Source organism: Mastacembelus armatus, chromosome 3 (genome assembly GCF_900324485.2).
Source record: "Mastacembelus armatus chromosome 3, fMasArm1.2, whole genome shotgun sequence".
In the NCBI taxonomy this organism is placed as follows: domain Eukaryota; kingdom Metazoa; phylum Chordata; class Actinopteri; order Synbranchiformes; family Mastacembelidae; genus Mastacembelus; species Mastacembelus armatus.
Window position 1 is genome coordinate 835,806 of NC_046635.1, and position 123,530 is coordinate 959,335.

General features: G+C 43.1%; 3 protein-coding genes across 6 annotated transcripts; 2 read left to right on the forward strand and 1 right to left on the reverse strand.

Moving 5' to 3' along the window:
• The first annotated feature begins 170 nt into the window (after positions 1-170).
• On the forward strand, positions 171-7,640 carry LOC113138296 (receptor for retinol uptake stra6-like). Its single transcript, XM_026320614.1, has 17 exons — positions 171-280; positions 605-671; positions 823-908; positions 1,006-1,145; positions 1,353-1,519; positions 1,769-1,876; positions 2,404-2,471; positions 3,061-3,140; positions 3,230-3,291; positions 3,377-3,539; positions 3,638-3,713; positions 5,267-5,397; positions 5,640-5,757; positions 5,860-5,961; positions 6,443-6,606; positions 6,753-6,890; positions 7,402-7,640. Exons 1-17 carry the CDS (start codon positions 171-173, stop codon positions 7,638-7,640), a joined length of 2,019 nt encoding a protein of 672 aa, XP_026176399.1.
• A 2,272-nt stretch (positions 7,641-9,912) lies between these two features.
• Positions 9,913-13,506, reverse strand: LOC113138102 (immunoglobulin superfamily containing leucine-rich repeat protein 2-like). Its single transcript, XM_026320250.2, has 2 exons — positions 13,370-13,506; positions 9,913-12,302 (listed from the first exon to the last, which is right to left on the reverse strand). Exon 2 carries the CDS (start codon positions 12,291-12,293, stop codon positions 10,143-10,145), a length of 2,151 nt encoding a protein of 716 aa, XP_026176035.1. The 5' UTR covers positions 12,294-12,302; positions 13,370-13,506; the 3' UTR covers positions 9,913-10,142.
• A 46,325-nt stretch (positions 13,507-59,831) lies between these two features.
• mpped2a (metallophosphoesterase domain containing 2a) lies at positions 59,832-112,507 on the forward strand. 4 transcript variants are annotated; one of them, XM_026320399.1, is made up of 8 exons: positions 59,832-60,245; positions 61,238-61,287; positions 62,345-62,676; positions 78,204-78,385; positions 84,200-84,425; positions 109,124-109,239; positions 110,059-110,172; positions 110,620-112,507. In XM_026320399.1, exons 3-8 carry the CDS (start codon positions 62,564-62,566, stop codon positions 110,736-110,738), a joined length of 870 nt encoding a protein of 289 aa, XP_026176184.1. In that variant the 5' UTR covers positions 59,832-60,245; positions 61,238-61,287; positions 62,345-62,563; the 3' UTR covers positions 110,739-112,507. The 4 variants fall into 4 exon arrangements, with proteins under 4 accessions (XP_026176184.1, XP_026176183.1, XP_026176186.1 ...); XM_026320398.1 differs by lacking the exon at positions 61,238-61,287; XM_026320401.2 differs by lacking the exons at positions 59,832-60,245; positions 61,238-61,287 and adding an exon at positions 60,503-60,523.
• Positions 112,508-123,530: the final 11,023 nt, after the last annotated feature.

Below are 123,530 nucleotides of genomic sequence, written 5' to 3' on the forward strand. Positions count from 1 at the left end.
TCCTCTGTGCGCTCGTTAATCTGCTGTGTTTGGTTCTTAGCTGGACTGGAACGTGTTGGGGTGTTTGACCACCGTGAGGTTACCTGACCGCACAAACCGGACCACCTGTGTGGGTCAGAACTGAGCATCTGTGACTAGGAAGAGGATTCAGAGTCCACTAACTTTCCAAAATGACTCAGACGAATCAGAGCAAGGGCCAGTTTGAGCCTTTTGAATATTCCTACTATGACTATTCAGACTGGTACTCAAACAACGCAGAGCCAACCAAACCACCCAAAGAGTGAGTATGAAATAATCCCTGTACCGATAATTAAGTTAGAACTGAAGGGGCTATGTGTAAAAACAAATAAGAAAAGATCTGACATTTTATTGTCTTAAATAATACTGTTAATGCTAATTCTATGAGTTGACCACTCTCCTTAAAGGTCAGGTGGTTTAAGCTGTTTAAGCTGTGCACAATTTCAGAGATGAAATCCGGTCTTGGACTGTGTCTCTGTACATTTTTACAATCGTACTTATGTGTTAGTGCAGAGGGTATTTCTGGATTAGGACATTTCTACACATTTGTCACAGGTTTGATTGTGTAATTTTCTTCCTGTCACAGAGTTATTTTACCATGTGACCCAACAGCAGATGACAGACTCTTCCACATATGTGTACTCTCAATATCTGTGAGTATGCTCAAGTTAAAAAAACAAAAGACCATATCCACTTTATTTCACTGCTGTTTGCATTGTGCAGCAATATGCTGTTATAATGTACTGTGGGAGTGCTGCACTGTGAGACCTGAGACGCCCTGATGGATTTCTTCTGTCCCTGCAGCTGGGGGTCTTGTTAATCCTGGCAGTTCTCACCAGGAAAAACAAACTATGCCAAGGATTTACAAGAGGATCCTCCAGTGTCTTCAGGTAAATCTGGGAAGCATAAAGTTAAATAGGACTTCAGATTGCAGCTTTGTCCTATTCTCTAAATTTTATTAACTAGTTTTCCTGCATCATCTCACAGTCCAACCAACTTCCTGGACCAGACCCAGCAAAAAGGGCTGGTCATGGCTGTGTTTGGACTGATGTTCAGCAAGCTGTCAGTGCTGGTGATCGCCCCGGACCCACTGCCTTTCTCCAGAGATACTTCAGTGGAAATGAAAGGTAGTTTGGTTGAGCCTCTGCTCATAAGCTCAACCATGAAGTGCTGATTGTACCAACCTCCCACCCAGTAATATCAAAAGACTCTGGTGCAGACACTGCTATAATCACCAATACTTCCTGTTTGCATAGGGACTTTGATTTACATTACAGTATATTCAGGAGCAACAGCAGTGTCTAACAGAATCACACCTTTCTTTGTTTTGTCAGAGTACATGAAGATAATAGCCATCTTCTACTACCCAGTCCTGTATTACCCCCTGTTGGTGTGTGGCACCCTGCAGCACAAAGCAGGTTATGTGTTCGGGACCCTCCTCTCCTTCAGTCACGCTGGAGTCCTGGTGTGGCAGAGGTTCGACTGTCCAAAGACTCCAGAGGTGAGACACCAACAACATGTTGTTTGGTCCATATTAAATATGGGCAAGGTAAAAAACAAATCTTTTGTCATACTATGTGTAATTTTATATCCTATTCTCAAATTATATCAGGATTTATAGTCCAGGAATATTTCAGCAAATCTATCCTTCTATCACATGAATGCAAACCTTTAATAAAAATCATTGCCACTGCCATTAAAACTGTGGGTGAACAATCCTTTAAAAGACCTTCAATCTTCTTCTTCACAGATCTATAAGCACTACGCTCTGCTCGCAAGTCTTCCCCAGCTGGCCTGCCTTGTGTATCTCTGTGTGCAGTTTCCTTTGCTGTTTGTCAAAGGCCCAAAGACTGACGAGGTGGGAAAAGTCCGAATGCACACGTCGACATTCAGCCAACACAAAAGTACAGCTTGTCTTGTCATGAAGCAGGCAGCAGGTCAAAGCCAACATGTAAACTGGCTCTGGTACAAATGATGATAAAAATGTAAAATGTGACATTGATTTGAACAGAGTGGGTTTAACTCTCTCTGAGCTTATTATGACCAGAGAGCTGATCCTTCATCCTTCCAAACATCTTAATGCAGCAGGCCATTTGTTTCAGTGTCATCTCTCTCTACTGTGGGGAGACTAAACAAATTCTCAGTCAGTAATCATGTGATTTTTATATCACCTTTAGCTTTTTCTGGTATTTCTACTTGTTTATTATTTGTTAAAACTGGTTTATGTTTAATCCCCAGCTCCGCTAAATAATATTCATCCTGTCACAATCAGGCCTAAGATTCACTGTGACAGAGGTCCTGACCTTACAGGGCTAACATCCTTTACCCACTCTCACATATAATCACCACGATTAAGTCTATTAAGTCTATATTTCTCGCTCACAGGACATTGACAGCAGCTACTACAGCGACTATGTGAAGCTACTTCTCAAGAAAAAGTCCTCAGCTGTCAGGTGAATGGAGAAAAGGGATTTTATGTGACAGTGACGTTATTGTTGGTTTGAATAGACTCAGCAGACATTGTGGTGAAACAGGGTGAAGGTTTTAATTATTCATGATAATTAGAGTTTGATAACAAAATAATTGGGACCACTCCCAATGATGAATAAGTTTAATGAGAACAAGAACATATTTAACAATGAAATCCATAATGTGAAAGACCTATCAGCATCTAGTGGTGAGATTGCAGAATGCAAACACCCCTCACAGCTCAGGTGTGTTTCCAGGTGTGAGGGAGGGTCATGTTTGGTTTGTCCATTCTGGGCTACTGTAGAAACATGCAGCATGGCTGCCACTGTTAAGTTTAATAAATACAAGCATGTATTGATGTTAAGAATGAATGAAAATGAATGAATGAACTAAATAACTACTAAATGAAAACATTTTACTGGACTAACTGGTTTTACTGGGATGTTTAATATATTCTCTGTATGAGAGTATTGCTCAGTCTACCTGCCTTAAAATGTGCTTCACTGTCATCAAATTTAAGCTCGAAGGAAAAGGATTGATACTGCGTGTGAATAACAGGATGATTTTCTGTAGCTCTTCAACAACAGACCAACCAGCGTGGGCAGAGAGATTACTACAGGTGCCTAAAAGTTATATTTACATACCTGAAAAAGGTGAGTGCCCTCATACATATTGATATTAGTTTAAAATCATGGTCCATCCCAAGTGACAGTGATAAATCATGACTGACTTTGCCTTCCAGTGTTTTGTTTTCCACTAAAGCTGGCAGTATCAGGATTTGTTTCCTTTGTGGCCATCTATCATGTAAGTCAAACACTGGTTTACTGCTGGGTGTCTCTGCAGCATAAATGCATCATGCTGTCTCCAGAACTTTGTTTGACCCCCCCAGACTGTGTTGCTGTTAGTCGTCCTGGTGGTCCCCACTCTCCATATTGTTCGCGCTGGCATCGATGAGAACATCGCTTTCCTGCTGCTCGGGTTTGGGATCGTCCTGTCAGACGACAGAATGGAGGTCGTCAGAATTGTGACTTTCTATACTTGGTTGCTGGAAGGTAAGTTCTGGGTCTGTTTTGGCTGTTTTAACAAAATCTGAGTGTGAAAAAATAAAACACTATTTTTGTTTTGATTTTCTCACCATTTTGCTTGTTAGTGTGCTACGTTTGTGCCGTGACCCTGTCTTGTTTGGTCAGTCTCATCATGCTCATGAGGTCCATGGTACTTCACAGGTGAGTGCAGTAAAACCCCAAAGTGCCAGGGTCCTGTTTCCTGTCTGGGACTCTTATTTTATATTATTTCCTGTGTCTAGTCCCTGGTTGCTTTATGTTCTCATTATCCTTGATTTCTTTCTCCTGTGTTCCCTGGTTTCTCCTGCCTGTCTGTGTGTGTGTGTGTGTGTGTGTGTGTGCGTGTGTGTGTGTGTGTGTGTGTGAGGGTGTGCGTGTGTGTGTGTGTGTGTGTGTCTTCTCCTGGGCAAGTAGCTGATGAGCCACACCTGACGCTCATTAGGCATCAGGTGGATCAGGTATTTAAGCCAGGCCTCCACTTCACCTACTAGTCAGATTGCACTGTAACCTTTGTTGACCTTGGTGGTCTTGTTGTCCTCAGTATCTAGAGGTTGAGTTATGGCAACTGGACTTTCCGTTTTAAGGCTGAAATGTTTCATAACCCATCCAGGTGGCTTCATCGGTCAATCCTCAGTATGTTCCCATCAGAGTCCTAGTTCCTGTTATTTCCTTGGACTTTTGTCTGTTTCCTGTTCGCCATGTCCTCATCCTGGTTCCTTCCTGTGTTCCCTGGATCCCTGTTCCTGGCTTAACACTCACCTGTTTCCCTGTGTGTCCTGTAAGTTAAGTTCTCCAGCATCTGCTACTCACCTGTCTCTCCATGTGTACTAGTTCCAGTGTTCCACTCACTGGTCTCTGTGTTTCCTGGTTCCCTGTCTCCCTGACCATACTACTTTTTCCCATGTGTCTACTCACCTGCTCCCTGGTTGTTCCTGAATCCTCGTTCCATGTAAATACTTTAGTTTGAGTTTCTCTCCTTTGTGCTGTGTAAATAAAGTTCTTTGTCTGAGTTCGGGTCCAGATCTTTGACACAAAGAGACGTCGCTTATTGTTTGGCCACTTGTCAGGGGAAGTTTAACGAGCTGGAAACAGACTGTTGTCATATTATCTCTTTATAAAAGCTGATGTGGGAACCAGTGGGCAAACAGTTGCCTGTTGACAGTGGAAGAATTATTCAGATGTTTTGCCTAAAGTGGCCACACAAATAGTGATAAATGTAAAAGGTGTTAATGGCTGAGATTGTCCAACTGAAACAAATCCCCTCTTGGTGTCATGACATTATCACTTTATTCTGACCCCATCATTTAAAACTGTTATAGTTTTAACTGATTTATATTCGATGAAGCAGCTCAGTTATTTTCTTATGTTGTTCTATAATCTTTGCTTTTTGTCAAATCATGGATCATTTACTCAATTACGGTTAAACTGTTTAATGAGACCCTCTAAAAATAGTCTCTGGAATAACAAACATGACAATAGGTCACAGGGCTCAGTTTGGGTTAGGGTCTGTTTGGACCCACTGGTCACCTTTAACAGTATAATGGATTTTCACTGTTTGGTTGAATTTACAATATTTTCCTCTGAGAACAGTATAAAGTGTGTGAATCCATCTTCATCAGCAAAGTGTGTGTGTCTGTCTGCTGCTCTGTTACACGGTGAGATTAGATTCCTGGTCCTTTCTATCTGAAGACGACGTGTCACTGGTTTTGTTTCAGGTCAAACCTGAAAGGACTATACAAGGGAGACATCTACTTTTCTAACAGCCAGAAGACCATCAGCCCGTCCAAGCCTGGTATCGTCTGTTGGATGGGCCTGACAGGATACCAGGCTGCCATCGTCTGCCTTGGTAAAGCTCAAGTAAAATGAGAGAATGTTCATTTTAACTTGTAGAATAATGCGTGTAATATTTTACCTCCTTTGAAAAGAACAAAACACTGAATTGATCTAACATGTGCCCTAAAGACACATCAGTGGCCCACACTGCTAAACTGAGCGACATGTTTGTAATTTATTGTTCACCGAACAAATTCCTTTGTGGAAATGTGAGTTTGAGGTTCTAACTGCTCTGTGTCTGTGCTGCGTTGGCAGGAATAGTTATCCAGACTGTTGTCTTTTTCATCTGCTTCTTGTTCCTGGTGTTTTTGATCATTATCCCCGTTTTCTACGGTCGTAACGTCATTGTCTTTGAAATCGCAGGAAAGGCATGGTGAGCTGACAACTTTGCGTATCGTTGTTTTCATGTCCTTATTGCTGATCAAAACAGATGTAATGTTTATGTTTTTCATATTTTCCATCCGTCCTGCATCAGGCCAGCCTGGGTCACACTGGTGCTGGTTACGCTGCTTCAACATGTGGCTGCCAAGTTTGCTTTCATCAGAAAGGAAGCTGGACAAAGAGACTTGAAAAACAGGCACGTGAAGCCTTTTTCAGCTCATTTACTGGAATCTAGTTCAGGCTTTTCAGCTAAATCTGTTAATTTCATTTGTGATAGGCATTTAATTCTATTCTACAGGGCATGTCAGAATTGATCTAAGAATAAAATATAGACAGAATATCTTTGGATCATTTAAAAACTAGAAAGCAGCTTGAACCTGAGAGCATTACGGGAGAAATAATTGTCTTGATACAATACAATAAAATGATCTGATATACAGTATGTATTGTTCCAACACAACTTTTAACCTCTAGAAGGGGTCAAGGTCCAAACTCCCTTCACAAATTTTTCTTAAAGCTAATGACATTTAATGAGAGTTCATATTAATGCGCAGTAAATTGTCTTGTGTAAAATCTGCGTCATGCCCCTTTACCCAATTAAAGACCATGGGTGTTGCCCTGTTGGGGTCAGAGCACCTCTCTGCCCAGGTAACATCTTATTTTACTGTCACTTCCAGAGAGAGTCTCTTCCTCCTGACGTACCTGCTGTTCCTGGCCAACACCGTGTTGGGCCAGATCGTCGCGATATGGAGAATGGTGATAACAGCTTTGTACAACATCGTCCATCTCGGTCGTGTTGACATCAGTCTGTTGCATCGCACCACAGAGTCCTGTGACCCAGGTACAGACGTCTGTTATCAGGCTGTGGCAAACACACGAGTTTAAGTTGTGTGGTTGGAGTTGATGAGTAGGCACAGACTTGATATTTCTTTGGACATGGCCTCAGTTTGACTTCAGTGCTGCTTTGTGACCTTTGACCCCATCCAGCCTACCAGTACTACACCAGCTTCCTGAAGGTGGAGGTCAGCCAGTCGCACCCAGTGATGAAGGCTTTCTGTGGGCTGCTGCTGGACATGATGGTTGGTAGTGGCAGAGCTGCACAGAAAATAAGAGATGCAGAGAAAGGTAGAGACCCTGAACCACACACAGACACACAAAATACAAAAACCTTTTTCTGATGTTTGAAGTGGGCTGAGCGTTGCTGTAATATGGGGATGGCAGAGACCACGTGAGTTTATCTGTAGTGTAACGTGTTGATGTTAGCACTAACCCTACAGGATGCAGTCAGGAGCTATGCTGACTATTAATTCTCACCTATATAGATTAAAAATCAAGGGATCACAAAATTCTGATGAATGCTATTGGGATGATAAACACACAGACTCATGTTACAGTGAAAACCAGTGGAAATGTTCAACACGTGTGTAACAATGAAAAGTGTTTTTAATTAGTGTTTACCCAAAATATCTTCACATCAGTTTCCCAAATGAGACTGAGGAGGTTTGATTGTATTTTTGTCTAAGAAACCCTAGACTCTCCCAAACTGTCCAACTGTACATGCACATAGAAAGTGACATGCAGGACATTCATGGACCGGTGTCTTGGTCTGCCCTGACAGCCTGCTCCGTGGTTTCAGGGATTCAGGAGAATAGGCTGAGCGATGCAAACGGCGCTCAGAGGATTCGCTCTCGTTGGCAGCTGCTTTATACGTTGGTGAACAACCCATCACTCTTGGGCTCCAGGAAGCACTTCCAGACACGGCAAAGTTCAGATAGCGTGCTGAACGGCACCCCCAACCACAGCTCCAAGAAGGAAGCCGACAGGCCAGCAGCTCAGCCGGTCGCATCCGCTGAGAACCCAACAAACCAAGAATAAAACGGACTGAGGTCCCTGATCTAAACAGAGTGGTTGGCAGTATATTCCAAACATAATCAGATTTGAATGTGCAGCACTGTGAGAAGGTCTGGCTCATACTGTCAGCCTCACTGACATGGTTTAGATGATCCACCCTTAGAATAAACTAAAATACTAGTCAGGGTTTACCCAGACAGCTTTTAATGTGGGTCAGTTCAGATATGAGGTTTAAAGTTTCACTTCATCTGACCCATATCTGCTGCTGATGTGTGTGTCCTCCATGACAGACTGCTTAAGGAGCATGATACCCTAAAATTCACATGTGAATAAAAGCTAAAGATTTCTAAATGATCTCTAACCCAGAAGACAACGGGGGCATCAATCATGGTCCCAGCTACTGATCACATTCATCTTCAATCGTGTCATGAATGTGCGGTGGCCTAGAGCCCTCTTAGGAATTTCATACTAACATGCACCGTGTACAGACTGACAGTGCTGATCAATACCAGCATCAGGACTGGAATGGGGTATCAATGAGAGGTCAAAGGCCATTTTTGCCCCAGGGCTAATCCAGCCATGTCAGCTGGTTATATGCTGTGTCTGAGCTGTGGTGGAATTTCATCAAAAATCATAAGAACTTCATGTTTTCTGCAGTTTGGACTTTAGTTCCTGTGCTATAATTTACTACAGTATCTTAAAATCTGTACATGGATCAGTTTCTACTTGCATTTAACCTTTAATAACTGATGAGTCATAGGATGAAATATTAATGTCACTGCATCTTAAAACAGGTTTTCTGTTACGTGATGCCTTTTATTTCCTGTGTGCTGTTTTAATTGATATTCAAATCCTGGATGTATTGATTCAGTCATATTCCTCACATTGACAATATTTATCTGTAGATATATTTTTGCTTCACTGTGCTTTATTTGATGTTTCAAATTCTAAACTTAATAAACACTATTGATTTTATAGTTTGTGTTACAGTCACGTGACTATTTAGATTATTTTGAATGCTGGTCCTTAAACTGTGGAGACAGAAAATCCAACCAATCAGAACAGTTTTGTCAGCACTTTATTGAGGCACGTAGGATAAGAAGGTGAGTTAGTGAGGACATTTCAACACTTTAGTAAAAACATATTATTCCCTTTTTTATTTGAGTTCATAACAGAAAACACACAGCAGCAAACACAGACCAAGAGTTATTACGGCACTTGACTCAAGAACATGTACACGAGACATAGGCTACGTACTGCAGCTCACGAGAACACCCAGCATGCATTTCTTCTTACACAGGACTCTGGGAAACTAAACAGGGTTGGGCACAGGGCTTCACATACACACTCAGAGGTGCTTGTACACTGCAAGAGGCCTGCTGTATAATACTGAACTAACTGTTGACGTTTTAGCAGCAGCACAGAGAGTCATTCAGTTTGATTCAACATGAACACGGCTGTCTGGACAGGATTTCACAGTATAACAGGACACAAAGCTCATACCTGTGTTGGTTTCTCTTTAAAACAACAGTTTTTCTAAACATTTAAACTCTTTAATAGGAGGATAGAGTTTCTGTATCTACTGTGCTCCTAATACAACAGCACAAATTTACTCGGACTAGTTTAAAGCGGAGTATAGGTGTGTTAGTTAGCCCCCGTGCTAGTTCCTACATATGGCTGCAAAGCTTTGTCATCACATTCCCATGTACTTAAACTTTGACCCAAGCTGTGTTTTACCAGTGATCTGCTGTCAGCCGTCTTTTTCCTGACTCCACAGGGCAGGTCAGTTTGCAGCACAGCTGTTTTCACTCATCAGCTGTTGAAGATGCTCTGAGCAAACGATAATAAAGTTTACACCCATAAACTTAGTAAAATGATCAGTTTATGGATATTTGTGTTGATGAGGACAGTTAACTTAGATTTAAACCCTAAAAATTAAAAAATCCCTCCCACTTAGCTCAGACATTATTCACTTTCGTTGCCTGAAGCTTTGCTGCCCTTGTTAGTGCGGGACAGTTTGTAATATTATCACTTTTATCAATTCATTCAATTCATTTATCAATGGTATTTGTATGAATCATATTATTTCTAATAAGGTTAATTTTACTGAATTTGTGTGGCCTTGACTTAAGGTAGGCTGGTTATACCTTGTGATTGTCTGTCACCATGTGTGTTTTGATGCATATCTGGATCCAGATGCACATTTAAAACCCCTGTTGTGTCTGTGCCTCACAGGAATTCAAAGCTGAAGCTGTTAGGAAGCTTGTCTTTCCCCCTGTTTCAGTCTCTGGGCCAAGCTAAGTGAGCTGGGTAATGCCTTTAGCTTCCTGTCTGTCAGACAAACATAAAGTGGTATCGATGTTTAGATCTTACATTGTCTAAAGCAAGAAAATGTGTGTGTTTCCCAAAAATGTTAAACTATTTCTGTAGACTCTACTATGAGGAAGGCTTCCTGCAGCAAAGCTTCCTGGAGCCTGGAGCAAAGTAGCCTGCCCGACTGCAAATGATTTAAGAAGCAGTCAACATTTACTGGTTTGGGTATTTGTAATTGTTGGTAATATTCCCTGCTTCAGCGCCCAAAGGCAACCTGTCACTATACTCGGACCTTACCTCACAGTCGTCTAACGTCCCCCTGCACTGAGACAAAGTAAATGACTCGGTCACCAAACTCTCTTCTGTATCTGCCTCTTTTTCTCCGTCGCCACTCTCGGTGTCCTCCCCCTCCTCGTCCATCTCGCTGCCGTTGATCCTCCTTTGAGACTCGGTGTGAGGTGCGTGGATGTTAAAGTTCACGGTGAGGTTCCTCTCCATGTGGTACTGGTCTTTGGCCTTCAGGATCAGCTTGTACGTCTTGCTGCGGTATTTGTACACGAGATGGAAGCAGGTCGCGCCGAGCAGAGGCACGGTGGACACGGTCAGGAGGCAGATGCTGACTGAGATGATGATCAGCAGATTAGACACCCTCCTCCTGGTGGTGAACAGCACCTGGACCTCACAGTCCTCCTCTCTGTATGTCAGGCACAGGGAGTAGTTGGTGCCGGGACGTAAGCCACTGAACTGATACGTGTAGACCCCTTCCTTGATCCTGGACCACTGCACGGCTGAGTTTTTGCGGTCAGCAGTGACGCACAGATACAACCCATTGGAATGGACCTTTTCAGAGACGTCTGAAAGGTCGCGATGCTCTTCGCTGTCTGCGTCGAAGCTCCCAGATGTGGCGCCGGCGTCGGCTCGATTGGCGCTCTTATCTCTGGGTATGAGGAGAGGGTTTAGTCGCACCGTTGCCTCAGTTTCGGACACCCCTAATGCAATGACACCAAAATCAAATGTGTAGGGCTTGATATCATCCAGGCTCCCGTTTAATACGTGGCTAGAAATGTATCTTGTATTAGCTGTCAAGCCACATTTACTGGCGTGTGCTGGGCGACTTGTTGGCTCCTCATAAGACTTAGAATGAATCTCTAGAGCGGGAGGGAAAGTCGGTGCGATATTCGTGGGGTCTTGTCTCTTTTCATCTGACAGAGGCCCTGACTCAAAGGCAGATACTCCGTTTGCTGTGTGGTGCGTTGATGGGTGTGTGTTAGTGTAAGTGGATGTGGTCACTGGTTTTATAGATGTTGGTTTTGGTGAAGCCAAAACCTCCACTGACACAGATTCCTCAGCTCTGCCAATCTCATTTGTGGCCGAGCAGCTGTAGTTGCCGGCGTCATCTTTCCTCAGATTTAAAATGATCAGGGTCCCGTTATTAAAAACTTTGACAGGACCATGGGGCAGTAAGGAGTCCTCGTTTGACTCTGCCGAATCTTCCTCAGTGAAAGACAAAGCCGCCTCTTTCTTCTGGCTTTGGCTGTGAATATTCCACATGACAAGTGGCTGTGGGTCTCCTTTGAATTCACAGGTCAGGATCAGTGTAATGCCCTCATAGAAAGTTGTGTTATGGGTGTTTGGCTCGACTCGGATCGTGACATTTGGTCTTGTGCACTTTAAATCAGGCAATTTCACAATCACTTCCCCTTTAAGTTCCTCTGGCGTCTCACAAATGATCAAACTCTGTTCTGGGACTGACGTGACGGTGGTTGAAATCCAGTCTCTGAGCCAGCTGAGGGAGCAGGTACACGCATAGTTATTGTTATGAATCTGCAGATATGACAAGGACTCCAAACCGTCGAACGTTCCTTCTGTGATGCTCGTGAGTTCGTTGTTATTGAGTTGGAGGGACCTCAGGTCTTTGAGGTTGGAGAAGGCATCCCGTGGCAGATAGACCATCTGATTGTGGTTCATCTTCAGCAGCTGCAAAGCTCTGAGGTTTTGCAAATCCTCCCAAGGAAAGTTGACAATTTTATTGTGGCTGATGTCCAAGTTACGCAGATGAACCAGGGGTGCGAGGGTCCCCTGTTCGATGGAGATGATCTCATTGTGGGACATCCAAAGTGAGGCCACCTGGGTGATATTGTCAAAAGTTCCTAATGCTATTGAACGTATCTTGTTAGCAGAGAGACTCACAGACTGAACATTAGGAGGCAGACCGTCTGGGATTTGAGTAAAGTTTTTATAGGAGCATTCAGCAAAGTGACGACCATATTGATGAGAGCATGTACAGAGCTCAGGGCAGCCAAGTCCTGCGGTGAAGACGGTGACGAACCACAAGGTGAAGCAGAGGAAGTCTGCAGCTGCCATGTTCTGCCCCTGCAAAACAATATGAAGATCCATCTCAGTCAGTAGGTTAAAGCTGATTTAGCACATTAACACAAACTGATGATAGTGGAAGAAAAACAGAGCTGTCCATGGAAAGTAATGAAGCAGTAGAGCAGAAGAGAGAGAGGTCATTTTAGCAGGAGATGGAGCCTGTTTCCAGCCTGTTTCCAGCCTGTTTCCAGCCTGTTTCCAGCCTGTTTCCAGCCTGTTTCCAGCCTGTTTCCAGCCTGTTTCCAGCCTGTTTCCAGCCTGTTTCCAGCCTGTTTCCAGCCTGTTTCCAGCCTGTTTCCAGCCTGTTTCCAGCCTGACTGGGTGGAGCTTGTGTCTGTGTTATAAATAAAAAAGGAGCCCAGACAATATTTTTTTTAGAGTTTGGATTCTAAAACTTTAAACACTAGTTTTCAAATAGATAAAAAAACGAACATATTTCTTCAGTCCTCTGATATAGATTTAGTTTGCATGCTGTCACATTTTTAAGTGTCGTTTGTTTCATTTTATTACCTTATTTAAAGGGACATATTCCCATATTAGTATTTATGCATCTACCTCATTTTGTCATTAAGGGTTTTCTGATTTGACTATTTCTGTCTCCTACATGTCTGTCCATCCTCGTCTTGAGAGTTTTTAGTGACAATCCTCTAAAATGCCTCAGTGATGGTACATGGGGCCCTGTGGTGTCTGGGAAAACGGGGAAAAGTGCACAATCACTCGGTTCGGTCCGGCTCGATTTGGGCTCTGCAGCTCTGAAGATACAGCCCGATGAGAAACTGACATGTATGGCTGTTTATTTAACATGAGCCGGTGAGGCTCAGGGCTGTGACGCCCCTGGTTTCAAACTGCGCAGCACCCTCCGGTGCTCTGTCCTTGGTGCTGAAAGGCTCCGTTTGTTTACATCGGTCTGACCTGCAAACCGCTGGGAATCACTTCAAGCTGCAGGATCAGCATCATAACCGTCAACGCGACTTCACACAGGAAGATCAAAGTTGGACATTGGTGCCAGGAGGAGACAAGACCCCTCAGCTCTGCGTTAACGGCCATAAGTTGTGCGCCAAGCTTACCTGCGGTTGTGTTTTATTTCTGGAGAGAAACCCAAATACGTCAGTCGGTGTTTCCAGACGGAGCAGCCCAGACTACATGTTGTCCTGAAGTTTGACAGGGAGGCCGTGTGTCTGTCTCCACATGACGCAAACACGCGTGTCCTCTCCGGGGTTTCTCCTGTGAATATGTGTCATTCTGAGTTATCGGCCCCTCCTGTCCTCATCCTCTCCTCCCCTCAGCTCCGAACAGAACAGCATCGACGTTTCCAAAAAATTTAAAGGGGAAAGGACCAACAAGCAGTTCAGCAGAGATGCCTACTGATGTGAGGGCTGTTTATGAGATACTAACATCACTCTGACGAATCGTAGGGCTCATACTGACATTATTATTTATAATAGTAGGTTCATGACTAATCTTACTATTGTTATTGGGCTATGGGGCCTATGAATCTGTTTTGAATCTGTCACTTCTAAAATCAAGTCCTTAACAAATGTGAAAGTTACATAACAAAAAACTGCAAAGTTACTTATGGTAGTAAAGTAATAGTGAAAAAGTAAAAGTAATGTTCATATTAAAAAGAAATAAAAACACTAATACAAATAACTCTCAACCAAACCTCAGCCAAGTGTTGTAGTGGTGTTGTGATTCTTTACAGTCTGTCAAGACACAGGTTTACAAAGCAGGTGTCTGAGATATCACGGCTTCTGGTCTCTAGTCCAAAAATGCTGCATCCAACACGTCCCACAAAGCAACTAATGGCTCCTTTCTGTCACATTCACACTCCAAGTATTTCAGAGGGTCAAAGTTCAAGCTCAGGCAACCTCACCTGCTGACAGTCAGACAGTTTTGATTGTTAAGTGAATGTGAGATGTTTGGCCCCTAAGTTCTGACCTGTCACATCCCATAAGGAAACGTGGTCAACACAGCACAGACTGGGGAGTAGTCAGGTCATTTTGGGAAAAGTAGCCTCAGCACCTAAAGGTGCATCTAATAATATGAGACAGAGATTCACAAATTATTAAGTAACAGATATATAGGTATATATGTAGGTAACGGGTACGTCATATCTTCTGTGTTCGCTAGGTGGCAGCAAATGACCAGTGAAATCTGTAGAAATCAGTGTCTCAGTATCAACATGTCACAACAGTGAAACAAAAACAGTGTTTCAGTTAGAAACGGACACTATCCAAAGTCCTGAAGTGAGTCCAAGTCTGCACCTCTTGGCGAATGTTGACAGAAACAGTTTGATCCACGGTGCAAGATGAGGCAGGATGTTTCCTAATGTGGAGGAGCAAACTAACGTGGACGTGGGATCTTCTCATTTCCTGGTGGACAATTAAATTAATTCCTCGTTCCTCGCCTGAAGCTAAAGTGATCAATCATCACAGACTCATATCAGATCAAACCAGTTGTCACATGTATAAATATGTGTTGCTGCTGTCGAAGCTCCTGTTCACTCACCTTTGGTCTATAGCCACATTGACCCACCAGGGGTCAGTCTATACTGTGCAGACTCAAACCTTCTTCCAAACCACAGAACTTCATTTCACATACTAGCTCCAACTGCAAAAGCTTCTAAAACCAAAAATGAATATTTCTGTTTGTGTGGCGATGAAACATGGTTAAAGCTGATTGACACATATTTAACTAAAGTCTTTTATATGTCACTGTGATTTGAGGACGGTCCAACCCTCTAAGGCTGATATGATGAACTTGTTGCTCCATATATCCAGCAGATATGGAGCAACATAAGCATTTATGTAACACTGTGTTTGTGTTTACCTGATGAATGTAAGTTCAATATTGACTCCCCTTTCTCCGTGAACGTCTGAGGATTGTCTCTCTTTAGCCACTAAAGGCTCCAGTGTGTTATTAGCTGCATGGTCCTGGTCCTGGTCCTGGTCCTGGCCAGCTTGTCTGCTGTGGGTTTATCAGTCTTGTCACTGAAAACAGCTGCATGCTGTTCCTCTCAATGAGGTTGATACGGGTATTGAGAGGGAACTGGAGAGTGAATATGTGGGCCATTAAACTAAAACAATGGCCTTAAAGACTAGAATCTAAGTTGAGATAAAGTGGTAATTGATGATTTTGTGTGGGTTTTGTCACTACATGCAACACATTTCAGATTAAACAAAGTCTATTCATTTTTCTCAACCTCCACACCCTCATGTTTCGCATTTCTGCCTCCTGTAAATGGCACTGAACGTTGGCATTGGCTGTAAATCGTGGGCTGTGGAATTGTCCTATATGAACATAATTCTCCGAGGGACTAGACTGCAGCTTAATATACCATGTACACTGATTTACATCACTGGGTATTTGTTTTAGGCGTCCTGCTACTGAATTAATTATATGCACATCACGTACAGGTCCAAGGCATCAATAAAATGACTTTATTGGGCTTTATATCCATTTTAAGATGCTTTTGTGCAACTTTTTAAGGCTCCCCTTTTTCTACCGTCCTACTGTTTTTGATGTATTGTTAGTATTTGTATGTATTGCCCTTATGTGGGTGAATTGTTTATTTCTGAGAGGTGTTTATCACCCTGGACAGATTGAACTCACCACATCTGTCATCATAGTACCTGTTACCCCATGACTCGTAGTCGGCGTTTGCTTATTAGCAGCTGGGAAATGCAGGCGTTTGCTATAAACGACACATTGGACCAACTCCGAACATGACCCGATGACTGCACAGAAGAAAACTCGGTGGATCTATGAAAGTTCTTATATTCTAAACCCCAGGGAGCAAGAACATCAGTGGGAGCTTGTGTTTGTATTCCTATTGAATTTCATGGCAATCCATCGAATAGTTGTTGAGACATTTCACTCAAAACCACAAATGTCAGAGGAAAAGTCAGAGGATAAAAATCAGTAGGATATATCCTCTGGGGACATGGCTGTCTGTGCAGCTTTTCCTGTTAATCCATCACAGCAGTTGAGGCATTTCTGTGGAGGACTAATAGCCCAACACAGCTACAGTAGCGTGGCTAAAATCACACTCACTACGCAGCAGCTCCTTCAGTACATGGGTTTGATGATATAAAAGTAGTCTGAGAGGGTCTGAAGGAGCATTTCTCAGTTTATGACACTTGAACTTACAAAGGCAGAGGAGGTGGGTGTGCAGTCAGTCCGTGCACGCCGCTTTGCATCAGAATCCAGCCGAGGCAGAATTTAATCAAGTCATCTTCCATATTTCACACAGGCAGAAAATTAAAACAGGATCAGATGTGTCAATGCAAATTGTGGAGAGGCTGAACCTCACCTCCACCCTCCCCGCTCCCATCCCCAGCACCCCCTCTCCTGTGTGCTCCATCCATTTCCCCCGTAACTTACACCCCTCAGTGGAGGAGAGCAATGTGATTTTGGCATTAATGTGTTTCTATTGCTCCTCCTGTGATGCTCTGCAGTATCATTGACTGTCACACAGCTGTATGGAGAGCTTGGAGGGCTTTAGAGAGGCTCATTTACCTCCATAATCTTCCTCGGTCATCCACATGCTACCATGGTGCAGTGCACTCATGCACACACCATATAGTGAGAGAGAGCTGGGATAAGTCAAAACACGGAAGAGGGTCCATGAGGGAGAATTAACATAGTGAAGACACTGCATTATGCAAATGTGTTATGGTTCCTCTTAGACAGTGCTGGTAAATTGGATGATGTTTTATGATGATGTAATAGTGAGTTAAGGCACGGTGGATCAGTGCATTTAATACCTTTTTGATTTGTGTCTTCCTCCCCGAGCGAGCCCCTCCTCGACTCATCCCGCTTCCAGACGCCAAAGTCGTCAGCTTGCCTTCGCAACGCTTCCCACAAGCCATTGCGATCCTTGGAGTTTAGGCTCGGAGAGTCAGTAAGACAATAAAACGGTGCAGGATTAGCCTGTGCGTGAACGGGCGACGAGGCTGAGTGTAGGAGCCGGGAGTGTTAAACCTCGCTAAAGGGATAAAAGGCTTGGAAATGCGTTTTGGCTACTGAGAGGTTCTTTCAGCAATCATATTATTTAGTTCACAATAAAAACAAACGTGACTTGTTCGGTGAGGTTTGCAGTCGTCGGAAGAAGTGAGGCTACTGGGATCATCAGCAAGGTCAGACACCTCGAAATAAACGAGAATTAATCTGTTACAGTGGATGAGGTTGAGTGAAATAAGGGAGTCGGAGTGTTGCGGTAATACACACAAATGCACGCACAGAAACAGCAACACACACAGCATGGCGGCCTTGGCTTTGTTCTAAAGCTCTTAGCCGTTTGTCTGGTGTTACACAGGCTCCATTTACTCCTGATTGCCTGTGACTGGTGACCTCTGAACCCAATCCACACAGGTACTACAGGAGGAACCATCAATACTGGCAGCAGGTTGTTTTTGCCTCTGGGCTGGTGGATAAATGATGCCCTTGGTGGACACACACACAAACCCAAAGAGAACCGCAAACACACACATCTGAGGTGTAGTGAAAGAACGTTTTAGCACATTTACTGCAAATTCATTATACTTTATATCACAATTAACATTTTCCTGCTGCGTTGGAGAAATTTGGATGTACTGCATCTACTGTTAGAAGCAGCTATTCATTCTCATTCTACTCTATAACTAGCTACTAAAATCATAAGAAAATTAAAAAGGAAAGAAAGAATTAAAGTAATTGCTTAGCTTGTTTTTAGAGCTATGAAGATGAAAAGCCAAACGCAGAAATCAGCATTTTATCATCTCAGGCAAATAGCAGGAGTTAGACATCGTGTGTCCTAATAAGACTTAGAGAAACCCATTAATCTCCGACAGGGTGGACTACTTTTACAGCCTTTGTTCTGTCTTGCTGCTAAAACTGAGCACATTGCTCATGTTCTTACATCTTTACACTGGACAGACAGTAATGTGGAGTTTTTAATCTGTTGAAGCACCAGAGCCGGACACTCATACTGGGGCACACTGGTGACCCACATAAATACACTTCCAATGTAACTCCCTAATTGACTGCAGACTTGATTCTGGTGCAGCACAAAGATTGGAAATAGGACATTTGGGAAACTTATCACGTGTTTGATGAATAATTATCATGTTTAACTGCCGCAGGAGATAACAGGGACTTAAATTCATGTCGTAAAAGTGACAAAGTTACTGATAAAAACATATGTATGACTTCAAAATAGAGACATGGAGGGTCACACACACACACACACACACACACACACACACACACACACACACACACACACATCTGTTCAGAGTGATGAATTGTGGACTCATGGCAGGAGGCCTTGATTTTGGGACCTCACCTCATATCAGACCTTGGGGACAACGAAGGGATGATATGGACAAATATATATGTATAGTTTATATACACATTTATTTATTTTGGCTGTCAAAGCTAATGCTCTAATAACACGCTAACACAAAATCATTTTAACAACACTAATTTTAATAGCGCTGAATTAACCCAACACGCATTTCCTGTTTGACCCGTGGCCCAGTCCGTAGTAGGAGAACTAGAAAATGCAGCCATAGACAGTAAAGAGCAGCAGCAAACAGAAACGGAGAAAGAAAAAGGTCTTGTCTTTTGTCGACAAGACAAGACGGAAGTTGTCTGCGTTTACTGTCGATGTGAATTAAGTTGCCTTGTCTGTTTGAGCAGCTGGCTCAGTGCAGAGAAAGAGGAATAATGGGAACTTGTTCTTTTTTTCCATGTGTTTAATAGACATGAACAAGTTCTTTGAAAAACACATCTACCGTCTTTGAAACATGTCTGTGTTCTTTATGCTGTAGTGTTTAGGATAGTTTCACTAATAATAAACACACATTTATATATACACATACATATGTGTGTACATACCCACCCCCTTCTTTCCTACTTCTCTCCTTCCACTCCTATCCCCCTTTGTCTGGCCCCTAACCCATCTCTGCTGTCTGAACTCCTTGTTACAGATAGAGCAGATTTGGTTGGGACAGCACACACCGGCCTCCCCTTCCTCCTCTCTCCCATCACAGAGTAAATGTATTCATCTCATCCTCTCTGGCCAGAGAGGTCACAGCCTTATCTCGCCCTCTCCTGTACCACTGTCAGCTCGCCAACCACAAACCATAACTTCTAACTGCTAGGGAGAGGGCCGTGTGGTCAGAAGGGAGGCGGTGATGGGGGGGTGGGGAGAAGAAAGGAGGAGGAGAAGGCCTGAGAGGAAAAAAAAGAGGTGCCAAGAAAGAAAAGACTGAAAAAAGCGTCAAGATGGAGAAGGAGAGAGACTTGTTGGAGGTGAATAGGATGCAGCATGAATGCTCAAAAACAGCATCATCAAGAGATGAAGAAGTGGCAGCAGCAAAGTGTTAGATTGAAAACTGAAAAGAAGCAGGGAGAATTTTACATTTCCAGGTGACATAAAGCACCTTAGTCTCTGTGAAGACCCCAGACGTCATTCACTGTGTTTTCTCACTTGTTTTACTTTTCCTAAAACCCAAACACGCGTCAACACTGGTGCACTAATAACGTTGTATTTGTACATGGGTGGATTTGTAAGTCAATAGATGGTAGAATGCTTTTGAAGAATAGTCGCTTTAATCCAGAACAAACACAAAATTTAACAAAAAAACAGGATTCGTGCAGAAGCATTTTTCCAGTTGTAGGTTCCTGTAGCTGCCACTAGATGATACTAAAGAGCCACCTTCTCTTGATCAAACCTAAAGATACAGACATTTTTAGGAAACTGCAGAAAGAGAAACTGCAGCACATGGGGTCACTTTTTTGTTAGATTTGTATTTGGACTAAGAAAACGCATCTAAATGACCTGCTAAGGCAGACGAGCTGTGTGAAGAGGAGGAGGCGATGGAGGGTGGAGGACATTGGGGGTGCCGTGATGTGGGTATTACATGCATGCCCCTCCCCTCAATGGGAAGTGTTTTACAATGCAGTCGTCAGATGTAGAGGAAGGCACTTCCACCAGAGTCCAGTTAATTAACCACATCAGCTTCTTAATGTGATCAGTTTTAATTAAAACGGAATTTAATCGGGAGTAGTAACAGGAGGGTAGCGGTGGTGACAGTCGGGGAAGGGGAGGGTGAGGGGTGTGAGGAGGTTACGCCACAGTAGGCAGGTTGCTTCAATGTGTGTGTGTGTTTGAGCCAGGAGCTGCAGCAGCCCCAGTTTCCCTCACTTCAGATTTGTGGGCGTCTAATTAATATGGATGGAGCATTAAGCCTTTTGGACTCTAGTGCCTCTCATTTCATGACTATTAATGATTTTAATGAACTGGGCTAATAAGGCCGTTTTTCTCCACTGAGCTCTAGAAGGGCTGTCCGACACACGCCAGGGTCAGGAGGACGGGCTCCCCCGGCCTCCACATGGGAAATTAAAACAGCACTCACAAACCCATTAATGCTACGCTGTCTGTGCGCTCATCAGACGCTCAAACACCGAGAGCGCCTTGTGTAAGTCTGTTTATCATGGAGGAAGACAGGGCAGGTCACCTGGTGCTGCAAATGCACAATCGGAGAAACCACAGACCTTTTGACGTACATTTCATTGTTAGCTTCATATGTTAAACTCATACCTTGTTCTCTATCTAACATCAGTGTCTGTTGCATGAATGTTCTGTAACATGACAGAACAGTTGTGTAGAGAACCACAATCCTTGTGTGTCACATTGGGAAGATGTGAAAAGTAAAGATATCAACAAAGCGATAACAGGATGATATGTTGTATGCAAATCTTTCAGAAGGCTATATCTTCATCTGGCATCTAGATAGATTATCATGGATGTTTGTCCATCCATCCATTCTCTGCTGGGCATCGCCTGGGCATCCTGCGAAGGAAGCTCATTTCAGCCGCTTGTTTCCGAAATCTTGTCCTTCCGGTCCTGACCCAGAGCTCATGACCACAGGTGAGAGTAGGAACGTAGATTGACCGGTAAATCGAGAGCTTCGCCTTTCGACTCAGCTCCTTCTTCACCACAAAAGACCAGTACATCGTCCGTATTGCTGCTGCCGCTGCACCGATCCATCTGTCAATCTCCCGTTCCATTCTTCCCTCACTCGTGAACAAGACGCTGAGATACTTAAACTCCTCCACCTGAAGTAGGATCTGTCCTCTGACCTGGAGATGGCAGGCCACCGTTTTCTGGTTGAGAACTGTGGCCTCGGACTTGGACGTGCTGATTCTCATCCCAGCTGCTTCCCCAGTGCACGCTGAAGGTCCTGGCTTGATGGAGCGAACAGGACAACATCATCTGCAAAAGGCAGAGATGGAATCCTGTGGTCCCCGAACTGGACTCCCTCCAGCTCCTGGCTGTGCCTAGAAATTCTGGTCATTAAAATAATGAACAGAACCAGTGACAAAGGGCAGCCCTGAGTCTGGCATGCATTGGGCACAGGTCTGACTTACTGCGGCAAAGCGAACCAAGTCCTGCTTTGTTAGTACAGAGACCGGACAGCCCTTAGCAAAGGGCCCTGGACCCCATACTCCCAGAGCACCTCCCACAGGATGTCACGAGGGACATGGATGGATGTTTGTACAGATATTTATTACCAGACAATGAACCACAGTGACTTTGGTTATTCCCTGACTCATGGTAACATTTCTGGATTAGTAAAGTGGTTGGGTCAATTTTGGTGCAGAGTAAATGCAATAGACTTAGTTACCCCCCTGACTTTTCATCTAACCAACATCAAGTGAACTGAGCTAGTGAAATTTTCTAATACTTTATAGCCAAATATCTGCAAAACTAATTTGTAACCAACATTCACAATAGCTGTAACTGTAGTTTATACATTTTATCTTCTAAACCGTCGGATGTTGACACATAACTTTACCGTTTAGTTCAAACCTGACAATCACTGGAACGACTGCACAGTTTTTTTTCTAGTATCTATTGTGCGTTCGAGGAGGGAACAATAATAAACAATCTGAGGGCTGGTTTGACAGATAAATAAGAATTGGTTCATTTTTCAGTGTGTTGTGTTTTGGACAATTGTTTTTAACATTTAATCTTTTTCTGCATATTTAATGTTTTCCACTTTTTGCTTTGATCTGAGGACACTGAGTTCACTGAGTCTGACCCAGCAAGGCTTTTTTTTTTCCTTTGGTCAAACTTTTACATGCCTGGTTTACTTTAACTATAAGACCAACAAGTAATAAATTGTCAGTATGTCTTTAATTAAGTTGTATGGCTGGATAGGCTTCAAGTCAAACTGTGCTTCATATTGTAAACAAAATCTGATGTTTGAGCTATTTTACGTGAGAAGGAAAAGCAACCTTGAGTCATGAGCATTTTCTTTTTTTCTATTCAAGCTTCAGTCAGTGAATTGACTCCAGAGAGCCTTTGTCCTGTCCTGCAGGAATGAGTGTGTCTCATCTCATTTTAGTTCATTGAATCAAATCGGAAACAGCGAAACACAATAAAGTAGCTCTGCTGCAGAGGCAGGTCCGGATAAAAAAAACGAAGCAGTGTGTTGTGAGTTTCAGAGCAAAAAAAAAAAAAAAAACACGTGGATTCTTTTGGTCGTCCTTTCATGTCTGTAATCTTCAAGTGAGACGCTGTGCTTAGTTTTGTCACTAACTTCAAGGTCTGGGTTAAAATGGAACTGATTGTGGGCCGTTTCTCATGCATGAAAGCTTGTGACCTTTACTGCCATTTCACACTCAACACTCTCCCTGACCGATGTTTTTTACACCCCCACCCCCCTCTGGGCCTCAGAAATACTCTGCCTCACGCTGATAGACAGGCATTGATTATTGCTTCACTGCAGCAACAAACTAAGCTGTTGGACTCCAGCCCACCAATCACTTCCTCAGCCTAAACTGAGCGAGAAGCACACTCATCCTTGACTTCATCCTCCTCTATCTTCCCTCTCCCCATTCTCTCCACTGGCTGGGCCACATCATGGCAGAGTTGCCGGCCTTGTGTGGGGAAATTTACAGCTCGATGTAACCATCTGTTATGTAGCAAACGCACGACGCTCGAGCTCCTTCACCTTCTTGAGCGGGCTGCTTTGTATTGTAAATGTGCTATTAACATTCATGAAGGTATTTACATGCATTCACAAGTCATGCTGCTGGTATTTATATCACACGCTGCACACAGCAGAAGTTATGGCATTCAAGTTATAATGGCTCTCCTTAAAGGGACAACTCAGCCAAAAAACTCTCACACAATGGGGAGAAGATGAGCTGTCGCTGATGAATTTTACATTTGTGCATTGCTTTCTGTAAATGAAGGCAATCTCACATCGGGTTCATAAATCCTTTCCTTAAAGTGGTTGTGTTTGCTGAACTATAAGCTTTTGCAGACAAACCACTGATGGAACTGCCTGAGGGTATGTTTTACTTTTCATGCATTTGATTTGTAAGAAGATGTAATGTGTTTTTTTATTTGTCAGAAGTTACGTAGCGTCATGCATTCACATGAAAATACACCAAAACAGAAATTTCCACCTGTCTTATCCAGACGAGTAACTGTGCCCCAGCTAGAGACTTCGTGCCACCTACTGTTTATCTTGACAAACCAAACCCTGATACTGTGGAAGTGTATGGAGAAGGACATTATGGTGAGTCATGCATAAGAAAACCATATGCTGTTTTACTGACCCACCAACGACCAACACTGAGAAACATTTGGTATTTGATCCCTCAGCCCATCACCATAGCCGCCATCCAAATATTAACAGCCTCATCCCAGCAATACGTTCCAGTCAATCAGACGATCATCCTAATTAAACAGGCTGGAAAAGGAACATGGTTGTCAAAGCCACACGTTCACAGTGTTCTCCTTGTCCGTTCTGACTAGTGCCACCTTTTTGGTGTCCGATGGAGAGGGGTACTTTTCTCCAAGCTATTTGACATCCTGCCCAGAGCCCAAGGTCTGAGCCTAAAACAAAATAACTGCACAATTCCACACCTGACAACTTCCTCACTCTTTCTACACCATCAGACCCCCATGCTCGAGGCCACACTCTCACCCACTGTCCAAGACCTCAGCAGTCCTCTGTTGGAGACCCCCTCGAAAGCCCCTCAACTTCGCTAGAATCCCTAAGAATCAAACTCAGTACCATATAGTTTTTATTACCCATGGCCAGAAACAACTATATGAATCTTCTAATGTCTAACTTTCTCCCAGCCCCCAGCTGCACACAACACAGCTGTCCCTCCTGGGCCACCTAAACCTTGCTTTGCAGATTATCCCACAAGGTCAATGCTTCATCTCTGCACCATCCATTCCATCACTCCAACTCACCATCCAAATCCAAACTGTGATTTTGGAAACATCTCCACCTCTAACTTTTTACTGTTGCCACCCCATCTGCCATTTTTGGGGGTATATATAAGGTTTGCAGCTTCCTCGCCATCCAAATTCCTATATAAAGTCTTCAACCCCATTTGTGTCCCCCCTCTTGTCCATAAAAACGCTATTATGGGTCAGCTAAACCTTAGATACCATAAGTCAAAATAAAAAATACAGTCTTCATTCTAAAATGGAGAAAACTGAACTTGTTTTTATAGTTCTTAACTCTGTGTATTTGTGTAATATCATTTATTGATATTTTATTGAAGTATACATTAACGGTGTAATATAACTTGTGACTCTATGAAACATTAGACTATAAATGTGTGTGTGAAAATGAACACCTCTCATTTTCACTGGATTTTAAACGCCTTCCAGTTTGTTTCATGTTTTAGGGGCTCGGGGTCAAATGTTTGACAATTAGCATCAAAGAGCCAACACTTTTCACAATGTTAGGATGATCTGACCCACATCGCTGTCGGTGAATGAGCATAATAATAGCCATGAAACGTTATGGAGAGATAAATGACTGCAGCCTGCTGGCATTTAAGGGGAAGTTCTTCTGTATTCTGGAGACGTGCCTCCTCTCCTCAAGGCCTTTAGTGCCTCGGCTCTTGATGGGTGCTGGACTAGTGCTAATATGGCCATGGTAGCTTTTACAGTCACATCTATTACACCCACTAACTATGTCATTTGTCCTCCTGACCAAACAACAGTGGTGGCTGGCTAAAGTTTTTGCGGGTCTGACTGTGGTCAAAGCAGACAGCAGTGGAATATGTGGTGGACCGGCCATGTTTACACTGATCCATTCACTGAGAAAGTGTTTAATTTGGTCATTATTGGGTCCCTAACTGACATAGTCATTATTTTTTGTCACCATTAAAGGCTTATTGCCTCTTTTTTAATTAAGTAAGTTTCTTAATTAGATGTGCAGCATTCATGCCTACAAACGGCCTGTCGAGGTAATGAAGTAAAGGACCAGGTTTATGGAGGGAGAGTGGATAAAGAGAGACAGCGTGTGTGTGTGTGTGTGTGTGTGTAGGGAGATGGCAGGTTTCTGCTGTAGAGTGATGGTGTTTGTTCGCTTATTGTGTCGCTCAGTGATGAATGCATTTGCACGCTGAAAAGAAATGGAAAAAAACCTTCGCCAGAAGGCAAATACTTTCTTCATATTAGTCACCACTGACATCCCATTTTAGTGCAGCTTGATCTAGTTAGTGCTGCTGCAGTCAGACGTTTGGCTGCCAAACATTAGCCTCATCTCTGCGAGACATCACACGCCACCTCACAATGAGGACGTGCCCTGAACAGCAACAACCCTGTGTCACAAATGGTAGGACAGAGCCTATCTGTTTCCACGAGATGTTTTGCGTGCTTGCATCTTTTAGCAGGGTAACACACACTGTGTGTGTCAATACATCATAGGCCCCTCTAAATTGGGCTTTGAAACACAAAGGGAAGGGCAAACAAGATGGACACAGAAATCAATCTCCCGGCTGATAACGGAGTGGACACACATACTGCCGCTCTGAGAATTGACAAGAAGTCAGCATATCTGTCTATCTGCCTGGGATGTTCTCTGAAAACAATCGTCTCTGACACGCCGTACGCGAGGAATGAGGCAGATTCAGATAAGGTTATTTAGTCCTGACCAAGCTTGAATAGTACCATACAAGAATTGCCTCACAGAAATTGAAAGAAAAAAAAGACAATGAGAAGTGGACCTTTGAGAGAAAATGTCTTAACGCTGAAAACCATCGGAGCAAAGAAAAAGTTCACTCAGTCCCACAAAAATAAACATTTCTAATACAAAAAAATTAACTTTTGAAAATCGGATGAAACGGGGGAAGTCTGGAGGTAAGACCCCTGCATTTATTTCTGCTGCTGAGAGAGAAGGGATGGCATGGTGAGAGCACAGTGGCTATGTTTCTGTTGAGCATCTCAGCCCTGCCTCTGAGCTACTATTGATCTGAAGCATATTAGTTCTGCACTAGGGGACTAAAGAAGGCCTACAGAGCTCTGCCACAATCACGCAGCAGGCTAAAGATAGGCTTTTGACCGGGGCCCTATGTAGAAAAGACTAACACTCTGGAACAAAAACATGAAGGTCTGCTCAGAGGAACTTTGGTTTTTGTCATATACTTTTGGCCAACATTCATGTTGATGTGAGGACTCTGCTTCCTCACTGTGTGGAGGATCAAACCAGAGGATCTTTGACATTTTCCCTTAATGAACACCTTCATTTCTGATTGTTTTTCTGCTGTTTTTATTCAACAAACCATTTGAGCTCTGAAGTAAACATAAAAAAAATCCTTTGCCTGTCTTCTTCTGGATGAATCGACCTGCATCAGGTAAAGTGAGACTTTCATTGGCACGTGAAGCCTTTGCAGGTCAAACTGTTGGATACATATATTTTTTAGGAGCGTGCATGTTTAAGTATGTGGGCAGCTCCTCTTTTTCCCTGCAATATTTAGCTGTTTTTTTTACTGCGTACTGTATATTCATGCTGCTGTGCCTTGTTCACGTCATTGCCTCTGTACTAACAGAGGTCTGAATGTCACAGGTTATGTTGTGAGCTTTTTACTATATGCAGAGACTTTCCAGGGAGGATGCTTGAAGTCAGTCACAGGTTTTGTGAATACAGATGCCTTCCAGAGCCAGATTCCTTCATGAGTGTCCCTGGAGAGAGACCTGACAGAGAAAAGCCATAAGACAAGCTTCAAAGGACACACAGAGATTGCCTGGCTCTCCCCCACCACATCATCCACCCTCCTCCCTCATTCCTCATCTCTATACCCTCTCCTGGCTTCATTCATACATCAGATGGAGGAGATGGAGGCACACTGGAAGGAAGGAGAGAATGAGTACATTTGCAAGTCATTCCCTTGAGGGGCTGCAAGATTGCCTCCATTTGGATGGACTGTCAGTGGCCAGGGGGGTTCTTCTCCCAAGACGGTCTCAGCACTGTGGACGCATCCCTCTGATTTTTCCCACCAGCTCCTGCTATGGGCCTCCAGCCTCCTTGTGTGCCATCTTGTGCCTGGTGGAATCCTAAGCTGGAGCTCTCCCACTCTGGGTAATCTCCTCTCCGGAGCTCCTTTGATCAGAGTCAACACAGCAGGCGAGGCCACGGGGAGGCCTGCTGCAGCACGCAGCACCCTAGAGAACCAGAGTGGGCTAGAGGTGGCAGAGAGTAAACACAAGATGAGTTTGCCTGGATTTATTGTTAAACTTAGAATCACAATAAAAGCCCAGTTGACTGCATTCAGCTGCACTTTATGAAACAAAGACATTTTATATGCAACGCACTGCATAAAGTGTGTGTTGTGTAAATGCTACTTCCAGTTATGGTAGTAAATCTTTTAGTCTCTAACTTAACACATATTTTCCAGCTACAACACTGAAAATGGTCACCTTAGCACATGGGCTTTCCTTTATTGCACTGCCCATATCATTCTAAAAAATGGCTTTAAGATTAGATTCATTGTCAAATGCTTTAAAGCTAAAGCTAAAGCTGCATAGCCAACTGATGGTCTGTTTAGAAGATGTGGAGAATAAAGGAGCAGCATTATTCAAGTGGTGTCTCCTCCATATTCTTATTCTGTGACATGGTAATATTTGCACCTGTTTATATTATTTCTTCCGTTAGTTCAGAGAAGCCGTGACTCTGTGTCTCTGTCCTCAGCCTCACCTCTGCTCTCGGACATCAGCGTTTGCCATGTTGTTGGTCGACGATCACACGACTGGAGAGGATTTAGTGAGAGGAGAGAAGGCGGTGTAGATGCCAGAACACTCTATGCTCTTCTGTATCATAGCCTTTTCATGCATTTCACATTTTCCCTCCAAGGAACCATGCAGAAGGGAAAGGAGATCCAGGCTTGTGTTTGTTTTACACTCTCCCACTCAAAGGGAAATATTCATTAGGCCTTGCTCGGAAACAGAGAAGAGGGATGGGGAGAGAAATGGGTAGTCAGAGAGACAGGCAGAGTGAGAAGTAATAAGAGTTTGTGTGTCACATGTGAGTGTTTATTTGCCTTCGCATTCCTCAGTTACCAAACTTGATGAGAAAACATCAATACACTGGCAAATAATTGCCATATTACGGAGCAGCAGGCAACATTAGGCCATGGTGATGGTGTGTCTGGGCCGGGTGAGTACATTAGTTTGTAAGTAATGCACGCCCTGAGCACTGGCAAGCTTTTCAGTGATGTAATATGAGAACCAAATGAGAGTTATAATCATTGTGCCGGCCGAGGGAGGGGAAATGCATCACCATCGCAGATGGATGCCTCCGATTTACGATCTCTCATTCTGACAAATGGAGAATAATTTATAAGTCGGCCCGCTGTTCTTTATCCAAAGGGGTCCATGTGACTTAGTTTTCGCTGGTGGACTGGAAGTGGATTTTTTGCCATTAAAATCTCACCATTGCAGCTTTTTAGGCACTGGCTTAATGGTTCAGTGGATAAAATGGTTCAGGTTTGGTTCCTGCCTCAACATCCTCTGTGGAGGAAGTCGGTTGTTTCCAGTGTTGACGTGTCTTTGGGTAAGAATGAACAACAGATTGATCCCAATTGTCAGATCAACCCTTTGTGTGCGTGTAGGTTTGAGTAACTGTGATTTATAAACACAGTCCATTTACTGTCTCGTTTAAAATCACAGTCTTCAAATTCTTAATCGTCAGCACTTCTTCTGTTACTGCCACACATCACGCACAGGATCTGCTTCTCACAGGGCAAGAACTGATCAGAACATATCAAACGTCTGTGGGTAAGGTTGTGAAGCAGCAGGCACACTGACTGTCCCTTGTTTACCCAAACAAGAGATTCTGGGCTGACACACAGTATCTGAAAACCTTTCTTCAGATTTTCCAAAAGAATCGATCACAGAGTACGACTCATGTGCACTGGGACTCAGTGACAGCCAGCGACAACAGTAGTTGTGTGAAGAATGAGAGAAATGAGCTTGAGATAGGAGATCAAGTCCCGTGTTCATTCTCACGTCCCCACATCTGCGTGAAGTCGATCTGAATGTTGGATGGATGGTTTTGGATAATTACAGAAACTGTGGGAGGCAGGTTTCCCCCAATTTGAACCCTGGAAAATGCGAAAGGAAGAAGGTCGAGATGATGCTCAAACATCTCAGAAGCATCGTCACTGATAGTAGAAAAAAAACATGAAATCTTCCCCATCAGCTGCTTTCAGGTGCCTTTTTCTTGTACAATCACAGAAGCTGGAGCTTTGACATCTGAAGAGGTGCAGCATTGGTTAAAGATTGTGCTGAACAGATGGTCATGAATGTTTGACTGCATTTTGTCCTGAAACCTTCTGACCTGCAGGAAAACAAGGACTGTTTTTCAGTGTTCTGTTGGATGATGGGATTTCTTCAGTATCCTTGTAACCCTGAATAGGGTAAATAAAAAGAATCGGTCATAGTTTTTTCCCCCCCAGTGGACAAATGGCTTTTGTTTGGGTCTGTTATGGAAGTGACTTCACCACATTAGCCAAGGACACTGGACCCTGAGTGAGAATTGACGGATTCGCTTGTTTTCTTTGCAGCAGACTATCACCTTGAAAAGATAAATAATTGACAAAACTGTACTTCTCTTTCTTGTGAACAATGAGGCAGCTGAAATGTCACAATGGCGAGTTCCTGAGACATGTTTTCAGATTGAAGGAGACAGAAAATACACAGGGCCCCAAACAGGAGATATGGTTTAGTGTGCGTCTCAAGTAAACGTGGAAGACTGTGACACCTAAAACGTCTCAGAAGACAAGCAGGTCACCTCTGGGAGCTGTCTCACCATCCTGCATTGCCTCCCATCAATATGTTTTCAGTGATGGTCATCACCGTCAGCGCCTTAAGCTACTTCACAATCTCTCTCAAATGCCACCTCCTCCCCAGCCCCCAAATCCCATACACATCATCCTTCAATCCTCCTGCTCCGTTGGCGTATTGATTTTCTATTTTGCGTCCCCCCCCCCCATCCCCCCTGTCCTCCATCTCTCTCCATCTTCTCAAACACGCATCCTGCAGTTCAGCCTGTCTCTCTGAGGTTGTTTTTATTCTGTCATCCTTCTCTTCTTCCTCTTTCACTCTCTTACTTGATCTGGTCAGAGTTTCTCCTCTTTGACAAGGTCGGAGCCCTAGCCGTGCTCCGAGCTGCTTAAGGTTCGTAAATGGAGATGTAATGTAATAGAGTGGTGGGGTAATAGAATTTATGAGGGCTGGGTCTGATCTTGTTAGGGAGGGCCAGGCTGGAAAGGCTGCTGCATCGCAGCTTTGTCCATGACTTTCACTCTGAGATGCAGGAAGAAACAATTTTAGTATCAAATATTTCAGTTAATCATTTATGTACTGTAAAAACACACCTGTCGAATGCAGACAGTGTCACGTTGATTATTTCAGGTAGATTCAAACTGGTTGCTCCTCCCAAAGCTCCTCAGTCACCTGATCAGTAGCTGCTGCACACCTGTCCCTCATTCCCTCTAAGGAGCCACTCCCGACCTCTAGCCGTCTCATGTGGCAGATCATCTGTTGTAACCCAAACTCTTGGCAGTTGGCTGTTGCCAACATTGTCTCTAGACAAAAAACATTTTTAACTTATGTACTCTGCCTCGGGGTAGGAATTACAGGGGACTTGACTTCCCCCCGTTAGGGCTGTGACCCTCCCAAAGGCATTTTGTGGGGTTTATTTACACATTCATCAAAACTTCAGTCAGTAATGTTCAACTATATTTTCCCACAGACACATCTAACCCAATATCAGAGCCTCTTAAAGTGGATCATACCATTTCTACTGTGGGATATTAGCTGTCTAAGCATTGCAACTTGTACTGAATACCACCTTCAATGGAGAGACTGTGTCCATAGTTAGCTGTCCATCTATTACTGCGCCAAATATATTAATGTTTTCAAATCACTCGCTGTAACTTTTTTAAACTTAGTGCCTTTGGTGATCAGGCTAAATGTCTCATTGTAGGTTCAGGCTCAACGTGAGGCAGGAGAAACCCCTGACTGATGCATGTGTGCTCTAAACTTGTGAACTGTGATAATAACATTTGATTAAAAGTCTTCAGTCTTCACCCTGAAGAATAATTCACACTCTGCTCTTTCAGCAGATTTGACTGTTGTCTTACTATTGAATAGGCGTTATCAGTGTACGTTAGTCCTATTTATATAGGTCAGTAGGTCCCTACTCACCTACTGGAGACAACGCGAGTCAGTGGCGATTAGCATTAGCATTAGCAACATCAGGTGTAGTTGTCGTGCTTAAACTTAAGGATGTAACTTACATAATGTGTGTAATGACAACAATGAAGATCTATGGGGTAAAAACAATCTACTGACCCTACCAGTAGGTTCAGTAGGTGAGTAGGGACCTACTGGCCTATATAAATAGGACTGACGTGCGCTGAAAATGCCTATTCAATAGTAAGACCACAGTTAAACTAATTTAAAACTAAATTGATCCACACTAAAACTACTTAGACCCAAATATGCTATATCAGTTTAATCAATTATTTCTCCTGAATATCCAATATGGTGCATCTATTTCCAACCTATCTTATAGAATATTATTTTTGAGACGTTAAACAGAAAAATAACTGAACTACTAGTAACTAAAATGTGGTTGTTTTGAATGTTGCTAGTTTAGAGCACAGTCTATACACCTTATTCCAGTTTGTTATTTTCTACAGTACATTCCTCTGTGCAATTAAGGTCAAACAAACAGAAATTCAATACAGTTAGTTACTAATAAGAAAGTCACTAAGGAATGTCTATTTTTAAGGTATATTTCATCAAAATGAAATCTTCTGTCTGAAAATAATTCCTGGCATGTTGGAAACAAGTTCTCAAGGATGTTTTTGATTAAACCAACTTGTTGAGATGGAAAAGATGCCAGCTGAGGTTTAGATAGACAGACAGACACACACACGCACACACACACACACACACACACACACACACACACACACACACACACACACACACACACACACACACACACACACACACACACACACACACACACACACACAGACAGACACAGAGTCATGTCTCACTGTAGTTGTGAGGACACTCATAGACATAATGCAGACCCTAACCTCAACCATCACAACTAAGTGCCTAACCCTGAACCTAATTCTTTTAAGTCTTAACCCTCAAACCCCCCCCCCATTAACCACACACACACACACACACACACACACACACACACTCCTGTAGCCTTGTTAGGGCTCATGTCCTGTCCCAGGATGGATCACTGCTAGTTCCTCTGTCCCATCAGTGGTGACCTTCAGCGGGACTCTGATGCAGTGGGGTATCACCCAGCTTGGCAGCACCAGACGGGCCACCGCTAAGGCAAGGACGCAACCATTGTGTATCTATCACCCAAACAAACGGCCACTTCCTCGTGAGGCAACGCAGGAATACATCAAACTCCAACACAACAGCAGGTCACTGCCGCAGGTGCTCTGCCTCTTGTCTCATACAGGAACCGAAGCTTGCCGATCGAAAACTGCGTGAAATTTGTGAAAAATGTCACGTCTCATATGTTTCATCACTCAGAGCAGATTAGGCAGATGAGACATGACGACAATAAGTAAAGGAACATGAAGGGGTGGTGGACAGAGACGTAAACTTTAGACTCTGACAAAGAAGGTTCAGTCACCAACCTGCTGTTTGACAAATGTTTGCAGCCGAGAGACCAAACCTAAAACTCTGAAGACCAAAGACCAAAATATAAACAAGAATGTTTTAAAACTTTAAAATGAAGTAGAACAGGAGCTCAAAGAGGCGACGCTAGTCGACACCTGCAGGCGGCAGATGAACATCAGATGAACATATATCGTTAGATTTAAAGCTGCATGAAACGGGACATTATATCAGCATCATATCAAGTATAAAGTTGCTGTTTATCACCTTTTACACATAAGAATTTGCTTTTTCACGTTTCTGTCACTCAAAGGATTTAAAGTTTGATGCTGCGCTGGTACTGTACAGTGAGTTTTTACAATATTTTGCTCCAGTTTTTGTCCTTGTGGGGACTTAAACCAAACTAAACTAAACCAAACTATCTAGAATGTAATGATACAGTGCAAGAAACGTATGTAAACCCCTTGGAATGAACTGATTTTCTGCATTAAGTTGCGATAAAATGTGATCTGACCTTTAATCAAGTCACAACAATACACAAACACAATGTCCGTAAAACCCAAACAAGTCTGATTTGAGGCATTTTAATTGCACACAACCATGAAACACTCACCAACCTGACACTGTCCTGTAGGATATTTTGGTAAATATGGGAATTCATTGTCATGGTGGGCATCAGCATCTGGCCCCGGCAAGGTAGGCAGAGTCTTTAAACAGGTTTCTGTCCCCGCAATGTGAATAGCACCCGGCACACACACAAACATTGAGTCGCAAACAGGCCAAGATCACTGACATTTCTGCAAATACAGTCCTTGTGCTCGCTGAGTTAGCCTCCTAGCCTTTTAGTTCAACCGCTGTTTGATAAACCTCCCTTGACGCCTCATATGACTAAAGATGGTGAGCAGAATTGAATTAAGGTTAAGACAGATGGGCTGGTCAGAGGGGAGGTAGAGGGCAGTACTGGGTCGAAGGTAGCAAGTGAGGTAAATAACTTCCTTAGAGGAAATATACGGTGGCCCCTCCTCTGCACCCTCTCTGCCATGCCAAGTAATTACTCGCCCCGGCCTCCTGTAATAATTCCTATTACAAGCAGAACGGAAGAGTCGGTAACTCAGCACGCAGGACAAGGTGAAGGCAAGGCCACAGAGCAGCGGATCAATATTTCATTTACTCACCCTGCTTCGCCATCCCGGGCCTAGATCAAATCCACCAACAGAGGCAGACGCAGTGAGAGAGAGGGAATGGGAGAAAAGGGGAAAAGAGAAAGAAAAGGAAAAGAAACAAGGTCCATTGGAAACAGCGACACAAGGCCTCTAATTTCCTCTGGGCTTTGGGGGGCGGGGAGGGAAGCACTTGCTCTGGAGGTGGAGGACAGGTGTGTGTGTAAATGTATAGAGATGCTCCCACAAGGTCGTCAATCACACACAATCATCGGAGAAGAGAAAATAAAGACTCAGTGTCGCTCAGTGAAAAAACACACCACTTTTGTCCTTGTGCTTGAATCTCGGAGGCAGTTCCCTTTTCTAATATAACTAAACCTTAAAATCAAAAAGGTAAGAAGACGCTCTTCGATTTAAAAGTTTGAATAAGTTGCATTAAAATATAATTTTGTGTTAAAAAATAGATGTGATATTCTTTCAGTCGAGCAGAACAGATGTAGCTGTTGATTTCCTCTTCACTATTTAGTTTTTTTTACGTGATGTTTATCGAGAAGCAGAGACGAGTCAAGCATCATTCAAAGAGCTCTCTCCACTAAACGGCAACGGAGGTGGTGAGGCGAGCTCTGGCTCAGCTTGGCAGACTGTTTTCTGCAGAATTCACGCTTCGATTTCAACCCACTGAGCAACAGCAGTTTGATTGTCATTCTGTGAGGAGTCCGTCTGAGAGTTTGGTAAAGATTAAACTGTTTTATTTTTTTGTAACTTAACCCCCTGAACCGTTTCCTTTTGCTTTAAATTTCTCCGTATGTAGTTTTAAAGCTGCACTGATCGATATTGTTATATTGACAATATGTCAAAAGTGACAGGTGTTACTCATAGTGATGTTTTTCAGGTTATTGTTTTTGTTTTTCAGCCTTGCAGGCTGCAGACTTTATTGTCTTGCTTCAGTCTCAGAGCTCTCATCAACCTTGATTACACCAGCAGCCTCTGTTTTAAGTGAAAAAGCTCTGATAGACCTGCTGTCCACCATCTTCAGCCTGTGCTCAGGAGCTGGTGGACAAAAATGGCTGAAATGAGATTGAATACTCGTTTAATTTCATCAGGTGGACAGAAATATGACTCAAAGCCTACGCATGTGTTTGTGTTTGTTTTCCAAGAGGCAGCCCCAGTGTAGGTTTTGTTATATTTCTAACTCGATGGCATTTACACAAACTGCATTTATAGTTTGGCATGCTAACCTCAAGTAGCACAGAAAATCTCCATGTCAATACAATGATTAGCGTTTCCCATAGTCATATCTGGAACCAAAAGGCAAAGATGGACCATAAAAGAACTTGGATTACTTATTAGGTCCTGTTTTGCTTTGATTGGCTTTGATTGGGTGAACATGAGTCATCACCTTTAGCCAATCAGAGTAGGTGCTCATGAATAATGTATAACGTCTAAGACAACAGCTAGAGGACCCAGAGGAGTCTGGTCTGTTTGTACAGATGGGTTTAGAGAAATAGAAACAACAAAATGCCACAGGTATGTTTAAAATTCACTCACTATTTCTACATAAAAAAGAGTAAAGACAGGGCTCTAATGCCAGCTCTTCCAATGCACATCTGGACTTTATGCCAGACCGGTGTAACCACAGCGATGTAAAAATCTTCCAGCCCGACTCTCCAAAACCAAAGCAACTTCTCTTCTACTGCAAAGCCGACGGTGGTTTGGATCAATAAGCGAGAACCCTCCTGACTTCCCTGATCTTCCCTCACAATCGTTTCTGTCCCGTCCAAACCACAAAGGTCAGATTACCTGAAGGGAGGACAGGAGAGAGGGGCTCATGCATTAAAGACTGAGGCCAGTTATGGGGTTTGGGGCTGAAGGAGGTGGAGGAGTGAATTTAATAAATAACAAATTCCCCACAGCTCCACAAAGCCTTGCTTTGTGTTTAATTGCACTGTATTGATTTTTCTCTCTCTTTTTCTTTTCGTTCTTGGGTCGGGCTTTGCTCTCATTTTGGAACAATCAGGTGGCCAAGGTGGACCTCAGAGTCGAATGTCATTTATTCTCTGTCCTCCTCCTCCTCCTCTTCCTTCACCCTCTCACTCTGCCGTTCCTCCTCTTCTCCCCCTTTCTCCTCTCAGCCTCCTTATGGTGCCTTTTGTGTCTTTCTGTCAAGGTTATCTTAAAAGCTTCGAACACTTTCTGGCTGTTTGTGGAGCACTTTGATAAATGCCAGAGATTGGATCCACAGGCATAAAAGGTTTTATTGTCGCAGGCGTATTGTATTCATATTTGTGATGGAAAATGGAGCGAAGAAATAAAGCTACAGAAACTTTTACACTGAGGCTGTATAGTACGGACACTGAATGGCCTGCCGTTCCTTCCAAACGACAAAAAGCCGCATTAAACTAGCAACTTGAACCTTTGTCGCAGTCGTGAGTCGCTCAAAATACAGGCACAAAGGGACACACTTTAATTATATCTCACAGAGTACTTGAGCTCGAGTTCTTTAAGTGTTTATTATCATAATTCCTTTGTAATTTCCCGTCTTCAGCATCATCTCTCATGTTAATCAAAGTGTCAGAAAGTTTGAAAAATACTTCAGAGGTGACACAGAGCTCAGTGGGAGCAGGAAACACGAAATAACAACAAAAAAATCCAGCGTGAAAAATAATAAAACTCTAGTTGATCTAACTCGCTGTGTCGGTACCTCTCACCTTTAAATAAGAGCATTTGGTAAATTATGTGTTTTGAGCCGGTGGGGGTTCAAGTTAAATGCCATGAATAAAGCTACAGTTCAACCTCTGGTCTGATGAATCAGGGAGAAAATCACACGTCAACAGGGCCACCACGCTGCGAACAGAGGTGTGTATTTTCATCTAAAAGGAAAGCAATTTGCAGGGATCCTCCCCTTTAAAAGCTGATTTGACATTTCTTGCCATTATGAGCACAATGTGCTCTATTATAGAATGAATGGCAATTAAGCACATGGGAAAATGTCAGGTGAATTACAGCTCACCGAGGTGAACCTGGTGACATGTCGCCGCCATCGCCCACTTCAATCCTCCCTTACCCAAAGGCATCACCCACTCATCTGTATCCTGTCAAAGTGTTTGATGAGGAGAAGTTTTTGGGTCCAGAATAAACTTTCTGGACTCACTCGAAGAAGAAAAACTAACAGGACAAAGGCCATTTTCAGACAATAAGCCAAAACTGCAGTATTTCCAAAACCCTCCAGCATTTAAACGTCTCAGCACTGATTTCAGTTCACTTGAGTTAAGCAGAGGGAGATGGAAGTCAAACTAAGATACATCAGCAATGAGGATCGTCATTTATTGTCATATGCAGCTCTCCTCTGGAAGGGCTGGGTCCACAGAAGACACAGTCAGCAGTTTTTGGAAAGGGTCTTATTTTATTCAGTTTTGTTTGAATTAAATAAATCTCTGAGACAGACAGATCAAAACCATAGATAGAAACCAGTAGAAACCACTGGCATTAGTGCTCCCCAGTGGCACAGGGACTCTGGCTTATGCTGGAGGCTTTGAGATGTTGTCCTGAGCGATAGGGCTGAATGACAGGTGTCATCTTCACACTCCATGTCTACTGGAGCTGTGAGGGACAGAAATCACATGGACACGGTCGGCCCTCTGCCTCTGCCGTGCTGGATAAAGTTTTCCAGCCTTAGCAACAGTAACCAAGTGGAAAACCGTGGAATGGCGATTCATTTTGCTGAAGACTCGCCCCTGTTCGGATCAACCCTCCGCTCGCTCGTTGCTGCAGCCTCCTTTGTTCAGCAGCTCTCGTTGCACTACATTCACGTGCGTCTGACAGTCTGACTTCAAGGTAAAAGTATGATTGATGTTTGTTTACACGACTGTCTCTCCATGACTCCAATAAGGAGCACAAAGAACTCGATGAGCACGAGCCTTTTTAGAAAAGAAAAGAAAACTTGTCATGTGTGAAATTGGTGCAGGTTGAATCACGTCGGAGTAAAACAGTGAAACCTCTTAAAGCTTTGGGGCATTCTGCGAAACTGTTAGAAAATCAATTTTTATTACTTATTTAAATCTGCTTGTGAATCAAAATATACTTAGTATTAGACGAATGTAGTATTCATGAGGCAGTGAGGAAAAATGACAACACTGAAAGACTAATAGACCAAAGCCATGCTACCAGCTAATGTTTGGCAGCTATAACACTTCTATATTAACCTTTTCAATCAAAGTGGAAGTGTCGGCATACTAACATCTGTCTTTTGGCCCTGTGCACAATGCAGAGCTGCAGCTGATGAGTAGTCCATCAGGGCATTTAATCAGAAATGTGATCACAGGACACTATATGAAATAGATCAACACAATTATTAGCCCTCAGGGGTGTGTAAAAAACAAACAAAGAACTTCAGGATATCCTCATAGTTAATCTCAGAGATATTTCAGTCTGGGTCAAAGTTACGGACCAACGCTGCCCTTGGATGGAGCATGGATGAAATTTCAATCCAAATATTGGTCTCCACCAAAAACAGATGAGTTGCTTCTTAACAAAGTGTGATTAAAATCTTATGACACATCTTTACTGACATATTTTTATCATCTATGACTTTATATATATATATATATATTTGACAAAAACGTTAGTAGTCATGTTTTACTCATTAGGTTTTTGTTAGCTTTAGGGAGCGAACCTGAATATATTTTAGTCTAGTTTTTGAGGATACAGCTGTTTTCATCTTTGTTGTGTGCAATTACCATGATTACAGATGTTATCTCAGCTGTCAGCTTGTGTTCTTATCAGATTTTCAGTGGATTTAGTTCATAAACCCGTTTTCTTCCAAGAACCTGTAATGAGATCAGATAACGCAGACAGATCATCTCACTGAATGCAGGATACTTCTTGTTACCAACAGGGAACCTGAATCTGACTCATATATCAACGTTCCGAAAAATAACTGCCCCCTTACCTCATACTGTACTAACTCACTAATAATCAATGACAGATTTCCAATGCAATCACCCTGAGGTCTGCCTCTTTAATTATCCAAACGGGTCAGAGGTCACAGACACTTACCATGTGCCAAAAGGTCAAAGGGCAGCTAACAGTGTCACAGAGGTCAAGGCAGTAGCGGGGCAAAGGGAGAATTTTGCTGCTTGCTAACCAGACGTGATTATTGTCTGCCGTCAGGGACTTGATCAGTGGCTGTGGGCGACCGTCCCAGGGCTGATGGGTAATTTGAAGCAGCTGCTGGCTGTTGAGAAAATGAAACCCCGGTGGATGGAAGGAGTCAGGAGTCAGTTTGAGCCTGCTGTCAGGGGTGAATGTGGTTTTACTCACACTTCTGTTTAGTATTTGTGGTACTTGTACTTTACACTTGGCTAGTGATTTTTTTTATTTGTTGGTTATTTTCCTTAAATTCCCAACTGTGATGTCAGAACATCCTGTACCTGCATCTCTTATCCTTCACATGGTTGCAGAGGGATGGAGCTGACACTTGGCGAGAGGCAGGTACAAGCTGCACAGGTAAAATCCAGAACCTGGTTTAGTCCATTCATCTCTGTCACAGACCTCACGTATGCACCCACACAAACATACACGCACACCGACGTGCACGCTAACGTGCAGTTATCAAAGCAGACAGGTGGGAGCACAGCAGCCAATCAGGGCCGAGAAACAGTGGCTGACTTTCCTGAGACACAGCTGATTGGTTGTGTCAGAACTGTCAGTCATGTCACGAACCCACTGACAGGAAACAGGTGAAGGAATCTGTGTGTGTGTGTGTGTGTGTGTGTGTGTGTGTGTGTGTGTGAGTGAGTGACAGAGAGAAATAGAAATAGAGTGAATTTTTGGAAAAAAATCAAACAAAAGAAATAAAGGTGCAGAAAATGAAAAAGGTGAAACTACTACTATGTAAAAAGCCAACATAATGAATATTATTATATTATTTCTAACATTAATATTCATGTTATCTGTTTTGGTTTCAATGTCAGACAAATTTGTGTTAATCGCCATCCATACACCATATTTATCTGTTCAAGGTGAAGAGATGATAGTTATTCACACAAGCACTTACACACACACACACACACACACACACACGCACACAGACACACACCAGAGCACACTCTGTCTTTCAGTTTCCCATCTAAGTCATCAACAAGGCCACAGAAAATGTAAGCAGGCAATTATTAGTGTGCGTTTCTTTATTCTGCCTGCCATCAGAGAGATTATGAGAATAATCAGCTTAATGAGCTCTGAACTAAAGATGAGATCCAGATTCCCCAAGGGGCCAAGGCTATTGTATGAAGGCCATAGCCTACACATAGCTGCTGTGTCAAACAATCCCGCTGCTGCAGTAGCGATCACCACTGTTCTCTTTGTTGTGTGTGCACGTGTGCGACTGTGTGTGTGATGGGGAGAGAGATGTCGATGTGATCGCTGGAGATAAAATCTCCTGTTAACGCAGGATTACTGTGGTTTCTACTATCAAAAAAATAAAGTACATGTTTGTGAACGTGACTAATTGGCACACGGGATGTACGTGTTTAGCTCCCACTAATTTGAACTGTTAAAGTTATAATCCTTAAAAGGTTCATTGCATTTCCACAACAAAGACGAGTTGATCCATGTAGTTGACATGACGACAAAAGGTGGCGTCACGTGGCACAATTAAACCTTTCCATCTGTATTGGACAACATCACATTATTGCCGTTACCCCCAGCACCCACAGGTGCCACACAATTAACCAGGACTGAAACCTCAAGGACTGTCAGTAGAAAAAGAAGCTTGCGATCCTCTTGTGTTTCCATGTACCTGCTGTATCTTTATTTATTCATTTACCAGCAGCTCCAGACAGATGGAGCAGGGGAAGCCTGCATGTTTTCAAACCAGTCTGAGCCGATGACCGTTGCGTAACTCCACTGGAAAAGACTGATGGTCTTGCTCAAAGGCACCTCAGTATTGGTAATGAGAATGGAGAAAATAATGGTCTTTCTTCTTTGCCCCAGGTGCAGGAATTTAGGCCAACACCGACCCATTACTGGGGGTTAAAGCAAGTGTGTCATAATATTAGTTAATAGTAAAGCTGCAGTAGGAATTAATTAATTAATTAATTAATAATAAATAATTAAATGCATATCACTACAGCAGCAATGACACACTCCTTTGATGAGCGCACTGTAATAAATGCAATAGAAGAAGAGTCACTTATCACACAGAATAATAAACTACGGTTTGTGACAGGCAGCTGTGTCACAGTCGACGGTGCCGTCCCAAACTTTAACACCTGAACCCATGATTGAATGTTATATTGTGCATTATATGAGACGTGCACATGCACTAATTTCTTCTTTCACATCAGGCGCAGTACATAATAATGAAGACTATAGAGAAGTAATTACAGAATGTTGGAACAACATGCAGGACATAAATATTTTAAAAATGGGTTAAAGTCCAGGCACTCAGTCACATGATGCCTTCTTCTCTAAAGAGTCATGTAAATAAATTAAAACTGATAAATAATCAGAAATAATGCCTGTTGGGTCAATGCGGGGGTCTAATTGAAATGCTGTTTTTTATTGACACAGTAATACTAGAGACCTTTTTTCATGGAAAGCATTTTGACATGCCTCAGTAGGAAAGGTGTGCATGTAAATAATAAAATCAACGGTGGGTTGCAAGTTCAGCTGCTCATATCCCAAAGCACCGATGGAAATAATGAAACTGACTGGTGCTTCCTCTGCTGCTGGGTAACATCTCCACCTCTGCTGACAGAGCTGTCAGGAGCTCAGCAGCTGCAGGCACAGCGCTCCGCAGTACATTGACATTTTATCGCTGCAACAAGGATTACAGTGGGCCTTTTATTTTCTTTGATAGCGTGACAGTCCTGTGACATTTTCAATGCCACCACAAGACAGGTGTGTTTGCAGTCAGGTGAATCTTGCACAGTTTTTACCTGAAAGGAATTCTGCTTTTTTGAGGTGTGGTTTTCTACAAAGTTGTGGAAAAAACACTCCAGAACTTTTAATGTAAAATATTCTGCATCAGACTAAACACCATAGATCTGTAGCTCATATATAATAATGGATTATTGGACCTGAGTAAGACACCTGTTTTTTCTTTCATATGGAAACAGTTTTAAGCTAAAGTCGGTTCTCTTCACTCATCCCCATAAGGTCGGACTGGAACTACCCATGAAGTGTGGCCTCATCATGCTGATAAGCCTGAGTGTGAGCATATGAAGCCCAGCTGAGGGGTGGCTGATCCTGCAACAAAGGTAAGAGACTGAGAGGAGGTCCATAGGGTCATTAGGGTCATTATGACCCAGGATATTAATATTAAGAATACTTTTGAAGGAAAACACTGGAATTAGAAGTACAAATAGAGAAACATGATGGAACCAGCAACCCGTCACACTTCACAACTCTGCTGTATAACATCAGGAAACACAGCCACAGATGGGTAAGACAAGCCAGCCACGGCTTATCTCACGGGAGGCGTTCCAGGTGCCTTTTTTCACGTTGTCCATTTCATGCCTATCTGACAGACAGATGTGCTTCTTTTTTCATTAACACAGCTGTCTCAAGGCTGACACATAATGTCTAGCTATGCAACCCAAATGTGTTGTTATATATTGTGTGTAGACACATAAGCAGTGGTGGAAACCACAAATAACTTTTCTGTCGTCCGAGCTGTCCCATTCATTTCAGTATAAAACTCATATGTGCTGTATGAGCACGGTACATGAGGTTAATAGCTTAGCAGCCTATTATTAATGACAATGATTGTTTTTTATGACTGCTGTGGTCTTTTAATATGCTGTTAACCAGGCAGCAATGTATTATGAATCATAGCTGAGCTGCAAATTGTACCAGGATGTGGAGTGAAAATGACCCTTCAGCACAGTCAGTTCACTTTTTGATGATAAACATTTATTCAGACATGTAGTAAACACAACAAGAGGACTGGGCAGCGTGTCGACGGCAATATTACTTCTGCTTGACGATGTGTTACCTGAGAATAAACATCACTGAGGTGGTCACCACAGATTATACTGAACTAACGTCAGTTAACCTGTTCCTGAGCACAGCTCTCGGTTGAGTGTCAGGTTGTTGGGGCAATATCCGGGTTTCACGTTCAGTTTAACACAAAAGAAAACAAAAGACTAGAGTCTTAGTCAGTAAATAGAGAGAAGAGAGAAATACATGAAAAATACAAACATACAATCTATAACAGTAAAAGCAGTGAGCGTTCAGCAGCAACAACAGCGTTATATAATTAGACCTTTACGAACTACACTAACTAATCACTTGTTTCGCTGCAGGTCAAAGGTCAGTGAGTGATTGTAGTGGAGCCTGCTTTGGTAGTTGGCACTTCACGATACACTGATGTGCCCGGGTGATGTCATCTGACCCTCTGACCTGCCCAGCGTTCAGAGCCGTAATTAGCAATTGACCTAGTCCCCCCCCCCACGTCACCCTTTACACCCAGCATGGCCTCACTGAGCCCAGCGGTGAGGTCACCTCCCTGCTGACATCAGCTATCATCACTCTCCTCTTCCGCTTCTATGACACTTTTGGTTAAGTAAACAAATGTCATAGAACATTTCTAGAACATATTAGTGCATATGAGACCAGTCATCAGAGGATGCTCCTTCTGTTGCACTTCAAAACTATAGCTGCAGCCTCCAAACTGAGACCTGGCTTATATCACTACGTGTCTGTCTCGGTCGCTCACAGGATTTCTGGGATATTGTATCTCATTTGCAGGCCTCAGGGAGCCACTATGAACTTTTGGGAGAGGTGGGATGTCTGACTACTAAAAGAAACTAGGCTAAACCCTCCCTGATCAATGTAATCCTTAAGATTTCAGTGCTCCTTCATTTGGCGACAACTGTGGTTATTGTGGTAACACACACTGAGCAGACATATAACTGAATAGATGGACTCCAGTCGGCACATATATTTCAAAAGAAGATCCTCTGTCCCAAATCCTAACTCAGTTTGATTAACCAGCAAAGCCACTGGTTTTACTGTTTTTATTCAGTTTTAATAGTGTATTTGTGTGTGTGTGTGTGTGTGTGTGTGTGTGTGTGTGTGTGTGTGTGTTTGTTTTCTCAGAATCTGGGCACAGGCAGTAAGTTTAAGCCAGTGAGCTATAACTTGACAAAAGCAAGTCTGTTTCCCCTTTGTCCTCTGTCAGACAGAAAGATGGCGGCAGGTTGACAGCGAGCTATGTGCGCATGTAAGATGATCACCTGGTTTTCAGTGAGAGGAGATGGGAGGATAAGCCATCCATTTACACCCTGACATTACAGACCACCCTACCAGCAGACGGGAACCACTGGAATAGACTGACTGACTCTGTTCCATGACATAAAAGTTCTCTGTCTTCTTCTCAAGAGCTTTTACTCACAGGGGGGCAGTGGGAGGTTATGATGTTCACCTGAAAAGGTGGAGAAATTCAAAGTGAAACCCACAGTGACAATATGTCATATATCAAAATGTTGAAGTGTGTGAGAGTGAGCACTACCTGAAATGTCCTGACAAACTCAACTATGAGCGACGGGAACAATAAATGACCCAGTTTGAAACCCAGTTTTTATAGGCTTTAATATTAACTGATCTTATTTGCCTCAGTGCCTAAAACCATTAGTCCTTTCGTTAGGCGGAGCCTGAGTAGGTCCAATTCCTTACCTCCAAAGTTCCCTCCCAAATCTGGTGACAGGCCAAAGGGAACATCAGGAGAAATTCCTGTTGGCCTTGTAGTTTCATGTTGAACATGCAGAATGAAATAGGCAAGTGCAGTGATTCAGTATGTTAACAGGACAGTTACCGTACATGTCTGCTGTGGGTACGTGGAGACGGGTCTGTCTTGGTGCTAGATCCTCCTCCTGCATGAGGATGCAAAGGTTTCTCTAATATGGAAAAGGTCCTTCTTACCAATTCAAACCAAATGACAGGGGCCCTTAACAGGCATGTGAAACATTTTTGTGCGTCTGATCAGGAGGATTTACCGAGGCTTTCTGCATGTGTACGACTGAGAGAACGGCCCACGACAGACAAGCACTTGAACATCTGAAGATCCCTCAGGAGAAGCAGGACAAAGAGATGAGAAAGATGACAGTGATCACTAAACGTATAACTAACTAAAGGCTGTGTGTGTTTGGGAGAGGATATTTTGAAAAGGCTCATTTTAGTTAAGTTACACAAGGAGAGCGGGTCAGAACGTGCAGTGAAAATGGTTAAATGTTTCTGCATAAGTGCAGATAGTTTGCAGATTGTTGCTGTTTGCAAAAGGCACATGCATGCTGGGCCCCACCTTGGGTGTCCCCTGTGACCTGAAGCCCAAATAAAGCAGCAAAGTTTGGGAGCCAGCCACAATGAATGTGTGTGGTGGGGTGGGGGTAAGGGTGGTGGTGGGGGTGCGTCACAGTGTTACACGGAGTTACACTGTCAGGGTCACCTCTGTAGTCCCTTGTGAACACCCTTCACAATACGCCACCTGGAGGTAACAATGACTCCATTGTTCACCTAGACAATGCTGTCTGAAGGCCAGGGTTAAAGGGGTGGGGGCTCAGCACCTGGTAACAGTGTATGGATGGGAGGTGGAAGTATGGGGAGTGGTAGGGTGGTCACAGTCCATCAGTCAGCAATGCTGGTGTTCAGGACTAGAGGCAAACATGCAGGACCAGCGACCTGAGGCAGGATTTCCTAAGCTGTGGTTTGGGAGCCAGCAGGGGTCCTCTGCAGGGTATGGTCAGGACCACAGTAGGCAGGTTTAAAGGAAATCAGGAGGACAAACACACTCAGAGACTCTACATGCTCTCTCCAGTTCTCAGTATAGTTCATATTTAGGAATCACCGCTTTGTCAACAGACCAGACCAGGACTGAGAGAAGACATGGAGAGATGAGGGACATCAGGGCAGCAAACCAAATCCCAAAGGCTCAACTTTTTGTTGCTTTTCCAACTCTGTTTTCAGGTGCAGCCAGAACAAAACATCCACTGCAACTTAGCCTGGCAAACCTGTGCAACAGTTGCTGCTGCTCTGGGACTATTTCCTTCGCAGTGGGTCAGGCAATAACAGACAGGGTTAGGGTTAGAAGTTACCTGCTTAGGTACGTCAAAGGAAGTTTCCTACAACCTTAAAACTGCTGCTGAACACAGATAACGCTTGTGTACCCGACTGCTAACACCTGCCCAAAGTTACCTTCTTAGATTAGATTAGAGAAACTTTATTGGTCACAGTAGCTCAGTTACATACAGACACTCTTGAAAACTATTATATAATAAAAAATAATAATAATAATAAAATAAAAATTTGATATTCTTATATCAGACCAAAACACATTTTAACATTTGGCCACTAGAATAGTAACGTTACACAATCTAACACATGGGTATTTAAGTCTGGAACCACTGTTTGTAGTTTGCATTTCTGATGCTTGTGCATTGATTCATGCAGTAATCAGGTATGTTTTAATTAGTTATGAGCTATTTTTTATGCACATCATGAAAATTTGTTATTTAACAGACTAATAAAAAATTAATTTAAATTTAAAAATACAGAAAAAAGGGCATGTAGTAGTTGTGTCTGGTTTGAGAATACTCTGAGCCATAGCCAACAGTCTGATCCAGTTCTGTGTCAAAGTTGTTTATAATGGCACTAACATGAGCTTTCTGCCCAGAAGAATAAATAGAATGACGAGGTCAGTACAGACTAAAACACACATGTAGCACCACCACCAAGGCCAAAGTGATATGATGTGCTCGTCTAACTCATGACACTAAATATGCACATTTAGCAAAAATAAAAACACACACAGCCTGTTCATGAACAGATTTCTGTATTCACACAACACATGCATGTGGTTTGCTGTAATAATTCCTCCTGTCCATACAGACACATTTACATTTTACAATTAATCTTCTATGAGCAGTTATGTAAACACTCCATGTGTGTGAGTCACACAGACACACACATATACGCATATATCCATATAACCCCACTTCCACTACACTACACTTAGGGTGCCAAAACAAACAGAGCCCATTATTGCTTGGAAATAATGGGCTTATTTTTCTCCCACACAGTGGTCTTTATAAATAGTGTATAAACCCGGACACACATTAGATCCTTGGGTGGGTGGGAGTGTGGAGGGGTGCTGCCTAAGGAGGTGGGAACACAGCTATGCCTTTTATCCCTGCTGATAAAGAACTCCCACTTCAAATACAGTGAACATACACAACAAACACACACACATACGCTGTTTGATTTTTTTTTTGCTGTGAGTACAATGCAAGACAGAGTGCTTAAAAGCTCTGACTAAACATAGACCCAAGGCCAAAAGTGAGTGGCGTGATCCTGAATGGAGCGCTGCCTTCCATCGCGGCACTCTGCCGCCTGTATCGCGGTGGAATTAGCCACAATAGCTGCTGTGTGTGCAGGGAAAGAAGGGCATTGTACGTTTCCTTGCCTTTCCTTTGAATTACAGCTACTAGTTGAATATGCATTAAATGCAACCTAGTTTTATTTAAAAACGGATGAGTTCCATCATGTTTTACTGTGCCTTTTCTGCAGGCAGTGAGGCAGTAAGATGTATGTGGTGGCGAATGCCAGGATTACTGCAGGTCTCAGTGTCTCTCGCCCTCTCTCTCTTCGTCTTGTCCACGGCCTTGTTAAAAAGGCTTTTGTTGTGCTCTGCAGTATAAATCATTTACGGGCTTTGCATAAATTTCTGTAATCTCCTCCTTGGGGGCTGGGCAGCCCGTCTGAGTCACTGGAAGGCAGGGAGGAAGAGCTCGTGTTGACCGGTGACATGCATGTTGAGTGAAGACAGTTACAGTGTCAAACGCTTTACACTGCACTGCATGAAACACACTTTGTCTTAAGGTTAATTCATGATGACAGACTGTCAAGAGTTTTCCTGCAGTTGCTTTAAACATTGCAGCTCCTGTCAGAGTCGAGCTTGACCACAGTGTCTGTAGTGGTGATTTGCTGAGATCTGTAGCATTGCTGGTGTTTCTCCACCTGTGGTTTGTTTCAAATCTGCCTGAGAAACAAAAACAAAAGTGAATAATAAAATTATTACCAACATTTTCTGTTTTAAATGTTCATCATAGTTCACAGTCTTCCCTTTTATCCATCCATCCATCCATCCATCCATCCATCATCTAGACCTCCTTAGTCCTAACCAGGGTCCCAGGGATCTGCTGGAGCCTATCCCAGCTCTCTTTGGGTGAAAGGCAGGGGTCCACCCTGGACAGGTCCCCAGTCCATCACAGTCTTCCCTTTTATTGCTGTCGATATTCAAACAGTCAGCATTTCACGTGTGCTTACATTCAGCTTTACCTCTGTTAAAAAGTCACTCTGGCTTTGTTTGATTGTCTGAATGCTTGTGTTTCTTGGCCTGTCACAGCTCACTGAGGTGACTGAGGTGACATCATTTCAGGAAGTACAATGTCGTCCTAATTGACACCAATTAACTACAAGCAGAAGACTCAACTTACATCACCACATTTTCTGGGGAATTGGTGAAGAAATTAAGAAAATGTACTCAGAGATCTCACTGTCTAGATTAGCACCTCAGGGGTAATAAATAGACCTTGATATTTCTTTTCAAACGCTCATTGAAACATATTTTTCAAAATGCTGAGTTTTCCATAAAATTTCTTGCTGTCCTCTGGACCTAATTTATTTACACCAGGTGCCGTTTATATTATTGTTCTAATGAACCCGTTTTTTGTGCAGCTACTAATAGTTTGTTCTGTCGATTTAGGCTCATGTTAGGATTTTGAAAAACTAACATTGTGAGTGCAAAAATGAAAATCGACTGTTACTTCCGAGACCAAGGCTGAGCGATATGACCCTGCCCACACGCGTCTCCTCTCTATTATATCCAGATGAGCTTTATTTAAATGGAGAGTGTAATTGGTGCCGTGATAAATCCAGTCATACACACATTTTCACACACTCCCTCGGTGCGACTCTAAGGCTTCTGACAGTAAATCATTGGGAGGTGGAGCACAGCGCTGAAAGCTCGGTAACAGAAGATAAAATGCAGTACGAGCCCTCAATGAAAACACGATCCACTCTAGTAAGAGACTCACATAGAGCAGACACTTTCATTTCCACATTAATCAACTCAAACATAGATCTTAGAACAAAATATATGGGCAGAAGAACACGAACTTATGTGCAGCGTCCAAAGGTTCACAGCTTACACTTTGACTTTGACAGAAACAGGCGTTAGCTGCCAAAGGTTTTGTTCTGTGTAAGTGTCCCAGTAAGACAAAGAGAGTTACAGTAAGTCAGCATGAACAGGACCAAGGCCCTGCAGCTGGAGCAGCTAATTGGAGCCATCATTCATCTTATTATGCATTTCCTACTGTGACGTGTCAAAATGCTTAGTGGTGGATCATCATGCTGTTTGTCTCTTTTGTTTTTGTTCTTTTGCATCAGTTTGGCTTCACTACAATCAGGACCACATAGGACCAGTGTTTTACATTTCGTGTGATTCAGTAGCATCTCTGTGCTCACAAAATATGGCCCCATGAAAATATCTTGTCCAGGACATTTGTAATAAGAGAAAAAGGAAATTCTTTCTGCTGGATAAAATATGTATTGATTATGTCTAAGGCATTTTTATACTGCAAACCTCTTTTTATCATGTGCTGTATATCATTACTGATATAACAATAATTAATTCATATCAGCTGATAATACGGCTAAACATACTGGGATCATGTGATTTGATTAAAATAATTATTGTTCGGTCTGTTTATCCATTAAACCTTTAAAATTTTAAAACCCTGGCCTCTGTCCACACCTGAACAACATGAACAACCTAAATCTTCTTTATCCTTCCACAAACTATAAAGCAGCACTTTGCCTTAAAGACTCCAGAAAGTTTCTTCTTTGCTCCCATTGTGACCAGGAAACACCCTGAGTGGTTGTGCAGTTACTCTGCTGAGGGTGGACCAGCTAAACCTCCGTTCAGTCCTCCTGCTTTTGGGATCACCTGTACTGTGACCATTATTTTATAACTGCAGCAAAATAAACATAAATCCAAGTTAATGGTAGGTCACTGTGGGTATTCAGCCATATTTGCATTAAGAATGAATGTTTACAGAGAACGTTAGGGGTAACTAAAGGTTGTCTTCCTAACTTTATTGTCACACAGCCCTTGACTTTCATCGGTCTGTTTACCCTGTACACACTGAAAAACCAAGCCAGCGCTTTAAGCTTTGCACACTCTCAGTTATAGGGGGAAGGAAAAAAACATTGTTTTAGTTTGGATGCAAAGCTGAAAATTGAACCAAAGGCTTTAAATGTGATGGAGAAGCTGTTTGTTCATTTGCATACTGCATGTTTACATATGTTGCTATGGTTTGAGGGCTCATAGGCCACCTTACACTGTGATGAAGGATGTTTGACCAGAGGAAGTAGAGCTTAGAAAATTGGCAGACATTGAAATGAGTCACACAGCAATGATCAAATGGGTTCGGAGGCAGTTGTGAGGTAAAATGAAAGCCGCGCTGTGAGACCACATCACTTTCTATCTCACCTGTTGAAGTGTAGTTGTTGTAACACCCACACAACACACACAGAATATCAGGGTGCACAGCAAAGTCTATCGTTCTTTCTCACACACACACACACACACACACACACACACACACACACAAATCACTTGCCAGGATCGTTTTGCACGTCCTCAGTGGGAAACCCCATCAACTTTCTCAGCAGGGAACAGAACAATGAAACACATCCCAGTCTGTCGTACCTGACACACACACACACACACACACACACACACACACACACACATGCCTGCAGATACATTTACTGAGAGAGGAAGTGGGTTATCAGAGTCCAACATGGTGGCTACATTCACACACACTAAACAGAGGTGCAGCATGCTGCAGGAGGCTAAGTACTGTGCTCTTATGAGGCTGAAACAAGGAATGCCAAATGGCTCCCTCAGGAAATATGAGGACACTTGGCTTCAATGTACCGTAAAATAAATATCAGTGCTCACAACATACTTACACAGATGAAACTCTTTGTCGTAGTCTGTTCCCCAGAATGCCATGGAGGTATCCTGCAGAAGCCACAAATGGATGTGTGGTGTTAATTTAAACTATGTTTCTGAGCAAACGCTTCCAACCACAGTTTTTCTAGTGAGAGCTACAGTGTCAGACTTTGGAAGCGGTGCACAGTGGTAGTTCGTATTCCATAAAATGTGTGAAGTCTGATTTTTTTTTTTTTTTTTTTTGCACGTCACTATGCAGTTTAAGAGCTGGATACATCATGATGAATCAGTCTTGCCACCAGTTTGTTCCAGTGGCCAACCACTTTTGGATTTTGCAGCTACAGTGAATCACGTATTTTGGTAATTAGAGCTATATATATTTATGATTAGCAACTATCGTGTATCACTCATTTATGTCTAAGTGCATGTTTGTAGACACGTTTTGCATGTGGAGCTCACTCATAAATACAAAAGTGCAGCCAAAATATCACCAACGTGTGGGCTTGTGCTTTAAGTTGCATAAACATACAAATATAGTACAGAGAGGCTTCATGTTAACTCCCTGAGTAAATAATTGAGCTCCTACTTGTGTGTGGCTACAGCCATAGAAAATATTACAGTCACCACAGAAGAGTCCTCATTAAACACCAAGAGGAATCACCACAATACTAACAAACATATTAAATAATTTAAAATAATCTGCATAATCTACAGGCTCACAAATCTTTGCTAAGAAAATAAAGTCATGCTTTTGTTGCCATGAGCTGATACTGTAGAGAAAACTAATGAAATATGTTTTAAATACAACAAAGTCAGAATTGCATTACACATTTGCTGTTTTTACCGATTTTCCGTTAAACTGTGAATTGTTCTCCCAGTTACATTGCACCGAGAGACTTTAGCGCTGCCTCGATTATGTTCAGAGACAACTTTTTTAATTAAAGCTCTACATTTATCTGGAATTGCAAGGAGGTGGTGAATAGCAAGTGCACAGAGTGAAGGACTGTGGCTGCAGTGAGTAGGTCACAGGTTTAGGCAATAAAAGGACTTAAGATCATGGTTTCTATTCAGTGCTCTAAGTCATATTTTGTGAATCAAATAACTCTTTCTGTATTTGCTCCCTAGTACGCTGACCTCAAACAGGTGCTGAGTGCTCAAACATAACCGTTAAATCATTCAAGCACGCTGTCGTCACCATCAGCAGGTATTGTACCGCAAAGACGGCAACAAATGGTACATGCTGTCCGCGAATGTCGCGCTGATGTTTTGCAACATGCTTGATGTGTTAACCTGTTAACATTTTATTAGTGGGTTTTATAATCAGGGCGACATCATAGTTCCCTCAAAACGTATTTGCTGTTTAGTTTCATATAAACTGTGTGGTAATGAGCCACAAACAGGATGCTCCTGCAAAAACACCACATTACTCTGAAACTCAGCCCAGTACAGCAAAGTTTATGGTGTCGTTGATGAAAGCACTCCTCATTTGTGAGTGCACTAAACTTCCTTTCTTCTGTTTTAATTAACTGTTTAAAAGTTCTCTCATTAAAATCCAACCAGCAGTGACTGTGCCATACGTATCACTTTTGCCTTCCCATCATGCAATGCTTTGCCATTGTTTGTTTCATGTGCAAATTACACGTATGTTGTGCTACAGCAGATCAGCTGTGGTCAAATCTCAATTCATTACTCATATAGAAGAACAAACAACTGAGTGTTTAATATGTAGGCAATAGCGAATAACAGGGTGATTTCAGAAACAGCAGCGTTATTGTAATAAACCCTCTCAACAGGCTTCAAGGCTGCATTGCATCATGGTCTATTGAGATCACTATCTGTCAAAAAAACAAAACAAAACAAACAAAAAAACAAAAACAGCAAATTGGAGTGTCTAGAAAAAAGACTGTCTTTGTTAGAATTACTGTTTTCACTTTTTCTGCTGTCAAATTTAAAAGTGATGGAGGTAAAACAATATCAGCATAATATCAGACTGTTTATATTTCACTTATCTCCAAGACAAACAATAACAGACTCAAAGCCAAGATGGACATACATTCCTGCCATGTGATTTAACACTGTGCAGGGTGGGTTTTCTTTTAATCTTCTCTATCCGGTCTGTTACTCACGTCCTTTAGCCTCTTCTCGTCTGCGCTGAGTGTGAGTTGTCTCGTTGTTTTTAATCCGATGCCTCTGTCCTCGTTCTGTCGCTCTGTTTTCTGGCTGAGTCTCATGGTTGGTAAGTTCACCCCTCACTCTCTGACCAGCTGACCTGCTGACATGCTTTTATCCCATCAGTGTTCGCTCTTTTGCTCCCGCTACCTCCTTGACTATCAAGAGCAGGTTTAATGTTGAGGGAAGCATAACTCTCAGTATTACTGTACAGTTCAGGAATAGCAACCACAAACATTAGGTAGACTAATATAATTAGTTATTGCTTCTTATTGGCTGTTTGGTGACACATATCGATTCTCATTTCAAAACTATGTCTAAAGAAAATGGATTGAAGAGATGGTTCCCAAACTAATATAATAAGATGACCAGTAATGTCCAGATGTGGCCTGATACAGTTCAGGTGAGAATCTCAGGGTGATCTCATCATTTAGTCCTCAACAAATTATTTACAATATATAGAAATATTAAATCCAAAGCAGCCACTGGTTCAATCTAATGCTCAAGTCCTAAAAAAAAGCCACGTCATGTGGATATGTTGAGGTGAAAAATAGTTAAATATAGTTAATGTAGTAAACAGGTGACATCATGGGCAGCATCTCAAACTGCACTGACTCAAATGTTTTCCTCTAAAATTTAAATCAAATCTCTGTGGATTCTTGAGCTCCATTTATCTCAAGTGTAACCAGCTCCTGTCATTTGTACATTTGCAGCAAGAATCTGAATGAGCTGCATTTTCATTTCAAGAGAAGAGCAGGTAGTCGGCACACCGAAGGACTGTTTAAATGTAACGGTGAAAGTATTATGGGAATTTGTGATTTGTACAGTAGGTGTGTGCAACTTCCTGAATTTGTCCTTCACCCTCTCGCCACTTCGAGTGGATATGCACACTACGTAATTTCAATTTCACAAGCATAACTCCAATCTGTACTTGCTGCTGTAGAGCTGTGTCCCAATTCCATATTCCATACTCTACCACAATAAAATGCTATACAAAATATATATATGTATTAATATTTTATTAATAAAACTGAAACTTTGGACACCTACAACATTAAAAAAGAAGATAACAAATAGTGTCAAACAAACAAATGACAAAATTTTATTAACTTTCCACAGTTGAGTATCACTTTTTTGTGTGTTACATTTCTGCGCTGCTGGTATCCATTAAAATTTAAAAATTACACTCAGAAATCAAGTACATTTAGCTGCCAATACGTTATTAAACGTGGTATGTGTGGTGCCGGGATGCAGCGTATGCGGTTCACATTTAGGCTGTGAGACGTGACGGTTCTTGGCAAACACAAGCAGAGGATGGAGAAAGTTACCACAGCAATAAAAAGCGTAGACAGCGGATTAATTGCAAGTGTAGGTGTTCAGGTCATCACCTGAAATGGGCAGGAGCCACTTTAACAGAGCAGCTGAGGACTGAGTGCAATCCAGCGTTGTCCTCCTCTGAACCTCAGCTAATCAATTAACGTGATTTAATACACAGTCACTCCACATGGAAGCCAGCATGGCTCAGCATTCCCCTAATTTATACTGTATCGACGGTCTCACACACATGCAGGGAGAGAGGCAGCCGGAGAGGAAGCAGAGGCAGGCAGACTGGGCCGAATGGTTGCGGGTAAAGCTGCTTCTCAGGGGAAAAAGAAAGTGATTGTTTTATTTTTACAGTTTAACATTGCTAAAGTTTAAAGGGCTGGAAGCAAAGAGAGAAAGCATGCGAGGAAGAGAGACACTGACTCAGAGAGTCCTCTCCTCTGAGCCTCCGTCTAGCCTTTGGCATAGAAAGTGAGCCTGCATATTACTCAGTCTATCACAACACAGCAGGAGAATGGGAGGAGAATTAATACACTTGGCTTTCATGCCAGTGTGCTCTCTCTCTCTCTCTCTCTCTCTCTCTCTCTCTGCCTTTCTTCTCTCCTACACGCCTACTCCCTATTTCTCTTCAAGCTCCACTGGACAAAAGCACTCTATGTGCTAATAAAATTAACTTGTATATAGCTTTGATTTTTTCCCTCAACTGATAACAAGCAGACTGTGCAGTAAAAAAAAAAAAAAAAAAATCTTGGGATTCACTTTTGTGTTTATTTCTAAACACAGGCCTGGTGCCGGAGGTGGCTCGGTCATCAGAGTGCTGCTGAGACTCGGGGGCAAATGTTTTTGTCTGTATGCATTTCAATGACACAAACAGCATCTAGCGTGCCATAGCCTCAGCAACCATCTATCTGCCTCCCATAAATCTGAATGACATTAACATTTAAAAAACCTCCTGCCTGTCTGTAGATGGGCTTCTCAGACAGACAGGCTTCCATTTTATTTATCCACATGGCAGGCAGGAAAGACGCTGCCACCGACAGGCATAAATCTGTACAGGTTAGAGCCGCTGAATTGCCTTGGCCAGCAGGTTAAGTGAACATCACCCTCGGCCTCCTGAGAGAGCTCACGCTCCGATTTCTCACTCCCGTTAAATATGTGTTTCATTTCTGCATTGTTTGGATTGAAAATCATTTTACTCTCTTTTATAGAAGGTCATAAAATATATAGTGTTTTTAGCACTCTGCATAACATTTACATTTTCTATCATATAAATGTGAACGCTGTGACACGGGCTGAATAAAACATTCATGGCAAAAGCCATTTCTTCTGTGACATTTGGTCCCCTATCTATCATCAGTTTTCTATATGCAGCCAGTAGAACAAACGTTGGTCAAATGTTTAAATGTGGCCTCCACACATAAAATCTAGACCCTGCTTTCACATTAACACCCGTCGCCTGGTAGATGGAAATGCTTTTTTTGTGCAGATAAGAGAAAAGTCAAATGGAAATGACTCGCGGGGCTGTTGTGGCAGTGGGGAGCGTGCTGATGGGCCTGGGAAATTGAAGCATGTCAGTAAAATTAGAAAAAGCCAGCTCTGCCTCAACTGGCAGACATGTAAATGTGGCAGAGCCCCTCAGACGAGTCCATTATGGCCCATCCCACGCAGCCTTTTCTCATCTGAACTCCCATCAGTGTATTAAAAGGTATAGCCTTGGCACTGACAAATTAATGCTTTCATTTTTTCTCTCAACTGATTTGAATCACAGCTGAACTCCCTGACGGGCAGCAATGCAGTACCATCACTCCTCTTCCTCCAGCAAAAGATACTGCAGAGAAAGAAAACAGGATTTATTTTGGTATAAACGTTTGCTATTCCTACAATTAATGACCATAGATCATAGTATAAATTAACAAAAGAAAAGGGCTGAAAATGATTTGAAAACCATCAGTTTTCTTTTATATACAGTAACTTGCAGTTTAATGCTGTGAACACCAAGTCAGTGTTTTAACAGAATTATTTCTTATTAAATACAATTATCTATAATTATTATTTTAAAACTAATGTACATACTCGGTGGAGCCTTGAATCGCCCCAAACATGCAGTGATACATACGTTTTATATATAAAAGTGATATAAGTTTTTACAGTATTAAAGGAGCACAGCACAAAATGAGCTCTTTATGGATGAACTATGAACGGCTGGGTCCTTATGTAAGAAAATAATGGGCGAGGAAAAGATGAAGGACACCTAAGGATAAGGACTGTGACATTTCCTACTAACAGCTTAGAGTCCAATATCATACTAAGTTGATTTCAATGGATTCAGTTTTCATTGGTGAAAACTTCCTGACATCATGTAATAAATAATGCAGAACAAAAAATCAACAGTTACTGTTAAAGACTTTTAAAAAGCTTTTTAATGAGATGGTAAAGTTGTAACTTCCCTTTTCTTTTGGATGTTCAGCACCAAACTCCCAGCATACAAGCACAACAGGCGAGTCCTCGCCGTCCAGCGGATTCTAACGTTGCTGGACCGAGAATATTGGCACCATGTTGTGTGTGGAAGTAGCTGACGCCACAGATGGAGCCAGGCAAAGTGTCTACATCCACCCAAGTGACTGTGTGAAGCTGAAATGTTTATTGTCATTAAATGGCCACAAGTACGAGGCAGATTTGGACCTGATGAAAAGTCACAGAGCGCAGGTGAGCATGGGAATCCATCGTTCGGTCAAAGGTGTGAACTAAAAGGAGGAAAGGTCATCAACAGTATTAGGACTGATCCTCTGGGAAACTAAATTTATGACAATTCATTTTAAGATGTTAAGACATTTCAATTGATAAACACAAACTTTGGCCCTACATTGAAAACCAGTAACCAAAGTCATTAAGATTCATCCTCTGGGGACCATGAATACCTGTAACAAATATGGAAATTCACCCAAAGGCTCTATTATTCAAACACGTCTGCACATAGTGAACACTAAAAATATGCTGAGCTGGAATTTATCTGTTTGACATAAAGGACATTTAAACAAATAAAGCAACTGTGTGGAAAAAATCAAGACCAATTTTCTCCCAGATTTCATGTTAATTTAATGACGTGATAATGAGAAAGTCAAATCCTACGATCAGGATGTTGTTATCCAGGTATCCAGTCACCCAAGTTGCCGGATTTTCCCACTTTGGAAACAGTGCTGTCCCATTTCAGGTGGTGTGAAAGACTCCCACAGGTACTCATTAGTATTGTTTACTTGTGAACCCAAGAGGCCCATGCTGTCTTCTAATCATGGATTTTACAACATCTTCTACACTCTGGCACCATTTTCCCACACATCTGTGATCTTATGGAGAAATATTTCAAGTCCACATGTGCAGAGAACAGTTTTTCAGTGTGGGAAGATGATTAGTCGACGCTCAAATAAACTATTAGGATGTGACGTTCAGGTGCTACAATTATCCAATATGGAATAAACCACATCTGCAGCTTGTTCATCAGAACCTCCTCGACACGGTCAGTTATCACAGAGACGATCACTTGGCTTCACTTACAAACAGGGTAGTGTGTGATATGTTCACAGTACAGCAGCCAAAATGTTGATTTCTGCATGAAATTTAGAAATCAGTACCATTTTTATTCTGCCATGTCACGAGGCCTCACAGCCTGAAGTGATCCAACCGTAATAAGCCCAGAGAAGACAAAGATGACAAAGAGCCAACAGTCAGTTTAAAAGTCTGGGTGGATGTTTCTGTTTCTCAGTGTCAGACAGCTGGTTGCTGAAGAGCTTGCTCTAATCTCATAGCTCAAACTTTATGTTTGCACTTTATTTTTGGCCAGAGAACAGGTGTGAATCAGGCAAGTTAAAGATGTTAAAAAAAAAATTGGGTCACCATTTCTGAATTCCAATGTGGTAAGTGGAGATATCTGAACAAATATTTTGCTTCCTTCGCTTACACGTCCCAATTTACCAACAAAAGTTGGCATATTAAAACTAAAAAATATCACTTTAGTTGGACTGGACACACAGTTTAAAGACAGGTCACTGCAAAATATTATTTTCCTGGATTTCAGCATGAAAATATCAAATTTAGGCTCTTCATGTAAAGCAAAGGTTTGGAGTATTTATGTAATAACACTATATGCCTATACATAAATGTGTCTACAGAAGCCTACGTCAGATATTATGAATAAGTAAATGCAGTGGAATCAAGTTAATCGTCCACTTTCCATCAGGGGCCTTTCTGTGTGGAACAGTGGTTAGCTCTGTTGCCTCACAGCAGGAAGGTTCCTGGTTTGAAACCCATCAGGGCCCTTTCTGTGTGGAGTCTGCATGTTCTCCCTGTGCTTGTGTGGGTTTTCTCCAGGTACTCTGGTTTCCTCCCACAGTCCAAAAACATGTATGTCAGGTTGATTGGTGACTCTAAATTGCCCATAGGAGTGAGTGTGAGTGTGTGAGGTTGTTTGTCTCTATGTGGCCCTGTGATGGACTGGGGACCTGTCCAGGGTGGACCCCTGCCTTTCACCCAGAGAGAGCTGGGATAGGCTCCAGCTGATTCCTGGGACCCTGGTTAGGACTAAGGGGGTCTAGAGGATGGATGGATGGATAGTCCTTATTTGTTTCTATATATATATATCTATATATCTATATATCTATATAGATATATATATATTTTTTTCTTACTTTTCTTGTATGCACCTCATTTGTTTCTATATATATTTTATTTGTTTCTGTAGCTTTCGGACTGTTATATCTATAACTTATAGATACATATAAGTGGTGGGTTGGGTTTTTCCCACAGCAAGTGAAAGCAGCACGAAGGTTGCGCGGGACTCCTCCTCCCCCTCCTCCGGTGCGCGCGCGCCCTCGCGTCGCGCGCGCCCGCCGGTGAGGGCGCGCACACGGGAGGTGTCGGGGGGTTGTGCTCGCTCCTGCTCCCGCTGCTCTCTGACCCCAGCGGCGGCTCCGTCTCACTGCACTCCGGCTCCGCCGCACCGAGGCTGCTCTCTCCCTCGATCACCCTTGGGTGCCAGCGTCTCCCGCCCTCCTCTCGGGCTCTGCCCCGCTCGCTCTCTTGTCTGGTTTCTTTCCACAGGAGCCAGCCGAGGTCCCGCCGGGTCGAAGGTTTCGCCCTACCCGCCCAGACTGCCGCAACCCTCGGACGACCGTGAGCGAACCTGCCGCGCTGCCGCCGCATGGACCCGCGTCCCTCCGCCGCCGCCGCCGCCGCGTAGAGGGCGACCCCGACCCGAGAGTCTTTCTCCGGCCAGACCGAGAAACGCACGAAAACCCCACACGACGAAGGTAGAGCAACCTTTCCGCTTAGCTCGGAGCGGGAGGGAGGGAGGGAGGGAGGACGAGGGGAGACCAGGAGCCAAAACCCCGGACACAAAGCCGTCGGTCGAAAGGTGGCTTGTCATGTACGAGGAAGAGCGAGAGGTTAGCGCGGCGGTGCCGTGACACCGGCCACCTTTGGGTGCCTTTATTATTCCGGGAGCAGAGTTCAGGATTGCACGGACCTTTCTTTTTGTGTGCACGTCTGCGAGCGGCGCATAGCGCGTGTGTGCACGGCATCAGACAGGGTCAGTTTATTCGCCTTTACCCCCTGAAGTTAGCTACACGGTGTGTGTGTGTGCGTGTGTGTGTGTCCACGACAGGACTCACTGTGTGCGTGCGTGTGTGTGCATGTGTGTGCATGTGCGTGCACCCCCTGATTTAGAAAAGCTGCTCCGGTGCGAAGCTGCAGCTGCATAATAAAAATGTACTGCGAGGGCAGAGACTTAGCAGGCTAAGCTACAGAGCTAGTTGCTGCTACTGTAGCCATAAGGTAGACACACACACACACACACACACACACACACACACACACACACACACACACACACACACACACACACACCGTCCTCAGCTTTCTCGGCCTACATTTGCAGAATAAGACATTTTTCTTAAGCAGCAGATTCTCAGATTCTGGTTCCTGACAGTTTCTTAATGAAGGAGCAGTAATAGTGAAGAACATGTGCAGGTTTGTTTCCTGTGCTGAAGGATCCTTAACTTTGCAAAGCTGCTGAAACTCAAGTTAAAGCTGCTCTTCTTGTGTCTGCAGGAATTGTTGTTGTTTTTCCAGGCTGGTATAAATCTCCCTGACTGCAGTTCATTGAACACATCAGAGCAAGTGGCGTCCTGCTGACCCAGAAAACATAAATCGGTGCTCGTGTGAAATCAGGACAGTTTTTAGGTTGTTTTGCTTGAACGTGTTCGACGTCTGGAGGTCACAGCTTTCTTACTCTGCATCACAGGACGTAACCACCAGATGAACCTGGGAGCTGCAGCTTTGCCTCCAGACGAGGTGACACGTTTGTTGAATTGAGAGAAATCTTTCCCCCGTTTCTCTTTTTTTTCCTCTCGTGGCTGCGTCCAGAGGTCTGGTATATAAAGCCTGTCAAACCCACGGTGGCCACTTTACTGTCAGTCAGGGAGGTCAGACAGGAGGGAAGGGGACTCTCAGCAAAGTCCGGTGAGTGAGCCGCAAGATGCGAACCCACTCGGTGCCTGGGCTGCTTTTCCTTCCACGTTTTAACACGTGGAAATGTCCTTTTTCTCTGATTTGTAGGTTTATTGTGCAGTTATGCGTCGATACAGCAGCAGCTCAGCTGGCAGATTAATTGTTGCCGCTTCATTTTACTCAACCGCCAAGTCTGAAATAACAGAAGCTTGTTTTGTTTGTCTGGTTTTTACACATGTGCTGCGAAGAATTTATTCTTATTTCAAGGATTTGCACAGGTAGGGCTTCTACCTGCAGCTTTCCTTTCTCGGTTTATTTAATCACAGCAGGCTGGCGATGCCTTCGAGGCCGTGCCTGCAGTCATTTTTCCATTTGAATAATATTAGTTTGCATTAAAACCAGCTGGGTAACGAGCAGCAGAGCAGGAATTACAAACGTGGCTTGCATGTTGTAAATTGTCGCCTTAACCGTTCAGTGTTTAGTTTCTTACAGACAAATGATGCTTGGATTTCACACAGGCTCTTCCTGTTCTGTTAATACGTTGGCATGTGGTTTGAGAAGGTGGAATAAATACACTGATCATGATTCATTAGTCGTTACTGCTTTTTTACATTAGGATTTTACGGAGAGCAGTTTGAGGAGCTGCTGCCTGAAGAGAAGAATTTGTGCTCTCCGAAAGAAAACTAGTTACAGCAGATACGAGCAGCGTGATCGTGATTAGGAGAAGATCACATCCTTCTGTTCTCTCTGGAACATTTTACTTTCTGTATCTGTAGAAATTTATTTTGGGAGGTTTTTAAATTCCCCATGTGGCCTGTCAGTACCTTGAGCAGTGGGCGTTGTGCCTCGTGATCCCGATTAAACAGCAGATGTCTGTGTCTCTGTGATCCTGTCGGTGCAGACTGCAGCGTGTCGTGGTCCAGTTCATTGCCCGGGTGCTACCGTTTCGGCTGCCGCTGCTGCCGCCGCCGCCTCTGCTGCTGCTGCTGCTGCTGCTGCTGCTGCTGCTGCTGCTGGGAGACTTCCTGGGCTTCTTGAGCGGCTCTGAAGGATGACTGCCGCACGGCTCGCTGCTGAATCCCGGTGAACGAACGGCGTCTCATGTCCAAACGGCGGAAGGATGGCTCATGGCAAAGTGACCATCACGGTGGATGAGTACAGCTCCAACCCCACACAGGCTTTCACACACTACAACATCAACCAGAGCCGCTTCCAACCTCCACACGTCCACATGTAAGTGCACACAATCACCCAGACGCACATGTTCACCTGCTCTGTGCTTGTAAACTGATATGAGGAATATTTTACCTGTCAAGCATTTAATGAATCATCCTGTGTATCGTTAAATCACATTTATAAGGACGAATTTAACAGATGCAGCATTTACATATACACTTATTCATTTTTTGTCTTGTTGATTTCTTTGCTGATTTATTTCACTTTTTTGTGGATTCAGGCTGGTTTTGTAAGATGTTTTAAACACGTTGCAGAAGAGCCCAGACATAGAAAACAACAATGTTGGCATTTTGAGGTGGAGCAGGAAGCCAATCAGGACGCTCTTTGATGCCCGGCCTTTGTTTATACTGTAATTTAATTGGCTCAAGCTTGAAGAGTCTATGGGGGCCAGCGAGGACAAACTCTGAGGACTAAACACAGTAGAAACTGGGCTTGAAGTGGTAGAAAGTGTGAGAACAGGAGTGTGGCAGGTGAAGCAAAGTGTTTTTAAAGTCAGATTTTACAAAGCTTCATAGCAGAAGCTCCTCTGACCCGGCTGTTTTCCTCTCTGTGCAGCGGAGCAGGCGGCTCACTGCTGTTGGCTTGTACCAGTCCTCCTATAAGACTGTTATGGTTTGTGCCATGTTGTCATTGCGGTGCATGAACACTTTGTCTGCATTAGGGCGCTCTCTTTATTTATTTATCAGACCAGTTACTTAGTGTTACTCTTGTCTGATGTGGTTATGCTCTGCCTCTCATTATTGGGTCAGAGCGCATACTCATCAGCCACGCAGCGTGTGTGTGTGTGTGTGTGTGTGTGTGTGTGCGTGCGTGTACGTGCGTGCGTGTGCGTGTGTGAGATCTGTGGACAAATATTAACACAAAGCTGCAGCTTCCTTTGCTTCTTTTCCCAATTAAAGTGGTTCTGAGCCTGTATAAAATGTTTGTGACTGACTGTTGGATGTGATTACATGCACGGTGTGCTCCAGACATCTTATATCCACAGAGAGTGCTGTGTAAATTGTTAACCTGCAGTGCAGAGAAGAAGTGATTGAAGAAGTGCACCGGTGTCCTGTCTGTCTGCTCTTTTCATTAATGTTATAATTGATGTGTTTGTCCCTGCATTTTATTTATTTTTTTGCTCTTTTGGTTAAACTTTCTTATTAACTTTTTTATAATTTATATTATTTTTTATAATTGGCTGTTTTGGAAGCTCAATTGGTCGTTTCAATTCCCTTTTGGCGGTTTCTATTTTGCATGTATGTCTTAAGTATTTGGCTAATAAAAAGGAAATATGAAGACAGATGGTTTTAAATGTTCAAAACACTTTACATTAATTTAAGTAAGATATAGTGGTTAGCACTGTTGCCTCACAGCAAATAAGTTCAAGTTCTGTCTGCGTTGGTTTTCTCCTGATTGGTGAGTCTAAATCGCCCCTAGGTCTGAGTGTCTGCATTGGTCGGCCCCGTGATAGGCCAACAACCTGTGTACCGCTGTCAGCTGGGATTGGGTCCAGCCCGCCCCAGACATCAACAGGACCACCACTTTAGGGCACCAGAGCATGCGTTAATATGAGAATATAGACCACATGCTAGCATCATGCACTAATTACATAGATGGGACTGTCTTATTTGTTGTCCACAGACCTGACTGGAGTGTAAACGCACCTAAAGTCCTGACGTATAATTAAGTGGACACGAGTAAAAACACAGTTCAAAGCTTATTAACGTCAGAAGGGAAAGTTGTAAAATACTCAGCTTTTCAAGTCAAGTTCAAAAAGATGCCGAACAGACTCATGTGAGACTTAAACAACTGTTTCTGTACCGTGACTTTAAAACTTCTGCCATTTGTCGCAGACATCTTGAAACGCTGCTCCAGGATCTGCAAAGCAAAAGCTGCAACAAATGTGGTGGTTTTTCATGTCGTTCAGCTCAAACATGTTCTGTCCGCACGATCGTACTGATATGAGCGGGATTATCTTGGAGAGATGCTCCGATTAATGAATCGTGTAATCAAGTCTCACACTGGTGTGCCAGCGTGTTGTTCTGGGATTCCTCAGCCGTGCGCGGTGCTGCCAGCACAGCGAACGTTGGTGCCTTGAATGTGGAAAAGGAGACGAGGTCACATAGCAGTTTGTGTTACGTCAGTCCGTTTCACCGGTTGACAGACTGCTATAAATCAACCCAAATGCTTCGATATAAATCAAGGCTAACACGTGAGTCACGGGACAGATACTGGTTTTTATGTTTGAAGGGGCCTCCTCTTTTTTTTTTTCCAGTTCAAGAAGGTGAAAATCGGCTTGTGCAAACATTTTTGTTTCTGGATTTAAAGTGTCAGAGCAAGTTTCCATTCCAGCTGAAATTTCACAGCTTATTTCTGGATGTATTTGGATGTTTCGTGCCTCCGTGATCGACGCTGATAGGTTTTGTTTTCAGTTTTCAGGTTTTATCTCGGTCTTTTAATCTGCAGTGTTGCTCCAGTTACCCATCAGCGAAGCGACAACCTCACAGGAAAAGAGAGAAACACAAGCAGAGCAGGACAAGAATGAATTGGCCTCATGTTTAAGAGGGAATCCTGAAAACCTTTACGTTTCTGTAAGCGGCTCGTGGTCTGTGATCTGGAGACCGTTCAGTTAAACCCCAGACAATGAAGAACAAGAACATGCTGTGGATGATGTTTGCCTTCAGGTTGTAGCTGTAAATAAAAATAACAGTTTATTAGGTGTTTATTAGCTCATTTAAAAAAAAGGACATTGTGGGAATGGAAAAGTGAAACAGAGGCAGTGTGTGTTTTAGGAGTAGCAGAACACTTAACATTTCCTAAAACCTGCATAAATAATCGCAGTGCTTATCTAAATAATGAGTGTAATGATTTTTTTTTTTGCCCACGTTGTGCAGCCCCGCTGGTTTTTCCACTTTCGCTGTGGTGGTTTCTGGAGGTGAAGCCCCTGTAGGAAGGGGATGTGTTGAAGCTGTGGGGCCTCTCAGCAGATATGTGTTTGGATAAATACATTAGGCTGTTTCCTGGCTTCCACAGAGCCTGCAGTGTTTTACCCTGTCATTCTTAGACTCAGACTGGGAACCCTAGGATTTCTCACACACACACACACACACACACACACACACACACACACCCTCATATAACCCCCCCCCCCCACCCCACTATGTTTAAGTGCTTATGGAGAACAAGGTCTGTTCTGGGAAAGTAAAGGCCTGTTTAGATTTCAGAGATAATGAATCCGACTTGCTCTGGGTTCCTCTCTGACTGCATCCACAGTATTTGGACATAAATAAAGTTGTTGCTTCTCTGAAAGCAAAGACGGGTGGGGAAAAAAGCTCAAGTGAGTGGGTTGCCTGTCTTTTGAAATCCAATCCCTACTGTAATGTTTTTCCCCACTAGACAGAATATTTAGATTTCTGTGATGGAGTACAGCAGCTCCTTTTGTGTGGAGGGGACGGTATCACTCACTGAACCACATATGAAAACATGCATGTACGACACACACACACACACACACACACACACACACACACACACACACACACACACACACACACACACACACACACACACACACACACACACACACACACACACACACAGTGGCAATTCCAGGCTAATGCTTTGGAACGTGACCCTGAAGTCAAAGTGGGCTTTATTCAGAGTGTGGGACGTCTCTGTGTCTGTGAGCGAGTGACAGACTCAGTCCAGCCTTGTTTGTGTCTGCTTTATTTTTCTCAACTGTCTGTGTTTTGTTTTGTTTTTTTTCTCCTTGTCGTCGTCTCATGAAATGAAATGCTCAGTAACTTGGAACATATGCGCCGAGTTGGGAGACTAATGGGTTTGAATCCAATTTGAGCACGATCGAGGCCAGACTGCGGGACTGGCCGACGCAGGCAGAGTGACAGAGGTGAAACTAAAAGGACTCCAGGTTGTTGATCTGGGGGTGTTCAGTGATGCTTGTGAGCCCTTAAATAGTCAAAGAAATATTTTAGGGAATTTATGGACTAAGAAAAGTCGTAATATGTGAGAAAACCAGTCGCTGGAAAGCGTAGAAATACGTTGCAAATTATGAGACATTTCACTATCAGTTACTCTGTTTTTGTAGTGCAAAATAAATAAAATCCTCACATTTACGAGGCTGGAATTAAAGAAAAGATGATGATAATCAATTGTCAAAAATTGTTTGGAAGCTTTAAAATAGCATTTAACCCATTCAGATAGACTCTAAGATGAAATGTTGCGTCCAGCACGTGCAGACGTTAAATAATCCACTGAATAAAATGGCTGAAACACTGGAAGGAGCAAAGTGAACCAAACCCCAAATAACATGGCTTTAATTAAGCGCACCACATTAGAATCTGCAGGGATGATGGTGTTTGTGGTTGATCTCGATCGCAGATGTGCTGGCATTTCTCACTTGATGACTTAACTGTATTACGCCATTAACGCCTTTAGAGTGTTAATTTATTTAATTCCCACTGGATGAGCGCGCCACGCAAGCCAGTAAAACAGTGGAGCTGCCAGGGTCAGTGATGCGAGTCTGTGTCATTAGAGGTAAACTGTTGTCTTCCTATACAGGAGGAACATTATGGACCTCAGACCATATTTCTGGACGCCACGGTCCACGTGGACGTTTACGTGACAGTATTTATCAAAGGGAATTTGTCTTTTTGACACAATCAATAAATCCTGTTTGTGATTGTGGAGTGTGTTTCCCTGTGTGAGTTTAGAGTCGCTCGAAGAAGCATGCTGAGATTTCATTGACGGACCAGTGATGGGGTCTGAGAGGGGGTCCACCAAGTCTGCAACTCTTTTCCTGAGGAGCACCGAAAATGGGACCAGAGGATTTTGGGGAACATTTGTGAATTTGGTCTTCAGTGATTTTTAGTTTTGAAACCAAGATTTGTTTTTGTATTTCATATTTTAAATTGGTCTGACATGCAATTCCAAGTTTTACTTTTCTATTAGAGCAGGGACATTTGTGAAATGTTTAAAAACTTTGAGTCAGTTTTTCAAACTGTGCTACAGACATATTTTGGCTGTGTTCAGAAATAATTAGCCTTAGTTTCTATATGAAGCATGAAGTTTAGAAAGAGCTTAAGCTGAAGAGAAGACTGATTTAATGGCATTTAAGAAGAATAGATTGACAGAAAATCTGTAATTTAAAAAGTTTTTTTTGTTTTTTCACTTGGAAATCAAGACCTAGATGAGAGGACCGAACGAACATGGACACGTAGCAGAAATGAATATTTTCAGAAGCATCATTTGCAAAAACAAAGGAAATCCTGCATCCTAAAACTTGGCGAAGTGTTTATACAAGCGTTTAAATGTTCTCCTCTATTCTGAGCAATTATTTACTCTGAATAAAACACCGTTCACTCCTGACACCCGAACCCAATGCATCACTTGTTTACGCTTGGAAATAGAAATCCTTAAAGCCTCCGTGCTGAAAAACATGAGACATTCAAAAAAAAAGCTTCTTCTCCAGATGCCTTGTTAATTATTCCCACCCTTTGAATAATTGAAGAGCTCATAAGTATGAATCATTTAATGACGCTGCTGTCTGTCTCTGTACATGTGGATATTCTGGCACAAGCTGGTGAGGAACTGGCAGAAAGAGGGACTTCACATATTGGGTTTAGTCCTAAACATAGTGGAACGGGGCTGTAAAAAGTGATCTGTAATTAGGGTCTTATAGCGTGTGTTTCTGCTCGGCAAGAGGAGTTTGAGTCTAGTTGCACAAGTGACGCCATCATTATTATTATTATTATTATACAGGGTATACACAGATGAAGTCATCTTGTCGCCGTTCGCGTTGAAGGACGTGTTGAGAGACGATCCTCGGCATGAAAAGTCACGTGACGGAGGAAGCCGGTCGAGGTGCTCGGATGATGATTAAACGGGACATTCCCATTTCTCTGTCGGTAATAGTAGCTTTTCACGTGACCCCGTCTTCAGCACAGAATTGATTGTGTGTCTGTCGTGTCTTCGATCATGTTGCGGGTAAACAAAACCTTCGGCGGCGTGGGTCGTCTTGAAGATGGAGACGCTCAGATAATGGCTGATTTAATTGTGGCAAAACGTTAGTGAGCAAAGGAGGAACATGTAGTTTTAAAGCTGTGTGTGTTGTCTAATTTACCACTGGAGACATCGGAGGTGTCAGCTTCTTTCAATCCTCTTCTCAAAGCAGCAGGTGCAGTGAAAAGATCTTCGGTATAAACACAAACAAACAAGTTAAAAGTTTCTTCCTTCCTAGTGGATCATTTCCTTTATGTTTTGTGGTTGGAGTTTGTTTTGAGCAGTGAGACTAAATAGCCTGATCACGACTATAAATAACACTGGTTTGTCTCGGTTTTAAAGAAATCTAACTATTGAATTCAATTTTTCAACCCAAACATTTGTTTTTACTTTTTATTGCAGTGTTTTGCAGAGTAGCAGCTACAAAGTCTGTTATTGTTTTAGTGTAATTCTTACAACACAGTTATTTTATTAGTCTGTGGTGAAGCTCCAACCTAGAGCTAAACTCCATCCAGGTTCTGTTCTTGTTTGTGGTCGTCTGGTTTAAAACCAAAGCGTCTCCAGATGACGGATGATGATCTGTTTTTAGGAACTAAAACACGGCCAGGATTATGTCATTTCACCTTTGTGTGATCTGCTTTTTTTTATTATTTTTTTTTATGCAGATACTTTTTGTTAGTTTTATCTGCAGTTTCTCCAGCGTTACGTCAGTTTGGTTCATGTAGGTGCTTCTTGTTTCAGCCTGGCTCTAGGCCATTTATTCTGCACCTGTATCTGTCATTGATTCCAGTCAAATTGGTTTAAAAAAACAAACAACAAGCCAGTCAGCTTTTTGGATGGGATTTAAATGGCAACGTCATGTTCCTGCTCCAGTGCCAGATTCTGCTTCTGATGACAAACTGTGACATGTGGATGAGATGGACTCAGATACGGAGTTTACAGAAATAATGTGGTAATATGTCAGCAGAGTAACACCCAGTGTCAGACTAAATAATAACGTGAAACTATTAATCATATTTTGTATCAGTGGTGCATTCAAAGACAGGTTCCAGTTAGTAGTACAGCCTTATGTTTACCTCTCGCCTTTCCTCGCCAACAGGCTGCAGCTCTCCTTAGAACAAAGAGCCAGTCCCATTTCATGGCCTTTTGTTTCTGTCGGCCTGCAGCGGTGGAGGGGCTTTTGTAACAGGAGAACCCTTGATTAAGTTCCCTCTCCACCCCTGACCTGCTGCTGGAGCCTGGCGGGATGGCGGAGGAGGTGATGGTGGTGGTGGGGGGGTTAAGTGACAGTTGACATTGGGCAGGTCTGCTGTTGATTGAAGCCCATTTGATGTCTTTGAGATTTTGGCCTGTGGGCCCTCGTAGCCTGGCATCGCAGGGCACGATCTCCTGATGATGTCACTTCCCCTTTGACTCGAAATAGATGTGAAGTGGTCCGAGCCTGCAACGTCTCAACGTGACAAGTCCGGCGTTCGTGCAGTTTAGAGTTTCGGTCTGCCTTTACTGGCGATCAGTGTTTCAGTCACGATACATTTTTTTTTAACATAATTTTATTCCTTAATGATTCAGCCTGAACACGAGAAGCTGCTGCTTTTTCTTTTCTCTAAGGTGCTCAGAAATTTGTGAATGCATCCTACCTTTAGACGAGAGATCAATTCCATCTTAAAAATATATTTACTGCCATTTTCCATCTGGACCAGCTGTAAGAATTTGGATTGATCTTAAAAAAGCAATGAGAATTGGTTTTCAGTCATTTTTTATAGTTTATTGTTTAATCAGACAAAGGTAGAACTGGTGCACTGATATTTAATCATTTGTTTTCTTTGAAGCTTATTAGTTTCATGTCAGGCAGCATGTAGGTCTACACAAGTGGTATGATGCACATGTTTGTGTATGTTACACATGAGCGATGGAAATTTCTTTACTAATAATCTTTTATGAAAATGACGTTCTGACCGTGTTCAATGCGATATTTGTTTTAGCCATATAAAGGTCTCAAATGTGGCGGCAGCTTTAATTTTCCTTAATTAAATAGTACAGAAGTGGCTGTTTTTTTATATTTCATTTTTACACAGGCCCAGGAATCTGACCAGGCATGAGTCCTGGCTAATATTCTTAGGCACAGTTGTCATTAGTTTTTGTGCCAGTGACAGTTTTGAGGTTAAAAACAGTCATAATTGTGTGAGAATACAGAAGCATCTGAACGCCGTGTCATAAAACGTGTCTGCTGAAAGACGAGAAGTGATGATCTTTGGTGCGGTGCCACAACGCGAGCTCTGTCTGTCCTGAGCCGTGAAGGCTGTTCTGCCGGTTCCTGCTCCCAGCAGTCTGCCGGCTGCTGTTTGGCCCTGCAGGCCTTGTTGTGCCCGTCTCCTCAGACTTCTTTTTCCTCAGCCCTGCAGCCAGGCGGATTGTCAGCAGCACAATTAAGGGCTGTGCCATAATGAAAGGGGCATTAACAGAAGCAATTTATTTCCCAGCGTGCTGCCGGAAGGTTTTTGAGTTGCTGATATTCCCATACAGGCTTTGTGTGCCATAGCCAGCCATTATGGGAGAAGTAACAGGGAGGGCTAAGGAGGATCCACCCTACCTGAACAAATGGAGTAAAGGGAAAGAGAAAGGGGCTGACAAAAAGATTAAAGCCCATCATATTTTCTGTAAAATCTGATTTCATTCTCACTTGTTTTTTTAACAGCTCGCTTGTTTTTCATTTTATGCTTTTCCTCCTCTTGTGAATTCCCATCATTCTTCATCTACATTCTGTTTGTGCCTTTGCCCCTTTGTTCCTGTTGGGTTTTCTTGTTTGCTTGTCTTGTCTTCCACCTTTGCCTCTTTCTCCGCTCCCTCGTGCACACCACACCACCCCGCCGCCGCCGCCGCCGCCGCCGCCGCCGCTTCCACCCTCTCTCCGTTATTCCTGTGTTCATTTTGTTCCTCTGAAGTTTATTGAATTAGTGCAGACAGCTGAAATGCAGAAGATAAGAGAGGCGCTCTCTCTGCTCCTCTCACAGAAATTGTATTGCAGTGTGGATGAGTGAGCGGTGTGTTTGTGTCTGTGTGAGTCTAAGAGCGGGGGGAGGGGAGCTGATGCAGAGGTTATAGACCGAGGAAATGGGGAGCATTGTGTTTTGATGCTTCTCCTCAAATAGCGATAACCAGAGTGAGCTCAGTGCACCGACTGTTTTGTGTCCAGTTTATTTTTGCCGTTCGTTTAGTGCAGCGGACACACGGGCGTCGGACGGTCTCTGTTGTGAATTTGAGCAAAGCGTGTTCAGAGGTCCGTTTCCAGCCGGTGTTATTTCAGTGCTGAGCATGAAGTTATGTTTTTGTCTGGAAATGGTCTTTACTCTTTAAAACTGATTGTTCGCTATGGGGCTTCGACAAATGGTTCTCTTCTTCACTAGTCATGTCAGAAAGAGTCAAAATTAACAAGCAAGTAAACAATCTGAAACTTGTCCTCACATTGGAGACTGCAGCCTTTTGCCTTTTTGCTTGGTAATCAAGGTAACAATTGTCAATTATTGTTTCTAGTCTCTTCTTTCTGAGAATATTTGGTACATTTCCCCTTTGACCCTGGAGCTTGGAGGTGGCTGTGTCCCCACTGGTGGCCCAGTGTCGCTAGCAGGACGACTGTTACTGAAAAGACAGGAAGGAGGCAGGAGAGAGGAGGAGCTGGTGGCTAATCCTTTGGCAGCAGGTATAAAAGGGTGGAGGCTCGGTCTGTGATTGACAGATTTCTGTCAGAGAGAAGTGGGCAGCTCTGAGGTTGTTGACCCCATGAACCCCGGGGAGAGGGGCGGGACTGTCTGGTGCACTGTACGGAATAAGGATCCCGGGCACGTCTGTGCACGTACTTGTGTACTTTGGCTGCTTCTCATGATTTTGTGTTGCATTCAAGGTGAATATTAATGCTGCAGCACATTTGTAGTCAATAATGTGCTTCCAAACTTGTGGCAGCAGTTTTATAAGCCCCCCCCCCCAAACACACACTCAAAGGAAGGTCCATGAGGAAATGTTTTTCGCACTTTAATGTGAAAGGACCTGACTGGCCTGCACACAGAGCCTTGACCTCAACCCCTCCCAGAACCCTTGGGATGAACTGCCACGCTGAATCCGAGCCAGGCAGTATCGCACATCAGTGCCGGACCTCACTAATGCTCTTGCTCAATGGGAGCAAATCCCCGCAGCCAAGATCCAACATCTCTCAGGAGAGTGGAGGCTGTTAAAGCAGCGTCTAATTCTCATGACTTTGGTTGCGTTGAAGTGTAACTAACACAGAAATGTATGAGAAGAGCTTTTTGACCACGCAGCTACAGGGAGTTTTACAACATAAATCTGTGCGTATGTCCTTAAAAAGTGTGATGAGTCCAGAGAGTGACAGAGGTGCCGACCTTCTTATCTCCTACCAGTTCAGCGTTACGTTTGAAGAAGCTAGTTCATGCTGAACTTTGAACCTGTGTGATTATGTGTTTTGCTAAAAGGCCACGGAGCTAAGTGTGTTCAGTCAAAGGAAATATCCTCCTACAGACGTCAGAGAGCACTTCTCCTTCCTGCTGTCTCTCCCGTGCCGACCTCTGCATCTCTCACTGTGACTCTTCTGTTTCGCACCAAATGGGTTAAAACCACAGCTCCAAGATTTGGTTGTTCCCAGTTTAAGTTTTTCTACGAGCTTGTTAGCCCTATTTTAGCATGAATATCATAACATTAGCTCTTATGTGATGTGACTGTGTTCTTATATCACTGCGTGCTCTTGTTTTAAAAACTGCACCACAAAAAAATTAATTTCAATTCCCACAAAATTGGCACGAATCTGCTGCATTGTGTGAATAAAGGGAACCTTTACTTGACGTTTCCTGGGGGAGAATCAGGAAAAGAAAAAGGACAGATTGTCTTGATTATAAGAGGAAAATCATTTTAGTTCTGTGTCTGTGTTCGGTGAATTTGCTAATTAAAAACAGGACGGTCTGTCCTGTGACGGCTCCACAAATACTGCACTTCATGATCAAAATGAACGTTTGGTTGCAGAAGTTCAATAATGTGATTTTTGTTGTTCTAAAATTTCCGCATGTAAATGCAGATGCGGTCGAGGTTTGGAGCAAAAATCCTAAAGCTCATTTTTTGCTGTGATGTCGCAGCCGTAGGTGAGAGGTCGATGCATCGAGTTTGCTCTGCAGACGCTTCTTCATCGAGCAGATATTTCTGCAGCCACAGACCTCGGTTTTGTGTCAGCTCCAATGTCATGGCGGATTTGAGAGTGTGCTGCTGCCCTCCTCGAGCGTATTAGCATTTCTTCTCTCCCCCACTCTTTTCCCTCAGCACTGTTCCCTCTGATGTCACGCCGAAGCTCAGACATGTTAACACGAACCTTCATGCTAACACAGTTCAGTCTGTCACTGGAGAATATTCTTTTACCTGCTGCTAGAGTGCAGGAAGACTTTCTCATTTTCTCTGTCTCCCTTTACAATAGATCAGAGGCCTCTGCTACGCTGCTGAACTCTTGAACTCCTGTATACATTACTAATGAACCTCTGGATTGTTATACAGTCATATGTTAACAGGAAAAACAGGGGCTCTCTCTCTTTGTGTGTGTGTGTGTGTGTGTGTGTGTGTGTGTGTGTGTGTGTGTGTGTGTGTGTGTGTGTGTGTGTGTGTGTGTGTGTGTGTGTGTGTGTGTGTGTGTGTGTGTGTGCGCGCGCACATGCACGCACATGGGTTTCTTGGCCAGGACCTGCTCTAATTGATAGGGGCTGCTGGTATTTACTTACATTCTCAGGGTGGATTAGATCTCAAAGGCAAGTGGTGGAGATGGAGGTTGTTTTTCTCTTGGCTTTGTTTTAAAATACACGCTTGTGTGTGTGTGTGTGTGTGTGTGTGTGTATATATACTGTATATGTATAAGTGTGTTTCACTATCCCATGTGGTTCTGTGTTCATCCTGCCTCCATGACGAAAACTGTCGAATCCTGTAAAGCTGCATGACGTCCAAGCACCAGAGCACCAAATCTAATCAGCAGCTACACTGAAATGTATTTGCTGCTCTGCTGGCTTACGTTAATGTGTGTGTGTGTGTGTGTGTGTGTGTGTGTGTGTGTGTGTGTCTGCATCTGCGTCTGTGTGTGGGCTGGATTTACTCATGTTGTGGGGACTTGACGTTTGTGTGGGGATTTAAAAAAAAAAAAAAAAAAAACTCTCCAAAATGTAAATCATTAATTTTAGGTTAAGGGTAAGTCTCCAAGAAATAAATCTGATTGAAACAGGAAGCTGTGTGTGTGTGTGTGTGTGTGTGTGTGTGTGTGTGTGTGTGTGTGTGTGTGTGTGTGTGTGTGTCTCTCAGAGTACAGAGATTTATTTAGGGCTCACGGTCAATAGTAAATATCATTATTTCTCTAGCTGGTCTTCATTTTGTGCAGTATGTTTAAGATGAGGTCTAAACCTGCTCCATCCACTGCTCCAGTGTCTCCGAGCTCTTCTAGCTCACGCTGTGAAAGAGCTTTGAAAGAGTGTGCCTGTGTACAGGCTACAAATGAGAGAATACAGACTGCAGGCAGCAGACTATAAGATTATGAGGTTTCTATTTATGAATTGGGGGTTAAAGGCTGCAGGCACAAAGCTACAAACCGCTGAGTGCAGACAACTAATTATAGACCGTAAACACACGACTGCAGATGATTAATCCTTTTTCAATCCTGACCTCGACACCTGTGGGATCTCATTCATACGTGGTGACGATTTTGCTGTGTTTGTGATCTGCTCCCTTTACGGCGTGAACCAATAACATGAGTACGTGACATCACGTGACGGGCTGTACACTAGAACGCTGATCAACAAACAAATCCATTGTGTTTGACACGGTGAAAGGAAAGCGTCCAGTAGTGGTAATAAAATGAGTCTGGCTGAAGAAGAGCCTTTCAGTGGAGGTGGGGAAGATGAAAGAGGTTTCCAGCCCTGTTACGTGCAATAACAGCAAAGCTTTAACAGACCTGACAAAGAACGTCAGAGCTCTTTCATAAATGGAAATGGCTTTTTGAGGGTTCATGTTGAGCTGTGTCGGTTTGGTGGCTCCAGAGTGTGTATTTGTAGAGGCAAATAATTTGTGCTTACAGGTATGTGATTGGACAGCACAGCTGTGACGACGTTACGCTGTGCAGCAAAGATCGAGGCAGCTTTTTTTTTTTTTTTTTTTTTAACTCAGAGCCCTCTGCATTAGCCCCACACTGCATCAACAGCGTTTCCTCATTCTGACTGATGAGGCTTCGTTTTCCGGTAGTGCTGGGGTCTGTCTGAACACGGGCCAAGTCAGAATCAGATTTTGAGCAGGCCCTTCTCGCTCGCAGCTCCCCGTTCGCCTGGTTTTGCAGAGGCAGAAACAACAGACCCGGGGGGAATTTAATATGCAGTAAGTGTGCAGCTTTGTTACCAGCTGCAGACAGTGGCTGCTAATCACAGATGGTGACTCCAACCGGTGGTTAGACAACAGTGGCAGCAGACAACAGCTCCGTGCAACGTGGTGGCACATACAGTGAGATGACACCAATTGTTCAGTTTAATTTTGCTGTGCTGTTTCTTCTGACACACATTATTTACCCCTTTAATATCTCTGATGCTGTTCTGGAGTCTTGTTTTGGATATTTCCTTTTTCACCTCTTTGTAAACCGTGATTTAATCCATATTTATCCACCACTACCACAGACCCCTGTCCAAAAACTGCACACAGTAGCTACGGGCTGCAGGCTAGCCGTTGTCCTGCTGTCGTCATGACCTTGCAGACGACTGTTGGTCTGAAGAACAGAACTGTAGGCTCTTTGAGAAGCTCTTCCACATTTAATATTCTCCCCAACATGGCACCGAAGTGGGAAAACAGGAAAATTGCTTTTCAGATCAGACCCATCAAATGCAGTGTTGCCTCCCAGCTAATAAGATTTTCTTTTGTGTGGAGGTGTCTATTTTCTCCTTCTCTGTTAATGACGTCTTCTTCAGTCTGAAACCTTTTGATTCCATCTACTGCTGTGGCTGTTTCCTCGCCATGTTTGTGCACACATGCAAGTTAACTCAGTGTGTGTGTGTGTGTGTGTGTGTGTGTGTGTGTGTGTGTGTGTGTGTGTGAGGTTGGAGATGGCAGCGCTGATTATTTCTGATGTTGTCGACAGAGTGACATCCCTTCTAATGAAATAATGGTCTGGTGGCAGGGTGCTGGAGGATTGCACATTGTAGACTTCAATTACAGACAAGATTTTTTTGCTCTTTCCTTTCACTCAGAAGAAAGTACATTTTTTTTCCCCTTTCCTTTTTAACAGACATGCTTACATTGAACAAAAAGGCTGAATAAAAGCCTTTTTCCAGCCAGACTTGGGTCTAAGTGTTTTTTCTTTAGATAATGGATAGAAAGGACATGGCATGCCTTAATTCACTGTCTCTTTAGCCAATCTCATGCCACAAAACAACCATTGCCCTGCTGGTGGGTGCAAATCAACCCGAGCGCTGGTGGTTTTCCATCCCAGACTACACATTTTTCACTGTTGTAAAATCTCTTCTTTTCTTTAAGATGCATTTTGCTCAGCTGCATGCATTATTCTGTGGAGCGTGTAATTTATTTTGCACAACAAATGATCTTTTTAAAATTGCGGTTTTCAGCTGTGCCCCTTCTGCTCTCTGGTATGAAATTAGCATATATTACCCAAAATTATGTTTCTGTATCAAGTACACCTTTTACACACATAAAGAGGAAAAGGGGTATTTCCTTTGAATGAATTCACACTTTATTTATTTATTTTTTACACAGAATGATGTTCATATTTAAAAGATGACTAAGTAAGGCCAAGGGCAGACATTCATAATTAGAAAATTTCACTGCCTTGTGTTTGGTGGTAGATGGAATCAACCTGTGTGACTCTTGACAAATTAGAAATCACTTTCTTACAATTTGCACAACACTTTTCAGATTGATAGTTTGAAGCCGAGCAGCGTGATCTGACCTTAGAGATAATGAGAAAGTCGCAGCAAAGGTGCTTAGACGTTTTATACACACAGTTAGATGTCTGCAAATGACCTCAAGGTTTGAAAATATTCATAAACTCTCTCCACGACTTCTAAAGTTGAGGGCAAACACGTGCAGATCTTGCATTTCGGCAGATGATTAATTAATACTTATTCATTTATTTCAATATAATTGTGTAAACCAAACTGCGTAACAGTTAAACATCAACGTTATGCAAACATAACCTGAAATTCCCTGCAGCTGTTAGAGACGCTGTTGGTCAGGTGATTGGCAGGGCCTGACAAACTGTTACTGCTAACAGCTGCATGAACACATGAGCAGGGATTAAACAGTGAAGACGTCCATACTGTCCAAAGACACTGTCTACTTTTGACACACAAACGCACAAAGCTCTGATATAATAATCTGGATTTATCAAATCACAAACTTAAATAGTTTGACGCCTGTTTGATTAAACTGAGAATTAGTTCAAGCAGCCAAATATATGATCCAGTCCGACTCAACAACTCTCTCTGTGTCTGTGTTTTCAGGGTGGACCCAATTCCTTATGACACTCCCAAGCCGGCGGGACACACCAGGTTCGTGTGTGTTTCGGACACGCACTCGCGTACAGACGGCATCCAGATGCCCTATGGCGACGTGCTGCTGCACATGGGCGACTTCACCGAGCTGGGGCTGCCCTCCGAGGTTAAGAAGTTCAACGACTGGCTAGGTACTAAGCAGTTTAACACGCATTCGTCCGCACGTGGCCAGACATCACCATCATGAATCATTTTCACTCTCACACGCTGCTGCCACACATGCTCTGGGATGGACAGCAGATTGGGACATGCATAACCAGTAACTGGACCTCATAATCACCCCCTGCCCCATTGACCCCACAACTGCTGTGCTAAAGTGTCCAGTTTAACCCTGCTGACCTAACACCCTGGCTCACTTAACCTTTGACCTCTCCATCAGGCACCATGGTGTGGGTAGGAGGTCTGGGCTATGTGCGTGTCTGTTTTAGTCTCAGCAGCCGGTGGTTCATCTCTGGACCCTCCATGCACAGAAAGGTGGATGGAAAGTGAAAAAGAGGATGAGAAGCTGGAGATACGACAGAAACAGGATCTAGTTTGATGAAGAGTTTCAGAGATTTTCTCTGATGTGAAACAGACTAATCTGGGCAACTGCAGCAGCGTAGTGTCGAAAGTGTAAAAAGAACTAGCTTATTTTCAGTGTTTCACACTGGAGCCATTCGCTTTACAAAAGACAGTAAACCCTTTTTAAAAACACTCGCCCCCTGAAGCGGCCGTCAAAGTTTGGCCTCTCTGAACACGACGGTAGCTGCAGTCAGTCTGGATCCACAGCAGCTACAGGGGATTTTGATGCCGACACACTTTTCACAGCAAAGAAATAATAATTCAGGCATCTAGTGAAACTTCTGAACACTTCTTAATCGCGTTTGTCAGTGTGTTGAGTGAACTGAACGTCGGTGAAGTGTCCGTTCCCTTCTTTTGTAATCACATGTAAACATATTCCCGTTGTCTGTAACACACTGTCGACCTTTAAAGTCTCAGGTTTCAGGTTTATGAATGAATGTGATTGTGATTTGTAGTCAGGCAGCCACGGTGGTGTTCCCGCTTTACCGGGCCGACTCTTTAAAGAGCTGCCAGGTGCTGTGGCCCTAATTCACCTGGAGCAGACGAACCTATCCAGATATGTCCCATTTCTCCGCCCTGTGTGTTCTGCTGTGTGACCCTGAGTACAGCACCTGGCACCACCAGGAGGACATTTGACAGCGTGCGTGTGTGCGTGCGTGCGTGCGTGCGTGCGTGTGTGTGTGTGTGCGTGTGTGTGTGTGTGTGTGTGTGTGTGTATGCACAAATATTTTGTTAAGCCAGTGTGAAAACAGCGATGTGTTCAATAATGGTGAAGTGGAAAATAACTTAATGACTTGAACACCCTTCCTTTTTATATCCTGTTGAAGAGCTGCACTCCTGGTCGCTCGGGGTCAAGGGTAAACTGGTACAGTCACTTGTTGAAAAAGGAGAACAGAGAAAGTTTTTCATAAAGATGTAAGTCGTCGTATTGTGAGAATTGTTATGTAGTTTGTGATATTTTCAGAAAAAAATCTATGAGAATTAAAGTTGTCAGTTTAGGGAAATATCACTTTGTGCCTTGAACTTCACATGCAAATGTGGCTTTATTCAAGAAAATGCAAGTGCAAGTTTTGTCCTCTGACACAGTCAGGCATGGAGTGGGTCAGGAACAAGAAGAAAAGGTGCGTTAGTAGGTGCTGGGATGCAGCTTTCATTTTTAGGGTCGCCTTTGGCTCTGGCTGCCTGTGTCCTGTTGGCGACAGGGCAGTTTTACACTGAAGTGCGATATTTTGGAGTCATTTGGGCATTAAATGTTTGGTGCATGCAAATACTGAGAGCAGGCAGTTTAAAATCCTCTCACTCTGGAGGAGGCAGCGGTTTGTCTAGCCCATTGACTGCTGTTTGGCCTGTTGGATGATATCATTGGAGATCGATGCTGAGGAATGAGGTTTCCCTGACCCAGCCTGACTGATGCTAGAGCACCGACTGTGATCTCCCGCTTTAAGTAGCAGCTTTGATCTTCCCACTGCTCCTTGAGGTTACTCTACCTTGGCTCTTTGATTTTAAATAAGAACTGCACAAGTATAATAGGCCAATCAAAAGACCACGAATGTCCCCTGTCCCCTGCCTCCAGTACCACAAATATATTGGTCTATATTTTACACTCAAGTCATTTTTTGTCCCGTGTGAAACAGCTTCCAGGTCTCCATTGGAAAAGATGTTTCTAACCTGAGTTGGGATTTTATCTGTTTAAATAAAGGATATTGGGTGTGACAGCTCACTGACATCTGAAGGAACAATTGTAATAAGGAGAGACTTATGTCTTAATTTATATGAAGCAACGAACAGCCTGACGTTAGCATTACAATGCTAAATGTAATGACTACGTTCATACAGTTTCCAGTTGTCTTTTCTTTTCTCAAAGGTGCATGAAGCTTCTATGAGAAATATCTTTAATCAGCTCCTTCATAGTCTCCGCCATCTTTACGTTTTTAAACAAAGCTGCACCAGTTTAGTCTAAGTTAGTGGTCCCAGTTTAGTCTAAGCTACTGGTCCAACTTCTTCTGCTTCGTGTTTGTTGTGTTGGTTGTGTTGGTTATGCTTCATCCTGAATATTAAGTGAGTTGTGTGAAATCTAAGTAGCCTGAATTCTAAGCTGCTGAATGTGCATGGGGGGAAATACTGATAAGTGAAGCCTTGTTTTATGAAACTGGTGTATTTTCACTGCTTCTGTGCTAATTAGGAAACGTGTTGTTCTTTTGATATTCACCTCTTTAATGTACTTGGCCGTGTAGAATATAAATTTCTGTTATACTCCTGTTTGACCTGGTGTTTGGTTAATTTCACACTGTAAAGACATTTTCTAATTGAAATGTTTTGACTGTGCAGGTGTCTGCCTTCTTGACAGATCTGACAACACATTTCTCCGCACGTGTCATTTTTGTTCCTCCTAGTTTTGTTTGGATTTTTCTTGCTCCCTCTCTCACGCCTGTTTGTGGGCAGAGCCTAAAAAATAAATCTAGGTGTATCACTCCGCCAGCCCTCTGTAAGATCTATCACAGTGGCAATAAAAAGCAGTAGAAATTCCCAGTAGAGTAATGGAGATGGAGTTTGATGGTAATTATGTTTTCCCCACCTTTTTCCTGCCTGTTGGTGATTGAGAGGATGATTCGCTTTGGGTTGTGTGTCTGTGTCTGTCTGTGTGTGTCTGTCTGTGTGTGTCTGTCCGTGTGTGTGTGTGTGTGTGTGTGTGTAAATGGATGCATGATCCAGTTAGAGCGCTGGGGGACTGAGAGACGGGGCTCTCATATAAGGTTAGACTGGAATTTATGATCCTGAGACGCGACAAGAGCTAATTTAGAGCAGCGGGAATGAAACCTATAGACCGGGGAACCATGATTCTTTCATTTTCAGCATTAAAGAACACACACACTCTTTCTTGCACACAGACACACACTTTAGGTAGATGCAGGGGAATTTCTGCACAAAGCCAGTGTACTTTTGACAGTATTTTTGTTCTCAGGTATTTAGTTATTACATTTATTTTCAGTTTTGATATTGACCAGTCGGATCTCTCACATCAGTTTGTTTTTCAGATCAGACACCCAACGTCTTTGCACCTCCAGGTCATCAAAACCAGCTCACCGAGCTGTGCTCTTATCAGCTGCTCCCACAATAGAGTTAAACCTTTGAATAAAACCGTGAGCAGGTCCCCACTGTAGGAAATCATTGGCTATAAAGGCTGAGACTAATATTATAAAACTGAAATATTTTATCTGAATGAGAAGCAGAAAATATGGATTGTTTACATTTCCAGAGACAAGTGCTGATCGCTGACATTGATCAATTAGAGCTTTAAGTCTGTGAAACGGTTCAGGAAATAAAAGTACATCACTCGTAGAAAAACATATCTGTGGAGTTTTGAGTCCATCCGTTATTGTAATAACTATCATACACAACATCAGCTGCACAGTGTAAACGTGTTTTAAGAAATAATCTGGATGAATTTATTAGGAAATTAGGAATTTATTGTGTAAGCTCTGCGCTTCCATTAGTGTTTGGTTCAACCTTTAGCCCAAACCTTCCTGCCACAATAGATCAACGGTGAAAGGGTAAATTAAAAGTGAGATTAAAGCTGAGTAAAGCAGGTCATCCACTAATCATTGAGGGGTTTTATCCTCGGCTCCTCTCTTCTTGCCTGTTGGCGTGTCCTTGGCCAAGACACCGAACCCCAGGTTGCTCCTGGTGGCTGTTCACTAAATGATTGTGTGGGTCAATGGGAATATATTGTAAGTTCTATACAACAAGACTGTGGTGGCAGTGCAGAGATATTTCCTATGGTTTCTGATCATGCATCACCTTCCTAAACAATCGGAGGAGGCCTCTGTCAGAGGTTGGACCTCATTCAATAAATAATAAATGTGAATGAGCTTCTGATCTGGCACCGAAGCTTCATGCTAAAATTAGGCGTTCTTGTCAAAACACGTCAGGATGTAGGTGACAGGCAGGAAGGAGAGTAACTTGACAGGAAGGAGGTGGTGTGCCAGGAGTTCAGAGGTTTTTTTTCTCATTCTAGCACTTTATTGATTTTCAGAGCTTTAATTAGTCAGTTGACAGTAAATTAATCAAAAACTATTTTAATCTAATTGAATCACATTTTAATTAAATAAGCATTTATGTCATTTTTCTTTCAAAAATGCAAAATATTTGCACCTATTTTTTTGATAGTGCACAAATAAAAATCCTTATTGGTCGAACACAAGTAACTTGGATATAAAAGGCAGATCTTTTGAATGTTTGACAGTTTAGACACCAAAGCATTAATAGATCAAGTGAGAAAATAATAAGCAGAGTAAACATTGAACATTATTAAAAATAAGTTTTAGTTTTAGTTTTTTTTTGGTTATATCAGATGAGTGAACTCTACATGTAAGTTATGCTGCAGATTAATCCATGCAGCACCTACAGAGCAGGCTCCCGAAGACAGATGGGAAGGGAGGAAGACTGGAAGAAATTCAACAAGAAGCCAAAAAAGAGGATCCAGGAGAAGAAAAAGAAATGTATAGAGAGACTGGAAGGGTGATGAAGGCCAAACACTTTTGCTGAGTGCTCAGTCGGCTGGAATAAAGTAGTAAGTCAGTTTCTTGATGGCGAAGGGGAACCGGGACAAATGACGACGACAGGGGAGAGCGAAAAGGGCACAGCAGAAGTTGAAAGATGAGGGGATGAGAATTGTAATAGATGTTCTTCTCTATTTAGTTCAGGTTTGTGCTTTTTCTAGCTGTCTAGCATCTGCAGAGATGGACGGTAGTCTGCTGGGGTCAAACCAAGCCGTCAGCTGTGGTTGCAACCTCTCTCACATTGTGAGTCGAGGATATTTTTCCCCTCTGCTTGTCTGAGTTTTCTTTCCTGTCTCGATCTATGCTCAGGGTTAAGTATACAGGGAGCTGCTGAGGGAGGGCTCCACATACAGAATATTAGGAAAACCAGCTCTGTCTGTAGATATGCCTGACCAGGTAGAGAGGAACCTGTTTGTGGTTTTATGAAATACTGCTGTGCCATGAAGGAGAGAAGATCTGCAGAGTGTGGACAAAATAAACAAAGTTTGTTTCAGTCTGGCATTTGTGCAACTGCTTCAAAGTTTGAATCCGAAGCATCGAGTAGTTAAGACTTTAGGTCTGAACATTTATTTGTCCGTTTTTCAGTTGAACTGTGCCTGGACTAATAGATACAGATAGGACCTTAAAACCTCTGGACAAGACCTGTCAGACACGTGGCTCATTAGCTTTGGCATCATGAGTTTTTCAGTTCTGATGTCTCCACACTTTGCTTTATATCAGTAAACGTTCCTGTTGTGCTGTTCATTCACGTGTATAGCACATGGTTTGTTTCAGGTTAGGTCAGAGGCTCCAACTCACCACCCTCTCCCTGGTTGTCTCTTCCAGGTGGCCTCCCATATGAATTTAAAGTGGTGATCGCTGGGAACCACGAGCTGACCTTTGATAAGGACTTTATGGCTGAGCTGGTCAAGCAGGATTACTACCGATTCCCCTCGGTGTCCAAACTCAAACCAGAGGACTTTGACAATGTCCAGTCGCTCCTCACAAACTGTGTGTACCTGCAGGACTCGGATGTCACCATAAAGGGATTCCGGATATACGGGACGCCATGGTAAGCGCACCAACCGTGTTGTTTTACTCTCCATCCTTTCTGTCTTTCATAACCACACATTTCCATCACATATTCTGGATCCCTACGGTGAAGGTGTGCTTTCCCCTCTGTCAGCGTCTGGCTGTTTTCCAGCTCGCCTCTCTGCAGTAACTCTGCTGCACGCTCGCAGCGAGAGGCAGCCCTCACCACGCAGGGTGCTATTCCCACCTCGCACATTCCTTTATGAGCTCAGGACCTACATCTGCTCCCCAGGCTTACGTTACACCTGTGTTTTGACACAGGGTTAAGTGATACGCGTGGTACCAGGTCACCCTGTCAATAGACTCTCAGATGTGGAGGGAGAGTGTATGTGAGTGTGTAAGAAGCCTGCAGTCAACAGACACAGGCAGGCTGGTGCTGCTAATATCAGCGCTGCATTCATGGATGCAGGAATTATTGTCATTTCAGGATTGATTTCTTGCATCTGTTTTTGAAGAAGTGTTTTTCAGGGATTTTTGTTTTTGTTTTAAAAGCAACACCAGTATATTATTATATTACATTATTATTATATAGCCAGTATATTTTATAGCTGCAGTCTTTTTTGCACCTGTGGAAGTAATGCAGATGTTTTTGGATGCAGTTTTTACAGATGTCTCCTTCTTCACTTGTCTAAAGGAAGCTCTGTGACTTCTACTGCTTTTGATTATCTTAACGATACTCCGTCTAAAAGGTCATTCGTCTGTGCGGCAACACACCAGGTTTAGCATAACAGGCAAAACAAATAAAATACAAAGAACTAGTACAAAAAAATATTTAACATATTCAGATTTAACATGACATGTACATCAAGACAACATGAAACCTAAAGGATGTCCGGTCATCAATCATTACACAATCACTGTAAATAGATCTGGAACAGTTAATTCCATCCAAGATTAATTGTTCTGTTCACAGTTAATGAGAAAAAATGATCTTAAGGGTTTAAGGTATTGTCATACCTCAATTTAAAATATTATAATGATACAAGAATGAGAAACTAAACAAGCTGAAATTATGAATCACTGGACAAAATATCGAAGGAAGTCTTTTACCTCTATCTCATCGCTGTCGATCTATTAATTAACTAATCGTTTGCAAAAATCACTTCAGTCCTGAATTTGTTTTCCTATTCTCTGCAGTAGACCTATTCTTAGACAAATGCTGATAGTTGTCTAATGGTCCTTTGTCGTCCGTGTGGTGTCTAGTCTGAACTGGTGTCAGGTATGTTAAGTCTTGCAGTCTGACCTCGTCCTGCCTCAGCTGTCATAGTTTTTATTTGTGTGACAGTCGAGGCGAGAACTTCCCCTGTCCTGCTGCGACTCCCTCTGCTTTCTCTGCGCAGTGGTTCTTGCAAGTCTGCTCCGAACTTAAAATAACTATTTAGGTCACACCTTCATCCTTTAGCGTCTATAATTAGCAGGTTTGCAGCCTGACTTCAGAAGTGTCAGAGGATGGTGCGAAGGAAGAGGCTGGGTCAGATCCCAGCATTCCTCACCGTAGCAGCAGGAAGGATGGATTAACCTCTTTTCCCTCCATCCTTCCCCATTTTCATCCTTCTTGAAAGAGGGAGGATGCTGCCCCCTCTCCCTAGTGGCTGTTTAGTCTGAGTACTGGTAAGTGTCTGTTGTGACAGCTGGGGGTCTCATGAGAGGTGGAGTGGACAGCTTGACTGCCCCCCCATCGGCCCCTCCTCGGTTTCCTCACCTCCTTCACACCCATATGCCATTGTGGCCTGAGGTCTGGCCTGCTTGTCCAGTGCGAGGTCTCACTTAGCCCCGCGGTGACCCTTCACGTCATCCGCAGATCTCCAGCGCTCTGCGTAGGTGGCCGAGCTCCTCTGAGCGCTCAGTGATCTGCTGCGGCAGGCCAGGACTCGACGGCATCGCTCAGCAACAGTGTCTGCAGTGGTCTCCTCTGCTGCTGCTGCTGTAAAGACACACGGCATGTTAGGTTATCAGGTTGCTGATCATTGCTCTGAATCTTATCACATAATCATATTCAGTGGTGCAAAAAGAATGAAAAGTGTGAGAAGAATTTATCTTACGTACTTGCATTAATACGTTTTGTGTGTATAAAAATAGTAGTAGTAGTTAAAAAACCATTTAAAGCTGAAGTATAAAGCTAAGTATCAGAACTATAGTGTCATGGTTTGCTTTGGCATCTGTCGTCAGCTGGTTTTAGGGTCTCAGGTTTTTTGGGATGTTTTTGGTCATCGACTGTTACGCTAAGTGCTCTATTTAGTGATGGTCTGTTCAAACACAGAGTCGCTTATTCTGACAGATGTTAGCATTTCCCTGTATGCACTGATACTCTCTTTATATTATATCCTCTGCTGTTTTATGAAATCAACTCAAATAATTGCTTTGTGTTTTGCAAAACTGCTGCAGACACTAAAGGAGCAAGCAGGTTTGAAGTTTGGAGAAGCAGCAGGTTGCAGCTGTTTGTGCAGTGGGGGCACTGCAGACATTCATTTATTTTTATGTTGCCATCATTAAAATGTCTGTTTTAAAGGCCTTATGGGTAAAAATGGCAGCAGTTTTCAAACATAATCCATCTCCTCCTTTACTGCAGCAGGTTGTGACTTCAGCATGTGGCCATTTACAGTGGAAAGATTTGGGTATACCGTAGCATAACACTTCAGTACAATATATCTTTCCTTAAGAGGTATGTGTGATGCCATTTTTACATCATATCATCTGATAGTTTCACCTTTTTTATCGCCCCGTTCCGAGCTTGAATCTTCAGGGAGCTATGTGGATCTGAACAATAGCGAGCTTTCTCACCAACATAGCTTTTGGTGCCAACAAATTGCCTCAGTTAATTAATCTCACTAGAGTATCTGAAAAGCCGACTATCTAAAGGAGAAATCGCCCCATATTTTGGAAATCAAAGGGCTTCTCAAGCTGTGGGTTTATCGCTGGAGAAAAATATTCAGAGATGAGATTTACTTTAAAAAAATTAAATGATGGTGATAAGAATTAGAATTACTTAACCTTTTTTTTAATTAACTTTATTAGTTTGTTGTCATTCTACTCACATATGTCTATACATAAGATAAAATAAAGTTAGATAAGAAAAAATGAGATGAACCTTCTTTGATCCACAAGAGGTAAATTCAGGCTTGTAGTGCAAGTAATAAGCAGTAAGAACGAAATAAGAGTAGTCAGTAACAGGGATGATCTGTGTATCCCAGGATGGACTCTACCTTTGTCTGTGAGCATCTCTCCATCACAGCCTCCAGTGGGTCCAGCCTCATCCCAGTCAAATGCTGCCTCCCCAGCAGACTGCAGCATAAAACACACTGGCTGCCATAGTTTGGTAAAACATGTGCAGCATCTTCCCGCAGACGCCTGAGGACCTAAGCCGCCTTAGGAGGAAAAGTCGTCTCTGCCTTTTTTACACTGTACATCTGTGACCAGTCTAACTTACTGTCTAAATGTACACGTTTTTACAGATATTTGTAGACTGCCACCACCAGTGTCTGCACCACGGATGTTGACTAGATAAGGAGGCGGCTTAGACCTTTAAAAATCCACTACCATCTCCTTTGTCTGAGAGGTGTTCAGTGGGAGGTAGTTTTTGTGACTCCAGTCCCTGAAGCCTTTTATCAGGCCTCTGTATTCCTTTTTGTCCATTCCTGATACACACAGCAATAGCAGTATCATCAGAAAACTTCTGAATGCCAGCAGTCAGAACTGTACTTAAAGTCTGCTGTGAACAGTGTGTACAGCAGTGGACCCAGTACAGTTCCCTGTGGAGCCTGTGCGATTTAAAACGGTCTCATAGATGCTGTTCCCCAGGATGACAAATTGTGGCCTTCTGTCGGGTAATTTGTGATCCAGGAAGCAAAGGAGTCCAACCTCAGTTACATACATGTGTATATATAGATATGTACATATATAGCTGTAAATGAGGCTGCATTAGTCTAAGATGTAAGTAAGCCTTTACAATAAATACCTGTCCTATAATTTGCCACAGAACTGCGAGACGTGAGACGCTTCCAGTTCAATTAAGACACTGGAATCACATATAAGAGTCTGCTTTCAGATTCAACACCTGAATGAATCTATGTCTTGAGTCAATAATGTAAAATCTATGAGAAAATACCTGTTTTTGGGGGGGGGGGGGGGTCATAATCAATGATATTGATTGGGGCAAATAGGGTGAATTGAAAAGTTCCAGGGCTGTTCAGTAAAGCTGCTGATTATTTTATCCGTTATCAATTAGGAGAAAAGAACTGCTGCCAATATAGAATCAATGAGAAAATTTATCAGGACCCAAGGTGACAGAATTTTGTTCCAACCAGCCAAAGTTGGTTCAGTCCAGCTTAGAGCGAGAGCAGTCGACCGTGAAAGACACACACCACACACTGTTTAATGACAGATGCTTAACAGACCAAATACCTAAACGTCCCCTCCTCAAACTCACACTGTGGAAAGACGAGCAGGTTTCTGCACCACGTCAGTCGGACCTCTTTAAGATGGGCTGAAGGTCTCTCACAGCGGCACAGGTCGGGATTTTATTCCCGTCATTAACTCCGTATTTCTCCAGGAAACAAGAGTTTGGACGAAGTGAAACTTTTGAGTAACTTGAACTTTTAACCCATTTTTATAATTTCTTCTTTTTAATCTTCTGTCTTTAATCTGTTGCTTTAATAAATTCAGTTTTTTTGCCCAGAAAGTAAAAATGATAAATGTAATATGTTTAATGTTTTCTGGATATGTCAGAATATTATCCAGAATAATAAGTAACGTTGAAAAGCCATCAGTGAAGCATAAATGGTTAATGACTGAAGTATTTTCCATCCTGAATATTCCCTGTCACCATCTTCTTTCTGTTGGAAAGTGAATTACGTTATTTTGAGCTCAGACCTCCGATGAGCCACTGGCCTTTATTTTAATAACTAAATATGAATCTATTACAGGATACTACAAAAATAATTATTAGGTGGACCACACACACACGCACACACACACACACACACACTCAGTTCAGACATAAAGAAAGGACTGACTACAGACGGACTACAGGCTGGTCACAGAAATGTGAGGAGTCCTGCTGGTTTTACCGACTGATTAGCTCTGTTGACTGATATGTGAGACTTGACGTGGCATATGAATGTGACTCTCCCTCCCCCCCCCTGTGGGGATTAACTTGTTTTGTGATTCTGGACTTGACCACGACTTAACTCCCTGTTCAAAGGTCAAACTGTTGCTGCTCCCTCGGCTGCCTCCTCCCTGATTCTCCCACCACTCCTCTCCTCCTCTCTTCCTCTCCTCCTCTCCTCCTCTCCCTCGCTGCAATAACTTTTTATATTTTTTATCTATAACTACTTCTTTTCCACTGCTGCTGTCCCACTGATAGACATTTTTGTCTGCTTAGGGTCACACTCTTTTCTCTCTCCACCTTTCCTCCTGTCCTCCTCATTTCTGGTCACTTCTTCTGTGTGTCCATTCTCTCCTTTTCTTCACAGTATCGACTGTGGTTCTTGTTAACCAATGAAATAGCAGTCAGCATTGGTTGGTGTATGCCATGGCTTGCCTGTGTGTGTGTGTGTGTGTGTGTGTGTGTGTGTGTGTGTGTGTGTGTGTGTGTGTGTGTGTGTGTGTGTGTGTGTGTGTGTGTGTGTGTGTGTGTGTGTGTGTGTGTGTGTGTGTGTGTGTGTGTGTGTGTGTGTGTGTGTGTGTGTGTCCCAGAGGCGGCAGATTAAATCCGACTGCCCTCATTTGACTCTCTGAAACTCACCTCAGGGGAAACCCAGAGGGCCAAATGCAGATTTGTCATTTGCAGATTTTAGTATTATTCATGTATTCATTTTTTACTGTAAAGGTCAGCTGTGTGTGTGTGTGTGTGTGTGTGTGAGAGAGAGAGAGAGAGCGAGCGAGGGAGGGAGCTGTGGTGATGTTTGAATTTCAGCATATTTAGTCTCGGTTGTTTTCATTATGTGGAGTGCAGTGATCTTTGAGGTTTGTTTGGCTCTGGACTATTTTTACCCTCCTCGTCCCAACCATCTGTCTTTCTGACTGTCTACACCTTTGTCCACATACTTTTGAGTACTTTTAGTCCTGGGGGAAAACCTTGGATCTGAAGGACACATATACTTTAGACAATAGTGTGCGTCAAATTGGGCTATAAAGAAATGGTTTTCTCAGCGTGGTGTAGAACTTGACTTGAGCCCGGACATCAACCCCACCCAACACTGGACCGGAACAAGCCAGATTTGATCAGGGTTGGACCTCCCTGATGCTCTTGTGTCTGTGCTGGGAGGAAAGACGTCACAGACAAGTGTAGGCTCATCTCCTGTGGCTTTCAAATATAAAAATACAGAATAACCAAAATAAAAAATAATATCATATAACAGTTAAAAGTCTTAATTACAACCTGAATATACAATCTGATTTGTACAGGGGAATAAAGGACTAATATGTTGCAACATCCCAATATATAGGACATGTTGTTGTATTTACTAAATAAATACATGAGAAAGTTTTCAGCTGTATTTCTAAAAGAAAAAAAAAAATTTTTTACAAAATGTAGCAGCAGATTTTCATAATCTTCATAATCTTCATCTCGTTATAATTGAACATTTGATCATGGAGGTGTCTCCATATAACTCAATAAAATGGACAATGAATTAGTGCTCAGTGCTGATGTGCATCTTTACGCTTAATATTTGTCCTGAAGAAAGCAGCGTTAGTAATGGAACATCTGTGGAGCTCAGTGATAGTGAATAAATATGTACAGATGTGTTTAGTGTTACTCTTAAATTTATTTTTACTGCGTTGAGAACTGGACGCACTTCTCTGAAAACTCCCACCTTTAACGTCCACGTTGCTGAGATCTGACTTTTGTATCTGCTGCTTTTAGCTTGATCATCTCTAAGCCACCTCTTTGCTGGCGCCAGCCTGTGTCCGTTTGTTTTGGCCGGCTGCCCACCAAACACACACACACACACACACACACACACACACACACACACACACACATTAACACGCACTTTTTCCTCTGTCAGTCTGGGCACATGGTAGAGATAGCAGCGGGGGGGCAATGGGCCTTGACAAATGTCTGTCACTACAAACTGAGGGGCGTCATGTTCATTTTGACCTCATTTTTCCAGCTTTATTTATTTTCATATATTCAGTTCAGCTGATTTGTATAGTTTTAACAACATCACAATGAAAAGCTTCTCAAGTTACTCGACGTAGAAACAAATCCGTTATGGGCCGACTCCCTCTAACAGAAGAAACCTCCAGCAGAACCGGGCTCAGTTTGGGCCTCGACCTGTTGGGGTGAGTGGATAGAGGAGAGAGAAACGAACAATAACAATAAACAACAAATAGACACTGCAGGTTAATGGGGCCAGTAACTGCACATCAGCAATATACAGGACCAGGACCAGGACCAGGGACACCTGCAGAAGGTACAGAGAGAGAGAGGACAGATTATGGGGGAGAGAGAAGGCACAAAGTTTGTGACATTCAGGGCTGGCAGACGGAGTGGAGGGGAGAAACATCACATTATGTTCAAAATTCTATGAAATTTGTTTTATTCATTTTTCCAAGTTTTACATGAAAATTGTGAAATTATAATTAGGTTCATCTTTTCAAGCTACAGGGATATTTGTTTTATTTATTTTTTGTCAAACAAGGGCCAGATTATGCTGAAAACTCCTGCTGTGTGTGCGTTAAGACTGTGTGTGTGTGTGTGTGTGTGTGTGTGTGTGTGTGTGTGTGTGTGCGTGCGTGCGTGCGTGCGTGTGAGGGTGTGTGTGTGTGTGTGTGTGTGTGTGTGTGTGTGGGTGGGGTCTTATTGCTCTTAGTCCTATTCAACGCACCCGCGGGTGCTGGTGCTGCTGAGGTGGTCATTCAGGGAGGTTCAGACTGTTTGCAGCTGACGATGAAGGCTTGGGGAGGAGGATGGATGTGGTGGCAGTAAGTTCTTGCAGGCCGTCCAGGTCTGCAGCTGTATTGTGTGTGTGTGTGTGTGTGTGTGTGTGTGTGTGTCAGAGTGAATGAGAGGTTTAAGTAATGGATTTGTCATTGTGCCCTTGCTCTTTGCAGTATGATGGCTCACAGTGTTCCCTGCTAAATGACTTACCCTGCACACACATGCGCACAGGCTCCGACACACACACACACACGGACGTGTTTGTCAAATGGCCGATACGCTACAGAAATATGAAACACCCCGCCATCAGCCCCCAATATGTCAGAGCTAGAGTGATGGGTCCTCACCATCGTTTAATAAAGCTCTCCTCCGTGGCCTTGTGTGCATCAGTCACCGGCCGGGCAGGCACTGGTCTGCCGCACGACAGCCAGCAGCTCCATCAAATCCTGCCAGACCTGGAAAAGGGCTGACACTACCAAAATCCTGCTGTGGATCCAGAACAGAATTTGAGCTTCACTGCAGGGAAAAACTGAAAATGGTACATCGGTTGCAGACTGATTATTTGCTAAATTTGCCTCTCAAAATGAGATTAAATCAAATATCGTGTCAAATGTCATTTCCTTGCCCAAGAAATCTTCCACCAAGGAAAAATAGTTAGTTGTTCCTTTGTTTCTCTACATTTTCCATCCCTTTTTCCCCCCGTTGCAAATCAAGACACAGAATCGTTTTGACATTTCCTGACACTTGTGGTAGATCCAGTAAAAGACTGATAAGTCATTTAGCTTGGTATTGATTTGGAAGCATCTCTAGATGTCAGGATTTTGTACCGGACCGGTTGTTATTTTTGGATTGAAGAGGTTCAGCACGTCTTTGCTTGTATCTTTTTCATTTGAGAATCATTTGATTTATGAATTTTTAATATAACTAAATTACATTATAGACCATAGATTCTTGATGTTGACCTTTTTGAGGTAATTTGACCTCTGATGTGTTTGTATTGGCGTCACTATCTCTTACTTCATGCGACGCAGAAATTGAGAGCTGTCGTTTAAAGCGCTAATGTGGGATTATGTAGGGAAACAACAGTAAGTGGTGTCTTTCTGCTCTGAGGTCAGATCAGTGTGTGTCCCTGAAGATGTGGACAGCACACACAGGGCTGTCGGCTGAAAGTCTCAGTTAACCCTGTCGTAGCCTTGTCCTTCTGTTAGGGACACTGACGACATGTTAGAGCACCATCTCTTTTTCTTCTATGGGCTAACATGGAAACTTCTGGGTGTAGAAGTGGAATAAAGAGGAAATCTTTTAAAGACTTTTAAGAAATTTTAACATAGCATCCTGTTTTTTTTTTTTATCTAATATTCTAGTCACTAGGTTCTTGTCTGCATGTTCTGCAAGGCCTGTACAATCATCTGGCTCTTTTCACTTCCTATGGTTTCCATGAATTTCTTCACGAATGTGAGGAACCCATATCCGTCTGTGGCAGTGACACTCTTAACGCCATTTCACCTCCGGCTAATTTTGGTTGCAGTGTGAACAGAGGTGTGGGTGTGTTTCTCACTGTGAAGTCTTTGGCTCCGTCATTGTCTCATTTAAAGAAAAGCCAACTTTAGACCAAGTTCTGATCTAGACATAGTACTTAACATCAAAGTCCTGCAGCTTCTTTAGTTTCGATAGAAAAGTGTGTTTCTGTTTCAAAACGTCAGATGATTTTGGTATTAGTACCAATTAAAAAAGAAATGAAATAACCCTGAGCCTGAGCCCTTAGTGTCAGAGCAGCAGGCTCTTGTCAGAGCAGCCAAAGCGAAGCGTGAAAACGCTGTAGACGAAGTTGCAATGACTCCACAGCTCCAGTGTCTGACCTCCAGAGTCGACCTACTGCTGCGGCTCTGACCCGTAAACAAGAAACCTCTGAGTCCGTGTGACTTCTGTCTACAAGCTCTGGTTCACCTGAGCAAATACATCAAGCGACTCTTTTGTACTGTGGCAGAGACCTTTCTTCCCTCGCCTTTCTGTGAGCATGATAAGTGGCTTTCTCGAGCACCGTTCTCTAGCTCAAAACCAGCATCCTTGAAAATCTTTTTTTTCTTTAAAGTATCTCCAAGAAAACACACCAAGGTCCAAGTCCACTTTGTTCTGAAATGCAAAGGTCAACAGCGTGTCTTCTTTGTGGGGGGGGGGCAGACAGGATCATTCATATGAAAGATACACAGAGAAGTTCACGTCTCCACCTTCACTATTTTTTCTCCCCAGCGACATGTTTGACTCGGGTGATGGCCTTGCACCTTCAGAGCAGCGTCCCCACTCTTCCATCACGCTGAAAAGGCTCTGAAGTGCATGTCGCCCCCCCCCCCACACACACACACACACACATTTTTCCTCCTTTTCTCTTCTGTCTCTATTCTTTCCCTCCTGTGTCCATGAATGAGTAAATGCACGGAGGCGGGCGTTTATTTTCTTGAGAAGACAAAACCCAGAGAAGAAAGGAAGAGAGTGGGGACGAGTGGGGGGAGGTGGACAGGTTAAGAAGGCGGTGGGGGGGAGGTGGGCCCGCCTTTCAGCCCATTTCACAGTGGCTGGCTACCTGCTCGTGTCAGCGGTTGCATGATGACCTTTGACCCTGGGGCTGGCGGGCTTCAGCGCCAGCGTCTGCTTTAATTAGAAAGCCACATGACTCAACTCCCTACAGAGCCTCTGATCCTCCCCTGCAAACACGGAGGCTCGGGCCGGACTGGGCAGAAGGGACGACAGATGCCTTTAATGACAGACACACACACACAGAGGGTGAGATCAACCAGGTCCCAAAGAGAGGCTGTAATTTTATCAATACTGGGCTTAAATCTTTAACTCTAACTACTTATGTTGAGTATTTTTTAAAAACTAGGAGGTTTATATGAAATAAATCTTCTATGTTCGAGGAATTTGCTCCAGTGTATCTCCAAGCTGGTTGATGCTTCACTGTTTGACAGATGTTTCAGATGTTAAGTTACTCGTGAATAGAAAATGCAGTAGAAGCTTTATAGACTGTGTCTAGTTTAACTTTGAGGATTGGACGTACTATACTCTAATTTACATACTATACTATATACATATACTATATATACTATACACACTATATCATTTTATAAGGTTGCTTGTTTGCCTTCATTATTATGTCATATGAAGGTTTTTGTGTTGTGACAAATATTATGTCCAGTTTGTTTTTATTGTTAAAAATAATTTTAATGTTTATCTGATTGACCCTTAGATTCTTGATATGACGTTAGTTTGGGCACCTTGGTCCGAACTATCAGGTCCAGTGTTTACTTCAACGTGTGCTGAGTTTCCAAGAGGATAAATTAGATTAACCAGTGTTTGTTTGTCTGTTTGCTCCGTGAAGTGTCAGTGTTTCCTCCTGTAGGACTGTGTTACATTCAGGAGTAATGAAGGGACTGGTGGGCGGTTTGGAGCCTGTGGGACCAGGTTTCTGTTTGTGGCTGTGATGTGAGTCCACACAGTGTTGATGCTTTTGCCTGATTGTTGTGTGTTCATGTTTCTGAGGTGACGGATTATTTTAGTGAATAGTGAAGTACAGATGTACATGGGTTTTTTTTTTTTGGTTTTTTTTTAAAGAAATTAACAACCAAAAATTATAAATGGGATTATTCTTTACTAATTCAACATCTTAAAAGTCCCTGATGTTTTCCAGCTAATCGTTTTAAAAAGTTCATAATTTCTATGAAAGGTTGTATGTGCCTTTGATTTTCATTTGGAGCCCCATCCCGTGTGTGTTTGCAGCATGGTTACCTCTGTTTGTTCACAGTGGTAGTAAAAATGATTAGCCATTAAGCCTCAGCCACATTCTGCTGCTTACAGGTGAAACTGGCCTCACAGTAGCAGCATTTTGGAGCAGCTGCAGCTTTTACAGGTGGAAGAACTGCACACCTGAAGAAAACATTTTTTTTTTTTTTCAACACTTCCGTGCTACAATAGTCGTTCAGGGATTCAGTTGGATGTGATGGTTTTCGCCTGTTCGAGTGGGAAAAGAAAAGAAACACTGGATGGAAACACTGGCACAGTCCTTTTAATTAAACCAGGAAAAGATTATTGTCAAGCAAATGGACTGAGATGTGAGAGAGGGAGAATGAGCGAGGGATGAAAAGAAAGCCAGTGTTGGAAATACAGCGGGGGATTAAAGACAGAGAGCGAGTGTTACAGACCCCTGGCCAGCTTGCTGCTGTAATGAACATTAGGGCTGCGGCATAAATTTAATGACCTGTGAAACAAACAGCGTGACTGAGACCAGTGCCTCTGAATGCTAAGTGGCTCTATTATTAATACCAGCTCAGAGATGCCACTGTGTAAACACACTGTAAGTCTCTCTCTCCTATGAGGCCCGTTAAACACACGGTGGCCGGTGATGGCGGCGCACCAGCTCGCCACCGCTTTCTGAAATGGGGTCACATCTCCCTTTGTACCTGCAGAATTAATGGCACATTGCCCGCTAACGGCATACCCACACTAACTAACAGGATATGAATAGCATCGCAGCTAATGGCTGTGCGGGTTAGTCACCTTGATAATGAATGGCTTAGTGATGGGGCAGATGAACAAGTGTTAATAAATAGGTTCCATGCTGCTCAGTGTTTAACAGGTTAGTGAGTGCAGGTGAAGAGCAGAGGTTTGATTCAAGCAGCGCACAGTTCGTGAACGTTTGGTTTTCACTTATGTGCCGAAGGACCTAAACTGGGAAAAGGAGGAGTAGTTTAAGAAAGCTGGTTCATTCACTTCAGTAATAATAATGTTTGTTTCTCAAACGAGAAGGTTTTTCCACCTCTGCATCTTTTTAAAGTTACTAGTAAGATGTTCTGTGATGGTACATAAAGATTTCTTACTTTTCGTCATTTGTAAGAAGCTGAGTTTTCTGAAGATGACCTGCAACAGTTCCAAGGGTTGGTTGGACTTTCCGCTAACACACACACACACACACCTATTGTTTAGGTAACAGTTCAGGAAGATAGGCAGGTGTTTTCACTTACGTCATATTAAGCTTCTCGTCTCATCGTGTGCTGCCTTAACTCTTCAGTCCAACCTGAAAATATGTTTACTGAAGCAGCTCAAAATCAGTAGTTATGAGACTATAGTGCTGTTAGGAAGCTGGTCTGGAGGTCTGGGGGGAGGTAAAGAGCTGATTACAAGCGATTCAGCCGTAATCAAACAGTTCAGCACAAAAGAGTGCTCAGGGGAGACAGTGAGAGCCCAGAGCTAGCCAGATGTCTGCGACATGAGGAGGGACATGACACGAGGCTGCTTGAGGCTATAAAATGCAATCACAATTCCCGGGAAGGGAGTCCAAGGTGGCTCAGCAACCGGTCGGGAAGTAAAGGCGATCTGTCAGCAGACGGTCCCCTACTCTCCAACTGAACCCGACCTCCGGCTACTTGCTCGTTCAGCAAAGAATGTGCTGAAACTATAGGCTGCTTTTTCAGCAGGCGGCAGCAGGGAGTTTCCATCATTATCAACCCCTGTGCTGTGGTTACAGAGGGGACACACATACAGTGGTGTGTAAAAGTGTTGGCCCCCTTCCTGATTTCTTATTTTTTTGCACGTTTGTCACACTTTAATGTTTCAGAAACTCAAAAACAAATGAGAAAGAAAGTAATTGAGATCTATCAGTCTGGAAAAGGTTATAAAGCCATTTCTAAAGCTTTGGGACTGCAGTGAACCACAGTGAGATCCATTATCTACAAATGGACAAAACATGGAACAGTGGAGAACCTTCCCAGGAGGGGCCGGCCGACCAAAATTACCCCAAGAGCGCAGCGACGACTCATCCAAGAGGTCACAAAAGACCCCACAACAACATCCAAAGAACTGAGGGCCTCACTTGCCTCAGTTAAGGTCACTGTTCATGACTCCACCATAAGAAAGAGACTGGGCAAAAATGGTCTGCATGGCAGAGTTCCAAGATGGAAACCACTGGATATGAATAAGACAAAAACAACAAAACATTTGTTGAGCCCCAAGACTTTTGGGAAAATACACTGTGGACTGACGAGACAAAAGTTGGACTTTTTGGAAGGTGTGTGTCCCATTACGTCTGGTGTAAAAGTAACACCGCATTTCAGAAAAAGAACATCATACCAACAGTAAAATATGGTGGTGGTAGTGTGATGGTCTGGGGCTGTGTTGCTGCTTCAGGACTTGGAAGACTTGCTGTGATAAATGGAACCATGAATTCTGCTGTCTACCAAAAAGTCCTGAAGGAGAATGTCCGGCCATCCATTCATGACCTCAAGCTGAAGCGAACTTGGGTTGTGCAGCAGGACAATGATCCAAAACACACCAGCAAGTCCACCTCTGAATGGCTGAAGAAAAACAAAATGAAGACTTTGGAGTGGCCTAGTCAAAGTCCTGACCTGAATCCGACTGAGATGCTGTGGCATGACCTTAAAAAGGTGGTTCATGCTCGAAAACCCTCCAATGTGGCTGAATTACAACAATTCTGCAAAGATGAGTGGCCAACATTCCTCCACAGCGCTGGAGCAGACTCATTGCAAGTTATCGCAAACGCTTGATAGCAGTTGTTGCTGCTCAGGGCGGCCCAACCAGTTATTAGGTTTAGGGGGCCAACACTTTTTCACACAGGGCCATGTAGTTTGGGATTTTGCTTTCCCTTAATAATAAAAACCTTCATTTAAAAACTGCATGATGTGTTTACTTGTGTTATCTTTGACTAACATTTAAATTAGTTTGATGATCTGAAACATTAAAGTGACAAACATGCAAAAAAATAAGGAATCAGGAAGGGGCCAACACTTTTTCACAGCGCTGTATGTCTCTGATATCTGAACCCGTCCATCTATTTGCTTGTTCTCTGGTGTATAAGTGTGTGTACAGGTCCTTGGCACAGCAGGACTCCATCTTGTTTTCCATCCCATGCTGTGTATCACGGTATGAGGGGATAAATATTTGAAAAGCAGAGGCGACCCTGGGTCCCCGGCTGCTGTGGCCTGAGGTGAACCAGCCCTAGCTCAGCTGCACCTTTTACCACAGTGACTTCATTTGTTTGTTTTTTTCCTGCCTAAACGTAGGATTCAGCTCCAAGTGTACATCACTTTCCTCGCCATTATTCCCTGCAAAGCTTGGTGTGAGAGGTCGCCAACCTAAGTGCTGGAGCAGCTGAACTCGGCAGACATAAAAAAGCTCAGATGAATAAGTAATACCAACAGTGACAACAAGTCTGGACACTACGCTGGAGATGCTAAGTGCTGGATGGGTTTTGATAGAGAGAACTGAGCTACAAGGTCCACTGAGCCATCTTGTAAAATTTAGAAGCAAAAGCCATTAATGATTTAAGACGGCTTGAACTGGAAAAACAAGGCAAAGGCTCAATCAGTGTTAAAGCTGCTGTTTTTTACAGGTTACATCCTCTAAGAGCAGCCAACTTGCTTGGTTTCTGTATGGAGCCTATACAGCACAGTGGCTGAGGATTACACTACGGTACATTCACTGAAAATATTTAAATCATATGTGTGGTCTGGTCCACCTGGTCCACAGGTGTCGCAGGGTTTCAGTACTTTAGTTCCCGCTGATGGAAATCTTATCAACACTTTGTGCAATGACCTTTTCTGTTTCAGCGCGACACCACCCCATAAACAAAGGGTCTGCAGGGTTAGGTTAGGTTAGAACCTAACTTGTCTGTGCAGAGATCTCACCTCTGACCTTTAGGTTAACTGGACCAGACCTTAGCACACCTAATCTGAAGTTGTTCTGAATGTGATAACCAGACAGTCAAAGTTGGCCTCGCTTGAAATTGGCATACTTTTTTTTTTAATTATGGTGATTTGATTTTGATTTACTGAGTCTGATTTATTGATTCCCAGTCCAGGGCGTAGAGAATCACAGAACAGCAGAGCTCTCTGGAAAATTGACTTAGCTGGAACAGGTTTTTATGTCATTCGTTTTTCCCCCGGTCGTCTTGACTAACAAACACGCTCTCACACACACCTTTGCTCTCACACACACACCTTTGCTTCTCCATCTTCGTGAGCCATCAATCACAGCAGCGACGACAGCTCCATAAACAGAAGGGCAGCCTACCTACTAGTTTCTGCCCAGCAGTGATAGCATTCACATAGTCCTGCAGCACTTCCTTCGCTTCCTGCTGACCTCTGCACAGCTTCAGTGGCAAGGACTCTGCTTATCTCCACTCTCTGAATTTAGATCCCCAGTGTTGATGCTAGGAACACCCAGCTGTCAGCAGGGATGTGCTGTCATAAATAAGAAGGTGTGCAAAGTCGCGACCTCCATTCACTGATCAGTTTGAGGCAACGACCACCAATAGAAATAAAACTAAGGAACGATTTAAAGGAAACCAACAAATCTTGAATTTCCATTGTCGATTAATCAGTTGATCAATGTCCAGATTAATTGTATGGTCCATAAAATGTCTGAAAATAAGCAAATTAACCTTCACAGTTCCCTAGTGCTTAAAATACTATTCATAAAAAGCTATTTTTATTTTTAACTTAAACAATATTCAGTTTGCACTTGAGAGAAAAGAAAAACTCTTATATTTCATGAAGCTGGTCAGGCATCCATCAATATAACTGAATATCAGATTCTTTTTTTTTTTTTTCCTTGATTAGAAGTAGTTAGTTAGCCAAGAAGAAGAACTGTCGTCAATATATTGACGTTTTATTTTTATTTTATATTTCATTGGTGTGTCTGCACAGTTTCTGAGCTCCATTGTACCGACTCGCCCGTTCCGCCTTGTGTGTTTGGTTTTGTCTCTGTTCCAGCTCTTTGTGTACAAAATTGTAAGACTAACAATGCCAGTTTCTGTGCTTTCCTGTGCCTATTGTTGCCTCTGCATCTCTCTGCCCTTGCTAACATCCACTCGTTGTAGGGTCGAGACAATAACCACAAACAGAGTGCCATATATCTGCGCCGGCTTGACCCCGTGGCCTTTCCTGTTGCTTTTAACACCCCTCCCCCAACCCCCACCCCCGCCCTTGGCCTCTGACCTCTGCAGCAAAGACTGGTTGGCCTGTCATGTCGGGACAAGGCAGGGTGTGCTTCTCGCCTTTTGACGGGACTCTTGAGGACCTGCGGCTTTCTTCCTCACAGTCCTCAGGAGGAGAGTATTTCCACACTGCAGGACAAACCAGTACCAGTATAATCAAAGCAGCGATGCTATTTAACAGCTTCCAGTATTGTTCAATAATCAGCTTCCTCTTCGTCTGACTGTGACGAGACCAAGCAACAAGTGTGGATGCTGCAGAGAGAAACAAAGCAGCCCAGGACGGCAGCCGAGGCGAAGCAGACAAAAGCCGTTTACATTTAGTCCATGATAACAGAAAATGTTCTTCTTAAATCAACGTCTTTATTGAGACTGTTACGATATTTTAGATTTCGTGCTGTCTGATGTAAAACTAGTGGACGGGTCTGCTTGAGAAATGAGTAACATTTAAATTCTCTATATCAGGGATGTGGATTTCAACTAGTTATCAAAAAGGAGTCAAGTCACCACCTGAGGCAGTTCTCAAACTCCAGTTATGAAATGTAAACGCTCTGAAAACGGTTAAAGGGGAAATGCAATAGTTTTGCACGTCAGGTCCTGGGAGTTCTGCTGCTGCTGCTGCTGCTGCTGCTGCTGCTGCTGCTGCTGCTGCTGCTGCTGCTGCTGCTGCTGCTCTGGAAGAGGTTGTATATGCTTTTTGAGGCTCTAGAGGGAGCTGCGTGAAATCTGATAAATTGTCTTGAGAGTCAGTGTTTGCTTGGTTGGTGGCGCTGGAAGCAAAATACGAAATCTGTGCTTTAACCTCTATTAGCAAAGCACACCCTAATCTCAAACTCAGCTGTCGAGTTGCATTGTGGGAAATGTAAGCACCACATTTTAACACGAAAGAGCAAAACAATGTGTGGAATATGAAAAGCCAGTACTCCTGGTTCGTTTGCACTGTTTTGATGGGAATGTGCAGGGACATAAGGCTGATGGGACAAAGCATCTCCTGCAGCGTGAGAATCCAGACCAGGACCGAGAACTGGGACAAAGACAAAAACAGTGTGGACTATGTGTTGAATAGCAGCTGATTTTGGACCCAGTCTGTCTTTTTATTAAAACAAGTGTATTCAATCTGAAAGCTAACTTCTAAAGTCGTCTCTCTGGGCTGATTTATTTCAGACCATCACCTTTAATTGGCACGACCTCTGGCAAAGGCCAAAACGACACTAAGGTCCTTCTCAATAATGTCCTTTCATCCCTCACCTGCTCTCAGTATTGAATGTCATAAATAAGAGTTTGAGATGTTCAAACAGCTTTTTTCTTTTTTCAGTTAACTTGCAGACCTGGAGCTGTAGTCTTTGTGCTGAGGAAGAATAGCCTTAAGAGGGTACAGCTTTGAAATGGCCTGAAAAACACAGCAAAAGACATTCTTTCCATTTTCAGATCACCTTGTCCTGTTTGAAACCCTCAGAAAAGGCTGCAGCCCTGGTCCTTGGAGTGGAGCAGCAAAATGAATTCGTCTGTTGGTTATTGTCACTTATTTCCCAGAGATATTATCATCTCCTCCCCCCTGCCTCCCTTCAGTCCTTCGCTCTTCCCTCTTACATTGTTCCCTAGGATCAAGTTCACAGAGGTCAGGGCTGGAAGGGGGTAATGGGACCCTTGTCCCCGTGTCTCAGGGCAGGTTGAATGGGTCTCGGCCCCCCAGCCCCCATGCTCGCTCTCTGAATAGGCCCAGCCCTCTTTCGTTATCTACCTGCTCTCCAGTTTCTCCACACTGGCCCGGCTTCATGACAGATCCATATTTCAAAGTGTTTAGATTCCACCGTCCCCTGGTGGATGCATCCATGTCCCATAACACCTTGCTGCTCCGTCCAACCTCTGTGCCATATCTACACGCAGCTTTGTACCAGTGCTGCAGCAACTAGTGCAGCTATTTCACATATAGACATCTATTAATTCACACACACACGCACACACACACTTCATGGGCATCCATATACTACCTGTTATGTGTGGTGGGGCCTTGGTGGATTGTTGATTTAAACTGATGCTTTTTAGCAGAAAAATGCTGTTATCATCTACATAGACAATTCTGTTTCAAAGTGTTTTTGTGCTTCCTCAGTGTTAACACGTCTCTCACACACACACACACACACACACACACACACACAGATGGATACACACCGCATGTACACTCAGTCACACTCTCCCAGAGAGTTTCAGTTTCATGACTTGGGTGTTTTTGCCAATCCAGTATATCTCTAGCTGCAGGGACAGTGTGTGTGTGTGTGTGTGCGTGTGTGTGTGTGTGTGTGTGTGTGTGTGTGTGTGTGTGTGTGTGTGTGTGTGTGTGTGTGTGTGTGTGTGTGTGTGTACACATCTCTGTACATGAGGTGTGGACTCGTTGTATAGTACCATTGTGGTGTACACAGTGCTGTGTGTGTGTTGCAGGGACAGTCTTTTCGATGTGATGATGGCAGGGAATACACTCCGTTGATTTCCCACTACAGTGTTGGGCACTTGGCCTTTTTAAGCTTTCTGTCTTCACACACACACACACACACACACACACACACACACACACACACACACACACACACTCAGACCTGGGTGCAGCAATGTTTGCTATGTTTGATTTACATTAGCAGCCTGTAGGTCAAACTGCAGCTGGCTGCATCTGAGTGTGTGCGCACACACCCAAGGGACTGTGTGTGTGGGTGTGTTTGTGTGTGTGTGTGTGTGTTTTTTTGCACATGCACACCAACCTATCCGGAAACCTATAACCTATAGACATACATAGCTGTAGCCTTTCCTAAGCAGGCTAAGTCTGGTGGCTAACCCTTAGCACCTCAGTGTTTGGCAGCATGACTGCAGCATGATTAATCCATTCCACACTCCATCAGTCACTAGGCACAGGTTATTAGTGCTGGGGCAGAGCACTGCACGCACACGCACACACACACACACACACACACACACACGTTCTTCCTCTGTCACATGCACACACAAACACACACACATACACGGCCCCTTCACCCTTGTGACTTTGCCTTCTACCTTGTCCCCAAAGTTTGCAAAGGTGGCCTTGGTGTTGAGAGGCCATTTGTCAAAACCGAGCCGGAGTCTCCACTTGGCTCCTTTTAATAAGGCTACCTGGGCTCTGGGATTACACACGCACACACGCACGTGCACATGTAGACACACAGGGCTTGCAGTCTGCACATACTCATACAGCTCTGAGTGTCATGTGGTGCGTCCCACGGGGCTTATAAAAGTCCCATTAACATGGCCCTCCTCATTGGTTCTGACAGGTTGATCAATTAGACCCCTCCCTGTGCTGACCGCATGGCCACTTTGACTCAGAGGTCAGACACCATAGATCGCTGGACCTGCACACACACTCACACACACACACACATACACACACACACACACACACACACACTCACACTCACACTCCTCTTTCTCTCTCTCCTGTTATCTCTGGCCCGGTCACTGCAGCTGATTCGTCCCGTCGTGTTTAACACCAGACTGATCTCCCAGCCTGGCGATGCAGCTGTTCTCCAGCTGTTAGGTGGAGGATCATACTCTACCTGAGGCAGGCTTCGATCTTATCTCTGCAGTGCTCTGTCTTTGCCCTGCAGGGACATGTCGGTGCATTTGCGTACAGTTGTGTTGTTCTGCTTTAGACCAAGTTCAGTTTTTTTTTTTTTTTTAAACTCTAGCTTTTATTTTCACAGATACATAAAATCGATATCAGTTTATTTAGCACGTTGGCTGCTCAGATTTGGTTACACTGAGAAATTACTGAATGGCTTAGTTCACTACTTCCCCACATGGCACTGACTGCTCACTGCATAGGAGGAACAGTCGGTAAATGACTCAGTTACACTTTAACGCTGATTGGCAAACAAACTGTATGCACATATGCAAAACCAACCTCTTAGTCACCAGCCTGCAAGTCTTGTCCTGTGTAAAAGTAGACCACGATGTTTGAAAACTTCATTACAGTGAAGGAGCAGATCATATGGAGGAAAAAGAAAAGGACTGAAAATCGGTTTTGCCAGAATCTTCCAGCATCATTACTGTATTTTTGTGTTTGAGATGAAACAGAGTCAAACAGTTCATGAATGCCAGAGAAACAGCACATACATATTAATTTAGCAAATGGTGCTTATGTAACTGCCATGTGTAAGACAAGGCGTGTTTAGCAAGATGCACTGCACTGCCTGGAAATATGGTAAAATGATCGACCAGTTTGACTTTCACTGGACTGGTTTGCATTGTAACATCAGGAAAACTCTGAAAACATGTTTTTAAAAAGGAGAGTTATTAATGTAAACCTGAGAATTTAGCAGAACAGTGAGTGAATATGAGTTAATAACACAGTGTGATCATAGGAGCAGTACGGTACAGTCATAAAGTCGTGAAGCATTTAGGTCAGTTTGTAGTTTCAAACGTCTTGGTTTGTCCAACTTACAGTAAAAACCCAAAGTTATTTAGTTTACTGTTATTTAAAACTGAGAAATGTAGAAAATCCTCAGCAAGAATGACTTTACCTGTTACTTTCTACTGATCAACTAAACATTTTAACTGTGCAGTTTCTAACAAAACAATAAAAGCAGTGTGATTATATCAGAGTGATCCTGACGCGCTGCCTTTAAACAGCTGTGAGGTGGAAAAAGTGATGATGAGTTAAAAGAGGCGTAATGAGAGGAGTGAAGCGTTCGGTTTGTGCTATCGCAGCCTCGGGTCTCTGGGCCAAGAGATCTACATGGGGGGTGAGCCGAGGCCTTAATAGCGGCGTCACCGTCCTGATGCTGCCCACCAGCCTAATTGAATATTGACGTTCTTCACAGAAAAAAGGCTAAACGGCTTTTGTCTGCTTCGCCTCGGCTGCCGTCCTGGGCTGCGGCTTTTTAACCCGTTTTCACTCTTTGATTCCTGAGGGGATCGTTAAATGGCCCTGTTGCCATGGTTACCTGCTTCTCGTCCTCTTGACGCAGTGTTTCATTTTGTTGTTTGGAGCTGCTGAAGTTCAAGAAGACATTACCCCCCCCCCCTGACAAGTTTCTCCTGCTGACTGCAGAGAGCTTTGAGGATGCACCACGAACACACCTGGAAGGCGAAGTGTCCGTGTTATGGTTCAGTCTCTGCAGAACCCCCTCTCTGTCCTTCTCGTCTCTGATCGTCACCTTCCTCCCATTTCATCCTCTTACTTCTGCATCTATTTTTTGCGTTTTCCTTCCCGCTGTGCCGGCCTCCACACGATTCTCCTTTGTTGCCACGGCGACGCACTCCAGATGGCGAGTGTCAAGACTGGGCTCCGAACGTACACAGGCACCGGTCTACATATATACACTCTGAGAACAGGCTGAGACACAAGCAGCATACATGCTGTTCAACACTGGCATCCTACTCGGACGGACGGACGGACGTGCACTCTGCCCACTACACACACACACACACACACACACACACACACACACACACACACACACACACACACTCCCAGCTGTACAGTATAATGAAACCTGTGTCACAGGAAACAGTCTCTCCTTTATGCGACCAGGATGTCATTAATCTTGGCGGAGGTTAACAAATGCACTTGCATGGAAGGTATATTTCATAGGCAGACGCCGACAATGGGACCATTGTGGCATGGAGCTGCAGTGCCCCCCCTCTGCGTTCAGTCCGGACCTTTTGGTTGGCTTCACATCCACGGCTCATGTCAGGGGTTATGTTTCATCTCTCAGACAAACGTGTTTATGCGGAGAAAACATGTGAAACACGGAGTGAACGCATGCTCCAGCTGTTTGTTTATTTTTGCTGCAAGAAACCGCAATTTATTGTTCTGAATGGGAGGAGAGAAAATAAATCTGTTCGGCCATTTTTCAAAGTTTGGCCGTGTCATTATCAGTCAAAACCAGAGCCAGACAAATAGCCTGCCAGTGTTTTTTCTGTGTAGCCGGCTGACTGGCCAAGCTCAGTTCTGCTTCCCTGCTTTCTAAGTTTTTCCGCAGCAGCGGCGGCGGCGGCGGCGCTCTTTCCATCCGAGAAGTGGCGAGTCTTCCCAGTAATCCATTAGACTTCCATTAGCTCTGATTTGTGTGATTAGTTCTAATTAATCAGTTCAGTCTGTGGCCTTGACTCCCCTGTGCGCTCCTCACATTTCATTTTTAACCTCATTTCTCAGCTCTCCACCGAGCGAGAGAATGAGGCAAAGACCGAGCGAAGAAATCAAAGAGCGAGCCTCTGGTCTGCTGCTGCCATTGCTTTTTTTTTTTTTGTCAGGCTGCACAAACACTCGATACCGTTAAACCTCCGGACCAAACGGGCCGAGCCGCTGCTTAAAATGCATAGTAACTGTCTCCTGCTACACCGATTGTTGTGTGCGTCTTATTTTCAGCAGATATATGCAGTAGCCTACTTTAGGAGGAATTGTGTTCTCATGTTTTACACATCTTGAGCCTGCTGTGGCTCTGGTTAGCTCCACTCGGCCCTCCCGTGAAACAGTAAGTATTGATTAGTGCCGGAGCATCCATCCTTCACTGTAACAAAGCCTATTGATGTCGGTGGAGCCCTGATTTCCCCTCGGTCAAATACCATACGCAGCACCACCACTAAGTGACTGGAAGCTGCACCGGGCTCAGCCCTCTGTCCCAAAGTAACCTGTGAATAATGGAGCCCAAATCATCTTTTCATCAGCGACTCTGTGCTGCAAACCTCAATGTGAAATTAAAGAGTGTTTTTCTGAGAGTGTAGCAGTAGGTCAGCTCATATACTAAGGAATTATGTGATGATAATCTATCTTCTTTTCCTCTGTTGTCAAACTTCTTCTGCTGTTACCACTATTGTGATAAATGAAGGCTCAATTTATCAGCCAGCCTCTGCTCAATTTCTTATTCTCCCCTCGGTTTCTCCACCCCCGCTCCTATATCTAACCTCTGCACGATTCGCTTTATTTCTTCATCTGTCGTCCCCCCCACCCTACCTCCATCCACCCATCCATCCCTCATTCCCACTCAGCCGCATCGAGGCTGTCTTTGTGTGTGCAGGGGAAGGCTGAGATGCCGCCTGTCACCCAGAGCTGCAGACTCCCATCCAGGCTGCCGGAGGTGGCCTGGCTGTTGTCAATCAATCTGCAGCTGGGTAACAGAGGGGATGGGGGCCGACACATGATGGTGGTTTAGAAATTCACTTTTTTCTTTTCTGGTGGTGCCGTGCAGCCGGTGGTATAGTCCTGGCTTTTAAAATTAATTGAGCCTTATTGTGACTCCATCACAGCGAGTGCTCACTGTTCACAGGTAGACAGTCCCAGACCAATCCCGGTCCAAGACACTGTGCAGTAATGTTCTTGAACAGCATGTTCTCTGGGAGGATTCTGCTTTTGTGCATCCTGTGGTGGCGTTGTCCTTATTTCAGGGGTCACATATATAAAGTTAAGTAATTATATACAAAACCCACACAGACATGGGGAGAATATACAAACTCCACACAGAAACAGTCTTTTTACAGTGGAGCACCAGCAGCAGATTTGTATTAACAGTGTATGAACCTGCTTTAGTCTCCACGATGTGTGATGCACCTAAAGTCCTTTTGTTTTGTTTTGTTTTGTTTTGTCATCTTACAGAAACTGATTCTCTGTGAATGAGTCTCTGAAATACTTTACGTTAAGCAGATTTAGTAAATGACATAAAAGGCCCTGCTGGAGAAAGAGAGCAGGGGCTTCAGCCTCTACCCCTTCGAGAAGAGCCAAGTCTCCTGAGCCATGTTAATGTGATCTCTCCCTCTTTCTCTGCAGGACTCCGTGGTTTAACGGCTGGGGGTTCAACCTGCCTCGGGGTCAGTCTCTGCTGGATAAGTGGAACCTCGTCCCTGAAGGCATCGACATCCTGATGACCCACGGACCTCCACTCGGTAAGTCCAATTAACCAATCACAGCCCCCTCATCACCATATCTAATGAGGTTATGCCTCATTATGCAGAATCTGTGTGAAGGCATCGCAGCAGCTTGTGTGTGTGTGTGTGTGTGTGTAATCGTAAACAATATCTGGAGCAAACACCCTGAACACAGTCCCCGATTTAATATTTGTGTTTCATTTTATGAAAAAGAAAATACATATTGTTTGGTTCCTTTTTTCCCGCTGCCAACAGATTCTGTTTTTCTTCTAGTTGTTTGGGCCCCAGTTGTTTTTTGTTTCCAGCTACTGTTTTTTTCTTCCGTGCTCTCCATCTGGCTTTATTGAGTGATTTCCTTCCCTGTCGCCTACGGAGGGTTGCTGCGGCGGCAGCCACTGTGGCCGTTCGATTGCATGGAAACTCGATTTTGCAGCAGAGTGCCAGACGCTGCAAACGACCGGAGAGAGACCATGGGAGAGGAGAGGAGGGCCGGGGGGGAGGGGCGGTTGAAAGATGTAGGGTGGCTCTCCAAAACTGGAAGAGACAAAACGGGGGGAAAAAATCAGGGAATACACAACAGTGAAATAGTAAGAACAGGTTTCCTCTGGCAGAATGGGTTTAGATTACAGTTGCATTCAGATTAAAAGGCAGCAAACGAACTATTTGAGGGTTTTAGCATCATGCTCAGGTTTGCATTTCATTAATTCTGCCCGTTAGGCTCATGTGTTACAGTTTATGGATCTGTGGTTGAGAAGGCATGATGGGAGCACTAGACAAAAAACATACTGTCGAGGGAACTGGGACCTTATAAAAGAAGTAATATGTCTGCCCGTGTAGGTTTCAGAGACTGGGTTCCAAAGGAGCTGCAGCGGGTCGGCTGTGTGGAGCTGCTCAACACAGTCCAGAAGAGGGTGCGTCCCAAACTTCATGCCTTCGGAGGCATACATGAAGGTACTGAGACAGAAACCCAAGGGCAGGATAATTTTCTTCTGCATAATTTGCTCTGTAGGCTTCTTCTGTTCTTCTGTCTGTATATATGGGTTCATATCCAACTTCACTCTAATGAACAGCACTGAAAGAACCTTCTCTAAGCTTTGGAGAGCAGGATATTCTTTGTACATGCAGTAAAGACTGATTTGATGTATTTTATGTCATTTTGAGCAGGGAGAGATGTTTCGATTAATCATATCCATGGTTTATTTACACACTCACTTCTACCTTGATCTGACTTTATATATTTTTAACCCTGTTTTATTTAAATGCCTGTTTAAAGTGTAGTATGTGCAGCCTGTGGCAGGTCTACAAACGACAAATAAGTGATTCAGGCACCAGTGACCCACTTTCCTGTGCAGTGTTGGGCTGAGGTGTTTTGCTGATGCCCGTCTCCTCTGCCCTCAGGCTACGGGATCATGACGGACGGCTACACGACGTTCATCAACGCATCAACCTGCACCGTCAGCTTCCAGCCCACCAACCCCCCCATCGTGTTTGACTTGCCCAACCCCTCCAGCTCCTGAGACCAGAGGTCGGGGGAAGGGTGGGCGGGGTCACGGGCTGGATGAATTACTTTTTTCTATAAATATGTCAAGTTAAAAAAAAAAAAAAAAAAAAATCTAAGTGTTTCTTTGCCAACTTTTGGTCTTCTCCAAGCTGTTGTTGAGGATGAGGGGGATCTGGAGACGGGGGTTAGCGTGGGAGTGTGTCTGGGAGGGGTAAAGGAGAATACCGGTGTCTCGTTTGTTTGTTTGTTTGTGCCAACAAGGCTGAGTTTAGTTTCTCTGCACATAGTCAGCATAGCTGCAGACATGAGAGCTTGTTTTCCTTCTAAAGAGCTTTTCTTTGTTGTCTAATAACCCACAGAGAAACTTTGTGCTGTGTGATTTCATCATGCAGAGCTGAGCGTTTTCTACCAACCCCACTTCATGCCACACTCAGTCGATCCCCGACAGCGACAGGAGGAAATAGAAACCTCATCCAGGAAATAATCCCTCAGAAATCTGTTGCATAAGAGCAGAAAGACAAACAAGAGCAATAGTGACCATTTTTCCTTAGTCATGAAACTTATCTTCAACATGATACGCTCACTTTTGAGTTTGTCATCCCAAATTTTTGTTTGAATCATAAAATGTCTGTTTCATGATTGTAGGAAATCACAACCAGAAGAATATTTACACTCCTGCATTGTCACATCTGTGTTTTGATTAGCTGACAGCATTTCATTTGGAAGGTTTGTGTTTTAAAAACAAGAAGTGTCAAATCTAAACAACATGGACGGAGTGTGAAGATGAGCCACGAGTCTGACTCCGGTATTCTCCTTTTCAGAGGGATTTTGTGGTTTAACAATCTTGCTCTCGATAAATATTGGTCAGATCTGTAAGATAAATGATGCTTTGTGAATTTGTACAATTTCTTTATGATTGGTGTGCATTGGCCAGACAATGGATGCCATTGTTTTATGTTGTACCATCTGATATTTTGTGTTTAGGTCTTCTTCTGTTCGTTTTCTCGTCAGATCCTCTTTTCTTATTGGCTGACAGGGATGCTGCCTTAAACTAGCTTTAATGTTCTCAGCTAGAGCCCCACTCTCTGCGAGCTCAGAGAAAAGTCTTTATTTATTACCCATCATCCCCGCAAAACAACACCTGACTGACGCAGGGACAAACAGCTATTGAGTTAGAGCCCCCACAACTTAACTTTGTATCATCCCATTATGGATTTTTGATCTGATTTGAAAAATGTATGTATAAAAAAATATATATATTATATATTCATGTTGTAAAACATCTGTACTAAAAGTTGTGTTTGACAAAAAAAAAGAAACTGGTGCATTTTTTTTGTTTATGCACCTGTAGGACTGACATGTTTCTTGAATGCTCCCATCAGAGGTTTCCTTAATGTTCTTTTGTATCAGCTCTCCCAGTAGGGGAGACTTTGATTTTGGATGAGAGAGGAAAATCTGTCACAATCCAACAGGTGCTGGTTGTTCCCAACAACACACCTGCCTAAACATTAAGTTGTCCTTTAAAGTGTAAATCTGATAGTATTTGTGTTTATTGCTTTCTTTTCTAATTTTGCACTGTGTGTAAATGCAATCTTGCTAGCACAAAAAAAAAATGTCGCCGATAGTTGTCTCAACTTGGCCGCTGTAAATGCTCTTTTCGTGCTCCGTTCCTCTCTCGCTTTTTCTCTGATTGTACCCCTCCTCATGGAAATGTTAGTTCTCTCTTTCAGTTCATTGTGATATATTTAGCTGCCTTTATATGCAAATAAAATTGCAAGATTTTTACTTATCAAGTTCAGTTTTGGTTTTTAACCTTTCAGATAAGTCCAGGTTTAACACACACTCCCCCGCCTGCTTTGACTGGCTGCTGGCAGATTGATTCAAGATGCATCAGGGAAGAAGACGCCTCATGTTTGAACATACGAACATGTTCATATTGTGCTCGAGCCATTTCCCAGTCAGTGACTCTTTTTGTTCAGCGCCTTTTTCTGAGGGCGTCAGAATCATGACTCGAGTCTTGTGATTTGAGTTCACGTCTCTGGTTTGTGGTCTCCTGGGGAAATAATGCCACTGCTGAGTGCGGTGGGGGTCGGTAGGTGACCAGCAACAGATTTTGGACTAAGGGCTCCCCTAGGAGGTTAATCCAGGTATGTCCAGCACTGATCACTTTTTAATTCCAAGCAGGACAATTTGATATGAAACCCACCTCCTCCAGTGGCTTGAACTGACTGTTGGCTCTGTCAGTCAAGGACAGCTGCAGCGTTTCTCAAACAGCACAACCACAGTCAATATGCGGATTAGTGAATAATTGCGTGTTGTGTCTCTCCCATGTTTGTTGTTTGAATATTCACAGTGTTTCCGGTCCAGATCTCCATCGGTTTTCACTGGTTTCATCAGGTTTCATTCCTCTTCACCACTTGGCAGCACAGATCCCTCATAGGCCAAAAATAAAATGGGCTTGAGTTGTGAGGTGCCTTTGCCAGTCTTTCCCACCAACCCACTTCTCTCATCACCACAACATCAAAGCAGCCCAACCAATTAACTATTCCCCGAAACGAGAGCAGCAAAGCATCGCCCAACACCCACCAGATCCCCCAGCACATTACCATAATCCAGTATAATCATATTAACATAGGCCACAGATGAGCAGGAGGAGACACGGCTGCTCTGGCTCTGCTGTGTTCGTTCAGCCTCGAAGTGTGGGTGTGATGCATACAGGCACTTTTCTGCTGCACTGTGCGAAGGCACATGTTGTGTTTCTGCAGCGTTCACTCCTTTAATATATGCCCTAGTATATAATACTCCATAAAATGCTCAGTGTTAATAACTAAACGGCCTGTTGTTAGTGAAACGGAGCTGCGACAATTAGGCCAAGATGAAATAATTAGTCACTTTTTAAATAAAAATAACTTACAATTGCTTCTCAGGTGTGAGAACTGCTGTTCCTTTCTTTTCCTAAACGATATCTAATTAAATCATTTTTCTTTTTTATTGACGAAATGAATAATCGAATCATCAAGAAGATGATTGGGACGTTCATTAATAATGAAAAACATTAGTTGCCACCATATAAGGTGCTAATAAGCCGAAAGGTCAACGCTTCTTTCTATGCTAATATGCTACATGCTGCTAACATGCTAAAATTGCCACAGTATCTTAAGGTAAATGTCAGAATAACATTTTGGTCATTTATGTGTTTCCATTAGTGCTGAGCAGGGACACACTATTAACATCTGTAACAGGCTCTCATCCAGCAGCAGGGCTTTATGCTCCACAGTGTGCAACACATCACCCTGCTCCACAGCAGCAGCTGCTAAAAGACACTCAAACCTTTGAGATTTAACTTTGAAAAAACTTTGTGAGTGTAGAAAAACACGACAGCTTCAGTCAAATACATACATGTCCCTCCTTTACTTCATTTAGCCCATAGCCATAAAATGAACCAGCACAGCAATGTCATGATTTAATGCGAGATCATTTAAAATATCTAAGTTGCTCAGTGACACTAAAAGCAGAGTCAGCAGGTTTTAGTGTCACTGGCCCCTGATGACCCTTCATCACTAACTCTACACAATTTAGAAAAACAAATTGCACGTTGGCAGCCGTTGTTTACTGCTCTGCCTAAACTTTATGGACGTTTTAATGTAAGAGTCAGATATTTTTCCTAACACACTGTTTCCTGGGTTATCAGTGTTCGTCTCCTCTGTCTTTTTCTCTCCTGCCTCCTCTGATTTGTGATCAGTTTTTCCCCGGTCCCCCCGCCCCTCCTGTCTCGGTGTCAGGATGTTTATAGCTCTGCCAAATTGTTGGCTGTATTAATTATCCCTGCCCAGGCAGCTGCTGGTGATATTGGGTGTTTGTCAGGTTAGCCTTCGTCTGCTGCTGATGGATATAGGGCAAGGCGCGGTGAAGGCTGACAGAGTCTGAGCGCACATATCCACCTCTGTGTGTGTGTGTGTGTGTGTGTGTGTGTGTGTGTGTGTGGGGCTTACTCTGGTGCCAACACTCTGCATGCAGTGTTTATATGGACTTAATTGCCCGCCAGTGGTATTATTGTAATCTGGAGCTCATTTGGCACAAGTGGAGTTGCAGTGAAAAAAATTGTCTAAACCAGAGTCATGCAGACTCATGTTTTCCATGTGCTCATCTTTCCCCTGTGGTCTTATTTAACATCTTTTTAGACAAGATCATCTATACAGTTTACATTGTTTGCCATGTATATGAGACACATATTTGGAAATGCGGATACAAAAGATCCTGAGAGCACTGGAATTTCCACACTGGAATTTAGTATTTGCTAACAATACTGTGTGTATATGCCACGTACAGCCGTGTGGAAAACAGAACAGTCAGTTCCAAATGTAAAACTTGATTAAATTAAATTGAAAGTTCATTGGCTAACAATAGAGCTTTCCTAATTATTTCTCCTGATAATTATTTCCCCGGCAGAGTGGATTGATGCTGTGTTTTCTCTGTACAGTCTGAATTTAAAGGAATCTCCGACAGCTGATTGACCCCAAAGACCCTCCAACCCCAGTAACAATACGTGGTTATCACGAGCGGATCAGCTGAATGACGGGAGATGATTACTTCCTCTGCTACTTCTCCATTTTACCATAGTGATAGAAGCTACGTTTGTCGAATGGTATATAATTTACGTCCTTCCTGATTTTCCTGCTTCTGTCTCATGCTCTTGTTTCTCGCCACTGTTTTGAAAGCGCCTCATTGATTACTTGTGTGGAGTTTAGAAAATTACCTTAATTACAGTTATTGGGCACCATTGTCCTGTAATTCGCTAATCAAGAATGTTGCTCAATGGACAATCAAAATCTCTGACAACTGAATACATCAGTGGACCTTTTCCTCTGATGGTAAACTCTCAGTAAATCCCAGAGAACTGGGAACCACTGTGTTAATTAGTCTTGACAATGCAGATAATTACATGGAAGCAAATGGGTTTTAACACAGTCGCTGTTGATGGTAATTCAGTTTTATGCAAGAATTTAGGACTTAACAGGCAGAAAAGCATTTTTAGTTAAGTCTAACCAAATAAAAATAACTCAAAGGTCAAACCATCTGTACGTAAATTCAGCTTCTCTGTGAAAATTAGACTCCTGATTTTTTTTTTTTTTTAAAGGATCAAACAATACAAGCAAAACCAAACTTAAAATAATCTTTGTAAAATCTGAAGAGGTTTCCTAGTGGGCTGATCCTGGAGTCTTTTCTAGTCTTAAACTGAGGATGGCTTTTCGGTTGGATTAGAGCTAAATTTAAAGGCAGGCTGAGGAAAAGTCAGGAGGGAAGCTCACAGTGCTGCGGCCGTGGTTTAATTTTCTAATTTCCTTATTTTTACTTGAAGTGTTGATGGTCCTGTGAAAATTCTCAGACCACTTGGGCTTCAAACTTTTTTGAAACCCACTGGAAAATATGAGAAGTCTATAACAAAGATGCACCAGCAATCCTGGACATGCAGAAGTGCAAAGAAAAGGTGGTGACTGAATGAGGCCGCCCAGAAACAGGTGCTCCACTTTTGAACAAAAAAAGAAAACTGCTAAGTGAACCCTTAGCCACAGCAGCAAATCCAGTACATGTTGATAAACAGTCCAGGCATTAGAAATGTCCAGTTTTCTGTGTTTACCTAATTTTTTTCCCCCAGACATAGTTTCTGTCTTGTCATTCAGAATATTTCACAACAGCTTTCATATTAGTTTAGTGGAAAACAGGAGATTCTCAACAATCCTCCCATAAATCCTCCAAGAATCACAGCAGCAGGTCCGAAGGACTGGAGACATAAACAGGCAGGCAGGCAGCAGCGAACAGCAGTGAGGTGCAGAGGTCAATACTTCATTAATGTCTGATTAATGTCTTCAAGCTGATTAATTCAATTGAGCCCTTTATTACACTGTGTGTATTAATAGAAGTGAAGGAGTCCCTCAGCAGGAGTTGCTGTCTGCCATATGGGGGAGCATTATGGCTGCATTAGCTGGGAGGGTGCAGCCAGCGCTCTGGATGCCAACTGCAGCACTGGGGGGGTCAGAGGGCGCACTGGGAGAGGAGGAAGGTTTGGCTTGGTTAATAACTTGGTTAATAAAGAACTGGCTCAGCAGCTCAGGTCCAGCCAGATACTAACAACTCATCCTGAAAGAACCGTGACGCTTCAGCCACTTTCAGTCTTTACCTATTCAGTATATACCTGCAGTAGGACTGTATCAGTAGGACAGCATATACCTGCAGTAGGACAGTATATACCTGAAATAGTACAGTATATACCTGCAGTAGGACTGTATCAGTAGGACAGCATATACCTGCAGTAGGACAGTATATACCTGAAATAGTACAGTATATACCTGCAGTAGGACTGTATCAGTAGGACAGCATATACCTGCAGTAGGACAGTATATACCTGAAATAGTACAGTATATACCTGCAGTAGGACTGTATCAGTAGGACAGTATATATCTGCAGTAGGACATTATGTATCTGCAGTAGGACTGTATCAGTAGGACTGTATATACCTGCAGTAGGGCAGTATGTATCTGCAGTAGGACTGTATATACCTGAAATAGTACATTATATATCTTCAGTAGGACTGTATATACCTGCAGTAGGGCTGTATATACCTGAAATAGTACATTATATATCTGCAGTAGGACTGTATATACCTGAAATAGTACATTATATATCTGCAGTAGGACTGTATATACCTGCAGTAGGACTGTATATACCTGAAATAGTACATTATATATCTGCAGTAGGACTGTATATACCTGCAGTAGGGCTGTATATACCTGAAATAGTACATTATATATCTGCAGTAGGACTGTATATACCTGAAATAGTACATTATATATCTGCAGTAGGACTGTATATACCTGCAGTAGGACTGTATATACCTGAAATAGTACATTATATATCTGCAGTAGGACTGTATATACCTGCAGTAGGGCAGTATGTATCTGCAGTAGGACTGTATATACCTGAAATAGTACATTATATATCTGCAGTAGGACTGTATATACCTGCAGTAGGGCAGTATGTTTCTGCAGTAGGACTGTATATACCTGCAGTAGGGCTGTATATACCTGAAATAGTACATTATATATCTGCAGTAGGACTGTATATACCTGCAGTAGGACATTATATATCTGCAGTAGGACTGTATATACCTGAAATAGTACATTATATATCTGCAGTAGGACTGTATATACCTGAAATAGTACATTATATATCTGCAGTAGGACTGTATATACCTGAAATAGTACATTATATATCTGCAGTAGGACTGTATATACCTGAAATAGTACATTATATATCTGCAGTAGGACTGTATATACCTGAAATAGTACATTATATATCTGCAGTAGGACTGTATATACCTGCAGTAGGACTGTATATACCTGAAATAGTACATTATATATCTGCAGTAGGACTGTATATACCTGCAGTAGGATATTATGTATCTGCAGTAGGACTGTATATACCTGAAATAGTACATTATATATCTGCAGTAGGACTGTATATACCTGAAATAGTACATTATATATCTGCAGTAGGACTGTATATACCTGCAGTAGGACTGTATATACCTGAAATAGTACATTATATATCTGCAGTAGGACTGTATATACCTGCAGTAGGACTGTATATACCTGCAGTAGGACATTATGTATCTGCAGTAGGACTGTATATACCTGAAATAGTACATTATATATCTGCAGTAGGACTGTATATACCTGCAGTAGGACTGTATATACCTGCAGTAGGACATTATGTATCTGCAGTGGGACTGTATATACCTGCAGTAGGACATTATGTATCTGCAGTGGGATAGCATATATCTGAACTATCACAGCAGCAGTTCAACAATACACAAACACTGTAAACTCAGTTTTTGGCATTGTGCATCAACAAATCAGCGTGGGAGCACCTGATGAGGTTTTTTTCTTTACTCTTGTGGAATTTCCCTTTCAGTCATGTGAAACAGTCCGTTGGCGCCAGCATTTCTTCCTTTACTCCAGTGACGCAAACCTCTGGCACCCATGCACTCAGACGCACAACAGCCGTTATAGTTGGCACATGGTGCCTGTAGTGTTTGTCCTGAGAGTTAGAAACAGCCTCTCGACACGAGGGACTAGGTCGGCACCTCCGCCTTCACAGGACAAAAGCTCTGTTTCTGTCTCGGCAGTGGTGGCTTAATTGGGTATGATAACCACAGTGTCAAAGGTGTTTATCCTGCCGCTCTCCTTTCTCCACCAATGTGCAGTGAATTTCAACTAGTTTGACTAGTATATATGAAGTATGTGAAGCCTCCATTTGGTGGATGAAGCGGTCAGTTGTTGAGAGGTGTTTAACTCCACACTGTAGATGCTTCTATTTTCTGTACAAAAGTATTAAAAACAGAATGTGTCAAACTTTACAGAAACTTTTACTCACTGAAAACTTTACGTTCTTAATAAAAGAGCAACACGATGAATAAAAATGTGCTAATGACATTTACACCTTAAGCATTTATTTGTTGTTTTTACCTTTCACACATCAAATCGACAGATAAACCTTCTGGAGCTGAACCTGCCTATGACCAGATTAATTTACAGTCCTGGAAAGACAGTGTGTTGAAGGTTTATAGTGTGTGCTAATTTAGCGATAATGCACAATAGACTGTCATGAAAAACAAAAACAATAGATAATTGTGAGGAAAAAAACAATTTACGTTTCAGTTTCATTCAACAGTAAATCTTTTGATTTTCCACTTCATGTTAACAATGAACAGGATCCAGGCTGCATCATGTTTCCCTCACGATGTATTAATTTTATTGAAATATAATTTATTAAAGAGAGAGGCTTGCAAAAATAAATAAATAAAATGTTACTGTGTAATTGTTCTTGCCTAAACGTAACCATCATAGTTATTTTGGAGGGCGCTGATCATGACCTGCAGGACTTTTCCTCAGTTTGAATATATCAAACCTTCAGCAGAGGAAAAAAGCTTTGAATTTTTTGTGTATTGTGTCTCCCAGGTGTTAAAGGTTGACCCTCAGCAGGAGAGGTTCAGTCCTCTGTGTAGAACTGTGTCTCAGTGCTGTAGCTTTGAGTCCGGGGTTGAATCATTTAATTATCCATGATTCTTTTTTTTTGTGACAAGCCATGTAGGTGCACAGCCTCCTTTACCTGAATGGCCTCCTGTTTAATTACTGTCTTTGTGAGCAACAGGGAGAGAGTGTCCAAAGATGAGCAAACCTGCAAATACTTAAAAACACAAAACATGCTCTTCCTGGTGTAAGCATATGGTAAAAAAAAAAACGTCAGTTTGCATTACGGCATCTGATCAGTGTGTTTGGTTTAGACTTATTACCATAGTTAGTTTATTTTGAAGAACAACACACACACACAAGTCTAAGGAGAATATGAAGTGTCAGCTTACTGTCTGTACCTGAGGTTACCTCTGTTCCCTGACTAATGAAATCTTCAGTAGTTGTAACACTGCAGAAGATGTCAGGGATTCAGGATTAGTATATCTCTATATGAATATGCTCAACATTCATCACATATTTTATAGAGTCTCTGTGTTACGGAGAGACAGCGTTACGACCGACATGATGCTGGTGATTTGATCGCACGGTTTTTGCAGCTCACTCACAAAGCTCGGCCGTTCGGCAGCAACATGCAGAGCAGGAGCTCAAAGGGTTGAAGGAGCATTCATCATTGTTCTTGTTGCTATGCAACTCACTAATTAGCCTTAGCTCGCTCACCTGAAGAAACAAGGGGGGTCAGGTTGTTAAAAATAAAATGGATAAGAGGAAGTAAAGTAATTGTGTTTAGAGGTTGAGGATCTGACATTAACCCAAAAGACAAGTCTGAGGCGATTGGTGGGGTTTTGCTATAGCGATCTGAAAATGGGGTTTTGCCACAGAAGCATAAGTCTTATTTCTGTTTTTATTGAGTCTGGGTTTTTTCAGTACAGCCTCAAATATCAGTCTGGATTGTTTTGGGTTTTTTTGCTCAGAATTGAAAATCTGTCAGCACAGTAACACCGATTAACATACTTACCTCCTAATATTCACGTGTATAACCAATAGTTTGCATGTTAAAGAAAAATGCCTGGGTGACCTGGTGGAGAAGTGGTTAGCACTGTTGCCTCACAGCAAGAAGGTTCTGGCTTTGAATCCAGTTTGGCCCAGGAGCTTTTCTGTGTTGAGTTTGCATGTTCTCCCTGTGTCTCTGTGGGTTTTTCCCAGTTTCCTCCCACAGTCCAAGACAAGGCAGATTTATCTGTATAGCACCATTCATACACAAGGCAACTCAAAGTGCTTTACAAAGGCATGGATTTACATTAAAGACGTGGAAAAGAGCATTTACAAACAAAAGACATTAAAATAAAATAAAATAAAATAAACATAATAAAAGAGATAAAACAGGAAAAAGAAAGTCAAATAATGCAGGTTGGGGTTCGGTTAACTGGTGACTCTAAATTTCCTGTAGGTGTGAATGTGAGTCTCTCTGTGTCAGCCCTGTGATTGATCTGTCCAGGGTGTAACCCACCTCTCACCCCATGTCAGGTGTGATTGGCTCCAGCCCACTGCAAACCCTGAATTAGACTGAGCAGGAGATAATGGACGGCTGGATGAAAAAAAAGGCTGTTTGGTGACATTAAAGTGACTCTGGAGACTTTGGTCTCTCCTCTGACCAGAAAAAGACAAACTTTCCTCCGACACCTTCTAGCTCAAAGCACAACATACAGCTGATGACAAATGGTGTTGATTCATTACATCGACTTCATAATGACAAATACCGTTCATCTATAAGACGCGGGCTGTATTTGTCTTCGTCTTCCCTAATCTGCAGTTAAACCTCTTAGGGTTGTCAAAGGAAATGAAAGTCATCTTTAACCGAGACATCAAACCTCTGGTGAGAGAGGCTGTAGTGGGAGATCAGGGGAGGACAGGAAGGACAGGTCCTCGGCTCTCTCTGATCTGTGGAGACTTCACTGAGCGCCACCTAGTGTGTACTGGCCAGCCAGCAGTTTCCCTGCACAGTCCCTGTCCTGTTTCCGTCTCTGAAACAGCCAAGTTCACCCGTCCATCGGCAGTAGGGTTAAGTCAGTTTCACTGGATCAGTGTAATCACAAAGACACAGGCAGCAACATGCAGGTTGCTGCACTGGGAGGTCTTCTAAATACACACACACATAAATTCCTGTCCCCTGTCAAACCTTTTCAGCTTTATATGACAACCCATAAACCCAGAAGGCAGCTCCAGGCTTAATAACCCTTTTGGAAGATCATAAAAACTATATTCTACCTCATTTACATTTCCAGGTATGTATCCTTAAAGAGCTGCTGCCGACAGAGGCTGCTTGATCAAACCCATCGTGTCTCCTCTGTAAAGGTTGCACATGAACACACCACAGTCACTGACGTGTCTGATACAGCCACTACATTTAAGTGGTGTGATGGATGACAACTTATTATGTCACACAAACATTAGATAGTGTCTGTAACCTTCAACGAGAAGACGTTTTACATGACGACTGAATGTTGTTATTGCTGGAGGAAGTGCATTACTACGGATGGATCTGATGCTCGTAGCTAACAGGAGCATTGTTGTACAGATCTCCTAAGATAAAAGCCAAATGTACCTGAGAGAAAGTGCTTGTCGTTGTTCAGACGGGACACATTTGAAGGTGGCGTGAGCATCCTGCTGTTTTAGAGAGATGCAAGTCGTTCATGACGTTGCACTTTGAGAATACAAACAGTGAGGGCAGACCAGTCTGAGCTTCAGTGTCAGGGATTCAACATTAAAACACGCTGCCCAACAAAAGGCTGCACTCACCACTACACATTTCTGCATAGCACTCTCCTCAGAGTATTTGCACCAAACAATAATGCACCAAAAATGAGTTTTAAAAAGTCCATGAGGATAAACAATATGATCTTTCCATCTTTATCAATCTGTGCAGGTTTCCCACCCTTTTATAGGTCTGAGCATAGTCACATGACCTCCACATCTCATCACATGACCTGTGAGGCCTGTGAGAAACGTCTGAAAGAGGAAGGAAAACCACTTGTATGAGTACTTCAGTACAAAGAAGTGCAGATACAACATCCTGCTTCTATGCAGCTCCTAAAAAGTCAGAAGCGTGAGGAAATGATCCCTGAAGATGAGGATGTTTGTATCAAAACATTTGTCTTCAGGGATATTTTTGTATGACATGGTGAGTTTCCATAAATGCTCTGTGTGTAATTGTTTCTGACAGTGCAGCTCTCACCTGTTTGTGTCATTCACTTGGAGACTGCACACCTGTTGCTGATCGTGGTGTAGAACAGGACAAAGGTGCCACAGTTGGTGCTTTGTTCTTAATTTCTATAACAATTACTGGTGGATAAATAAGCAACATGATTAATAGATAATACCTGAAGGTGCTTCACGCTTATCAGTAAAAAGCAAAAGCTGTTCTGCTTTGGGCTTTGATCATCGCACTGGCTGCAGACTTACACAAGGGCAGTGGACGCACACACACACACACACACACACACACACACACACACACACACACACACACACCTGTGTATGTGCCACGACTGGGGGCAGACACATGCACGCTACAAACCAGAGGAGCGGCTCCTCTCAGACCTGGGTGGATGATGAAATCTACATCGCATAGACACAGAAACAATAAACTGACCTTCGGCAGGACTGTGTGGCTGCGGTTTGATCAGCTCTGACTGACAATCTGTCATCAGATTTGAATTTTAAGTTTAGCTAAATCTTGATTGGGGCTCACTGAGAAAATACATGCTCAGGGCCTGTTA

Bases quoted from the DNA above. Each gene is read 5' to 3' on its own strand.
- LOC113138102 (XM_026320250.2), bottom strand. From the start codon at position 12,293: ATGGCAGCTGCAGACTTCCTCTGCTTCACCTTGTGGTTCGTCACCGTC.
- mpped2a (XM_026320399.1), top strand. From the start codon at position 62,564: ATGGCTCATGGCAAAGTGACCATCACGGTGGATGAGTACAGCTCCAAC. The intron at 78,386-84,199 runs GTACTAAGCAGT...TGTCTCTTCCAG, and splicing joins GAAGTTCAACGACTGGCTAG to GTGGCCTCCCATATGAATTT. The intron at 109,240-110,058 runs GTAAGTCCAATT...CTGCCCGTGTAG, and splicing joins GACCCACGGACCTCCACTCG to GTTTCAGAGACTGGGTTCCA.
- LOC113138296 (XM_026320614.1), top strand. From the start codon at position 171: ATGACTCAGACGAATCAGAGCAAGGGCCAGTTTGAGCCTTTTGAATAT. The intron at 1,520-1,768 runs GTGAGACACCAA...TCTTCTTCACAG, and splicing joins ACTGTCCAAAGACTCCAGAG to ATCTATAAGCACTACGCTCT. The intron at 6,891-7,401 runs GTAGAGACCCTG...CCGTGGTTTCAG, and splicing joins AATAAGAGATGCAGAGAAAG to GGATTCAGGAGAATAGGCTG.